Source organism: Lygodium microphyllum, chromosome 9 (genome assembly GCF_053477565.2).
Source record: "Lygodium microphyllum isolate KBCC chromosome 9, Lygodium_microphyllum_v1.1.10, whole genome shotgun sequence".
Classification (NCBI taxonomy): domain Eukaryota; kingdom Viridiplantae; phylum Streptophyta; class Polypodiopsida; order Schizaeales; family Lygodiaceae; genus Lygodium; species Lygodium microphyllum.
In genome coordinates this window covers 23832727-23976905 of record NC_141143.1, presented here as the reverse complement: position 1 = coordinate 23976905, position 144179 = coordinate 23832727, and positions in this window count along the sequence as shown.

The window sequence follows — 144179 nt, the reverse complement described above, 5'->3', positions numbered from 1 at the left end:
AACCATTCTGCATGGCTGGTCATATGATTGGATGCACCTAAATCAACATACCAAACATCATCATGCGTTCCCTTTCCTGTAACAGCATTCAGCATATGCTGCATAACAAACAGACGTTCATTTTTGTCTTCATTCTGTCGTGAAGACGATGCATAGTTTCCTTGCTGCAACTTACCACTACGAATATCATCTTTCTTAGCAAAACATTGGGCTGCAATATGACCTGTTTTGCCACAGTAGTGACACACAATACCAAAGTTGTTAGAACATCTGTTTTGCCATCCACCTCTTCCTCTAAAGCTCACCCTACCTCTAAAGTTACCACGACCTCTTGAAACCTACATATCGCTAAATTGTTGATTCAATGTGTTTTGCTGGTTGTCACTACCACATCCTGTACCACGGCCTCTTGAAGAGAACCTACCATGTCCCCTTCCTGAACTAGAGTAGAAAGATTGGACCTTATCACCACTTCTTTTAGATGTCTCACTCTGCAATGCTGATCTCTTCAGTGATCAAAGGGAGACTAACTCATCGAAATCTGAAAATGGCTTTCTGACATATACAGAAGTTACAAAAGATTTCCAAGCCTTTTCATTGTTAAGTCCACCCAAGGTAGACGACACTAAATCATCATCATCGAGCATTGCATCAATCACTGCCAAGCTATCTGCAATGCTCCTTACCTTCAGTGCATACTCATTGATAGACATCTTCCCTTTCTTCAATGTATTCAACTCTTGCTTGAGTTGAATCTTTCGTGCCTTTATATATACGGAAAACGTACTTTCAAGTATGGTCCAAGCTGCATATGAATTCTCTACATTTCTAATATGTCCCAGCATATTATTGTCAATTACTGCAGATAGCCAATACATGACCTTTTTGTCTTTTGCATTCCATTCCTTTCATGCCTTTGTCTCTTATGCAGTTGGAGGATCACTCACCTCCGGCTCCTTTTCTTCACCTGAAACAAACTCGTAGAGGCCTTTTCCAATAAGGAAGTTTATGACACGGAACTTCCATGAAGGGTAGTTGTTCTTGTAGAGCTTCTCAATGATGGGGTTTCCATTGTTCTCTACCATTATCACAAAACTAACACCAAACAGCAAGCAAATCTTCTGCAACCCTCGACTTGTGATGCACAGCAATACACCAAATAGCCTTTTTCACTGTCTGCTCAACAATACATGCAATCTGAAGCAGTTTGCAGATAAACCTTGTGTTTATTCACTGGTAAACACCTTTGAACTTACAAATCTGAAACCTGTAACTTGTGCACCTGTATATGGCAGACACAACTAAAATTGCAGGGTATCTCAAACTGTTGTCCGCAACCTTTCAGCTCTAAAAGGGGCCTGAAACAGCCTCAGATGCCCAAAATAATTGCGAAACAAGCCCTAAAATGACTTTTTTGCAAAATACACAACGCTATTTTCGCACACCAAATCTCATTGCAATCTGAGATTTTTGCTCTGCCCTGCTTCCGGTGCCTCGACAGGCACTATCCAAGAGAGAGGGTGGAAGGATGGGAGAGCTTCTTACCCATGGCTTGCTTGCTCAAACCTTTCTTCTTCTCCTTCACTTCAACCTTCGAAATCAGTCTCTCTCAGTGGCACAGCTCTCATACCATGTCAAGAATCGCGTGGTGCGGGGACTTGCTCAAGATGCTGCACCGAACACACATAGAATGCATAAGGAGAAGCTCACTCAAGAGACAAGAAGAGAGATGGAGGCCAAAACGTTTTCTTGCTGGTTTTTTCTTCTTCTTCCACACACTTTACAATGTTCACAAAGTATAGATAAGATACAACATATAGGAAAGTGGCATACTAAGTCAAACAATGCATAACCGACTACACTAGTTGACTGGCGCTATAATTATGCCAGTTGTAAATAGGTGTAACAACCTAAATATAATAAGTAATGAGTTAGTGGCCATGTGAGAGTCATAATGACCACCGACATACTAAGTGTAGACGTGTGGATCTATATAACCAGGCGGTCCATTATCAATGTCCGCATGTGTTGAGCTTGTCATCTCAACACTGCCGACAATTATTCTTAGAATCAAGAAGGATCATAATGGACCAATAGCCATCATCATCACTGGAAGCATTCGAATGCTGAAGCCTTTATCCATGGGAGTGCTCCAAAAAACTGGGCTTGCTTGATGGAGAAAATGGGCATCATGATAGGCTATACTTTAACCATCTTCTTCGAGCACTAAAGAGGTATGACTATCTAATCTTAATCTCTCATATTTATCCACTTGCTGAGCTTAATCCCTTTGTTGGAGAGATTAAAGATTGCATAGGATTAGTAGCTCAATCCCTCTTTATGCACGCATGATATCTAGTCCTAAAATTCATTGTATTGGATTACATTAGCCCCCATCTTATCTTGTAACTTTAGATAAGCCTCAAAGTGAGTAATAGCCATTATAATTGGGTAAGTAGTAGCCAATGAGTCATTGGAATGACAATGTAATTTCCACCCCACCCCTTGTTCATTCCTTGCATCTTATGAAAAGGTCCAATGTCTCCTTTAAAATGCATCTCATGCTAATTACTTAATAAAAATGTCTACCATGTATACTCTGGCTAAGGAAAAAAGACCGATGCCAGGTGAGGTGGTAAGACAAAAGAGAGGTGACCCTCCCTTACCACTTAAGACCTTGAAGGGGTGCACAACCCGTACCAGGTGAAACTTTACCCACCTCCTAGTGATCGGGAGCTTGATACTTGTATGCAAGTGTAGGTACTTCCTCCCCTGATGCAATGATCCCCTTTGGACACCTCCTCAATGCTAAAGTACCCATATATGACACTTGAAGTGTTGATAAATAGAAGAGATGTATGGCAACAGATTCACTTATATATTGATGATAGAGTAAATAGGTATGCAATGATGCTTGGGATAATGCTTAGTGTGCTTAGGATGCTATTCATGTTGTTGATCAAGCCTCTCAACATATGCCCCATCCATATAAGGCTTTTGCAATAGAAATAGGCAATGTTTTTGGTCACAGTCCTATAGAACATTCACGAAGATCCTATAATAGAAATTTCTATTTTGAATCTAGGAGAAAACCCTACAACTCACCTCGAAGAGGGATTTGTCTCCTTCAGTTTGAATAAAAAATCTTCCCAATTAGAGCTACATTTGGAAGTTATGCCCATTTTTGTGCACTAGGGTCACTATGGATAGGGTGTAGATTGCATGCATAGTAATTCCATTACAAAAAATTTTGATCATATTTTGTTACAAAGGTTATTAAATCATCTCAAAGAGGACTTTTTCCCCTCCAACCTGAATCAAAAATCTCACCAATCAAAGTTTCCTACAAAAAGTTATGCCCCATTTATTGATAGCAGATCGTGCGGAATGCATCCAGATGGTTGGCCATATAGGCAAAAGCAAGGCCCATGAGGAACTCTAGAGGGAGATTAGAGAATCCTGGATCTCCATGAATGATGAACCAAGCTCAAAACAAGATTACCATAGTGATGCGTGCATAGGAGGAAATGCCGAAAACGGATCCATACACCCTGCTCAATCACACCATATGTCAGCATGAGCTTAGTCACATGGAATGGTATAATGACATGGTTACCAACCACCACTGCCTAATGATGTCCAAGTTTGATGAAGTTATCGACATATGGCCCTCTCAAACTCAAGGACTCAACAGACCTTGGAGTGGCTCACTACTCTTGTTGGTCGATTAGCTACTACTTCATCCCAAGAGAAGGTCAATGACTCTAGGCATGAATATAGACATCCTCCACATTAGAAGCCATTGCATGGTCCACATGGAATACTTGGTGCTAAGGAAATTCCCCCTTCTACCTATGTTGCTAGGTGGCACCTACACAAAGGGATTAGCACCTTAAATGGTTCTTCTTTGTGTGTACGTTGGCGGGATGAGCGTCTTAAATGGTTCTCCCTCAATACGAGACACATTCCTAAGAAATTGTCTTAGGCGAAAGGTCGATGGGGATGCCTATCCTTTTCGGGCATCGATGCAAGTGTGAACGTGGATGGCACCATTTTATCCACACGAGTATTAACATCTTCCTGAATTAATTATTGTATGGAATACCAAATTAATTGATTTATGTGGCTAGCTACAATTATTCAGTTGGTTATTATTCTAACATGATTTTCTGAATTTGTGGCAACTGATGTGTAGAGCAATGAGAATTGGAAAGGCGGGCCACGTGCAAGCTTTCTAAATTAGAAATCCGAGGTGGAATGTTACATATGTGGAGAAAATGGTCATATCTCACGAATTGTCCAAACCCTAGAAGATATGTGGATTACAAGCCCTTATGCAGCCGACGCAAAGGAGAAGGCCATACTGAAAAAGATTGTCCAAGTCCATTCCCTATCAAATCTACTTCTGATACCCAACAGAAGACCCAAGAACTTGCTTCCAATTTGGTGGAATTGAAAGTGGCCACAATAACGCGAGAAAAGAAAGGAGAACCCGCAGTTCCAAAAGAGAACGCTCCTTCTAAAAAGACGGTGAAATTCAACCTCCCTCAGGAAAAATAGAACAATGCAATCCATAATAAGGAAGTACAGAGCCACAGAGAGCTACAAAGATAGTTGCAGAGGCAGGGCCAAAGGTCCAGGAAATAGAGGATGTAGAAGTCCCTCCTTATGAAGACGAAGCACATATGTTGCCGCTAGACAAAGCACATATGTTGTTGCTCCAAGAAGAAAAAGGGAAGATAAAAGTGAGCCCCATTTCCCAGTCGATTGGAAAAGCCTGTGGATCCTATCAAAGAGTATGATTTGGTCAAAGAGCTAGATACCTTTAAACCAAACCTAACCTTCTGACAGTGCTGATGTTATCTCCTAGTTGCCAAAAAATATTCAAAAGCATCTTGACAAGAAGACGTGGACTAAGGATTTCTCCCACAACAACAACAAAGTCCAATATAGCCTTAGAACCTACGAATGAAGTGGAGGTGGCTAATGCCTTCCTAGATTTTAGAACTCCAGAGTCTAGTGTATGGAGAGAAGGATGCTTTATTTCAAATGCATAGATTGATGGAGGCTCATCAGTAAACATAATGATGGATGTGACAATGAAGGATTTAGGTTTGCAAGGAACTCAACCTACCCAGTGGCTTATCAGATTGGCAGACCAAAGCACAATCAAACCATTGGGCATTCTCCCATACGTAAAAACAACCCTTGCAGGAAGAGACTATTGGCTAACATATTTGGTAGTCAAACCAAATTCTTATGGGACCTCATACCCTCTGCTCTTGGGAAGACCTTGGCTTTTTAAAGCAAGATCCAGGACGGACTGGTTCAAAGAAACCCTAACCCTAGGCACATGACCCAATAAAGTGGTGTTGAAATTGTATGGATCGCAAAAAGGCAATGGATTCACATCCATTAAAGTCATAATAGACTTCTCCAATGAAGTAATAGATGCTACATTAGGAGACAAAGAGGATGTTAAATTAGAAGAAAACAGAGGCACGGTCCCTAACAGTGGGCACTGTAAGCCAACTACCGAAGGTAGCAAAGTCTTTGTCCATGGGAGAATACCTCCTGCCTCAACTCGAATCGACTTCTGAAATCACCTTTGACAGGGAAATAGAAGCATGGATGTACTGTTCTCCTTGTTACATGGTAGTCAAAGAGTCAGAGACTGAGTCAAAAGAAGAGACAGAGCCAGAGAAAGAGGCAGAAGTAGAAGCATACACAGAGGCGGAGGACATGTTCTTCTCCTACATAGCCTCTCCAGAAGCAGAGACAGAGCCTCTAGAGGAAGAGGATAAAAATAATAAGGAAGAAAACAAAGCAGGTTATGAAAGTACAGATGAAGAAGTTCCTTTGATAACAAAGGATCTTGTTGATGTTCCTACAAAGACCTCAGAGGCCGAAGATCTTAGGGTGGTGAATGGAATGACTATGGTTCCATTTAGGTTGACCAATGGACCACAAAGTATGCAAAATCTGCATAAGCAATGGATCAAAGGTTTAAAAATTAAGTTCACCAATGGCTCCTATCACCCTGACCATTCATTCTAGAGAAAAGAGGATGATGATGCCCCTTGTCAACAGAAGCCAGAGCCATCAGAGCCATGGCTTATAGAAGGTCCGTGCTATGTGATATTCATGGATGCATCCTCTGAAGACGAATCCCTAAGTCCAAAAGAAATCACCACTCACATAGAAGCAAACAAAGATTTGATACCCGCCGATAGCTGCCTTCCAGAGTCATCTGCATGATTTCATAGAGGTGTATCTCGATGACTTCTGTGTCTATAGCTTAATCCATGAGCATTGGGGACACCTAGAGCAATACTTTGACAGATGCCGAGAGTATGGGATCGCTCTCAACCCTGACAAATGTGTCTTTGGCATCTCATCAGGAGTTGTTCTGGGCCATATTGTCTCTGCACAAGGGATTCAACAGACCTAGCAAATATTGAGAAGATTGCAGCCTTGACAGCACCAACAAACCTCAAGAATTTGAGGGGGTTTCTTGGCCATGTGGGCTATTACAGAAGATTTATTGCACATTTTGCAACCAAGGCAACCCTTCTGCACAAGCTCCTAAGGAAAGATGTGGATTTCCTTTGGACTGATGATTGCGAAGAAGACTTTAATACCCTAAAATAGTGCCTCATCCAAGCACCTATCTTGCAGTCTCCTGACTGGATGAAGGAGTTCCATGTGCACACAGATGCATCAGTTGAAGGGCTAGGTGTTGTCCTATGTCAAAAGGACCCCTCTAAATTAGATCAACCAATCTATTATGCAAGTGGGAAAGTAACTGACCGAGAGCGGAACTACACAGTGACAAAGCTTGAGTGCTTAGTAATGGTATTTGCACTGGAGAAGTTTTGACACTATCTACTATCAACACATTTCAAGTTTTACATGGATCATGAAGAGGGCCCTATCCTTCCTGATGAAAAAAGCAGATGTTAAAGGACAATTGATGAGATGGTTGCTCTTGTTCCAGGAGTTCGATTTTGAAGTGGTCACTAAGCCTGGTTGTTCCCATGTGTCCTAGCCAATCATTCACCACGGATCCCTCAAACTGCAAAAGAGGAACAAGATGATCGAGACCTTCCTAGTGCTTCCTTGTTTCTAGTTGAAACAAGGAAGCACTAAATGATCCAGATCTTTGTCAAGATTGTGGGAGAGAAGGAAGGAGTCTCACTCGTAGCTTTCTTGCTTGCACAATGGGGGAATACACACACAGGTGGAGGCTGAAAACAGTTTTCCTCTTCTTAGTTGTGTAAGCCAAAAGAAATCAAGTACAGAGAAATAGAATAACCCTATATATGGGTCTCAAACCAAACTCAACTAACTAAGGTGGCATACTAACTGAGCCACGAACTAGAGTAGATAAGGATATCTGTCATCCAGCTATTATTCATGGGCGCAAAGAATGGGAACCACTGCTAGAGGACACTCCAGGTCCACTAATATCTTGTGACTGCTGCTGTGAATTCTGTGTAGCATTACCATTTTGTGCATCTACATTATCAATCACATTTACTGGTTTATACCAGCCACTCATCTCATCAAAAACAACATCTATGCTCACTGTAAACTTACGAGTAGAAGGGTTATATCATCTATACTCTTTCTGCTGCAAAGAGTAACCAATAAAGATGCACTTCTCAGCTTTTGGATCCAACTTGGATCTCAACTCATCTGGCACATGAACATAGGCAATGCAACCAAAAAATTTCAAATGAGAAATATCTGGTTTCCTACCAGTATACCTCTCCTCTGGAGTCATCCCATGTATTGCTGCAATGGGAGTCTTGTTCATTATGTAGACTGCTGTAGCAACTGCCTCAGCCCAGTAAAAATTTGGTAGGTCTTTTTCATTGAGCATGGCACGAGATACCTCTCCAATATGCTTGTTTTTTCTTTCTGCAATTCCATTTTGCTGTGGGGTATGACTACATGAATATTGCTGCTTTATGCCATGCTCTTGCAAGAACCTTGCAAACTCATTTGAGAGGTACTCTCCCCCTCCATCTGACCTTAGGCATTTTATTTGCAGGCCTATTTCTTTTTCAACCATAGCTTTAAGAGTTTTGAAATGCCCAAAAACTTCACTTTTCTTTTTCATAAAATACACCCAAACTTTTTTGCTATAGTCATCAATAAAAGTGACAAAATAATGACAGCCTCCAATAGATGCAGCTTTAGTAGTCCACACATCAGAGTGGATTAATTCCAATGGCTTCTTACTCTCTTGAACATGTCTAGGAAATGGTTTCCTTGCCTGTTTTCCAAATTGACAGGCTCCACATACCTTATGCATTTCTGCAACCTTGAATTTAAGCAATCCTACAACAATATTTTGGGCTTGCATTGATTTAAGTCGTTGTAGATTAACATGACCAATGCGTTTATGCCAGATATCAATATCTGCAACTACACCGGTCCCATGTGCAAACATTGTTGCACTCAATTCATGCATGTCTGCATCCAACGTAAACATTCTGCCTTTCTTCTTTCCTTTTGCTATCAAGCGACCTTTATTTTTCATATCCTCAACAAAGCATCCATGAGAATTAAATCTGACCTGCAAGCCCTGCTCAACCATTTGACCAACAGAAACTAGGTTCTTGGTGATATTCGGGACATGAAATACATCCAACAGGTATTTCTTTTTCCCATCTTGCATAGACAAAGGAATTTTTCCAATCTGCACAATAGGATGTGCAGTATCATCACCAGTCTCCACAAATCCTGGTTTTTCCATTTTCCTTGCATCTTGCATCCATTCTGCATGACCTGTCATGTTGTTTGATACACCTGAGTCAACATACTACCCATCGTTGCTTTCTTCTACACTTGTCACAGAATTGGTCATGTGCTGCACCATAAACAAATTCTCAATTCAGTCATCACCCTGTCTTCTAGAAGATGCATAATTCCCTTGTTGCAATTTTCCATTCATGATGTCATTTTGCTTTTTATAGCAGTCTTTAGCCATATGACCCATTTTACCACAGTAGTAGCATTCAACATTGTTGTTTGCATTTTGGCCTCTTTGCCATCCACCATGCCCTCTTTGGCTCCCCTTGCCTCTAGAGTTACCATGACCTCCTCCATAGGACTAGTTTTCTTGAGTTTGCTGCTTATTCTGATTTCTACCACGACTTCCAGATCGGCCTCCTCTACCTCTGCCTCTACCTCTTCCAGCATTTGAGTAGAAGACAGCTTCTTTTGAAGTTCCTCCTGAAGAAGATGCACCACCATTTCTTTGCTCCTAAAAAATTAGAAGAGCAATCAACTCCTCAAAATCAGGAAATCTTTCATGGACGAAAATGGATGTTCGAAACTGTACATAATCCTTTCCTAGACCATTCAAGGTCACAAAAACTAAATCATCATCTTCCACTGGTGACCCAATGGAAGCAAGTGCATCTGCAATCTTCTTCACCTTCATGTGGTAGTCATTGATGCTCATACTTTCTCTTTGCACATTGTGCAACTCTTTCTTGAGCTGCATTTTCCTGGCTTGCATATTTGTGCTATACATTTTTGACAAAGTATCCCGTGCCTCCTTTGGCGTACTTGCATCCTGAATATGCACAATCATAGAGTCTGAAATACTCATAGACAGTCACTACATAACTTTTCTGGCTCTCTCATGCCATCCTTTAAATGCCTGCATTTGCTGTTGATTGGGAACATCAGGAAGAACTAGTTCTTCTTCATTTCCTGCAACAAATTCCCAATATCCTTTTCCCATAAGAAAATTCGTCATTCTAAGCTTCCATGCTTGGAAGTTGTTATTGTCAAGCTTTTCAATAACAATCTGTGAAAGAGAATCAGATGCCATTACAGAACACTGCAAAAAATTCTATCATTGCAAAAAACACAGCTTCAGCCTCACAAGGGCAAATCTGCAAAACTAACGAAAGTGGTATTTGACCACACACTCACTTCCTAGTGACGATTTTGCATCAATGGGCAACAAGGATGATTCTGTAACTCCCAATGTCTCTGCGCACATGCATATGATGCAATTTCTATGGAAACTTTTCACCGACCTGTAAAACAGTGGTCGCACAGCAAAAAATAGGGCCTTTTCCTGAGTGTGTGCGGTAAAATTCCGTCTCCAAAACAGGCCCCGAAATGGCCTCGAATCAAACAAATAGAGCAACCAAGGGCTAAAGCCCATGTCCCGCAGCATATATTGCCCTCTTGCTACACCGCAAAGGGCGTCTCAATCTGAGACAATGCACTCTTGCACTTTTCGGCTGTGCTACCTGCAGAGACTTGCTCCCAAACTCGAAAAATGAAAGCAACACTGGTCCTCTTACCAGAACGCCACGAACTTGGTTTGCTTTCTTGAGCTCCTTACCACGAACCAGGCTCTAATACCATGCCAAGATTGTGGGAGAGAAGGAAGGAGTATCACTTGTAGCTTTCTTGCTTGCACAATGGGGGAATACACACACAGGTGGAGGCTGAAAACAGTTTTCCTCTTCTTAGTTGTGTAAGGCAAAAGAACTCAAGTACAGAGAAATAGAAGAACCCTATATATGGGTCTCAAACCAAACTCAACTAACTAAGGTGGCATACTAATTGAGCCATGAACTAGAGTAGATATCACGAGTGGAGCTCGATATCTCAACAACCTTCCTAATGCTTCCTTGTTTCTAGTCGAAACAGTTACTCCCTGGTATGCAAACATAGCCAACCTCCTGGCAACTCAACAGTATCCTCCTGGCATCTCAAGCCATGAGAAGAAGAAGCTTCTGTTAGAATCAGCCCCTACAACTTACTAGGCGGTGCACTGTACAAGAGAGGCAAAGATGAAGTATTGCGAAGATGTGTGCAGGAGACAAAATTGGCATAGTATTGAAAGCATGCCATGACGAACCATGTGGTGGACACTTCGTAGGAGAAGCAACAGCCAGGAAGGCTCTGTTAGCAGGATACTGGTGTGGCCGATCCTCCAAAAGGATGCCTATAACTACTGCAAGAGATGCGATGCTTGTCAGCGAATGGGAAAACCCACCAAAACAAGTTCCATGCCACTACAACCTATTCTTTCCCTAAAGCTGTTCAAGAAGTGGGGGATTGATTTCGTGGGTCCCATTGATCCATCCACCAGACGGAAGCAGAACAGATACATCCTGGTATGTACGGATTATGTCACAAAGTGGTGTGAAGCTAAAGCTCTAAAGCGGGACGATGGTAACATCATAGCCCTATTCATGTACGAGAATATTATCACCCATTTTGGCAGTCCCTTCAAGATGGTAAGTGATAGAGGTACTCATTTCCTTAACAAAATCATGGAAGAGCTGACAGAGTTGTATAAGATCTGCCCATCGCAAGTCCACTCCTTGCTACCCCAGAGCCAACGGCCAAGTTGAAGTCATCAACTGCATCCTCTACTTGATCTTGACAAGAATGATTGCTGCACATCATCGTGATTGGGACAATCGACTTATAGAGGCTCTCTGGGAGTACATAATCTCCCATAAGGCTACTATAGGACAGTCCCCTTTCCAGCTGGTATATGGTACAGAAGCCACCTTCCCTATTGAGCTGGAGTTGCCTTCTTTGCGAGTGGTAGTTAAAGAACACTTAGGAGATGATGAGTCACTGCAATGCCGCATCCTATACTTGGAATGTTTAGACAAGACTCGCAGGATGGCTCTAGAGTGCATGGAAGCCATGTAGGCCTGACGTAAGGCTTACCATGACAACTTCATCAAACACAAGGAGTTCAACAACGGTGGATGGGCCCGTACAAGGTACTTGCTGTCAATCCTAATGGCTCTGTTCAGGTGCAAACTGTTGATGCCTCTAATGATCCCTTCCTGAGTAATGGCTATTGCCTGAAGAAGTACTTCTCTCCTTGGGGATCTTGACAATCACAGTCATCCCATCCTTTCCCTCATTGGCGTGGCAGTGTAATTCTTCCAATGCTACTTCGGATGGCCGTTCTTCTACCACTCCTAAAGAGGTGCATGCAACCCTCTATCCCCTCCGACCCACCTCCTGCCCCTGATCTCTTATCCTCTATTTTCAATCAGCCATGGTGGAGAGGATAGTTCTGACAAATGGTGTTTCTACCATTTCCCTTTTGAAAACAAAAAAAAATAAGAAAAAATAAACAAAAGAGAGAAAAAAAAGAAAAAAAAAACGATTATGGGAGAAAAGGACTACGATTCCTGCCATGCTGGCCTATTTCTTTCAGAAAAGGTAGAGACACCCTCAGGAATAGATTAAGAAAATGAAAAAAAGAAAAGAAAAAAAGAAAAGAGAAAAGAAAACTGTTATGTGAAAAAAGGAAGAAATTTCCTGTCATAGTAGGCCTCATTCCAAGAAAAGGTGGAAACACCCTTGGGCAAGAAGCTGACTGTGGAAAAGGTGATAACACCATGCAGTTCAGGATAGCTGATTCACCAATAGAACATTTCTAGAAGTAATTTGAAGCCACCTCCCTTGGTGCCTTGTCTCTGCAATATCAATCTGTCTCCCTCCCTAACAAAGGATCTTTCATACAAATCATTGAAGTACCAGACGTGTCAGCTACCTCCCTGGGTATGCATAATCTTTAATACTCTAGTGACAACAACAGCCAACACGATCTTCATCATTTCACCAACCCCTTGAGTGATGCGAGCTTTCATCCCAACAGGATGGGGACATGAGTATGGGCTGCCCTCTGTATCTATCAAAAGAGTGTGAGACAAGAGGTGGGGTGAGTGACCAGTCTTTCCCTTCAAATCAAATGAGAGGTGAGATGTGTAAATGGAGTGTTGCATGTACAGGCTGGGCCTCTCAATGCACAACATAGGATCTGTTCTTGTGCACTGCACCATAAGGCTCCTTGGCCTTCCTTCTTGCACTATATGCCGGCATAGGGCAGGATGCACTATTGCACCATCAAATGCACACAAGGCATACAACCTCTGTACAAGTGCATGTGAGGATTCCATCAATGGGTTTCAGGAATGGACTGCCCTCTGTATCTTTCAATAGAGTGTGAGACAGAGGGTGGGTTGATTGTGACTTGTGTTTCTCCTTAATCAATTCCGAGAGGTGATATTGAGGGATGTTATGACACGTGGATTCATGTACGTTCCCATTTCCCTATGCACACATGGGATGGATCTTTGCTACCATCACAGGACACGTCACCCTATTCTGTACATTGCACTACAAGGCTCCCTGGCCTTCCTGCTTGCACCTATGCCAAATAGGGTTGGAGGCACTAATGCACCATCAACTGTGCACCTTGGCATACTCCCTCTACGCCATTCTCCTTGTCGATTTCTAAACCGGGTGTGAGATTTGGGTTATCATCAATACTATATCGAGTGATGTCAGTAATGGAGGGAGTAACTGTTCGTTCATTCCCATCTGAGTGCTACGAGCTGAGAGACTATCCTTCGTCCACGACATCTTTACCAAACGGGCTTTATCAACCAGCTAACTCTCTAGGTGCTGTTGCGTGGTTCCTGCTATGTTGGATGTATGATGTGGAGACACCTTGGTACCTCCTGCAGAGCCAATTGCGACACAGGACGTGACATCAATCATCAACTGCAATGCTCGACGAAACGGGCCAAGTTTTTCTAACTCTATCTTTATGATTGCAAGTGTATGTAATGTTTTAAGTGTGGGGACGTTAGAGTCTAGTTGGTTGACGAGTCTTAGGTTATATTGATGCATTTTACTTTGTTAGTTAAGATTTTAAGTGTGGGGACATGTCCCTGCACGTCTATGATATATGCCCCACATACATATGCCTCAAGTTGCTCATGCATGTATGCCATGACCTATTTTTACCCTCATGGGGTCCCTTTTCCACCCACCCATCTAACTTTACCCCACCCTTGTGGGGCCTTTCCTTCATTATTTTTCTTTATCCCTTGTTTTGACGTTTTGCATCTGAACGCATCCTACGTTCACCAGAATCCAAATCTCACCTTGCAGTCCTATTCATCCCTTTGAACTGCCCATTTTCCCTTTTTACCAACCCTTGTTTCGACACATGGTTCTTGTGATATTAATTTTTGACGCATTTCACGTAAATTATACGGTTTCCCATGTGAATGCGCCTTTATTGCTTCGAAACTCAGATTTAACATGGATGTCCTAGCAATCACATTTCCCTTGACATTTTTTGTCTTTAGTGCATGTCATTTGGATGTGCGGTTAGTCCGATATTGCTTTTTGCGGGTTTTCGGGACCTTGTCATGCGTAATTTTCACATTTTTCCCATGTCCACATGCCCTGTTTGCATCGGACTTCCAATTTAATATAACAAAAGTGTCCAGTCAACCTTTCCCCACCTTTTTCCTTTTTTCTCCCCCTATTCCGCCCGCTGAATTTTTAGTTATTAATTTTTCAATGTGTTTTCGGGTGTCTTTTTTGTGTTTTTTGCATGTGAATCCCTCCTAATTCCTCGGAACAATGTGTTGATGTGACAACCCTGTGAATCCCTTTCCCCAGAAATTTTTCCTTTTTTCCCCCCTTCATTTCGCCAAATGGTTCTTTTTGTACTAATTTATGAGTCCATTTCCAGGTCTGATTTTTGGGGCTTTGCCATGTGAACGGATCTTATCTTAGTCGGAACGGTGTTTTGACGTAATACAGTTGTTGGGCACATTATTCTGCATATTTTTTTAATTCATGCACTTCATTTAGACGAGTGGATTTTTTGAAATTAATCCTCGAATGTGTTTTTGGAGCCATTTTTCACCTTTTTCCCATGAGCACACCCCGCTTTTGCTCCGCACATCCTGTCATACTTTTCCATCATTTTCTCTTCGTCACCCAACACATTTTTCTTTTTTACGGAATTGCGTTCCGACGAACGGTTTGTGAGTTATTAATTTTTCTTTGTTATGCCGTGTTCCCGCGTGCCTCGCCTCGCGCGTGAATGTGCACGTTTTTGAATTTACGTGCCTCGAGATGCCCGTCGCCTTTGCGCCCTTTATTACAAATGTCGCGACCTTTTTTAATCCCATCAATGCAAATTTTTTTTACCCCCACCATGTACATACACACAGGACGGGGGTACGCTTCCCTTTTTAGGGCTTTTATTTTATTTATTTAATTTAATTTCCCCTTTTTACATTAATTATCCCCCTAATCTTTGTTTTAATTTAAAAAACACAAAAATAATTTTTTAAAAAACAAAAACAATAAATAAAAAACAATAAAAATTTGAAAAAAAACAAAAAAACGAGAAAAATGAACACAGCAAAATGATAAAAACAAGAAAAAACAAAAAAAACACACAAAAAAAACCAAAAAAGAAAAAAGAAAAAAAACAAACAATGTTTTTTCCCCTTAATTATCATTAATAATTAACAAAAACAACCCACCCACCCCCCCGCGGCCAACCGTCCCCCTTCCCTTCCTCTTTCTCTCTCCCCACTATCTCCTTTCTTCCTCCCCTTCTTCTTCTTCTTCTTCTTCTTCTTTCTCCTCCTCCTCCTCCTCCTCCTCCTCCTCCTTTTCCTTCCCCTTCTTCTTCCGCCCTCTGCTCCTTCTCCTCTCCTGCCACCATCTCCTCCTCCTCCTCCCCTTCCTCCTTGCTGCCGCCCCCATCTGCTGGAGATGCCGCCTGGTCGCCCACCATTCGTCGTGGCTGCTGCCCGTTGGAGATGCGGCCCTACCCTGTGCTCGCCGCCACCCCCCCCCCTCCTCCACCTCATCCTCCATCACCTTGGGCCGCCCCTCCTCCTCCTCTTCCTCCTCCCCCCCACCTCCTCTTCCACCACCTCCTTCTCCTCCTCTTCCACCACCTCCTCCTCCCCCCCCCACCCCTAACCAAGCCCCCCTTCCCCCACACCTAACCAAGAGCCCCTTCCCCCACCCCTAACCAAGCTCCCCTTACCCCTATTAAGCCCCCTTCCCCCACCCCCTCTTAAGCCCCCCTTCGCGTGCAGCAGAGCCTTTTTGTGGTTGCGGGTCTTCGTAGCAACTGTTCACATGCAGCAGTGCGTGGTGGTTGAGTCCGTGGTCTTTGCAGGCATTCACGTGCGAGGATACGCGTCAGACTCGTTCGTGAGCGTGCGTAGTTGCTGTTTTTCACACGCCACTATTCACACGTACGTTCGGGTATTCATTTTTGAAATCTCGAAAATCATTTTTAAATCATAACATCCATTTAAAATAATAATGATTTTTTAATTTAAAAAATATTTTTTAAATATAAAAATATTTAAAAATTTCAAAAAATCGCTGAAACTTTTTTTCATAGTCTAAAAAATTTTCTTCATGAAAAATGCCATTAATTAATTATTAAAAATTCCAAATTGCCTATAATTATTCACAAAATGACAAAATTTGATAAAAATGCCAAAAAAATACCTAAAAATTAGAAAAAAAATCCACAAAATTCCCAAAAATCACATTCATTTTCTTTTCCATTTTGGATATTTTTTTAGAATGAAAAATTATTGAAATATTTTTTGGAAAATATTTCTTTTTTTAAAAAATCTTATGACAATGTCATTATCATAAATATATCCTTTGAAACTCCCACACATGATAAGAACAACATAATGATTTTCAGTCTTCATAGTGGGACGAATTGGTTTCTTGGTTATTAAAAAAAACAAAAACAAAAATTAAAAAAACACAAAAAACAAATAACACAACCCAAATCAACAAAACAAATAGAAACAAACCCTCCTTTTCATCTACTATTTTAAAAAAAATTATTTTAAAAACACACAAAATAAAAATAAGAAAACCACACAAATCAACATATCCCACTAAAATTCCAATCCACGTATTCTCTTTTATTTTGGTCATGTTTATCATTGTTTTTGTTTAGTCAAGATGTTAGTTAGTTTTCGTTTTTTTCTATCCAATAGGATGACTATTGTCAGTCGACCTTTTGTCCATTTTTGTGGATTTGCGTGGATTACGCATTCCATTTTGGAGGATGTGGTTTCAAAACTTATGTGCGTCCACCCACACATTGCCAAGTTTCTTTCTTTTTTCCCTCTCTCACTTGCACCATGATACACCATTAATTCTAAATAAAATCCATTGACCATTGCACAGACCCAATTAAAATAATGCACATCATAAAATTATAATTAAAATGAATCGGACATTAATTATAAAAGGAACCTTGCACATGCACCTTTGCAACCCACTTAATTTTTGTAAATTAAACTCCATTCACAAGTGCACACGCACACGCGTTACAGACACATTAAATTATAGTTAAAATAAACCCCCCAAAGTCATGCATGCATGCACTCAAGTGCCATACATCATGTAATTGTAACAATGAACTACATCAGTAGAGACCAAGTCAAGTCAAGTTGTATCAAGTGTGAGAGGGGCTAGGCTATGTTTCCGACTCACTATGCATTAACGGATTAACTTAACAATGAGTTGTGTTTAATGGATTTTCTAATTAAAAATGAGTCGTTAGTTTCACCCACCCACTTCACCGCACTGTAGGACGCTAAACGTTATGAGGGATTCGAGATTATTAATATGACCTTGGTCCATATGGTGTTTATTCTATTTTTAGTCAGAATATTTGGTTCAATCATGATTTTTTGAGTCTGTGTCTGGACTACGATATGTGTGCCATTTTTGTTTTATTTTCTGTGCTTGATACAGGGATACAGGGTGCATGTTTGTTGCATAGCATGAAGCTTTCGATCGCATATGTGCATAGGTCATGTCGAATTTTTCGTAGGGTGTGGCTTGTTTGGGGTGGTTTGGTCTAGTTAGTCTGGTCCTCAGTCTATTTCCTATCGATGGTCTCAGGCGAGGTTTTGTTTGTGGGTTTTGCAGGTTTTCTCTTTGTCTTCTTGGTTTTGTGTGTGTGGGTTTTTTGCTATAGTTTGAATGGCACCTACTTCTACCCCTCCGATTGTGGTATAGCATGTTCCGCTTGCAGTCCATGATTATTTTCTCCTTTTAGAGGCGGATTGCATTCGATGTGCAGGCCTATTCCAATTTGTTGCCCTCACATTGCCATCTATGGATGAGAAACTTTGTTACTCCTTCTTGGCTTCTTACAAAAACTAGTCTGGTCTGGTTTATAACCGCACCTTCTATTTATCTGCAGCTAATATCAATGAAGCACTGTGCTTGTCCATTTCTGCTTCATTTGTGCCTAGCGATAACCCGTTACTCACTACTGAAGAGATTGTTACGCTGATGAAGAAGGGAACTTCTACCCCCTTGCTCTTTAACCAGCTCATTAATAGTTCAGGGGTATATGTTGCCCATATCACTTCTCCCATATGGAAGCAGCTATGAGTCAGTTCCTCTAGGACCGGTTTATGTCAAGCAAGTATATATCCAAGTATCTGTCCAAAGAACTGTTCACAGCTTTAATAAAGATTCTAGAGGGTGCTAAGTTCAATTGGGCAGGCTTCCTATTATCCAAGATGGATCAACATTTCCAGTGAGTACGGAAGGGTCAAAACAGTAATGTCTCCTATGGTGCCTTATTATAGAGAATCCTCACCTGCTCCTTTACTAGTGTAGCCTACATCTTCAGTTCCTTCTCCTCGGCCTATGCAACCTAATTCAGAAAATGAAGAGTCCCCTGTTGTGTTTTCTCGCAAGAAACGCCTTTGCACGAAGGGTCCTTCTAATCCTCCTGTCTAGATTCCCTAGTACAAACATCCACTCCTACTATTTTTGGCAGTGCCCTTCCTTCATTCCTCTCTTATACCAATCTATTTGCAGCCCAAAAGGAAGAACAGTTAGATTTGTAGATTCCTTCTTCTTTACAAACCATATTATTTGGACCTATGCTTCCACAGATGGTTTCAAATGTCCAGTCTACTCTAGAAACCTCCCTCACTTCTTGTCTTCAGACACTGTATACAAGTGTTTACACTTCCATGCAAGACAAGGTGGATTCCCTAACCAGTCAATTGAAACCAATCAATTGAGTAAGGCACTGGAGGATTTGTCTTCCGAAAGGGCTACACTCAGTGATATCCATAACCAGATGACTACTACCACATCCTTAATGGATTCACAAAAGGTAACTATTCAAGAGCTGGAATCTAAGCTTGCTAAATTAGAGGAGAAGAATGCATCTTTGATGATTGAGAAAAATTCTGCCCTTGAGGAAATGGTCACTTTGGGTAGTAAACTTGCTACTAGTGAGGAATAGTTGCAACACTCTCAGGAAACTATAGAGTTCCAAAAGAAACTTATTGAAGAACTTAACCAAAGAGTGGTCATTCTGCCTGTTTCTCCTCCCGCTCATGTATCTTTTGCTTTGTCTTCCAAAGAGGAGCTTGATCAGTTGCAACAAAAAGCTAAACTATGTAATGGGTTCTCAGCTAAGGTTGAATGCGCCCTCAGTAGTGTATGGATTGCATGTAGAATGATTTTGTCAGTTATATTGAATTGGTGTCACCTCCTCCTTCTTTTTGGGTGAAGTATAACCAAGAGAGATTTTCTTTATATATATCCTTAAGAAATGTGGATCTAAAGGATGGATCTGGCCCTGCAGATCTCTTGAGAATTGTTTTGATCGCTTTGTGGATGAGCTGATTTCCCACGAGGTCTAGTTACTATCTTTCATGTATCTTACAGGCCATTTGCAAATTTATGATGAAGAAGATTTGAATGTTTATGTGAGTGATGTCAACTTACAGGTAGTGATGTATGTGCACTTAGTTGAGCTTTTGCTAGCAGAGAGTTTGTGAACCTATCATGAGCAAATATTTTGGTGTAAGGGACATGCTTGGCTTCCACCTTTGCAGGATGTTGCTTTGGAGCCTCGTTGACTTAGAAATGTTTTACATAAATTTGATATCCAGCGTTTACAATCTCAGTTATTGAGCTTTATTGTTGATCACCCATTATTTACCGAGTCCTTTTTTCAAGACCTTAATTTTCGTTGTTCTATTTATCCCTTAGATCCTGCAGATCTTCTTTCTTATTCCCTCATGTCTTATTGTTTCCCTTTTTATGTTTCTCTTCTTTCATCTAGTCTGTGACACCATTCCTCTCTTATCCTTTACCACTTCATCATATTCCTATTTTTACTACATGTCCTTTCATTGCTAATCCTACATTATCTCCTACTCCTTCTAAACCTCCACCTACCATTCCTCTTATTCCTTCTATTTTTCCAGCAGAATCCCTTCATACCTTTTTGATGTATTCTCCGTCTTTTCCACCTTCTTTATTCCTTCATTTACCTTCCTTTTATGATCTATCCTATCCTCCATTACAATGTTCCTCTTTTATTCAATTGCCCTCTCCATTCGATTACATTAACATTCCTCCTCAGACAGTGCTGGATACACCAGGGTATGATAGTGACACACTTCGTCGACGACAATAGACACTACATGATTCTATGACAGGAGCGGTGTTTAATTGGCCTTTTATTCCAAGGTCATGGGATACCTCTCCAGCATGTTCGAACTCTTATCTCCATTTTGCTAGAGTACATGTTACTTTTGGGGATATCACCGTTCGCATTGCAACTCATTTTGGTTGGTATCTTGCTTTTATGCATCGGTGAGAGTGGAGTTTTGAACCCGGGATGTACCTAAAAATTGCCAAAAAATCTGAAATTTAGGGGAAAAATATTTAACATTGAAGGCGACGGCTGCAGCTAGGACGATTTTAAGCACCAAGTGAAAGACGGCTTTTAAAAGGCGTCCGAGCGATACTTGTGGATTTTTGATAATTTTTTTGACTACCGTACAGGATGTCAGGAGCTGCCACTCAGTGTGGGATGTTAGGCCGGATGCCCAGGATTTTTCAGAGCTCGATTTGGATGCCGGACGGGGAAATGGCCACAAATTGGGCAAGATATGAAGAGGTGGACATTAAGAGGATCAAAGGGAGGTGCCCTTTGGAGCCTTGACCCCCCCTAAATTTTATGCAACCAAGAAGATGAAAAAATGTGATTTCGTGGTGAAGAAGCATGGCAGGAAGGCGCCGAAAAATGCTCCATGATCCATGATCATGGTGATTGCAGGCTGTGAAGACCCTATCCAACTGACAATGGGGGGCAACTTCTCTCTCTTTGCTGATCATTTCACCGCCCTTCACGCGTGGAATAGATGTGTGGATGAAGAGAATAGATTCTAGTATTTCTCTCTCCTCCCTCTCTCTCTTCTCTATGGGTTGTTCATGTGTGCCATCTTGATGAAGAAACCAGGGAGGGAGCATGAAGAAAGTGGTGATGAAGATTGATGGAGGTGCTGAAGATTGATGAGCAGCATTGGATTGAGAGCAATGGAGGCTCCATCTGCTGGTTATGCATTCATTCAAGTCGTCTCGGGTTACGTGAAAACACTATATGAACATTTTTATGAAGAAAATGAAGGATTTTTTATAGTTTATGATGATAATTATGTTCTTATTGGATGAAAATTTGTTTGTGTGCTGTTTGCATTATGAGTAATTGTTGTTCATCAGAAAATCTTGATTTTGCAATGATTTACATGCTTTATTTAATTCTTGTAAATTCAAAATGCGGTTTTTAAGTGGTAAAATTGTAGTTTTTTCCGTTTCGGGTGGGGAAAAGGTGTTCCCATGGGCGGAATATGAAAGATAAATTGAATGTTAGTATGCTGAAGTGATTGAAAATTAAAAAACAAAAAATAGCATATTTTATTGCCAAATAAATCAGGAAAATGGAAAAAATAAGGGGAAAAATATAAATACATCTTGGAAAAATAAGGAAAAATATAATGATTGTTCGTGGATGTGTGGTTGTGGAAAAGCATGAGGTTTAGCTTTAGTTTGCCCTATCTCCTTGTCAAAGTTTGTGATTTATCGCTTTTTATACATCAAAGCATGCTAAAGTGAACCTCTACACCTATGCAACGAAAGCAATACCTAAACCTAGGGGGTTGGGATGTTTGAATGGTGTGATTTGTGTGCTGATTGTTGTTGATTTTCTGATGCACATCATGTCATAGAGTTTGTGGTATGTTAATTAAGAGGGTAGTAGCACGAGTATTATCTCGGTGCTATCCTTTCATCGCTGCAATGGGTTAGTGAAATGCACTTGAAAAGCTTGATTGTGCACAAGCACGTTGCTGATTTGAAAATGATGTTTGAGCACTTTAGAATCATTCACTTTGCATGTGCATGACGATCATGGTGTCAAAATTAAAAAAAACCTTGGATGCATAGCACCTGTTTCCAATGACAATGACCTACGTTGAGTGTGAAAAGGCATCCTAAGCCGTAGGATAGACGTTCATTTCTTGGGAAATTATTTGGTGAGGAAACATGGTATATCTCCTGGATTACTTTTGAAAATGAAGAGTGGAGTTTGTTCGTTTATTTTATATGTTGAGCAGTGCATCAAGGGGCTAATCCCTGCGATGTAGGAGAGCTGCAGTGAGACCGTCGTGTTTCTACCGAGAGGTTGCCTCCCATGTATGTGATTATCATGGTATTTATTGCCAATGTGTATGGGTTCTCCCTTTGAGGAGTTTATAGAAAGGGAAACGTTAGACTACAAAACTGTAAAACTATAAACGCATAGATTAGTCTTTAGGGTAGTTTGTCCTTTAGTATTAGATTGACACTCCTGGTCCACGAGGCCGTGTGAGGGTGTGTTTGTCTGTTATGAGCATGAGGTCCGGCTAGTGCCATAGCTAGTGCCGACCCATTTCAGGTCCCATCAGTGGTGCATCTGTCGGGAGCTACCAATAAGTGGTGGTTCTCGAATCTAGGGTTTTTAGGGACCAAAAAAGTTGGTTTATGTCCTCTGACAAGGACTCTCAAGCCAAAATACAAAAAGCAGAACGTGCTGAGAGGGCTAGACGGCAGTTGGAGATTGTAAGTCGCTATTCTCCTCAAAGGAGTAGCCGAATACGCATAAGAGGCAGTGGTCTTAGTAACCCAACTGGCACATAGTCCTTTAGGTGCAGGAGGAAGCGCAAGTTCTTCCTCTCTTCCACCAAGTCAACCCACTTCAAGTGGGGGTGTGATTCCATCAGTCCAAAATCCTATTGTAAATCCGATTGTCATTGAGAGAGGAGTTTTCAGCCCCGGATGTGCCTAAAATTTGCAAAAAAATCCAAAATTTAGGGGAAAAATATTTAACATCAAAGGCGACAGCTCCAGCTAGGATGATTTTAAGCACCAAGTGAAAGATGGCTTTTAAAAGGCGCCCGAGCGACACTTGTGGATTTTTGATAATTTTTCATACTTTCGTGTAGGTTGTCAAGAGTTTCCACTCAATGTGGGATGTCGAGACGGATGCGCAGAAATTTACAGCACTCGAATCGGAGCCAGGACGGGGAAATGGCCACAAATGGGGCAAGATATGAAAAGGTGGACATTGGAGAAAACCAAAAGTTGAAGCCTTTGGCCACCCCCCAAAAATTTTATGCATCCTTGTTAAAAAAGCATGGAGAGAGAAGATGGGAGGATGAAAACGTGAAGAATTCACCATCATCTTCACGTCGAAATTTGCGCCTCCATGGATGGATGATCTTGGATTGGCAGGTTACAAACACCCTATGCAACTGACATTACCCCCATCTTCTCCCTCTTTCTCGGTCTTATCACCTGTCTTCGCTCGTGAAATGGCTGCAGGAATGAAGAAATAGAAATCTAGTCTTTCTCTCTCCTCCCTCTCTCTCCCCTAAGGGGCTGTTCTTGTGTGCAAGAGGAAAATGAAGAATGGTGAAGGAAAGCTTATCCCCGGATTGCTTTCGGATCGATGGAGACATGAAGATTGCTGATTATGAAGATGCTAGACATTGAATGTAGGCTGACCCGCAGTCCCGCACCAAAACCAAGATCTCGAGATATGGAGCTTAAGAGGTAATTCAATTTTTATGAAGGAAAAATGAGTTTTTATGCTATTTGATTGATGAAACATTGTTCCCATGGGCTGAATATTCATTATGATGTTGTTTTCTATGAGTTTCAACAATTTATAATGTGAAAATCAGAAAATCATAAGTGATATGGTTGAAATTAATGTCATAAAACCCTAAAAACATGCGTTTAAGGGGAAAAAATAGAGTTTTTGCAAGATAAACGGGAAATATGAGACATAACATCTACAAAAACTTGAAATTTTGCTATCAAGGAATCTAAGCACCATAGCCCATAATCAATCTTAATTTTTAGTCATTTTTTATTGAGAAAATAGAGAAAAAATACCAAAAAATGGTGAAAATGGGTTTTAAATGGGAGAAAATTAGGAAACGGTAAAAGGAAAATTCCAAAAAATTATATGTGTATTTTTTCAGCGTATAATGAAGGTAAAGCATGAGCTTGACCTCGATTTACCCTCGTTTCTATGTTTTCGTTCATGTTTATCGCTTTCTTTGTAAGGAAACACACATAAAATGACCCTTTCACCTATCAACAAATGCAAAACATTACACGGTAGGGTGAGAAGGGAGGTAGAGCGTCAAAATATAAATTAAAATCTAGTTTATGTGTTGCATCATGCCTATAGGACATTGTTTTTAAATAACGAGAAATGCAGCATGAGCGTAAGGCTCGGTGTCTTTTCTCATTACATAAACGCTAGCATGGAAATCATGAAAAGATTGGTTTCGCACGATGCACAATGCTGATTTTCTTATGTTTGTGCACTAAACCGTTCACATTATGCACTATGCATAGTTCATGGTATCAACGGAAAAGCTCCTGGACTGCATAGCAATTGTTTTCTTAGGAGTTTGACCCATGATTGAGAGTGTAAGGTTATCCCTTGTTGCCGTAGGATAGAGGGTCGATTTCCTAAGGGACTGTTAAGTGAGGATACATGGTATATCTCCTGGATTCGAAATATAAAAGAGAGGAGTTTTTGTTCGTTTGTGTTATATGTTGAGCAGCGCATCAAGGGGCTAATCCATGCGATGTAGGAGAGCTGCAGTGGGGCCGCGGTGTTTCTACCGAGAGGTTGCCTCCATGTATGTGATCGTGGTATTTATTGCCAATGTGTATGGGTTCTCTCTCTGAGGAGCTTATGAGAAGGGAAACGTTGGATTATAAACTATAAACGCATAGATTAGGCTTTAGGGCAGTTTGTGCTTTAGTAGTAGATAGACGCTCCTGGTCTGCGAGGCCGTGAGGGTGTGTTTGTCTATTATGAGTATAAGGTACGGCTAGTGCCATAGCCAGTGCCGGTCCATTTCAGGTCCCATCAGTGTTGCATTTGCCGAGAGCTGCCTATAAGTGGCGGTTTTCGGATCTAGGGTTTCAAGGGACCCTTAATTATCCATAAAATGGGGTTTGTTCAAGGATGGAAAAACTTGGCTTTCCCCATACAAAACTTACTAATGGATTTAGTTAGTTATGTAGAGCATGAGTCCTCTCCAAAAGATAATCTATGTGATGAAAAGAGTAGCCAATTAGTGGTTATCCCATCCTCTAATAAGATGGCATGGGCCGAGGTTCGCCTTGGTGTGGTCTCTACCCAAGATAAATCATGTTTAACCATCCATCAACCTAGAGGGCATGAAACAAGCATGTTGGAAACTATGGTAGTCATGGCATCAACAAGTCATCATGCTAAAGCTATAATGCCTTGGGAAAGTGCCGATATACGATGGAATATGCTTGTGGTTGAAACATCCCATGTAATGGGCCACTATGACGGCATAGTAGGCATCATAAGGATTTTAGAAGCCCTAGCTATCAAGGGAAAACCGTTGCTTAAAAGGCACGGTTCCCAAGTTTTAAGAAGTGGTAATGATAAATCTTCTTTAGATAAGGACGAGAAGATCTTATATAAACCGTTATGGATTTTTCTTTTAAAGGGAAAGGTATGGAAGATCCTCTAAGAGGGGATCAAAATGACATGTTGAAACTTATAGGACTCCCTAGACCACTCAGTGAGTTAGCAGAAAGGGATGTGAATGAGGATATTAACCTCCCTACACCGGAAAGGGTGGGGATGGAAGAGGTTAATGATTCTAAGAGGCTGGACCCAGATCATGATGAATATGAAGATTTTAATGACCCGGTGTTGATCCCAAAGGAGAGGACTAAATGTCCTCCTCTTTATAGGAATCTCCCGGCGTTTTATGGGTTGCCAAATGAAGATTCGATGATTCATTTAAGAGAATATCGCCTAACTTGCATTGCAAGTGGGTTAGAAGATATACATCGGATGCTCGTATTCCCAAGTACCCTAAAGGGAGAGGCAAGGAAATGGTACTGGAGCCTCCCAAGAGGGTCGATCAAATCATTTGAGGAGTCTTCTGATAGATTTCTAGATGAGTATGAAAAGAAGCTCCCTATGATTCAGGTCTTAGGGTAGCTTATGCAGTTTAGGCAGGAGTCTTATCTTTCTGTTAAAGAGTATGCTAGAGCCTTTGATAGTACTCTTAGGCTTTGGCCAAGAAGAGCCAGTGCACTACCAGATGATGTGCTATGTGAGCTCTTTCTGAATGGTTTAGAGATTAATACGCAAATCCAAGTGGGACTACGAAATCCTAAGTTGTTAAGGGAAGCAAAAATGCATGCCATTGATTATGAGGGTCATATTCAGAGATGTTGGGAAAACTTTTGGAGTTTTCCCCACTCAGTACAAGTGCATCCTAGCTTCCAACCATTTCTATAAGAAGAGAGCTCACTTGTTGATACCAAGGCAGCCTATGAGGGGAACCTTGGTGGCCAAAATCTCAAAGCAAAAATTTTCCATCCTATGAGTAGTAATGACATGCCTCTCAGTGAAAAGGTTCCAAGCCATGTAAGTCCCATTAGGGCTTGCAACACTTCCACGAGAGGTAGTTGTGATGGCAACATGGATAGAACCAATGGGCCTACGAGTGTTGATAAGCATTCTGTGTGTGGTTCTAATTTTGTTGCTAGCAAGGCTCTTGAGGGACCTTTGGTGTCGGAATCATGCTTCCGGGTGGATGTTGTTCCCTTCAGTGGAAGCATGGTTCTTATGGGAAAAAATTTGCAGTATGGACGTAAACAAGTAAAGACATCTTTTGTAAAGAGGATGCAAAATACTAAAAGTCCACCTGTGATTCACAAAGGTCATAAGGATGTGAGGCCATTTGGCCATAGGGATAAGTTTGCATTGAGTTTGTTAGACTAGTGCAGCAAATTGAGGGAATGCAAGAATATTAAGGGAAATGTGAGATGGATTTGGAGACCCAAAATCTCCAAAAGTATGGTAGGAGTGTCAGATGCAAGGCCAAGGATCCCACCTGGATATATTTTGTCGAACCCCCAAGAGGATAAGACTGGATATACATCTGACAATATACACTGCCTTGGGATACACCCATGTGATGTGCCTAGGTTTGAAGCTCTACTTAGTTTGGGTCGCAGCACTGATTTATGTGAAAACCCAAAAAGGGGAGGTTCGAATGAGTACAAAGCTATGATTATTTTTGCCAAAGGAGCCACTTAGTTGCTTGAACGACCAATTTATTTGGATGATAATAAATGTGGGACATGCGAGCCCAATGAGGCCGTTCATTCAGCTCATAGTGCCCAAGAAGGGATCAGCCTTATTGATGAGTTATTTGTGGAAAAGCTTCAACTTGTAGCTCTTAAAATTTAAAAAAAAATAAGAAAAAAAAATACAAGATCAAGCTTTTAGCTAACTTGCATGAGTAGCATGGGGCTAGTCGACCTATGATATGCTATGTTTGGCACCCTGGGTAGTCTGATAGGGTGTGCTATATATTCCAAGGACATCAGTATTACGTGGACTAAAATGACCTATCTAGTTTTAAGCTAGGAAGGCTAGCTGCTTTGGATATTACATCCAGATTTTGTTAGGCTAAGAGGGCCAGTTGTCTGTTAAGTACAGTTGCGGTTAATGGTTTCTTGTTTTAGTCTTGTGCTAAATAGGTTCGAAGAAGAGCTTGGAAGAAGCCTTTGTTGCGCGAAAGATTCTCTAGCCTATCCAGGTGATATCTCTCCTTTTCGAGTACCGTGTTGTTCTGCTATATATGCATGTATACTTGTTAGGGGATTTTTCTTCTCTTGTTGGGGACCGACGTCCAAGGCATAAAGTCCCAGGGTTAGGTTAGGTATGTCTAAGGGAGGTCTGAGCAGTGGTTGCCTCCTATAAAGACATTGCCAGGCATCAAAAGACCTGTTTTAGAAAGTAGTTCTAGTGACTCTATTCTGCTAGCCTACTAGGTAGCCGTTCTAGGAGTTCTTGTTAGTTGTGAGGCAGTTAGAGAAGCCTGTCGAAGAAAAATGATGATGATAGAGAGAAAAAACCCCTGAATCTCTCAAAGGACATAAATATATACAGAGGTGTGTAAAAAGGGGTTCTACCCCCTAGCAAAAAAGAAAAGAAAGGAAAATTTATAAGCAATTGATCATCGCCTTGTGCAGGCCTGGTAGGTTCCTAGGGACGAATCAGACCCGGGGCCGATGCCTTGTCTTCCTAGGGGTGGCGTCTTGCTGGAAAAGAAGAAAATAAGGAAGTTGGAGAAAAAATAAAAGTGAGCGTTAGAAAAGGATTAAGTGTCACCTTGCGAGGGCTTGGTAGGTTATTGGGTACTGAGACAGGACCTGAGGCCGATGCCTTGTTCTCCTTGGGTCACCACGCTCAGTTCCCTCCTTTTTACATGCCTGAGTATGAGAAATAAAACCTTAAAAGAATAAATGTGCTGAAAGAAAATACTTCTTGATGATCGGGCTATAGGAGTCCTCGCCTAGTAGGAGCTCTTGGTTGTGTTGTCCTTAGTACGGTAGGTAGTTCAGACCACCACTTAGTGTGACCTTTTTGATAGTTCTTTTTAGTTTGGCCGTGTGGGAGCAGTCAATTAGTGACTAGCTTCGGACCTTATATCAGATTATGCTAGGCTACTCCTTGTGGATGTTATGCCTTGGTTCTGTCAGGGGCTAGGGTGAGCATTGTGCTATGTTTTAGTATGTACCTATTTTATATGAGCTTGATGCTTCCTTTGGTGGTTTAGTGCAGATCTGTTGTGGGATTCGACGAGCTGAGTCGCCCTATCCCGTGGTCGCCAATGAGAGCGGAGTTTTGAGCCCGAGATGTGTCGAAAATTTGCAAAGAAATCTGAAATTTAGGGAAAAAATATTTAACATCGAAGACGGTGGCTCCAGCTAGGACGATTTTAAGCACCAAGTGAAAGACGGCTTTTAAAAGGCGCCGGAGCAACCCTTGTGGATGTTTGATAATTTTTCAGACTGTCGTGTGGGTTGTCAAGAGTTGCCAGTCAATGCGGGATGTCGAGATGGATGCGCAGAAATTTACATCACTCGAATCGGAGCTAGGACGGGGAAATGGCCACAAATGGGGCAAGATATGAAAAGATGGACATTGGAGAAGACCAAAAGGGGTGCCCTTTGGAGCCTTTGCCCCCCCCAAAAATGTTATGCATCCTTGATGAAAAAAAAGGTGGAGAGAGAAGATGGGAGGATGAAAACATGAAGAAGGCGACATCATCTTCACACCGAAATTTGCGCCTCCATGGATGGATCTTGGATTGGCAGGTTACAAACACCCTATGCAACTGACATTACCCCCGATCTTCTCCCTCTTTACCGGTCTTATTGCCTGTCTTCGCTCGTGAAATGGCTGTGGGAATGAAGAGATGGAAATCTAGTATTTCTCTCTCCTCCCTCTCTCTCCCCTAAGGGGCAGTTCTTGTATGCAAGAGGAAAATGAAGAATGGTGAAGGAAAGCTTGTTCGGTTGGTACCGGATTGCTTTCAGATAGATGAAGACATGAAGATTACTGATTTTGAAGATGCTGGACATTGAATATGGGCTGAACCGTAGTCCCACACCAAAACTGAGATCTCGAGATACGGAGCTTAAGCGGTAATTCAATTTTTATGAAGAAAAAATGAGTTTTTATGCTATTTGATTGATGAAACATTGTTCCCATGGGTTGAATATTCATTATGATGTTGTTTTCTATGAGTTTCAATAGTTTATAATCTGAAAATTAAAAAATCATAAGTGATATGGCTGAAATTAATGTCATAAAACCCGAAAAACATGTGTTTAAGGGAAAAAAATGAGGTTTTTGCAAGATAAATGGGAAATATGAGACATAACATCTACAAAAACCTAAAATTTTGCTATCAAGGAACCTAAGGGCCACAGCCCACAATCAATCTTAATTTTTAGTCATTTTTTATTGAAGAAAATAGAGGAAAAATACCAAAAATGGTGAAAAATGGGTTTTAAATGGGAGAAAATTAGGAAACGATAATAGGAAAATTTCAGAAAATTATATGTGTATTTTTGCAGCGTATAATGAACATAAAGCACGAGGTTGGCCTCGGTTTACCCTCATTTCTATGTTTCCGTTCATGTTTATCGCTTTCTTTGTAAGGAAACACACATAAAATGACCCTTTCACCTATCAACGAATGCAAAACATTACATGGTAGGGTGAGAAGGGAGGTGGAGAGTCAAAATATAAATTAAAATCTGGTTTATACGTTGCATCATGCCTATAGGACGTTGTTTTTAAATAAAGCGAAAGGCAACATGAGCGTAAGGCTCGGTGTCTTTTCTCATTACATAAACGCTAGCATGGAAATCATGAAAAGATTGGTTTCGCACGATGCACAATGCTAATTTTCTTATGTTTGTGTACTAAACCGTTCACATTATGCACTATGCATAGTTCATGGTATCAACGGAAAAGCTCTTGGACTGCATAGCAATTGTTACCTTAGGAATTTGACCCATGATTGAGAGTGTAAGGTTATCCCTTGTTGCCGTAGGATAGAGGGTTGGTTTCCTAAGGGACTGTTAAGTGAGGACACATGGTATATCTCCTGGATCTGAAATATAAAAGAGAGGAGTTTGTATTCGTTTGTGTTATATGTTGAGCAGCGCATCAAGAGGCTAATCCTTGCGATGTAGGAGAGCTGTAGTGGGGCCACGGTGTTTCTATCGAGAGGTTGCCTCCATGTATGTGATCGTGGTATTTATTGCCAATGTGTATGGATTCTCCCTCTGAGGAGCTTATGGGAAGGGAAACGTTGGAGTATGAACTATAACATACATTAGGCTTTAGGGCAATTTGTCCTTTAGCAGTATATAGACGCTCTTGGTCCGTGAGGCCGTGAGGGTGTGTTTGTCTGTTATGAGTATAAGGTTCGGCTAGTGCCATAGCCAGTGCCGGCCCATTTCAGGTCCCATTAGTAGTGCGTTTGCCGAGAGCTGCCTATAAGTGGCGGTTTTCGAATCTAGGGTATCCATAAAATGGGGTTTGTTCAAGGATGGAAAAACTTGGCTTTCCCCATACAAAACTTACTAATGGATTTAGTTAGTTATGTAGAGCATGAGTCCTCTACAAAAGATAATCTATGTGATGAAAAGAGTAGCCAATTAGTGGTTACCCCATCCTCTAATACCATGGCATGGGCCGAGGTTTGCCTTGGTGTGGTCTCTACCCAAGAGAAATCATGTTTAACCATCCATCAACCTAGAGGGCATGAAACAAGCATGTTGGAAACTATGGTAGTCATGGCATCAACAAGTCATCATGCTAAAGCTATAATGCCTTGGAAAAGTGCCGATATACGATGGAATATGCTTGTGGTTGAAACATCCCATGTAATGGGCCACTATGACGACATAGTAGGCATCATAAGGATGTTAGAAGCCCTAGCTGTCAAGGGAAAACCGTTGCTTAAAAGGCACGGTTCCCAAGTTTTAAGAAGTGGTAATGATAAATCTGCTTTAGATAAGGACCAAAAGCTCTTATATAAACCCGTTATGGACTTTCCTTTTAAAGGGAAAGGCATGGAAGATCCTCTAAGAGGGGATCAAAATAACATGTTGAAACTTATAGGACTCCCTAGACCACTCAGTGAGTTAGCAGAAAGGGATGTCAATGAGGATATTAACCTCCCTACACCGAAAAGGGTGGGGATGGAAGAGGTTAAAGATCCTAAGAGGTTGGACCCAGATCATGATGAATATGAAGATTTTAATGACCCGGTGTTGATCCCAAAGGAGAGGACTAAATGTCCTCCTCTTTATAGGAATCTCCCGGCGTTTTATGGGTTGCCAAATGAAGATTCGATGATTCATTTAAGAGAATATCGCCTAACTTGCATTGCAAGTGGGTTAGACGATATACATCGGATGCTCGTATTCCCAAGTACCCTAAAGGGAGAGGCAAGGAAATGGTAGTGGAGCCTCTCAAGAGGGTCGATCAAATCATTTGAGGAGTCTTCTGATAGATTTCTAGATGAGTATGAAAAGAAGCTCCCTATGATTCAGGTCTTAGGGCAGCTTATGCAGTTTAGGCAGGAGTCTTATCTTTCTGTTAAAGAGTATGCTAGAGCCTTTGATAGTACTCTTAGGCTTTGGCCAAGAAGAGCCAGTGCACTACCAGATGATGTGCTAGGCGAGCTCTTTTTGAATGGTTTAGAGATTAATACGCAAATCCAAGTGGAACTACGGAATCCTAAGTCGTTAAGGGAAGAAAAAATGCATGCCATTGATTATGAGGGTCATATTCAGAGATGTTGGGAAAATTTTTGGAGTTTTCCCCACTCAGTACAAGTGCATCCTAGCTTCCAACCATTTTTGCAAGAAGACAATTCACTTGTTGATACCAAGGCAGCCTATGAGGGGAACCTTGGTGGCCAAAATCTCAAAGCAGAAAATGGCCATCCTATGAGTAGTAATGACATGCCTCTCAGTGAAAAGGTTCCAAGCCATGTAAGTCCCATTAGGGCTTGCAACACTTCCGTGAGAGGTACTTGTGATGGCAACATGGATAGAACCAATGGGGCTACGAGTGTTGATAAGCATTCTATGTGTGGTTCTAATTTTATTGCTCGCAAGGCTCTTGAGGGACCTTTGGTGTCGGAATCATGCTTCTGGGTGGATGTTGTTCCCTTCAGTGGAAGCATGGTTCTTATGGGAAAAAATTTGCAGTATGGATGTAAACAAGTAAAGACATGTTTTGTAAAGAGGATGCAAAGTACTAAAAGTCCACCTGTGATTCAGAAAGGTCATAAAATGTGAGGTCATTTGGCCATAGGGATAGGTTTGCATTGAGTTCGTTAGACCAATGCAGCAAATTGAGGGAATGCAAGAATATTAAGGGAAATGTGAGATGGGTTTCGAAACCCAAAATCTCCAAAAGTATGGCAGGAGTATCGGATGCAAGGCCAAAGATCCCACCTGGATATATTTTGTCGAACCCCCTAGAGGATAAGACTGGATATACATTTGACAATATACACTGCCTTGGGATACACCCATGTGATGTGCCTAGGCTTGAAGCTCTACCTAGTTTGGGTCAAAGCATTGATTTATGTGAAAACCCAAAAAGGGGAGGTGCGAATGAGTACAAAGCTATGATTATTTCGGTGAAAGGAGTGACTCAGCCGCTTGACGACCAGTTTATTTGGATGGCAATAAATGTGGGACATCCGAGCCCACTGAGGCCGTTCATTCAGCTCATAGTGCCGAAGAAGGGATCGGCCTTATTGATGAGTTATTTATGGAAAGACTTGGACTTGTAGCTCTAAAAAAAAACCTTTTAAAAAAAATACAAGATCAAGCTTTTAGCTAACTTGCATGAGTAGCATGGGGCTAGTCAACCTATGATATGCTATCTTTGGCACCCTAGGTAGTCTGATAGGGTGTGCTATATATACCAAGGACATCAGTATTACGTGGACTAAAATGACCTATCTAGTTTTAAGCTAGGAAGGCTAGCTGCTTTGGATATTACGTCCAGATTTTGTTAGGCCAAGAGGGCCAGTTGTTTGTTTAGTACATGTGCGGTTAATGGTTTCTTGTTTTAGTCTTGTGCTAGATAGGTTTGAAGAAGAGCTTGGAAGGAGCCTTTGTTGCGCGGAAGCTTCTCTAGCCTATCCAAGTGATATCTCTCCTCTTCGAGTACCGCGTTTTTCTGCTATATGTGCCTGTGTACTTGTTGGGGGATTTTTCTTTTCTTGTTGGGGATCGGCGTGCAAGGCATGAAGTCCCAGGGTTAGGTTAGGTATGTCTGAGGGAGGTCTGAGCAGTCATTGCCTCCTGTAAAGACATTTCCAGGCATCAAAAGACCTATTTTAGAAAGTAGTTCTAGTGACTCTGTTCTGCTAGCCTGCTAGGCAGCCATTCTAGGAGTTCTTGTTAGTTGTGAGGTAGTTAGAGAAGCCTGTCGAAGAAAAATGATGATGATAGAGAGAAAAAACCCCTGAATATCTCAAACGACAAAAATATATACAGAGGTGTGTAAAAAGGGGTTCTATCCCCTATGAAAAAAGAAAAGAAAGGAAAATTTATAAGCAGTTGATCATCACCTTGTGAAGGCCTGGTAGGTTCCTGGGGATGGAGTCAAACCCAGGTCGATGCCTTGCCTTCCTAGGGGTGGCGTCTTGTTGGAAAAGAAGAAAATAAGGAAGGTTGGAGCGAAAATAAAAGTGAGCATTAGAAAAGGATTAAGTGTCGCCTTGTGAGGGCTTGGTAGGTTCTTGGGTACTGAGACAGGACCTGAGGCCAATGCCCTGTTCTCCTTGGGTCACTACGCTCAGCTCCCTCCTTTTTACATGCCCAAGTATGGAGAAATAAAACCCTAAAAGAAGAAATGTGCTGAAAGAAAATACTTCTTGATCAGGCTATAGGAGTCCTCGCCTAGTAGGAGCTCCTGGTTGTGTTGTCCTTAGTATGGTAGGTAGTTCAGACAACCACTTAGGGCAACCTCTTTAATAATTCTTTTTAGTTTGGCCATGTCGGAGCAGTCGGTTAGTGACTAGCTTCGGACCTTCTATCAGATTATGCTAGGCCTACTCCTTGTGGATGTCATGCCTTCGTTCTGTCAGGGGGTAGGGTGAGCATTGTGCTATGTTTTAGTATGTACCTATTTTGTATCAGCTTGATGCTTCCTTTGGTGGTTTAGTGCAGATCTGTTGTGGGATTCGACGAGCTGAGTTGCCCTATCCTGTGGTTGCCAATGAGAGCGGAGTTTTGAGCCTGGGATGTGCCTAAAATTTGTAAAAAAATCCGAAATTTAGGGGAAAATAATTTAACATCGAAGGCGGCGGCTCTAGCTAGGACAATTTTAACCAAGTGAAAGACGGCTTTTAAAAGGCGCCTGAGCGACACTTGTGGATTTTTGATAATTTTTCAGACTATCGTGTGGGTTGTCAAGATTTGCTAGTCAATGCGAGATGTCGAGACAGACGCGCAAAAATTTACAGCACTCGAATCGGAGCCAGGACGGGGAAATGGCCACAAATGGGGCAATATATGAAAAGGTGGACATTGGAGAAGACCAAAAGGGGTGCTCTTTGGAGCCTTTGCCCCCCCAAAACATTTTATGAATCCTTGATTTAAAAAAACGTGGAGAGAGAAGATGGGAGGATAAAAACGTGAAGAAGGAGCCATCATCTTCACGCCGAAATTTGCGCCTCCATGGATGGATCTTGGATTGGCAGGTTACAAACACCCTATGCAACTGACATTAACCCCGATCTTCTCCCTCTTTGCCAGTTTTATCGCCTATCTTCGCTCATGAAATGACTGTGGGAATAAAGAGATGGAAATCTAGTCTTTCTCTCTCCTCCCTCTCTCTCCCTTGGGGGCTGTTCTTGTGTGCAAGAGGAAAATGAAGAATGGTGAAGGAAAGCTTGTCCAGTTGGGACCGGATTGCTTCTGGATCGATGAAGACATGAACATTGATGATTGTGAAGATGATGGACATTGAATGTGGGCTGACCCGCACTCTCGCACCAAAACTAAGATCCCGAGATACGGAGCTTAAGCGGTAATTCAATGTTTATGAAGGAAAAATGAGTTTTTATGCTATTTGATTGATGAAACATTGTTTCCATGGGCTAAATATTCATTATGATATTATTTTCTATGAGTTTCAACAATTTATAATCTGAAAATTAGAAAATCATAAGTGATATGGCTGAAATTAATGTCATAACACTCGAAAAACATGTGTTTAAAGGAAAAAAAATGGCATTTTTGCAAGATAAATGGGAAATATGAGACATAACAGCTACAAAAACTTAAAATTTTGCTGTCAAGGAACCTAAGGGCCACAACCCACAATCAATCTTAATTTTTAGTCATTTTTTATTGAAGAAAATAGAGAAAAAATATCAAAAAATGGTGAAAAATAGATTTTAAATGGGAGAAATTTAGGAAATGGTAAAAGAAAAATTCCAAAAAATTATATGTGTGTTTGTGCAGCATATAATGAAGGTAAAGCACGAGGTTGGCCTCGGTTTACCCTCGTTTCTATGTTTCCGTTCATGTTTATCGCTTTCTTTGTAAGGAAACACATATAAAATGACCCTTTCACCTATCAACAAATGCAAAACATTACACGGTAGGGTGAGAAGGGAGGTGGAGCATCAAAATATAAATTAAAATCTGGTTTATGCATTACATCATGCCTATAGGACGTTGTTTTTGAATATAGAGAAAGGCAGCATGAGCGTAAGGCTCGGTGTCTTTTCTCCTTACATAAACGCTAGCATGGAAATCATGAAAAGATTGGTTTCGCACGATGCACAATGCTGATTTTCTTTTGTGTTTGTGGACTAAACCGTTCACATTATGCACTATGCATAGTTCATGGTATCAATGGAAAAGCTCCTGGACTGTATAGCAATTGTTTTCTTAGGAATTTGACCCACGATTGAGAGTGTAAGGTTATCCCTTGTTGCCGTACGATAGAGGGTTGGTTTCCTAAGGGACTATTAAGTGAGGACACATGGTATATCTCCTGGATTCGAAATATAAAAGAGAGGAGTTTGAGTTCGTTTGTGTTATATGTTGAGCAGCGCATCAAGGGGCTAATCCTTGCGATGAAGGAGAGCTATAGTGGGGCCACGGTGTTTCTACCGAGAGGCTGCCTCCATGTATGTGATCCTGGTATTTATTGCCAATGCCTATGGGTTCTCCCTCTGAGGAGCTTATGGGAAGGGAAACGTTGGACTATAAACTATAAACGCATAGATTAGGCTTTAGGGCAGTTTGTCCTTTAGTAGTAGATAGATGCTCTTGGTCCGCGAGGTCGTGAGGGTGTTTTTGTCTGTTATGAGTATAAGGTTCGGCTAGTGCCATAGCCAGTGCCGGTTCATTTCAGGTCCCATCAGTGATGCGTCTGTCGGGAGCTGTCTATAAGTGGCCGTTTTCGAATCTAGGGTTTCTAGGGACCCTTAATTATCCATAAAATGGGGTTTGTTCAAGGATGGAAAAACTTGGCTTTCCCCATACAAAACTTACTAATGGATTTAGTTAGTTATGTAGAGCATGAGTCCTCTACAAAAGATAATCTATGTGATGAAAAGAGTAGCCAATTAGTGGTTACCCCATCCTCTAATACAATGGCATGGGCCGAGGTTCGCCTTGGTGTGGTCTCTACCCAAGAGAAATCATGTTTAACCATCCATCAACCTAGAGGGCATGAAACAAGCATGTTGGAAACTATGGTAGTCATGGCATCAACAAGTCATCATGCTAAAGCTATAATGCCTTGGAAAAGTGCCGATATACGATGAAATATGCTTGTGGTTGAAACATCCCATGTAATGGGCCACTATGACGACATAGTAGGCATCATAAGGATGTTAGAAGCCCTAGCTGTCAAGGGAAAACCGTTGCTTAAAAGGCACGGTTCCCAAGTTTTAAGAAGTGGTCATGATAAATCTGCTTTAGATAAGGACCAAAAGCTCTTATATAAACCCGTTATGGACTTTCCTTTTAAAGGGAAAGGCATGGAAGATCCTCTAAGAGGGGATCAAAATGACATGTTGAAACTTATAGGATGATGGGACCTAAAATGGGCCGACACTTGCTCATGCACTAGCCGGACCTCTATCATGCGTTCAACAACCCCACGGCCTCGCGGTCAGGAGAATGGATGACACATACATCATCTTCCTAAACATCTTGCGTTTGTATCACGTATCGTAGTCCAACTCTAACCCAATTAACACTCCTCAGAGGGAGTCCCAGCACATTGCCAAATAGCACGAAGTACAAACATAGGAGGTCCTCCCACGGCTGACTGCCACTACCTCACTGCGACTCTCCTACATCTTGGGGATTGGCCCCTTGATGCGTCGCTAAATATATATAACAATTCGCACATAGTTCTCTCAAGGTACCAATTATTTCGTTCCAGGATGTATCATTTTCCTCACTTTACTTTCCCCTTAGACCCAACGCCTAGCCTACAGCTTAGGATATCCTGTCTCTCACTCAACGCGGGTCATGTTCCTCTAGAAAGCAATTGCCATGCATCCAGGAGGTATTGCATGATACCTTTTATCATTTTATACTTCATGCAAATTGTGAATGTCCACGTGCTCAAGCAAAGAAAAATCAGCATTGTGCTAGTGAAAAAACATTCTTTCAATGAATTTGACTATCGCTCGTATGCGGCGTTGCATGAACCTAGCACCGAGAAATCCTCGTGCTACTAGGTTCTTAATTTTTAATTATCGACCAATCTAAATGGTATGCACAAAAACCAGCAAGCTTTTTATCATTTCATTCAGCATTTAAACACCTTTTATACACTCTATCCCCTCACCCGTTTAGGTTGTGCATTATTGATCGGTTTAGGATTCATTTTCCACATTTTTATTGTATAAAAAGAAACAAAAATCCACTAAAACATAAAGGTAGGGCTGAACTGAGGCTAAACCTCATACTTCAGACCCCTCATACATCCACAAACATGAATCTTATTTTTCCTTAATTTTTGGCCCTCAAAATCCATTTTCCCTTATTTTTTCCCATTTTTCCTATTTTTCTTGTATTTTTTGCAATATTAAATTACTGAAAATACAAAATGAATTGTGGGATGTGGCCCTTAGGTTCATTTGCAGAAAAACCACAAATTTAGTTGGTGTGTCTTATTATATATTTCATTTATATATCAAAAACATCCAATTTTCCCATATTTCGCGTGTTTTACGGATTTTACACCATTAATTTCAATCACAACACTTATGATTTTCTGATTTTCTGAGCATAAACTAATCAAACTCATAGCAAGCAACATCATAATGCATAATCATCCCATGGGAACAAATATTCATGAAGCAAATTGCATAAAACATCAATCTCCTTTGTAAAAATGGAATTACCGTTCTTTGCGGGTTACGGGTTTTTATTTGCCATGTCTCGGGACTGATTTCCAGGAGCCATTAATGCCCATGATAGTCCACAATCAGCAATCTTCATTCCTCTTGAACCACGGAGCAATCCGGTCTTCATTGGACAAGCATCCGTCATCCATTCTTCTTCTTCTTCTTCACCACATGAATCTGCCCTTAGAAGAGAGAGAGGGAGGAGAGAGAAAGAATGAAATCAGAGATCTTCATAGAGACCGTCATTGGAGGAGCGAAGCACGGCGATATGACAAGCAGGCAGAGGGGAATGAGGGGCAATGATCATTTGCAGGGGTTGTATTGAGGTTGCATCTTCCCCCTCCATCCATCAAGTGCAAATTTCGGCGCCCTCCCTGATCACGTTTTCTTGCTCTCTCTCCCACCACGATTTCATGTTAAGTCAAAAATTGGCAAAAAATGCCCCCTAGCCCCCAAAGCTCACCACTCCTTTGGCCAAACTTATGTCCACCTTTTCAAATCTTGCCCACTTTGTGGCCATTTCCCCGTGCAGACTCCGAATTGAGCTCTGAAAAATCCTAGGCATCCAGCTCGGCATCCCGCATTGGTCGGTAACTCTTGTCAACCCGCAAGATAGTCTGAAAAATTATGAAAAATCAACAAGTGTCGCTCGGGCGCTTATAAAGCACTTTGACACTTAAAATCATCCTAGATCGAGCCGCCGCCTTTGACGTTGAATATTTTTCCCTTGATATTCGTAATTTTTAGCTATTTTTAAGCACTTCTTGGTATCAAAATTCTGCTCTCATTGGTGACCAGGGGATAGGGCGACTCAGCCCGTTGAATCCCACCGTAGATATGCACAAAACAACCAAAGGAAGCATCAAGATGATACAAAATACATATTAAACACAGCACAATGCTCACCCTACCCCCTGACAAAACCAAGGCATGACATCCACAAGGAGTAGGCCTAGCATAATCTGATAAAAGATCCGAAGCTAGTCACTAACCAACTGCTCCAACACGGCCAAACTGAAAAGAACTAGCAAAGAGGTTGCCCTAAGTGGTGGTCTGAACTACCTACCTAACTAAAGACAACACAACTAGGAGCTCCTACTAGGCGAGGAATCCTATAGCTTGATCAAGAAGTATTTTCTTGTAGCACATTTCTTCTTTTAGGGTTTTTATTTTATTGACATACTCGGGCATGTAAAAAGGAGGGAGCTGAGCGTAGTGACCCAAGGAGAACAGGGCATCGGCCTTAGGACCTGTCTCGATACCCAAGAACCTACCAAGCCCTCGCAAGGCGACACTTAAATCCTTTTCTAACGCTCACTTTTATTTTCGCTCCAACCTTCCTTATTTTCTTCCTTTCCAGCAAGATGCCACCCCTAGGAAGACAAGGCATCAGCCCTGGGTCTGACTCGTCCCTAGGAACCTACCAGGCCTTCGCAAGGCAATGATCAACTGCTTCTAAGATTTTTTCCTTTTCTTTTCTGTTTATAGGGGTTATAACCCCTTTTTACACACCTTTGTATTTATATTTATTGTCTTTAAGTTATTCAGGGTTTCTCTTCCCTTATCATCATTATTTTCCTTCTGGCAGGCTTTTCTGACTATCTCACAACTAACAAGAACTCCTAGAGCAGCTGCCTAGCAGGCTAGCAGAACAGGGTCACTAGGACTCCCTTCTAAAATAGGTCTTTCAATACTTGACAATGTCTTTACAGGAGGCAATGACTACTCAGACCTCCCTCAAACATACTAAACCAAAACCTCGGGACTTTATGCCTTGATTGCCGGTCTCCCAAAAAGAAAAGGAACCCTCACAAGTACACAGACACATATAGCAACAAAACACAGTACTCGTAAAGGGTAGATATCACCTGGATAGGGCCACAAGAAGCTTCCACACAACAAAAGGCTCCTTCCAAGCTCCACGGAATCTGTCAAGCACAGGACTAAAACAAAGCACGGTTAAAAGCACCTGTACTAGACAGACACACGGCCCTCTTGGCCTAAAGAAATAAAGCTTTACGCTACAAAACGGAATGGCCCTCTTGGCCTAATGAAATAAAGCACTTCACTACAAAACTTAATCGGCCCTCTTGGCCTAATGAAATAAAACAAAGTAGCACCTACACATCCTTCCCTGGAATAGCATGGATATACAATAATAGGTTCCCTCCCAAGGAGGAAAAACATGCTCGTAGCCCTAAACTAAATGCATAAGGTTATGACCCATCCCTCATGCATATAGAGTAAGAGGTATACGCATAACATGTTGTCTAATTAACCTATGGGTCCAAGATAATAATGGTAGATTGGTCTCGGCTACTCTTTGCATCACCCATATCAACCATCGTCTACCATATATCGCATGTTCTGATAACATACCCCACAAGCGACCGGGTCCTGTTTCATCATTGATTACAATATCCAAACTAGGACCACAATTAAAGAAGAGATCTTCCTCAAAAGCAAGATTTGCCAGTGAATCTGCAAACTGATTTCAGTAACGTGGAATCAGCTGAAAAGACACTCTCTCAAACTCCTCAAGTAGGGTCATAGCAGTCCGATGATACATACAAAGAATGGGATTTCGCACTGTGTATGTCCCATCTAGCTGATTCAGGATTAACTGGGAATCCCCTTTTACCAATAACCAATGAATACCACCTTGTTTGGCAATATGCAGTCCCATAATCAAGGCTTTATACTCCGCCATATTGTTAGTGAATCCTACCCCGAGATAAGTAGCTAACTTCATCGTAACTCTACGTTGGGGATCTCGGATTACTACTCCAACACTTCCTTTTTTATTAGGGCCCCTGGATGCTCCGTCAAAATATAATGTATACGTCCACAATGGGTTTACACAGCCAGCCATCATGAACTCCTCTATTCGTAGTTATGGTAATCAAAGTTTAGCATGTTAAGAGGATGAACTGACGGCTCCATCCCACCTTCTTCATTGAACTCAACAGGGATACTCGTCAACAGTCATAAACAGTGATAGCAGAAGACTTTAATCTCCCACATAAAGGTTCCGTCTTCTTGCTCAATCACTTTATATCCTTTGCTCCACCAGATGAGTTTCCCCTGATGGTATCTTTGCTCCAGATATGGGTGCTCCAAATATGGGATTAACCGACCCATCAACCGACTTTAAGCTCTTTCACAGGTCAGATCATTCCTAGTATGGACCTGCAATGCATTTTCTTTGTATTAGCATGCTTAGAAATAATAAGGTTTAGTCTTATTAAGATTAACCTTATTTTTAAACTCTACTCCTTGTAGATCAGCTAATAGGGCTGTAGACCTATTCTTCCCTAACCTGACAATCTTGTAAGGACCATCCCATTTAGGTTCCAGCTTCCCTGGAAACAACTCCCTATGCGCATCATAATAGAGGACTAATTGCCATTTTTTAAAGGTATATTTCTTTGCTCTAAGGACATGCAACTGCTTCATCCGACACTTGGCTACCTCCTGGTGTAGTAAGCTCTGCAACTTCAGCTCATCCAGGTGGGCTATGGTCGTGAAACGTTCAAAAAGGGAATCCTTATTCCCCAAAGAATGGTTAATTGCAAACCATATGGCTGGCAACTCAATTTCAAGGGGTAACACACACTCTTTCCCATAAACCAATTTGAATGGAGTATGGCCGGTAGCTCGCTTGAACGTGGTATTATACGCGCATACTGCCACATACAGCTTCTTGTCCCAGTCTCGTTTCTTCTCAGAGACTATCTTAGACAAGATCCCCACAAGTTGTTTATTAGTACTTTCAACTTGCCCATTTTCTTGCGGATTATAAGGAGTTGTTTTATTGTGCTTGATCTGCCAAGCTTCTGTCAAGCTTTTGATCACCTTATTCAGGAAATGGGTTCCATGGTCCGACATTAATTCTCTCGGTGGACCAAAGCGACAGATAATCTGCTCTAAAAGAAAACTAGCAGTTTCTTTTGCATTGTCATGCCTCGTCCCCCGCGCTTCTGACCATTTTGTAAAATAATCAGTGGCTACTATAATATACCTCTTTTGGATAGTAGACGACGGGGTAATAGGACCCACAAAATCAATGCCCCACTTCTTAAATGGAAGGATAGCCATGATAGGCGTAAGTGGGCATTTCCTATTTTCTCTACTGTCATGCCTTTGACAGGTATCACATTTCTTTACATACTCATGGACGGCCACCAATATCCAGCTCGTAACGCTTTCTGTGCCATCAACCGTCCAGCGAAGTGCCCTCCGCATGCAGAGTCATGACACTCCTCCAAGATAAAAGGAACCTTGTCAGGCATCACACATTGGCAGTAGATATCATCAACACCTTGCCAATATAGTGTTCGTGCGATCAAAGAAAACTTCAAAGCTTGCTGCTTGATTTTCCTCTTTTCAGACTTTGACAAACCCGCTCCCGTCTCTCCTGTTGATAGATAGTGTGTAATAGAATCATACCAAGATGGAATAGAAGCTGTATCAATTTTAAACATTTCCTCAATGTCACTTCCTTCAGCCAAAGTCTCTTTCGGCTCCCCGAAATCCACAAGGCATTCTACAATACCTTGCAACCTCGGTGGCTTACTCTTAATATCATAATCAAACTCCTGCAAAGTGATTAACCACTTTGCCAAACGATCAGGCGGCTATAGCTTGTTCATAAGCAGTCTAAGTCCTTCCGCCTTCGTATAGAACACTACCTTTTCATAGAGGATATAGTGCCTGAATTTCTTAGTCCCAAAGACCAACGCAAGACACAACTTCTCCATGTAGATATAATTGATCTCTGAAATGCCCAATTTTCGACTAGCGAAAGCTATCGGATGATACCACTTTTCCTCCCAAATTTGGGCTAAACAACAGCTGATACTATGCATGGTGGCTGCTGAAAATATATAGAACACCTCGCCTCTTTTAGGTGCTTTTAAAACGGGTGCTTTTACTAGCTCCTGTTTCACATCTTCAAATGATACTTTGCAAGCATCACTCTATGCAAATAGACAGTTATAGGATAATAAATTCGTTAGTGGCAAGGTTCTTTCTGCCAGGGCATTGATAAACCTCCGATAATACCCTACTGAATCCATGCCACGGCGGGCGGACTTGAAATGCCACGCATGCCGACGAGGCGAGACGAGCACGAAAACCGCACTAACGCAAGCGAGCCAAGGCAGGGAATGCGAAGAGAAGGCGATCGAACCGCCCGCACGAGCTAGGCTAGATCGGGTGCACGTTGTGCGCGAGGACGACAGAAAGCTATGAACCTCTTTCGGAGTGCGTGGTGGACTCATAGTAACTATAACCTTGATCTTTTCAGGGTCTGTTGAAATCCCTACTAAACTGACCACATGGCCCAGCAATAGCCCATAAGGTACTCCAAAAACACACTTTCGTGGGTTAAGAGTGATACAAAATTGTCTGCAGCGCTCAAAGCACTTTCTCAAAATAATCAACATCCTTTCCCTTACAGTGGCTGCCCCTAGGTCATCAATAAATACTTTGAGATGTCACCAAAGGTCTTGTCTACTGTTCGTTGCCACGATCCAGGTGCATTGCATAAACCAAAGGCCATCACATGGTACGCAAAAGTACCAAAGACAGTGATAAAAGTTGTTTTCAACTTGTCCTCTTCTGCAATTGCCATCTGGTTATATCCTGCAAAGAAATCCATGAACGAATATATTTCCCTACCCACTAATTAATCCAAAATCTGGTCAATGAATGGCAACGGGTAGTAATCTTTAAGTGTCTGCTTATTCAGCTCTCTAAAATCTACACATAGTCGGATCTAGTTGTTTTTCTTCTTCCTGATAACAATTGGTGAACACCATTCTGTGTGTTGAACAGGGAATATTAAACCAGCTTTTCTTAGCTTCTGCAACTCCTCAAACAGCCCGTCCCTCAATTCAAAAGGCATACGCCTTACCTTTTGACGCACAGGATGACTGCCTTCTTTTACAAGAATAGTATGAATAACTAGGCTGGGGGAAATGCCTCTCAGCTCATCATAACTCCAAGCAAAGATATCATAGAATTCTTGAATTAGGGACACATAGTCCTCCCTTTCTGCTGAACTGAGCATAGACCCTAATTTAATTGGCCGCGAATCAGTCGACGTGCCAAGGTCCAACTCAATCACATCCGCATCTCTTATCCTATCTTGCGGCTCTATCGACTCATTTAGAGTTACCTGAAAAATATCCTCTGTAGTGGACCCCTCTTTAGATTCATCACTAGATGATGTCTCACTACCAAATGGATCATCTGCTGTCTCTAATTCCGTAGAAGATAAAGGAGCTCTCTCACTTTGAGGAGACTCAGGATAAGCATCGACTATTACTCGATTAGCATCTCTACCTACAACCACTCGACCGACAGGTATATCGACTTGACAGTCTGTTCGTAAGATCCAAGGCCTATCTAGCAAAACTCGATAGCTAGGACGTCCTGCAAATCTTATCACCCTAAAGTCCAAGAAACATTCTACACTCGCAACTGTAACATGGACCTTAGTAACACAACCTTCTGGTTGTCTTAGACTATCATCAGCCATTCTCAGAAGGGTGGAGCTATCTTTCTGGATGCCTAGACCCAACCTCTCCATCAACTCTGAACTCATGATGTTGATGGAGGATCCAATGTCTACAATGGCATGCTCCACTAATATTCCATCCACATAAGCTCGAACCCTAGGGCAATTCTTTTCAGCATGGTCAAACCAATCTTCCCCTACTCACGCTATGCCCAGAGGTTCCACAATGTACCCGATACGCAGGATCTTCTTAAATTCCTTGCGCACTCCTGGAGATAATTTGATCAATTGCAAGAGATTCACACATGGTTTAACTTCGCAAAGAGAACTCGCTAAATCAAAGTCATGATAAGTAGCCAAAGCTCTCTTTTCTCGCCAAACCATCCTCTCTTTTGGTCTTTGGACCGGTTTTGGTGCTTCTTTCTTGGCTCTTGCCTTCTTTCTTGGCATCTCCTCATCCTTCTTAGGGTCGACTTTCCTATCAACTGGCTTTAGCGGTTCCCCTTCTATGCTAGGATTCTGGACTTGCGTCCCCTTGTCCCCTTGTTTAGGGTTTGCCTCAACTGGTTTTTCCTTATCTTTGTCAACCTCTTCAGCCTTTTGGCCTCTTGTCACAGCTCTTAAGTTAGAGGTTTTAGCATCATTGACTCGTACAGCCTCAATAAGGCTAACTCCGTTGCCTTGTGGCAACTCTTCTATATTTTTTTTCCCCTCTGCAATATTTGCCTAGGTGCATCATTCTGCTGCAAGTTATTTCCTTGCGCTCTATGATTCACTGGGCCCGGTTGTTTACTCCCTTGTTGGAGAGAACTAATCTTACTCCAACAGGTAGCAACTACATGACCAGACTTTCCACAAATATCACATTTCACATTTGGACAGTTTCTGGGGAAGTGCTATCCATCACACCATTTACAACTGAATCTAGAAGGTCCACCCTCTTCAGGGCGTCGAATCCCTATCAAATTTTGTTGCTTCTTCAAGAAATTAACGTCGACGGCTATTTGTCAATATTGTTCGGAAATCATATCGGTATAATGCTTCATCATGTCCTTAACTTCACCAAGGACATTAGATGCACTCGACTCGTAGCCTCAATCGTCAACTCGTCATTCCATTGGCCTAACAATTTGATTTGGCATTGGCTGTTGACCCACAGGAACAACATTAGAACTCGAAAATTGGCCTCCAACATTTGATGGAGCCAACTGACTTGGCATGGGCATAGTCACACTGGGAGGAGCCGGTAATAAAGGTACATTTTAAACCATACTCCCTCTCCCAATAGGGTTAGTCATAGGCATCCCTTGACTTCCATTCGTCAATGCTGGATTGCCACTAGGTACTAAACCCCCATTAACATTCATTCGAGAGGAGTAGGCCATTTGTAATCGTGCTTCTACCCCCTCTGCCCGCGTAATAGCAGTGTCTATATCTGCCAAGGCCACACTCCTCAATTGTACTTGGATATTAAAGTCCAACCCATGCAAAAAGTATTGCAATTGGGCAGCTGGTGGAATGGGAATGTAAGTTTGCAACTTGCGGAATACTTCCTTCAACTTCTTAGCATATGCTTTCACATTCTCATGAGGATCTTGACGTGTTACATTCAAGACCCGCAACCAATATTGGCCACCTCTTTCAGGGGCATATTCTGCTCGAAAAGCTGCGTAGAATTGATCAATGGTGGTTATGGTTCTAGACTCACTGCTGTGATACCAAACCGCAGCCCTTCCTTTTAACGTCATATTGAAGAACATCATGAGATGTCCCTCTTCTTGGATGCGATAATTGAACATCAATCTCTGAAATTCACAAATGTGAAATTCAGCATTCTCTTCCGCTAACCCATTAAAAATGGGCAAGGGAACTCCTAAGGCTGGTAAATCTGGCATCCCTGCAGGAATCGCAATAGGCTGTGCCATGGTGACAATCGGATTAGAAATAGGAGCTTGAAGTGACGGATTCACACCCCCACTTGAAGTGGGTAGACTTGGTGGAGAAGAGGAAGGACTTACGCTTCCTCCTGCACCTAATGGAATAGGTGGAGCAGTTAACTGACTAAGGCCACCGCTTCGTATACGTACTGGACTACTCCTTTGAGGAGAATAACGGCTTACGATCTCTAACTGCCGTCTAGCCCTCTCAACACGTTCGGCTTTTTGGATTTCGGCTTGACGGTCCTTGTCAGAGGACATAAACACACTTTCTCTTGGTCCCTAGAAACCCTAAATCCGAAAGCCACCACTTATAAGTGGCTCCCGACAGATGCACCACTGATGGGACCTAAAATGGGCCGGCACTGGCTCATGCACTAGCTGGACCTCTATCATGCACTCAACAACCCCACGGCCTCGCGGTCAGGAGCGTGGATGACACATACATCATCTTCCTAAACATCTTGCGTTTGTATCACGTATCGTAGTCCAACTCTAACCCAATTAACACTCCTCACAGGGAGTCCCAACACATTGCCAAATAGCACGAAGTACAAACATAGGAGATCCTCCCACGGCTGATTGCCGCTACCTCACTGCGACTCTCCTACATCTTGGGGATTGGCCCCTCGATGCATCGCTAAACATAGTTCTCTCAAGGTACCAATTATTTCGTTCTAGGATGTAACATTTTCCTCACTTTACTTTCCCCTTAGATCCAACGCCTAGCCTACAGCTTAGGATATCCTGTCTCTCACTCAACGCGGGCCATGTACCTCTAGAAAGTAATTGCCATGCATCCAGGAGGTATTGCATGATACCTTTTTATCATTTTATGCTTCATGAAAATTGTGAATGTCCACGTGCTCAAACAAAGAAAAATCAGCATTTTGCTAGTGAAAAAAATTCTTTCAATGAATTTGACTATCGCTCGTATGCGGCGTTGCATGAACCTAGCACCGAGAAATCCTCGTGCTACTAGGTTCTTAATTTTTAATTATCGACCAACCTAAATGGTATGCATAAAAACCAGCAAGATTTTCATCATTTCATTCAGCATTTAAACACCTTTTATACACTCTAACCCCTCACCCATTTAGGTTGTACATTATTGATCGGTTTAGGGTTCATTTTCCACATTTTTATTGTATAAAAAGCAATAAAAATCCACTAGAACATAAAGGTAGGGTTGAACTGAGGCTAAACCTCATACTTCAGACCCCTCATACATCCACAAACATGAATCTTATTTTTCCTTAATTTTCGGTACTCAAAATCCATTTTCCCCTTATTTTTCCCCATTTTTTCTATTTTTCTTATATTTTTCGTAATATTAAATGACTGAAAATACAAAATGAATTGTGGGCTGTGGCCCTTAGGTTCATTTGTAGAAAAATCACAAATTTAGTTAGTGTGTCTTATTATATTTTCCATTTATATATCAAAAACACCCTATTTTCCCATATTTCGCGTGTTTTACGGATTTTACACCATTAATTTCAATCACAACACTTATGATTTTCTGATTTTCTGAGCATAAACTGATCAAACTCATAGCAAGAAACATCATAATGCATAATCATCCCATGGGAACAAATATTCATGAAGCAAATTGCATAAAACATCAATTTCCTTGGTAAAAATGGAATTACCGTTCTTTGCGGGTTGCGGGTTTTTATTTGCCATGTCTCGGGACTGATTTCCAGCAGCCATTAATGCCCATGACAGTCCACAATCAGCAATCTTCATTCCTCTCGAACCACGGAGCAATCCGGTCTTCATTGGATAAGCATTCGTCATCCATTCTTCTTCTTCTTCTTCACCACATGAATCTGCCCTTAGAAGAGAGAGAGGGAGGAGAGAGAAAGACTGAAATCAAAGATCTTCATAGAGAATGCCATTGGAGGAGCGAAGCACGGCGATATGACCAGCAGGCAGAGGGGAATGAGGGGCAGTGATCATTTGCAGGGGTTATATTGAGGTTGCATCTTCCCCCTCCATCCATCAAGCGCAAATTTTGGCGCCCTCCCTGATCACGTTTTCTTTCTCTCTCTCCCACCACGATTTCATGTTAAGTCAAAAATTGGCATAAAATGCCCCGTAGCCCCCCAAAGGTCACCACTCCTTTGGCCAAATTTATGTCCACCTTTTCAAATCTTGCCCACTTTGTGGCCATTTCCCCGTGCAGACTCCGAATTGAGCTCTGAGAAATCCTGGGCGTTTGGCTCGGCATCCCGCATTGGCCGGTAACTCTTGTCAACCCGCACGATAGTCTGAAAAATTATGAAAAATCAACAAGTATTGCTTGGGTGCCTTTAAAGCACTTTGACGCTTAAAATCGTCCTAGATCGAGCCGCTGCCTTTGACGTTGAATATTTTTCCCTTGATATTCGTAATTTTTAGCTATTTTTAAGCACTTCTCGGCATCAAAATTCCACTCTCATAGGACTCCCTAGACCACTCAGTGAGTTAGCAGAAAGGGATGTCAATGAGGATATTAACCTCCCTACACCGGAAAGGGTGGGGATGGAAGAGGTTAAAGATCCTAAGAGGCTGGACCCAGATCATGATGAATATGAAGATTTTAATGACCCGGTGTTGATCCCAAAGGAGAGGACTAAATGTCCTCCTCTTTATAGGGATCTCCTGGCGTTTTATGGGTTGCCAAATGAAGATCCGATGATTTATTTAAGAGAATATGGCCTAACTTGCATTGCAAGTGGGTTCGATGATATACATCGGATGCTCGTATTCCCAAGTACCCTAAAGGGAGAGGTAAGAAAATTGTACTGGAGCCTCCCAAGAGGTCGATCAAATCATTTGAGGAGTCTTGTGATAGATTTCTAGATGAGTATGAAAATAAGCTCCCTATGATTTAGGTCTTAGGGCAGCTTATGCAGTTTAGGCAGGAGTCTTATCTTTCTGTTAAAGAGTATGCTAGAGCCTTTGATAGTACTCTTAGGCTTTGGCCAAGAAGAGCCAGTGCACTACCAGATGATGTGCTATGCGAGCTCTTTCTGAATGGTTTAGAGATTAATACGCAAATCGAAGTGGGACTACGGAATCCTAAGTCGTTAAGGGAAGCAAAAATGCATACCATTGATTATGAGGGTCATATTCAGAGATGTTGGGAAAACTTTTGGAGTTTTCCCCACTCAGTACAAGTGCATCCTAGCTTCCAACCATTTCTGCAAGAAGACAGCTCACTTGTTGATACCAAGGCAGCCTATGAGGGGAACCTTGGTGGCCAAAATCTCAAAGCAGAAAATGGCCATCCTATGAGTAGTAATGACATGCCTCTCAGTGAAAAGGTTCCAAGCCATGTAAGTCCCATTAGGGCTTGCAACACTTCCACGAGAGGTAGTTGTGATGGCAACATGGATAGAACCAATGGGCCTATGAGTGTTGATAAGCATTCTGTGTGTGGTTCTAATTTTGTTGCTAGCAAGGCTTTTGAGGGACCTTTGGTGTCGGAATCATGCTTTCGGGTGGATGTTGTTCCCTTCAGTGGAAGCATGGTTCTTATGGAAAAAATTTACAGTATGGATGTAAATAAGTAAAGACATGTTTTGTAAAGATGATGCAAAATACTAAAAGTCCACCTGTGATTCACAAAGGTCATAAGGATGTGAGGCCATTTGGCCATAGGGATAAGTTTGCATTGAGTTCGTTAGACCAGTGCAGCAAATTGAGGGAATTGAAGAATATTAAGGGAAATGTGAGATGGGTTTGGAGACCCAAAATCTCCAAAATTTTGGCAGGAGTGTCGGATGCAAGGCCAAGGATCCCACCTGGATATATTTTGTCAAACCCCCAAGAGGATAAGACTGGATATACATCTGACAATATACATTGCCTTGGGATACACCCATGTGATGTGCCTAGGCTTGAAGCTCTACCTAGTTTGGGTCGCAACACTGATTTATGTGAGAACCCAAAAAGGGGAGGTTCGAATGAGTACAAAGCTATGATTATTTCTGCGAAAGGAGTGACTCAGCCGCTTGAACGACCAGTTTATTTGGATGACAATAAATGTGGAACATGCGAGCCCACTAAGGCCGTTCATTCAGCTCATAGTGCCGAAGAAGGGATCGACCTTATTGATGAGTTATTTGTGGAAAAGCTTGGACTTGTAGCTCTATAATTTTAAAAAAAAAAAACCTAAGAAAAAAAATACAAGATCAAGCTTTTAGCTAACTTGCATGAGTAGCATGGGGCTAGTCGACCTATGATATGCTATCTTTGGCACCCTGGGTAGTCTGATAGGTTGTGTTGTATATGCCAAGGACATCAATATTACGTGGACTAAAATGACCTATCTGGTTTTAAGCTAGGAAGGCTAGCTGCTTTGAATATTATGTCCAGATTTCGTTAGGCCAAGAGGGCCAGTTTTCTGTTTAGTACAGGTGCGGTTAATGGTTTTTTGTTTTAGTCTTGTGCTAGACAGGTTCAAAGAAGAGCTTGGAAGGAGCCTATGTTGTGCGGAAGCTTCTCGTGGCCCTATCCAGGTGATATCTCTTCTTTATGCGTACCGTATTTTTATGCTATATGTGTCTGTGTACTTGTAGGGGATCTTCTTTTCTTGTTGGGGACGGGCGTCCAACGCATGAAGTCCCAAGGTTAGGTTAGGTATGTCTGAGGGAGGTCAGAGCAGTCGTTGCCTCCTGTAAAGACATTGCCAGGCATCGAAAGACCTGTTTTAGAAAGTAGTTCTAGTGACCCTGTTTTGCTAGCCTGCTAGGCAGCCGTTCTAGGAGTTCTTGTTAGTTGTGAGGCAGTTAGAGAAGCCTGCTGAAGAAAAATGATGATGATAGAGAGAAAAAACCCCTGAATATCTCAAATGACATAATAATATATACAGAGGTGTGTAAAAAGGGGTTCTAACCCCTATCAAAAAAGAAAAGAAAAGAAAATTTATAAGCAGTTGATCATCGCTTGGTGAAGACCTAGTAAGTTCCTGGGGACGAGTCAGACCTGGGGCCGATGCCTTGTCTTCCTAGGGGTGGCGTCTTACTGGAAAAGAAGAAAATAAGGAAGTTTGGAGCGAAAATAAAAGTGAGCATTAGAAAAGGATTAAGTGTCGCCTTGCGAGGGCTTGGTAGGTTATTGGGTACCGAGACAGGACCTGAGGCCGATGCCCTATTCTCCTTGGGTCACTATGCTCAGCTCCCTCCTTTTTACATGCTCGAGTATGGAGAAATAAAACCCTAAAAGAAGAAATGTGTTGAAAGAAAATACTTCTTGATCAGGATATAGGAGTCCTTGCCTAGTAGGAGCTCCTGGTTGTGTTGTCCTTAGTACGGTAGGTAGTTCAGACTACCACTTAGGGCGACCTCTTTGATAGTTCTTTTTAGTTTGGCCGTGTCGGAGCAGTCGGTTAGTGACTAGCTTCGGACCTTCTATCAGATTATGCTAGGCCTCCTCCTTGTGGATGTCATGCCTTGGTTCTGTCAGGGGGTAGGGTGAGCATTGTGCTATGTTTTAGTATGTACCTATTTTGTATGAGCTTGATGCTTCCTTTGGTGGTTTAGTGCAAATCTGTTGTGGGATTCGACAGGTTGAGTCACCCTATCTCGTGGTCGCCAATGAGAGCGGATTTTTGAGCCCAGGATGTGCCTAAAATTTGCAAAAAATTTCAGAATTTAGGGGGAAAATATTTAACATCGAAGGCGGCGGCTCCACCTAGGATGATTTTAAGCACCAAGTGAAAGACAGTTTTTAAAAGGCGCCGGAGCGACACTTGTGGATTTTTGATAATTTTTCAGACTGCGGTGCGGGTTGTCAAGAGTTGCTACTCAATGTGGGATGTCAAGACGGATGCGCAAAAATTTACAGCACTCAAATCAGAGCCAGGACGGGGAAATGGCCACAAATGGGGCAAGATATGAAAAGGTGGACATTGGAGAAGACCAAAAGGGGTGCCCTTTGGAGCCTTTGGCCCCCCAACCCAAAAATTTTATGCATCCTTGATAAAAAAATAACGTGGAGCGAGAAGATAGGAGGATGAAAACGTGAAGAAGGTGCCATCATCTTCACGCTGAAATTTACGCCTCCATGGATGGATCTTGGATTTGGTAGGTCACAAACACCCTATGCAACTGACATTACCCCCGATCTTCTCCCTCTTTGTTGGTCTTATTGCCTGTCTTCGCTCGTGAAATGGCCGTGGGAATGAAGGGATGGAAATCTAGTCTTTCTCTCTCCTCCCTCTCTCTCCCCTAAGGGGGCTGTTCTTGTGTGCAACAGGAAAATGAAGAATGGTGAAGGAAAGCTTGTCCGGTTGGGACCGGATTGCTTTCGGATCGATGAAGACATGAAGATTGTTGATTGTGAAGATGCTGGACATTAAATGTGGGCTGATCCGCAGTCCCGCACCAAAACTGAGATCCCGAGATACGGAGCTTAAGCGGTAATTCAATTTTTATGAAGGAAAAATGAGTTTTTATGCTATTTGATTGATGAAACATTGTTCCCATGGGCTGAATATTCATTATGATGTTGTTTTCTATGAGTTTCAATAGTTTATAATCTGAAAATTAGAAAATCATAAGTGATATGGCTGAAATTAATTTTATAAAACCCGAAAAACATGCGTTTAAGGGGAAAAAATGAGGTTTTTGCAAGATATGCTATAATAATCAAGAATACACAGGGCTAAAGTGTATTTAGAGTTCCATAGAAGGATTTTTTTTACATTCTCACAAAAACCTAAAATTTTGCTATCAAGGAACCTAAGGGCCACAGTTCACAATCAATCTTAATTTTTAGTCATTTTTTATTGAAGAAAATAGAGGAAAAATACTAAAAGATTGTGAAAAATGGGTTTTCAATGGGAGAAAATTAGAAAACGGTAAAAGGAAAATTCCAAAAAATTCTATGTGTGTTTGTGCAGCGTATAATGAAGGTAAAGCATGAGGTTGGCCTCGGTTTACCCTCGTTTCTATGTTTCCGTTCATGTTTATCACTTTCTTTGTAAGGAAACACACATAAAATGACCCTTTCACCTATCAACGAATGCAAAACATTAGACGGTAGGGTGAGAAGGGAGGTGGAGCGTCAAAATATAAATTAAAATCTGGTTTATGCGTTGCATCATGCCTATAGGATGTTGTTTTTAAATAAAGAGAAAGGCAACATGAGCGTAAGGCTCGAGGTCTTTTCTGATCATTACATAAACGCTAGCATGGAAATCATGAAAATATTGGTTTTGCACGATGCACAATGCTGATTTTCTTCTATTTGTGCACTAAACCGTTCACATTATGCACTATGCATAGTTCATGGTATCAACGGAAAAGCTCTTGGACTGCATAGCAATTGTTTTCTTAGGAATTTGACCCACGATTGAGAGTGTAAGGTTATCCCTTGTTGCTGTAGGATAGAGGGTCGGTTTCCTAAGGGATTGTTAAGTGAGGACACATGGTATATCTCCTAGATTCGAAATATAAAAGAGAGGAGTTTGTGTTCATTTGTGTTATATATTGAGCAGCGCATCAAGGGGCTAATCCTTGCGATGTAGGAGAGCAGTAGTGGGGCCGCGGTGTTTCTACCGAGAGGTTGCCTCCATGTATGTGATCGTGGTATTTATTGCCAATGTGTATGTGTTCTCCCTCTGAGGAGCTTATGGGAAGGGAAACGTTGGACATAGACTATAAACGCATAGATTAGGCTTTAGGGCAGTTTGTCCTTTAGCAATAGATAGACACTCCTGGTCCACGAGGCCGTGAGGGTGTGTTTGTTTGTTACAAGTATGAGGTCCGGCTAGTGCCATAGCCAGTACCGGCCCATTTCAGGTCCCATCAGTTGTCATGGCACAACCCATTGCAATTCCTGCAGGGACACCGGATTTGCCAGCTTTAGGAGTTCCTTTGCCGATTTTTAATGGGTTAGCTGAAGAAGATGCGGAGTTTCACATTTATGAATTACAAAGATTAATGTTTAATTACCGCATCCAAGATTAGGGACATCTTATGATGTTCTTTAACATGACGTTAAAAGGAAGGGCTGTGGTATGGTATCATAGCATAGAGACTGAACCATAACCATGTTGAGAATCAGCAATCACACTCAAACAGCCTCTTTGTATGGAATCTCAGGGTCAAGGATATGCAGGCTAACTTATCCCATATGCACAATGGTGCCTATTGCAGTTTCCTACTTTCCTATAAAGCATTGTACTTACTTCCTTTCTTAATGCAAGATAGTACTCTTTTCTTTTCAGTGAAGTGTCAATGTCATTGTCCACATACACAAGATTGTGTTTATGAGTCCAAGTCTCAATCTTGGAACCTAATTCACTTGTGTAACAAACAGTGTCCTTGTCTTCTCCATCATGAGTCCACACTTCTCATTTCATCCATAGCTTCCGATTTTGCCATGCTCTAGATCCCGCATTTCTCACATGGTATCAGAGCACAGTTGGACATGGCATTGCTTGTCTAGCCTCTCTTGATTCCTTTCAACCTCAGTCTAGCTCAATGTCAGCTCATGACTTCATCTCCCAACTCTACTCTCACTGAAACTTCCATGGCAGCCATAGCCAGCAGCACCCTGTCAGATTGAGCTGATTATATCTCACTCCACAGGTCAAATCTCTTGGAGCTTCCTTCTGGAAAAGTATTCCCCGACTCACAAAGCTTCCTTGTATTACATCAATCCAGGACATTGGACCATCTGGAGCTCAGCAATGTGAAAATCCTCAATCTCTGCTCTGTGTCTGCCATAGCCAGACATGGCCTACCTTACTTGGAGCTTCCATAACTCTTCAACCAGGCCATTTCAGCCCACGATTTCTTCTAGGGAGTTATTCCTCTGCTCAAGGCGCTTCATCCTGGCACGAGAATCGACGACATTACTGTGCCCTAGCTTCAGCATTGCGGAAATCGCGGAATCGTGTCAAAACTACGCCTGTTGCTGTTCGACGTGCCTGCGTGCTGCATACTGTCCACGATGTTGATGATTATGATAGGGCTTTGGTAGCCCATAAAATCAGCTTCCTAGGCATAATTTTTTTAAAAAAAATGATCCACTGTAGCTCCTGCAATCAGCAAAAAACCAGGCCCCTGTCTCAGAAACCCTAATTCCACCATAGCCAAAGCTTCAAAATCTTGACATTTTTCACTGTTTCTCTCACTGAAGTTATCAACAGTGATTTTAATCACTGAGCAATACTCTCTGAAGTTCATTAAAGTACTGTCACTCAGATCTGAAGGCATCAACATCAAATCAAGAAGGAGAAGATCACTTGGATTTTAAAAGAGTAAAATACTTTTGCAGGTTTGGTATTCATTGACACTTAGTTAGTGTTTTTTAACACTTGTGTCTCTCAATCAATTCTTCTGTTGCTCAAATCTAATAATTCTGAAGTTGATTTGCTACTGTTCCCGTAAATCTAACATGGGAAAAGACTCTCCAAATGCTCGATTCAAAGGAGTCGGGTTCCACACTTGGCAAACCCGCATCAAGCTCATCCTGATGAAGAAGGGTCTCTGGGCCATCACAAATGGCAAAGAGAAGAAACCTCGGGACGCGGACCTTGCAACTACTTGGAAAAAGAATGATGACAGAGCTCAGGCCATTATCAAACTGGAGCTAGACGACAGTTATATCCATCATGTGGATAACTGTGAGACCTCACAGGATACATGGAAAAGACTTGACACCCTGTTCGGTGCACAATCTAAATCATCAAAGTATGGTCTCCTAATTGAATTCTTCAGGCTTGAAATGAAGTCCAGCACATCACTTGCCACACATCTCAATTACATGGAAGGACTCCTAACCCAACTTGCAGGAATCAACATTAAAATGGATGAAGATGTTTGCATCGGTGTTCTACTTAAGAGCTTGCCTCCTGAATATAATAATGTATCAACAACTTTAATCAACATGCCAAATCCTGAACTTGTTGATATCCAGGCATCACTGTTAGAAGAAGAAAAGAAGCTAAAAACTAAAGAAGAACCAAGTACCTCTAGAGATGAGCATGCATTATATGTTGGCAACAGTACAAAGGCAAGAAGGATCAGCTTTTTTGTGACTTCTGCAAAAGGATTGGACACACCGAGAAGTTCTGCCATGCAAGAAAGAGATCCCAAAAGGCCTATCTAGTCGCAGTCAAAGAAGAAGAAGAAAATGGAGCAAAGGAAGAAGAAGATGAAGATGAAGACCACCAGGATCGGAAGGACAAGACTCATCAGTCCTTGTACTCTCATAATTCTGATAGACTGTTTTAATAGCCTTGTATTTTCCTTGCCCTAATGCTTCCTGCCATAAGCTTTGTAAACTCCTTATGTAACTTGGCATTACAGTCCCTGTACACTTTGTGAGGCCCCTGTTACAGCCTCTGGATGTCCACCATGTTTATGGTACCCACACTTAGCTTTTTCTGCGACAGCCTCTGGTGTTTTGCCATGTCTGTGGTATGCCCACACTTTGCAGGTGGTTCTCATTACAACCTCTACAGACTTTGTGCCTTTTCTAGTTGTGATTGAGGAGGGGTGTTGAGAATCAGCAATCACACTCAAACAGCCTCTTTGTATGGAATCTCAGGGTCAAGGATATGCAGGCTAACTTATCCCATATGCACAATGGTGCCTACTGCAGTTTCCTACTTTCCTATAAAGCATTGTACTTGCTTCCTTTCTTAATGCAAGATAGTACTCTTTTCTTTTCAGTGAAGTGTCAATGTCATTGTCCACATACACAAGATTGTGTTTATGAGTCCAAGTCTCAATCTTGGAACCTAATTCACTTGTGTAAAAAACAGTGTCCTTGTCTTCTCCATCATGAGTCCACACTTCTCATTTCATTCTCCATAGCTTCCGATTTTGCCATGCTCTAGATCCCGCATTTCTCACAAACCACAATTTCCAATTTTATGCAGCTTTCTGAGGAGAATATGCCCCTGAAAGAGGTGGCCAATACTGGTTGCATTTTTTGAATGTAACACGCCAAGACCCCCATGAGAATGTGAAAGTCTATGCCAAGAAGCTTAAGGAAGTGTTTTGCAAGTTACAAACTTACATTCCCATTACGCCGACTGCCCAATTGCAATACTTCTTGCATGGATTGAATTTTAATATTCAGGTACAATTGAGCAGTGTGGCTTTGGCTGATATAGACACCACCATCGCGCGGGTAGAAGGAGTAGAAGCACGATTACAAACGCCTACTCTTCTCGAATGAATCTTAATGCGGGTTTAGTACCTGGAGGAAATTTACCATTGACAAATGGAAGTCAAGGGTTGCTTATGAATAACCCTAATGGGAGAGGAAGCATGGTTCAAAATGTACCTTTGCTGCCAGCTCCTCCTAGTGTGACTATGCCTATAGCTAGTCAGTTGGCTCCACCAAATGTTGGAGGCCAAGTTTCGAATCCTAATGTTGTTCCTTTGAGTCAACAACAAATGCCCAATTAAATTGTTAGGCCAATGGAACGACAGATAGACGATCAAGGTTACGAGTCGAGTGTCTCTAATGTCCTTGGCGAAGTTAAGGATATGATGAAGCATTACACTGACATGATTTTTGAACAATATCGGCAAATAGTTGTTGATGTCAATTTCCTGAAGAAGCAGTAGAATCTGATAGGGAGTTGACGCCCTGAAGTGGATGGCCCCTCAAGATTTAGCTGTAAGTGGTGTGGCGGACAATATTTCCCTAGAAATTGTCCAAATGTTAAATGTGATATTTGTGGGAAGTCGGGCCACTTAGCCGCTACGTGTTGGAGTAAGATTAGTTCCCTCCAACAAGGGAGTAAACAGCCAGGTCCAGTTAATCAAAGAGCCCAAGGTAATAACCTCCAGCAAAATGATGGACCAAGATTAATACTAACCTACGAGCCGTGACAAGAGGCCAAAAGACTAAAGAGGTTGATAAAGATAATGCAAAACCAGTCGAGGAAAACCCTAAGCAAGGGGATAAGGGGACGCAAGTCCTGAATCCTGGCATGGAAGATGGACCTCTAAGGCCTGTTGACAAAAAAGTTGATCCTAAGAAGGATGAGGAAGTGCTAAGAAAGAAGGTAAGTGTTAAAAAAGAAGCACAAAATCCGGTCCCGAGACCAAAAGAAAGGATGGTCTGGCGAGAAAAGAGAGCTTTGGCTACCTATCATGGTTTTGATTTAGCAAGTTCTCTTTGCGAAGTTAAACCAGATGTAAACCTCTTACAGTTGATTAAATTATCTCCAGGAGTATGCAAGGAATTCAAGAAGATCCTGCGTATTGGGTATATTGTAGAACCTTTGGGCATAGCATGAGTAGGGGAAGATTGGTTTGATCATGATGAAAAGAATTGCCCTAGGGTTCCGGCATACGTGGATGGAATATTAGTAGAGCATGCTATCGTAGACACTGGGTCCTCTGTCAATATCATGAGTTCAAAGTTGATGGAGAGGTTGGGTCTAGGCATCCAAAAAGATAGCTCCACCCTTCTTAGAATGGCTGATGATAGTCTAAGGCAACCAGAAGGTTGTGTTACTAAAGTCCATGTTACAGTTGCGAGTGTAGAATGCTTCTTGGACTTTAAGGTGAAAGATTTGCAGAACATCCTAGCTATCGAATCTTTCTAGGCAGGCCTTGGATCTTACGAGCAGACTATCAAGTCGATATACCCGTCGGTCGAGTGGTTCTAGGTAGAGACGCTAATCGAGGCATAGTCAATGCTTACCCTGAGTCTCCTCAGAGTGAGAGAGCTCTTTTATCCTCTACTGAATTAGAAACAACAGATGATCCATCTGGTAGTGAGACATCATCCAGTGATGAATCTAAAGAGGGGTCCACTACAGAGGATATTTATCAGTTAACTCTAAATGAGCTGATAGAGCTGCAAGATAGGATAAGAGACACGGATGTGATTGAGTTGGACCTTGGCACACCGAATGATTCACGGCCAATTAAACTAGGTTCCATGCTCAGTTCAGCAGAAAGGGAGGACTATGTGTCCTTAATTCAAGAATTTCGCGACATCTTTGCTTGGAGTTATGATGAGCTGAGAGGCATTCCTCCCAGTCTGGTTGTTCATACTATTCCTGTAAAAGAAGGCAGTCGCCCTGTGCATCAGAAAGTAAGGCGTATGCCTTTTGAATTGAGGAACGGGCTGTTTGAGGAGTTACAAAAGTTACGAAAAGCTGGTTTAATTTTCCCTATACAACACACAGAATGGTGTTCACCAGTTGTTATCAGGAAGAAGAAAAACAACCAGATTCGACTATGTGTAGACTTTAGAGAGCTGAATAAGCAGGCGGTTAAGGATTACTACTCGTTGCCATTTATTAACCAGATTTTGGATCAATTAATGGGTAGGGAAATATATTCATTTATGGATTGCTTTTCAGGTTACAACCAGATGGCAATTGTAGAAGAGGACAAGTTGAAAATAACTTTTATTACTGTCTTTGGTACTTTTGTGTACCATGTGATGGCCTTTGGATTGTGCAATGCACCTGGATCATGGCAACGAACATCAGACAAGACCTTTGGTGACATCTCCCCAGATGAGTTGAAAGTATTTATTGATGACCTGGGGGCAGCCACTGTGAGGGAAAGGATGTTGATTATCTTAAGAAAGTGCTTTGAGCGCTGCAGACAATTTTGTATCGCTCTTAATCCATAGAAGTATGTCTTTGGAGTGCCTTATGGGCTACTGCTAGGCCATGTGGTCAGTTCAGTAGGGATTGCAACTGACCTTGAAAAGATCAAGGTTATAGTCGCTATGAGTCCACCACGCACTCCAAAAGAGGTACATAGCTTTCTGTCATCGATAGGGTACTATCGGAGGTGTATAAATGCCTTGGCAGAAAGGACGTTGCCATTAATGAACTTGTTATCTTTTAGCTGTCTATTTGTATGGAGCGACCCTTGTAAGGTAGCTTTCGAGGATGTGAAACAGGAGCTACTAAAAGTACCAGTTTTAAAAGCACCTAAAAGAGGCGAGGTGTTTTATATATTTTTAGTAGCCAGCATGCATAGTATCAGCTCTGTTGTTTAGCCCAAATTTGGGAGGAAAAGTGGTATCATCCGATAGCTTTTGCTAGTCAAAAATTGGGCATATAAAAAATTAACTACACCTATATGGAGAAGTTGTGCATGGCGATGGTCTTTGCGACTAAAAAATTCAGGCACTACATCCTTTATGAGAAGGTAGTATTCTATATGAAGGTGGAAGGGCTTAGATTGCTTATGAACAAGCTATAGCTGTCTGATCATCTGGCAAAGTGGTTAATCACTTTGCAGGAGTTCGATTATGAGATTAAGAGTAAGCCACCGAGGTTGCAGGGTATTGTGGAATGCCTTGTAGATTCTGGGGAGCCGAAAGAGACTTTGGCTGAAGGAAGTGATATTGAAGAAATGTTTAAAATTGATACAGCTTCTATCCCATCTTGCTATGCTGCTATCACGCATTATCTATCAACAGGAGAGACTGGAGCTGGTTTATCAAAGTCTGAAAAGAGGAAAATTAGACAACAGGGTTTGAAGTTTTCCTTGATCGCAGGGACACTATATCGGTAGGGTGTTGATGATATCTATCGCCGATATGTGATGCCTGATGAGGTTCCTTTCATTTTGGAAGAGTGCCATGACTCTGCATGTGGAGGGCACTTCACTGGACGGTTCACAGCACAGAAAGCTTTAAGAGCTGGATATTGGTGGCCATCCATCTTCCAAGATTCCTTTGAGTATGTTAAGAGATGTGGTACCTGTCAAAGACATGACAGTAGAGAGAATAGGAAACACCCACTTACGCCTATCATGGCTATCCTTCTATTTGAGAAGTGGGGCATTAACTTTGTGGGTCCTATCACCCCGTCATCTACTACCCAGAAGAGGTACATTATAGTAGCAATTGATTATTTTACAAAATGGTCAGAAGCGTGGGCGACAAAGTAGGACAATGCAAAAGAGACTGCAAGTTTCCTTTTAGAGCAGATTATCTGTCGTTTCGGTCCACCGAAGGAACTAGTGTCGGACCGTGGAACCCACTTTTTGAATAAAGTGATCAAAAGCCTAACTGAAGCTTGGCAAATCAAGCACAATAAAATGACCCCTTATAATCCACAAGAAAATGGACAAGTCGAAAGTACTAATAAGCAGCTTGTGGGTATCTTGTCTAAAATAGTCTCTGAGAAGAAACGAGACTGGGACAGGAAGTTGTATGTGGCAGTATGGGCATACAATACAATGTTCAAGTGAGCTACCGGCCATACTCCATTTAAATTAGTTTATGGGAAAGAGTATGTGTTACCCCTCGAAATCGAGTTGCCAACCATACGGTTTGCAATTAGCCACTCTTTGGGAGATGAGGATTCCCTCTTTGAACATTTCACGACCATAGCCCACCTAGATGAATTGAAGTTGCAGAGCTTATTACACCAGGAGGTAGCTAAATGTCGGATGAAGCATTTGCACGACCTTAAAGAAAAGAAGTATAACTTTAAAAAATGGCAATTACTCCTGTACTATGATGCGCATAGGGAGCTGTTTCCAGGGAATCTAGAACCTAGATGGGATGGCCCCTACAAGATTGTCAGGATAGGGAAAAATAGGTCTATGGCTTTACTAGCTGATCTGCAGTAGGGAGTAGAGTTTAAAAATAAGGTTAATCTTAATAAGATTAAACCTTATTATTTATAAGTATGGTAACATAGAAAAATGCATTGCAGGTCCATGCTGGGGCTGATTTGAGACCTGCAAAAGAGCTTAAAGCTGGTTGATGGGGCGGTTAATTCCTTATTTGGAGCACCCATATCTGGAGCAGAGATACCATCAGGGGAAACTTAACTGGTGGAGCAAAGGATACAAAGTGATTGTGCAAGAGGACAAAACCTTTGTGTGGGAGATCAAAGTCTTCTGCCATCACTGCTTACGACTGTTGACAAGTATCCCTGTTGAGTTTAATGAAGAAGGTGGGATGGAGCCGTCAGTTCATCCTCTAAACATGTTAAATTTTGACTATCATAATTACGAATAGAGGAGTTCATGATGGCAGGCTATGTAAACCCATTGTGGACGTACACATTATATTTTGACGGAGCGTCCAGGGGCCCTAATAAAAAAGGGAGTGTTGGAGTAGTAATCTGAGATCCCCGACCTGGAGTTACGATGAAGTTAACATCTTATCTCGACGTAGGATTCACTAACAATATGGCGGAGTATAAAGCCTTGATTATTGGACTGGCATATTGCCAAGCAAGGTGGTATTCGGCGGTTGTTAGTAAAAGGGGATTCCCAGTTGATCTTGAATCAGCTAGATGGGACATACACAGTGCGGAATCCCATCCTTTGTATGTATCATCGAACTGCGAGCGATGACCCTACTTGAGGAGTTTGAGAGAGTGTCTCTTCAGCTAATTCCATGTTACTAGAATCAGTTTGCGGATTCAGTGGCATATCTTGCTAATGAAGAAGACCTTTTCTTTAACTGTGGTCCTAGTTTGGATATTGCTATCAATAATGAGACACGACCCGGTAGCTTGTGGGGAATGTTATCAGAGCATGCAATATATGGCAGGAGATGGTTGATATGGGTGATGCAAAGAGTAGCCGAGACCAATCTACCGTTGTTATCCTGGACCCATAGGTTGATTAGACAACATGTTATGCGTACGCCTCTTGCTATATATGCAGGAGGGATGGGTCATAACCTTATGCATTCAGCTTAGGGCTGTGAGTCCTATTTTTCCTCCTTGGACAGGTGCATATTATTGTATATCTGTACTATTCGAGGAGGGATGTGTAGTTGCTATTTTGTTTGATTTCGTTAGGCCAAGAGGGCCAATCAGTTTTTGTAGTGAAATGCTTTATTTCATTAGGCCAAGAGGGCCAGTTGTCTATTTAGTACAGGTGCGGTTAATGGTTTTTTATTTTAGTCTTGTGCTAGACAGGTTCAAAGAAGAGCTTGGAAGGAGCCTATGTCGTGCGGAAGCTTCTCGTGGCCCTATCCAGCTGATATCTCTCCTTTATGCGTACCGTATTTTTATGCTATATGTGTCTGTGTACTTGTAGGGGATCTTCTTTTCTTGTTGGGGACCAGCGTCCAAGGCATGAAGTCCCAGGTTTAGGTTAGGTATGTCTGAGGGAGGTCTGAGTAGTTGTTGCCTCCTGTAAAGACACTGCCAGGCATCGAAAGACATGTTTTAGGAAGTAGTTCTAGTGACCCTATTCGGCTAGCCTGCTAGGCGGCCGTTCTAGGAGTTCTTGTTAGTTGTGAGGCAGTTAGAGAAGCCTGTCGGAAGAAAATGATGATGATAGAGAGGAAAAACACCCTGAATATCTCAAAGAAAATAAATATATACAAAGGTGTGTAAAAAGGGGTTCTAACCCCTATAAAAATAGAAAAGAAAAGAGAGGAAAATTTATAAGCAGTTGATCATCGCCTTGCAAAGGCTTGGTGGGTTCCTAGGGACGAGTCAGACCCGGGGCCAATGTCTTGTCTTCCTAAGGGTGGCGTCTCGCTGGAAAAGAAGAAAGCCAGGAAGGTTGGAGTGAAAATACAAGTGAGCATAAAAAAAGGATTAAGTGTTGCCTTGTGAGGGCTTGGTAGGTTCTTGGGTACCGAGACAGGACCTGAGGCTGATGCCATGTTCTCCTTGGGTCACTACGCTTAGCTCCCTCCTTTTTACATACCCAAGTATGGAGGAATAAAAACCTAAAAGAAGAAATGTGCTAAAAGAAAATACTTCTTGATCAGGCTATAGGAGTCCTTGCCTAGTAGGAGCTCCTGCTTGTGTTGTCCTTAGTATGGTAGGTAGTTCAGACCACCACTTAGGGCGACCTCTTTGATAGTTCTTTTTAGTTTGGCCGTGTCGGAGCAGTCGGTTAGTGACTAGCTTCGGACCTTCTATCAGATTATGCTAGGCCTCCTCCTTGTGGATGTCATGCCTTGGTTTTATCAGGGCGTAGGGTGAGCATTGTGCTATGTTTTAGTATGTACCTATTTTGTATGAGCTTGATGCTTCCTTTGGTGGTTTAGTGCAAATCTATTGTGGGATTCGACAGAGCGGAGTTTTGAGCCGAGATGTGCCTAAAAATTGCCAAAAAATCCAGAATTTAGGGGAAAAATATTTAACATCGAAGGCGGCAGCTGCAGCTACGACGATTTTAAGCACCAAGTGAAATACGACTTTTAAAAGGCGCCCGAGCGACATTTGTGAATTTTTGATAATTTTTTCAACTGCCGTACGGGATGTCAGGAGCTTCGAGTCAGTGTGGGATGTTAAGCCGAATGGCCAAGATTTTTCAGAGCTCGAATTGGATGCGGAACGGGGAAATGGCCACAAATTGGACAAGATATGAAGAGATGGACATTGAGAGGACCAAAGGGGGGGTGCCCTTTGGAGCCTTGACCCCCCTCCCACCCTCCTCCCCCCCCCCTAAATTTTATGTAACCAAGAAGATGAAAAAACATGATTTCGTGGTGAAGAAGCATTGTAGGAAGGCGTCAAAAATGCGCCATGATCCATGATCATGGTGATTGCAGGCTGTGAAGACCCTATCCAACTGTCAATGGGGGGCAACTTGTCTCTCTTTCTTGTTCATTTCACCACCCTTTGCACGTGGAATGGCTGTGTGGATGAAGAGAACAGATTCTAGTGGATGAAGAGAACAGATTCTAGTCTTTCTCTCTCCTCCCTCTCTCTCTTTTCTATGGGTTGTTCATGTGTGCCATCTTGATGAAGGAACCGGGGAGGGAGCATGAAGAAAGTGGTGATGAAGATTGATGGAGGTGCTGAAGATTGATGAGAAGCATTAGATTGAGAGCAATGGAGGCTCCGTCTGCTAGTTATGCATTCATTCAAGGTGTCTCAGGTTACGTAAAAACACGGTATGACCATTTTTATGAAGAAAATGAAGGATTTTTTATAGTTTATGATGATAATTATGTTATTATTGGATGAAAATTTGTTGGTGTGCTGTTTATCAAGAATCGCGTGATGGGGGGACTTGCTCAAGATGCTGCGCCGAACACACATAGAATGCACAAGGAGAAGCTCACTCAAGAGACAAGAAGAGAGATGGAGGCCAAAACGTTTTCTTGCTGATTTCTTCGTCTTCTTCCACACACTTTACAATGTACACAAAGTATAGATAAGATACAACATAAAGGAAAGTGGCCTACTAAGTTAAACAATGCATAACTGACTACACTAGTCGACTGGTGCTATAACTATGCCAGCTCTAAATAGGTGTAACAACCTGAATATAATAAGTAATGAGTCAGTGGCCATGTGAGATCATAATGACCACCGTCGTGCTAAGTGTAGACGTGTGGACCCATCTAACCAGGAGGTCCATCATCAATGTCCGCATGTGTTGAGCTTGTCATCTCAACACTCCCCCTCAAGCTCAACTGCATCTCTGCAACTCCAAGCTTCGAAACTTTTGAAGCTTCTCTGTATCCAATGCCTTCGTGAAGATGTCAGCTATCTGATCTTGTGTGCTGACATACACCAAGTCAATCTCACCTGTTAGTACCTTCTCTCTCACAAAGTGGTAGTATACCTCAATATGTTTTGTCCTGGCATGGAACACAAGGTTCCTAGCCAACTGTATACTGCTCATGTTATCACAATAAATGATAACTGGACCTTCCACCTGCACATCCAAATCAGCCATTAACTTTTGTAGCCATACTACCTCACATGCTGCAACAACAGTACCTCTATACTCAACCTCTATACTCGACAAAGCAACTGTAGATTGCTTTTTGCTGCTCCAAGCAACTGCTGTACTACCAAGAGAGAACATGTATCCGCTAGTAGATCTTCTATCAGACATACTACCAGCCCAAACTGCATCTGTGTATCCAAACACCTGTACATGTGTACTTGCCTCATAGAAAAGTCCATAATGTAATGTGGACTTCACATATCTCAATATGCATCTGACTGCATCCAAATGTAACTTTCTAGGTACTTGCATATACTGACTTACAAGACCAACAACGTAGCTCAAGTCTAGCCTTGTAATGGTCATGTAGATCAAACTCCCCACTATCCTCCTAAACATAGTAGGGTCTTCTATCTCATCCCCAACATCAGCACTCAACTTTACATTCTGCTCCAATGGGACTGAAAGTGGTTTGCATGCTGTCATACCATACTTGGATAACATATCGAAGCCATACTGTCTCTGGGACAGTCATATACCATCATCACATCTGATCACCTCAATGCCAAGGAAGTACCTTAGCTCACCTAAATCCTTCATCTCAAACTTCTTCTTCAAAAAATCCTTGACTTCAGCAATCCCACTATCACTATCACCTGTAATAATCAAGTCATCCACATAGATGACTATGATGACCAGACCTACATCTCTCTTTCTCACATAAAGTGAGTGATCAACATCAGAAACATAAAAGCCAATATTGACAAGATACTCTATGATCTTGTTAGACCATGCTCTAGGTGCTTGCTTGAGCCCATAGAGCACCTTCTTCAACCTGCACACATACGTGGGATGCTCTAAATCTTCATAACCTGCTGGCTGATCCATATACACTTCTTCTTGCAAATCACCATGCAAGAAGGCATTCTTCACATCCATTTTCTGCAACCTCCAACCTCATCCATTGCTGCATCCCAATGAGCATGAGCAATAGCCTCCTCAAAACATGTGGACTCAACATCCTCAACTAGTTTCACCATATAAGCATAATGGTGAGCTGCATAACCTTCAAAACCAAATCTTTTAACAGGGTATCTAACCCTGCTAGATCTATGTACCATCGGATCACTCAATGGAGCCTTTACATTATTATGAGCTCTCTGTACACCTAGTGTCCTCACTGAAGGAATGCCAAGCTCATCATCCAATCTCTCTGAGCCACTAGAGTCTCCATCAAGAACTGCATCAATGCCTTCTGGCACTTTACTCTTTCCTTTGTCTTTACCTGTAGTGCTACTAGATGCACCTGAAGATGTAGAGCTACTCCTTAGTCTCCCAGACCAAGCACTACCAGATGATGTCTCTGATCCACTAAGAGTCCGTGATTCTTGCTTTTCAGCTTGCACATGAGTGTCATAATCATCATCATCATCTAATGCATCACCACTAGATGCATACCAACTGCTCATTTCATCAAAGATGACATCCCTGCTCACTCTGAACTTACATGTGACAGGGTTATAACAGCGATACCCTTTCTTCTCTAAAGAGTATCCGATAAAGACATGCTTTTCAGCCTTTGGATCCAGTTTCTTCCGCAACTCATCTGGCACATGAATATACACAATGCAGCCAAACACTTTCAAGTGTGATATATCAGACTTCTTGCCAGTAAAGCATTCTTCAGGAGTCATACCATGAACTGCAGCTGTGGGAGTTCTGTTCATAATATAAACAACAGTATGAATAGCCTCAGACAAAAAATGCTTAGACATATTCTTTTCAGCCCATCAAGGCGCGTGCAACTTCTGCAATATGCCTGTTTTTCCTTTCTGCAACCCCATTTTGCCGTGGGGTATGTGAACTGTCTCTTTATCCCATGAGACCTCAGAAAATCACTGAACTCATTGGAGAGGTATTTTCCTCCTCCATCTGACCTCAAGCACTTTACTTTCACGCCTGTTTCTCTTTCAACTGTAGCCTTAAAAGTTCTAAAGTGCTCAAAAGCTTCACTCTTTTCATTCATAAAATATACCCATAGCTTTCTAGAACAATCATCAATGAATGTGACAAAGTATGACTGCCTCCAAGAGATACGTTTTCTGCGGGCCCCCAAATGTCTGTATGCACAACATCAAGGATATTTCTGCTTACATCTCTGTCATGTGAAAAGGGTTGTCTTGCCTACTTACCAAACTGACATGCTTCGCATACCTTATGAAATTCTGCAACTCTAAATGTAGGCAAACCTGTAACCAACCCTTTGGACTGCATTAATTTTAGCCTTTGTACATTTGCATGTCCTATGCATTTGTGCCAAATTTCAATGTCTGCAACAACACCTTTTTCTTTAGCATACATAGCAGCATTCATAGTAGGAATTCCAGCATCCAAAGTAAACATACGTCCAACTCTACTTCCCTTTGCAACTAACCTGCACTTGTCATTGAAGTCTTCTACAAAGCAGCCCTTTGCATTAAATCTGACTTGCAGCTCTTGCTCTACCATCTGACCCATTGACACCAAGTTCTTTGTAATAGATGGCACATGTAATACATCTGAAAGACTCTTTGTCTTACCATCATGTAAGGACAAGGGAACTTTTCTAATGTGTAAAATTGGGTGGCATGAATCATCACCCGTCTGCACATAACCTACATTTTGCAAATTTTGCATCTCTCCAAACCATTCTGCATGGCTGGTCATATGATTGGATGCACTTGAATCAACATACCAAACATCATCATGTGTTTCCTTTCCTGTAACAGCATTCAACATATGCTGCATAACAAACAGACATTCATTTTTGTCTTCATTCTGTCTCGTGAAGACGATGCATAGTTTCCTTGCTGCAACTTACCACTGTGAATATCATCTTTCTTAGCATAACATTGGGCTGCAATATGACCTGTTTTGCCACAGTCGTGACACCAGAGTTGTTAGAACCTCTGTTCTGCCATCCACCTCTTTCTCTAAAGCTCCCCCTGCCTGTAAAGTTACCACGACCTCCTGAAACCTGCATATCGCCAAATTGCTGATTCAATTTGTTTTGCTGGTTGTCACTACCACGTCCTGTACCACAGCCTCTTGAAGAGAACCTTCCACGTTGTCGTACTGCTGCGCATTCAAAGTGTGGAATCCACCAAAAAGTTGTGTGTGTGGCATTTGTAACTTTGTACATACTTAGTCGTTGTGTTTGCATTTGTTTTGCGTGGGTAATATAGTGGAGAAGGGATTGGAGCAAGAGGAACTTATCTGTAATGCTCTAGTTGGCATGTATGCCAAGTATAGAAACCTACCAGATGCGCATGTTATTTTTGATACACTATCCAATTGAGATGTTGTGACATGGAGCTCTTTGATTTTGGAGGATATACCCAACAAGAACACATTCAGGAGGCTTTGTAACTGTTTGATCGCATGAGTGATCTAGGTTGTGAGCCTGCTAGCTTCACGTACAATCGTGTTATAGACTTTCTCATCAAGGCACAAAGATTTGATGATGCATTGGAAATGTATAACAGAATGCAAAAAGTAGAAATGCTTCTAGATAGTCTCATTGAGGGTATGGTTACTCTTGGACTATGCAAAGCTAATAAAGTAGATGATGCTCCTCAAGCTATATTTCCAAGTATTGTAGGCCGACCATGGCACACTGGTGTTATGATTGGTATGGGGTAGAAGGATGCTTATGTTGGTGATGAAGCTCAATCTAAACGAGGAATATTGACTTTAAAGTATCCCATTGAGCATGGTATTGTTACCAACTAGGATGACATGGAGAAAATTTGGCCACCGTGCAAGCAAAATAGAGCTGTCCGACTGGGGAAGAAAAAGCAATGAACGAAAGGAGTGGGGGAAGCCACTTTTCTGGTCCGAAAGGGGGCGTGTGAGTGCAGAATTGCTGATTTATAGCAAGATTTGAGTAATGCAGAGGATCATAATGAAGTCAGGGTTGACACGAAATATAAGACTATGGATAAGAAGGTGAAGCCGGTAGCTGTACCGCTTCCACCTGTCAGTGATCAGCAAATAGAGAGGGCTGCCAAACAGCCAATTTTGAGGAGTCCGGAGCATATAGGCCATAAATTTTCAGCAGAGACTCTTGCTGAATTGAAAATTGGAAATGGTGAATTCTTGCTACCCACAGAGAAGCAATGCTTTCAAGAGATGCTTGAGCGACATGGAAGGGGGTTTTCTTTTTTCCCGCATGAGATTGGATGTGTGAATCCAGATATTGTTGCTCCTATGGTGATCTTTACTATTCCTCATATTCCATGGAACCTCCGACCTATTCCAGTGCCTAAGGCACACCTGCCAAAGCTGATTGATTTGTTGAATGAGAAAACCAGGATGGGAATTCTTGAGCCTTCATCTGCACCATACCCAATAGGTGGTTTACAGTTCCAAAGAAGAATGGTACTCTTCGATTTATATAGGACATGTAGCTAGTAAACAGAGTTACTATCAGGAATGTTGGTATAGGTCCAGTTGTGGATGAGTTTGCAGAAGCATTTGCTAGACGTGCCATCTATTCTTTAGGTGATTTGTATTCGGGATATGATCAGTTTCAGCTGGCTTTGGAAAGCAGGGACATAACCACTATGAGAACTCCTATTGGGCTTGTCAGGATGTGTACCTTACCTCAAGGTGCCACTAATTCTGTTGCGCATATGATGAACACCATGCATAAGGTTCTTCGTGATTATATACCTCAGCTTACCATGCCTTTCTTGGATGATGTGCCCATTAAGGGGTGTGCAGAAGAAGAGAAGAATGAGAATCTAAATGAGTAGGGATGCAGATACTTTGTGGCTGATCATATTTCAGCTTGTGAGAAGATTTTGGCCAGGTTAGAAGAAGTAAACTTGACACTATCAGGGCAAAAATCTGTTTTTGGAGTGAATGAGGTTGTCATTGTTGGACATATGTGTGGATATTATGGCAGGAAACCCTCACCTAATAAGGTGGATGCTATAGGCAAGATTACGGAGTATTGTTCTACCACTTCAGAGGTACGGATATTCATTGGAGCTTGTGTGTTTTATATGATTTGGATACCTCATTTTGCACACATAGCAGATTGTTTATATCAACTGCTTCAAAAGGGGCAGAAATTCTATTGGGATGAGAGCCACACTAGAGCCATGCGGAAATTGAAGAAGTTATTGCAGATTGCTCCTACTCTCAGGAAAGCAGATTATAATTATGGAAGGCCGATTGTATTGACAGTTGACACTAGTCCAATTGGCATAGGTTGGGCTGTGGGTCAAGATGATGCAGATGGAAACATGTATGCTATTCGCTTTGGGGCAAAAGTCCTAAATGAGAGATAGAGGAGATATCCGCAAATAAAGAGGGAGTTACTGGGGATTGTTACGGCTCTCAAATGTGACAAGGAGTACTTTATTGGAGCTTCAGTTGTGGTAGAGACAGATTTCTTGAATCATTTATGAAATTATCAGGAGCTCAAAGTCTTTCTACAGATGTTTAAGTTGAAGAAGAGAATCATCACTTTAAATTTGTGATGCTTCCCTACAATGTACGCTTGCAAGAAGCTGCCACTTCCCGGACACAATCTATCAGATAAAAACAACTTCCATAACAGCATGCTGTACACCAGCTTGGTCTTTCAGTGATCGGATCTATTGCTTTAAATCAGAATAATTGTTTTTGAACCATAGTCGCTGCCATGTTGGTGATCTATGCCCAGAGGCTATTCGGATTTCTTCTTCTTGAACCTTGTATTTGTTATTGGCAGAAATAAAATAGAGTCTTGGCATCATTTTCTCATCTTGCTTATTCGCCTGATTGATCTTCTATCCTCAAATTAGTCAAGGTCCTCTGTGGTCGCGACTTTGCTTTCGAAACCCTTCGACAACGTCCCCTTCCTGAAATGGAGTAGAAAGCTTGGACCTATTCACCACTTCTTTCAGATGTCTCACTCTGCATGTTGATCTCTTCAGTGATCATAAGGGAGACCAACTCATCAAAATCTGGAAATGGCTTTCTAACATATATGGAAGTTACAAAAGACTTCCAAGCCTTTTCATTATTAAGTCCACCCAAGGTAGACGACACCAAATCATCATCATCGGGCATTGCATTTCGACTGCGCCTACTATTTCTTCTAGTGCTCCTACTGCACCTAGGAGTGCTCCTAGTGCACCTAGGAGAGATGGAAGATGTATTTGGTGTGATAGTACAGACCATCAGCATTGCAGGGATTGTGAATCTTTTCAGGATGCAAGGAGGAAGAATTTGGTATATTGGGGACAAGATGGTAAGATTTGGTTGACTGAAACAGGAGCTCCGCTTGCTACCAACTTTGGGAAAGGCGGAATGAAGAAGTTAGTGGATGACATGGCTGTGCATACTTCTTATGTGGCAGATAGAGGAGATCCTTCTGCATATGGAGTCCAGATTGAGAAGGGATCAGAGAATCAGTTAGCATTATGGACTTATGCTATGGAGACGGCAAACAAGGGAAAAATTCAGCAAACTATTTTGACTAGTGCAGGCTCCAGCCTCAGATCTGAGACAGGTTGGGAAAATTGAAAGAGTAGTTTGCTTCGACTGCGCCTCAGATCTCAGGGAGCATATGTACTTGTTGAGGAGAAGCGTAAGAGGGATGAAGAAAATCCAAGTGGAGCTAAAAAGACTAGAGGGGGTGAGTTTGTTACTCCACCTACTGCAGGACCGTCTTTGAGACCAGGGCCAGAACGACAGATGGAAGATGCTCAAAAGAGAGAAAAGAGGCAAGAGCCTAGAGAGAGAAAGCAGCCAGGGTTTAGATTGATGTCTGATATTGAGACATCTACAGACATGAAGAAAATCGTTAATGATAAGATACTTGGCAGTGAGGTGACTTTTACTATTTCTAAGGTTTTGGGCATCTCGAAAAGAGAGTTTCAAGATCAGTTTCAAGAGGTCCTGAAGAGGAAAAGACATGCATTGCCTACTACTGATACACAGGGAGTTTTGATTGGGGAGTTGGATGAGGATGAGGATGAGGTTATGGTTGAAAATGCTTCTATTTTTCCACAGATAGAGAAGAGGGTTCAGCCTATGCATTATGCTGAAACTGATGAGCCTGTCTTGATACCGCGTAGTCACTTTTCGCGGAGTCATTGGGCTAGGGCAACTACAGAGACGATGGTAAAAATTGGAGAGAAACATGTGGCTTATGTTACTTTGGTGGATCATGGTTCAGAGATTAATCTCATAGTTCGTGGAGTTTATGAGAGTAACAGATGGCCTATGGATGTAGAGCATGGGTGGCGTATGAGAGCCGCCAACAATACTGCAGGTGATTTGTATGCTGCCTGTCCCAGTGTCAGGGTTTCTATTGGAGATGTAGAGGAGGATTTCCATTTCTTTGTGCAGGATTCATGCTCTTATCCCATAATTCTTCGACAGCCATTCATCACAGAGATGCGTATGGAAACAAAGGTAATGGATGATGGATCTGCTTATGCACAGATTCGCAGTAAAGATGGCATGAGAGTAGTTCAGTTTATGACTGTGTGTGTGAACCATGTTAGAAACAGAGATACTCTTAGAGATGCACCTTTGCCCACTGTGAGGGATTCGGGTTTTCATTAGGTACCACTGTTTCGCGAGACGATGGTGGTACAGAGCAAATGAGATTGGAATTCTCGCCTCTTGGCACAGCAGTGTTTTCTCCTCCAGTTTTGTTAGGATTTCAGCAAGCAGTTCGATGAGCTATCAGAAGACTTCTAAGTTGCCTAGAGCTGCCAGGCAATACATATGCAGGAAGGAGAAAAATTTGAAAAATGCAGGAATTTTAGAGGATGATGAGCACATAGATGGGATGTATGACAGTATGATTTGTGCAGATACGATGACAGAGATGGAAGATATTCTGAAAGCTGATATGCAGAGTTGTCACAGTAATGTATTAGTGCAATCCTTGGACATGTTTCATGAAATTGCAGATTTTGTGTCACAGATTGAGTCAGAGGCTGAGGTGATTCAGCAAAAAGTATTGAGTGCTGAAGAAATTCAGCAAACAGAGTTTTTGACTGATTATGATTAGCTTACAAAGACACAGAGGGCTGAAAACTTTCAGCATCCAGAGTTTAGGGCTATTCCTATGCAGTCCATAGAGCAGAGGCCTGAGGATATTCAGCCAATGGAGTGCAGAATTGCTGATTTATAGCAAGATTTGAGTAATGCAGAGGATCATAATGAAGCCAGGGTTGACACGAAATATAAGACTATGGATAAGAAGGTGAAGCCGGTAGCTGTACCGCTTCCACCTGTCAGTGATCAGCAAATAGAGAGGGCTGCCAAACAGCCAATTTTGAGGAGTCCGGAGCATATAGGCCATAAATTTTCAGCAGAGACTCTTGCTGAATTGAAAATTGGAAATGGTGAATTCTTGCTACCCACAGAGAAGCAATGCTTTCAAGAGATGCTTGAGCGACATGGAAGGGGGTTTTCTTTTTTCCCGCATGAGATTGGATGTGTGAATCCAGATATTGTTGCTCCTATGGTGATCTTTACTATTCCTCATATTCCATGGAACCTCCGACCTATTCCAGTGCCTAAGGCACACCTGCCAAAGCTGATTGATTTGTTGAATGAGAAAATCAGGATGGGAATTCTTGAGCCTTCATCTGCACCATACTCAAATAGGTGGTTTACAGTTCCAAAGAAGAATGGTACTCTCCGATTTATATAGGACATGTAGCTAGTAAACAGAGTTACTATCAGGAATGTTGGTATAGGTCCAGTTGTGGATGAGTTTGCAGAAGCATTTGCTAGACGTGCCATCTATTCTTTAGGTGATTTGTATTCGGGATATGATCAGTTTCAGCTGGCTTTGGAAAGCAGGGACATAACCACTATGAGAACTCCTATTGGGCTTGTCAGGATGTGTACCTTACCTCAAGGTGCCACTAATTCTGTTGCGCATATGATGAACACCATGCATAAGGTTCTTTGTGATTATATACCTCAGCTTACCATGCATTTCTTGGATGATGTGCCCATTAAGGGGTGTGCAGAAGAAGAGAAGAATGAGAATCTAAATGAGTGGGGATGTAGATACTTTGTGGCTGATCATATTTCAGCTTGTGAGAAGATTTTGGCTAGGTTAGAAGAAGTAAACTTGACACTATCAGGGCAAAAATCTGTTTTTGGAGTGAATGAGGTTGTCATTGTTGGACATATGTGTGGATATTATGGCAGGAAACCCTCACCTAATAAGGTGGATGCTATAGGCAAGATTACGGAGTATTGTTCTACCACTTCAGAGGTACGGATATTCATTGGAGCTTGTGTGTTTTATATGATTTGGATACCTCATTTTGCACACATAGCAGATTGTTTATATCAACTGCTTCAAAAGGGGCAGAAATTCTATTGGGATGAGAGCCACACTAGAGCCATGCGGAAATTGAAGAAGTTATTGCAGATTGCTCCTACTCTCAGGAAAGCGGATTATAATTATGGAAGGCCTATTGTATTGACAGTTGACACTAGTCCAATTGGCATAGGTTGGGCTGTGGGTCAAGATGATGCAGATGGAAACATGTATGCTATACGCTTTGGGGCAAAAGTCCTAAATGAGAGATAGAGGAGATATCCGCAAATAAAGAGGGAGTTACTGGGGATTGTTACGGCTCTCAAATGTGACAAGGAGTACTTTATTGGAGCTTCAGTTGTGGTAGAGACAGATTTCTTGAATCATTTATGAAATTATCAGGAGCTCAAAGTCTTTCTACAGATGTTTAAGTTGAAGAAGAGAATCATCACTTTAAATTTGTGATGCTTCCCTACAATGTACGCTTGCAAGAAGCTGCCACTTCCCGGACACAATCTATCAGATAAAAACAACTTCCATAACTGCATGTTGTACACCAGCTTGGTCTTTCAGTGATCGGATCTATTGCTTTAAATCAGAATAATTGTTTTTGAACCATAGTCGCTGCCATGTTGGTGATCTATGCCCAGAGGCTATTCGGATTTCTTCTTCTTGAACCTTGTATTTGCTATTGGCAGAAATAAAACAGAGTCTTGGCATCATTTTCTCATCTTGCTTATTCGCCTGATTGATCTTCTATCCTCAAATTAGTCAAGGTCCTCTGTGGTCACGACTTTGCTTTCGAAACCCTTCGACAACGTCCCCTTCCTGAAATGGAGTAGAAAGCTTGGACCTATTCACCACTTCTTTCAGATGTCTCACTCTGCATGTCGATCTGTTCAGTGATCATAAGGGAGACCAACTCATCAAAATCTGGAAATGGCTTTCTAACATATATGGAAGTTACAAAAGACTTCCAAGCCTTTTCATTGTTAAGTCCACCCAAGGTAGACGACACCAAATCATCATCATCGGGCATTGCATCAATCGCTGCCAATGCATCTACAATGCTCCTTACCTTTAGTGCATAGTCATTGATAGACATCTTCTCTTTCTTCAATGTATTCAACTCTTGCTTGAGTTGAATCTTTCGTGCCTTTGTATTTACAGAAAACATACTTTCAAGTATAGTCCAAGCTGCATATGAATTCTCTGCATTTCTAATATGTCCTAGCATATTATTGTCAATTACTGCAGACAGCCAATACATGACCTTTTTATCTTTTGCATTCCATTCCTTCCGTGCCTTTGTCTCTTCTGCAGTTGGAGGATCACTCACCTGTGGCTCCTTTTCTTCACCTAAAACAAACTCGTAGAGGCCTTTTCCAAAAAAGAAGTTTGTGACACGGAACTTCCATGATGGGTAGTTGTTCTTGTCGAGCTTCTCAATGATGGGGCTTCCACTGTTCTCTGCCATTATCACAAAACTAATACCAAACAGCAAGCAAATCTTCTGCAACCTTCGACTTGTAGTGCATGGCAATACACCAGACAGCCTTTTTCACTGTTTGCTCAACAATACATGTAATCTGCAACCTATTTACAGATAAAAAATATGTTTGCATCCTGCAAACACCTCAAGAATTACAGATTCACAAATCTGTAACCTGCGCACCCACTTTCGGTCAAAACAGTTGAAATCACAGTGTATCCTGAAATTGTTGTTCGCAACCTTTCGGCTCTAAAACAGGGCCTGAAACCTTTCGGCCTGAAACCTTTCGCCTCAGATGCCCTAAAATAATTGCAGAATACACAGCGCTCTTCGCGCACACCAAACCTCACTGCAATCTGAGATTTTTGCTCGACCCTATTTCCGGTGCCTCCATAGGCACTATCCAAGAGAGAGAGTGGAAGAATGGGAGAGCTTCTTACCTGCCTTGCTTCTTCTCCTTCGCTTCAACCTTCGAAATCAACCTCTCTCAGTGGCGTGGCTCTGATACCATGTCAAGAATCGTGTGGTGGGGGGACTTGCTCAAGATGCTGCACCGAACACACACAGAATGCACAAGGAGAAGCTCACTCAAGAGACAAGAAGAGAGATGGAGGCCAAAACGTTTTCTTGCTGATTTCTTCTTTTTTTTCCACACATTTTACAATGTACACAAAGTATAGATAAGATACAACATAAAGGAAAGTGGCCTACTAAGTCAAACAATGCATAACTGACTACACTAGTCAATGGCGCTATAACTATGCCAGCTCTAAATAGGTGTAACAACCTGAATATAATAAGTAATGAGTCAATGGCCATGTGAGAGTCATAATGACCACCGACGTGCTAAGTGTAGACGTGTGGATCCATCTAACTAGGCGGTCCATCATCAATGTCCGCATGTGTTGAGCTTGTCATCTCAACATTGTTTGCATTATGAGTAATTACTGTTCATCAGAAAATCTTGGTTTTGCAATGATTTACATGCTTTATTTAATTCCTATAAACTCGAAATGCGGTTTTTATGTAGCAAAATGATAGTTTTTCCGTTTCGGGTGTGGAAAAGGCATTCCCATGGGGGAAATATGGAAGATAAATTGAATGTTAGTATGTTGAAGTGATTGGAAAAGAAAAACTAGAAAATAGCATATTTTATTATCAAATAAATCAAGAAAATAGAAAAAATAAAAATATACCTTGGAAAAATAAGAAAAAATATAATGATTGTTCGTAGATGTGTAATAGTGGCAAAGCATGAGGTTTAGCTTCAGTTTGCCCTATCTCCTTGTCAAAGTTTTTGATTTATCACTTTTTATACATCAAAACATGCTAAAGTGAACCTCTACACCTATGCAACAAAAGCAATACCTAAACTAGGGGGTTGGGATGTTTGAATGGTGTGATTTACGTGCTGATTGTTGCTGATTTTCTGATGCACATCATGTCATAGAGTTTGTGGTATGTTAATTAAGAGGGTAGTAGCATGAGTATTATCTCGGTGCTATCCTTTCATCGCTGCAATGGGTTAGTGAAATGCACTTGAAAAGCCGGATTGTGCACAAGCACGTTGCTGATTTGAAAATGATGTTTGAGCACTTTAGAATCATTCACTTTGCATGTGCATGACGATCATGGTGTTAGAATTAAAAAAAACCATGGATACAAAGCACCTGTTTCCAATGACAATGATCTACATTGAGTGTGGAAAGGCATCCTAAGCTGTAGGATAGACGTTCGTTTCTTGGGGAATTATTTGGTGAGGAAACATGGTATATCTCCTGGATTACTTTTGAAAATGAAGAGTGGAGTTTGTTTGTTTGTTTTATATGTTAAGCAGTGCATCAAGGGGCTAATTCTTGCGATGTAGGAGAGCTGCAGTGAGGCCACGGTGTTTCTACAAAGAGGTTGCCTCCCATGTATGTGATTATCGTGGTATTTATTACCAATGTGTATGGGTTCTCCCTTTGAGGAGTTTATAGAAAGGGAAACATTGGACTACAAAACTATAAAACTATAAACGCATAGATTAGTCTTTAGGACAGTTTGTCCTTTAGCATAAGATTGATGCTCCTGGCCCGCGAGGCCGTGAGGGTGTGTTTGTCTGTTATGAGCATGAGGTCCGGCTAGTGCCATAGCCAGTGCCGGCCCATTTCAGGTCCCATCAATTGGCAGTCCACCCTGAATACTCGAAAGAGTATCCCATAATTGCTAATTAATCCAAATGAGGATGTAGCTGTTGCTCACATGGATGTTCTATATTACTTTGCATAGGCCTTCCCTACCAGGTTCATAATTTTACTGGAAAGGATGTGTTGTCTACAGTTCCTCTAAAATGTACCTCAGTACTTTGTAGATGAGAACAAATCCTTAGACCGTCTTAAATTTAGTATGCAATTTAAGAAGAAATACCTTCATCCTACTTAGTAGGAGGGTTTTCATGATTGTATCCTCTATCTCTTAATGGAAACTTCTTCTTTCTCTCCGATTTTTTGGGGATTTGTGCCATTTAGACTATATTTGTATACGGGTATTTTTTGTCTTGGGTTTTGTTTGTTTTTTATATTGTGAGAAGCTGATGAAAATGAAGATGTGAAGATTGCTGATGATGGTTATAACATGGTTGTAGTGAGAATTTGGATGTTGAACTCTTATATCCTTTAATAGTTTGAGTTATTTTTGTTTTATGGTATTGCAATGGTTTTTGGTGTTATTGGTTTTCCTTTCATATGTGTTTTAGATACAGGCTCTATGAAGTTGATATGTTGGGGTTGTGATAGTAGCTGGTGATTTAAGCTGGATTGAAGATTCTTTTTAGCAGATATTAGGGCTTTTATTTCTTTTTTTTCTGAGGTGGCGAGGACGCTTTCTTTCTAAGTGTGGGGATATGTTGAGTGCTCAAATGATATGTTTTTTGGGCTGATATTTTGTTGTTTTTGTTGCTGAATGGTTGTTTTTGGTGATGGATTGTTTGAATTTAAAGATGTTTTGAAGTGTTTGGAATGTTTTGAGTATGTTTGAAGGGTTTATGATGGTTTTTGATGAGGATATATTGTTCTATAGGGTTCTGTAATTTTTTCTATTTGGTTTTGTAAGGTCCGATTTTCTTCTGTTTTCTTATGTTTTGCTTCTATTTTGGTAGTTGAGATGGTTGAATGAATGTTTTGAGAGATATTTGAGGTTGTGTTAAAAGGTTTATGAAAGATTGAATTGGTTTTGCTTTAGTTTTTATGGTTTTTATGGTCTATGTTGATCTTTTGTAAGGTTCTGTGGTTCTGTTGTTCTGTATTTCTATTGCTCTGTGGTCTATTCTGTTCATTTCTATTGAGTATTACGTTGGATGTATGGATTTTTTGAGAAGTGTTTTTGTTTTAGGAAAGGATGAATGGAAGCTCTATTCAAGCTAATTGAAGTGAAGAAGTAGCTGTTGATGATTCACAGAAGGTTATAGAAGAATAGTGAAGAAGCCATCTCATAGGACATTATGATGTCTCTGGTGCCTCTTTGCATCTCACATACCTTTTGGGAGTTGTATCCATGACCAAGAGAGGAGAATCGAGTGCCATTCTTGAGTATTGTAGTGAGGCTATGATGTATTATTGAGAGAGTAAGAGTATGTGAGAGAAACTTAGTTCTATGCCTAAAAACAATGTATCTACTATGAGAGATAGAGAGAGAAGTATGAAGGCAATGAAGATGAATACTATGTGATTGATTTCCATTCAAAAGTGGTGTATTCCTTTGTGTTCCTTGTTCTGTTGATGGATTTTTTAAAGATGTTGAAGATTATGGTTGATTCTATTAAATCTATGGGAGATATCTACTATGACGCTGCATGAAGATTTGTTCTTTTCCTTGTTGTGGTTCTCTAAAGAATGAAATAAAAGCTTGTTGATGTTACAAGATAGATTTTCTGGCAATAGAAACCCCTTTTCCTTTGTTTTTCTTGGGGCCGCAAGAGGACTTGGACTTTAGTTTTGAGATGGAGATGAAGAGTTCTTTGTTTGTTTCCTTTTCTTTCACTCCATCTTTGCTTGTGTGTCGACATGCATTGCCTGCCATGACACATAGTTGGTGTACATCCACCAAAGCATTGTCCAGGAAGAAAAGAGTTCATGTGGAGGGTGATGAAGATACTGATTATGATCCGGCTGAGGAGGAGCGCTCTGAGCAGCAAGAGGCGGCATCCACATCGAAGTCTCCTTCTCAGGTACTTGGTTCGTTTGCTGTGTCTACACCATTTGTAGATTCTATTTTGACACTGGATGTTGAGTATGCATCTACCAAGGCATGGCTAGAAAGAATCAAGTTGTATCAGTTTGCATGTCTTCCTTGTCAATCTTGGGCCGTCAATATACATGCTTCAATACAGTAGGATATTGTGCAACAATCCCATGGTAAAATTGCAAGTCGCCTTGAGCTTACAAAACGACTATTGTAACCCATGTTTTTGCATTACCATGAATGTAAATCCAACATTGTGGAGATGCTTTGATGAGAAAATGCATGAAGCATTCAGAGATGCCATGGGTCCACGTAAGGTGTAAGTTATGAAACACATTGATGTTAATTACAGAATGCATCTTTGGTGGTTTATGGAGAAGTTCATGTTGTTTATTAAGACTGATTTCATAGCTCGGGAGACTTAAGGCTTTATTTATTATGTTGCAAATGTGGGTATGCCCAATTGGGTTGGGATTTTGTATGACAAGTTAATGATAGAGATCAAAGTGCTTAAGACTAAAAAGGTTTTTCATAAATCTTGAATGGGTTGCTTCTTGGCAACGTTATATGAGTATACTTTTAGGCAATATCTTGGTTTGACTATGGAGTCTTTATTGATGTGTACAACTGATTCGATGTCTCGAGATGCAGGGCATGTTGATGATGTGATAGTGAGTACCAATAATGGAAAAGATAGTGCTGATGCTTTTGATATTTTTAGTGGTGATGAAGAGAGATTAGCTCTTTACAAAGACTTGTTGCAAGTAGGTTATTAGAAGCCCTATGCAAGACAAGTTGTTATGGATTTTGTGAAAGATTATGGGAAGTCAATGTATGATGAGAAGATGGAGCATTTGGATGCAAGGGTCACAAGGGATGCATTAAAGTGTGCAGGTAATATAGGGACAAATAAGGAAAAGATAAGTAACATTTGGCTGAGGGGGGTAAATGCAACATGGATGAGTAGCCAAAACAGGTTTTGACTCATATTTCTCCTACTGTTAAGAAGGCTTTACAAGGAGACTTTGAGTCTGTGCATATACCTCATACTCCTTTAGTCTCGGGTGAGATGGATACTGATGTTTTTAAGGTTACTAGTATGAGTGATGTCATAAGGATGTTGCAGAAAATCATGGTTTATGTGGGATAGAATGACCGAGATCATTCAGGTATTGTGGTGTGCAAATTGGATGCTGTATACATACATAGCGAGCATTGGAAGGTCCCCAAGAACAAAGAACTATACTTTAAGCTCAAAATTCAAGAGAATAGACTTGCACGACATGAGACAAAAAGACCAATTGGATACAATCTTCCCCCATGCCTTGTGTGAGTGCTCCATAAAGCATGTATCTAATATTTTATTCATTTCAAAGCTAAAAAATAGCCCGATTTTACAATTATCATGCTTTAGCTTTTGTGTTTGCTTTTGTCCAAATAAAGAATAAAGTGGTTGGGTGACCCAAGAGTCGGACAGTGCCCAAATACAATGTCTAATAATGAATATTTAAACTGTGCGCCAATGTGCATACAAAATAAAAATATATGTCAAGCGCTTCAATAAATAAGCACGCCAAAATAAATATTAGCGCCACACCTAAGATGGGTGCCCATAAAAAATGATAATTTCTTCTAAATAACTTGAATACATGCTATCACTCAGTGCTTCCTAGCGCCACCGCCACCTACTCTACACATCAACTGAAGCATTCACAATTGTTAGAAATTAATAAAATTAAACCAACAAAAGTGAATACCTAGCAGTCTTCAGCTAAAAAATAAATAAATAGGTTGGAAATCTGTCCTAACCTTAATTTAATACGAGTGCGCACTCTAAACTTATAAATGTCCATTAATTTAAATATGTATTTTGTGGAATCACCTGCTATGGAATCACCCACTTGTACATTAAATTAATGTGACATCCGAAAAGGATAGGTGTCCCCATCAACTTTTTGCACAAGGAATCCACCTTGTGTACAAGCCCCGGAAAATAAATATAATTTTACGAAATGCACCGCAAAACCTCATGGAATCCATCGTGGAATATGCCTCTTGGCATCATACCCCCAGGGTGGGATAACAATTGTCCTCAATTGCTATTAGCTCAATGTGGAGTGAGCAGTGAGATGTAAGCACTTAGGTCACGAGCATGCATCCATTGGGCTTCTTCAATAGGATGATTTTTAAATTTCACCAAATATCTGGAATATCTACAGCTAGTTCTAGTGGTCATATAATCAATGTCTAAAATAGTTTTAGGTTCAAGGATTTCAGTTTCTTCTTCTAACAAAGGAGGATTTTCATAGACAGGGTGGACAGGTAATTGGCCTTTGAAAGGTTGCAATAAACTGATATGAAAAGTATTGTGGATTTTTCAGTGTTGGGGTAATTTTAATTTAAAGCCATTGTCATTAATTTTGTGAATGATTTTGAAAGGTCCATAAAATCTAGGAGCTAATTTGACAACAAGGTGTTTCTCAACACTTTGTAATCTACGCTTTTCAATGCATAACCAAACATAATCATCAACTGTGAAATTCATAGCTTTTTTTTTCTTATTAGCTTGTTTTGTATATGATTGTTGGGCTTTCGTAATCATATCTTTGACTTCAGAAAAAATAGTAGCATGCATATTGGCAATATCATCAACAACTTTGACTTTGTTTGACAATGAGGTAATAGGTGTAGGTAATCTATGGTGCTTTTCATGTAGCTGTATGTGGAGTATTATTATAAGCAAACTGAAGTAAATGCAAGTGTGTATCCCATGTTTGTGGTTTTGAAATTGTGTATGCACATAAAAGATCAAAGATTGTACTATTTGTAGCTTTTGTTTGCCCATTTGTTTCAGGATTAAATGTAGATGAAAAATCAATATTTGTTTCTAAATTGGTAAACAGAGTAGTCCAAAAATTATTGCAAAATCTAGAATCTCGGTCAGAAATAATAACTGTTGGCAAACCATGGTTCGTGAAAATAGTTTTCAAAAATCATTGAGCAGCTTGAAATGCAGTTAACATTTTCTTGCATGGAATAAAATATGCTTCTTTGTTAAACTGATCTAAAATAGTCCAAATCATATCGTGATTAGCTTGATTGTTAGGCAAACTGGTAATAAAATCCATTGAAATATGTTTCCACAGTTGTTCTGGAATTGGTAAGTGCATTAAAAAACCATATTGCTTACCATGTTGCCACTTAACTCTTTGACAAATTATACATTTAATTACAAAGTTAGAAACATCAGAGTCCATCTGTGGTCAGTAAAAATCTTCAACCAATGTGTGTAAAGTGGAATTAATACCTCTATGGCCTTGATATGGGGGACAATGAATTTCATGCAGCACAAATGATCTAAATGGAACAATTACACATAACCTTTTCTCATAAAACATAAATCCATTAGCATAAGACAATGAATCAATTGGAATCCAATTTTATTCCAATCAGCTTGAAAACTAGGGGCTTGATCATAGGAATCTTTCATAGGAATAAGGGAATCAAAAGATATCACAAAAATATTACGAATAGTTGGTCTTCTACTCAAGGCATCGGCAACAACATTTTCTTTTTTGGGTTGATATTGGATAAGTGGACAAGCCCATTTAATATGATGGTGTCAAGCATTTTTCCGAAAATTGAAACCCCTAGTCTAACTGTAGTTAGGATTGATTTTTGCTAGCTTAGTTATTTGCGTGACAGTTTGTTTTGCTATTTTGCAATTGGATTTCTTGTGTTTGTTTAGTTTAGGATTTGTTTCTGTCATTTTATTTGACTTGTTGAGTGTGAAACTTGATAGCCTTGGCCGAGCTTGGTATTTTTTTGGATAGGATGAAGCTTGTGTTTGTTAATAGTTACTGAACATTTTGGACAAGGTATATTTTCTTGTCGAGACTCTTGCACATCACAGGGATTATGGGTTCACGAGCACTTCACGTTACACTTGTTGATGCACTGCACTCGGGGGTCGTCTCCTGTTCTTATCAAATACTTCCATGCCATGGGTTGGAATTATGCACACTTTGCACCATCATTGAGCACTAGCACGGCATGAAGTCCGCTGCAACTATATGCAATAAATCTTAGATGCACGCACACATGAGAGAGCACCTGTCATTGAGCACGCACATTTCTTGCACGCACGATATTTGGGATGCTCATCACAAAGTTAGGAACCTCTGGTTGAGTGTGTAAGGAGGTTGGGTGAGTTTAGAGGGTCATGAAGGATGCCACCAATTGTGAGATGGGTTGTTCATATCTGGTCAATATCTGAAGGACCATCATTTTCTAGAGTGATTGTGAGATTTTGGATGGGTGGAGCGGAGATTGATATTTTATTGATGATAGTTGAGAGGTGAGGATAAGGTTTTAAATAATCAAGGAACTATGTTTGCATTTTGCATGACGCACTAGCACATTTAGATAGGCTAGGCACAACTCTTCCAGTGCATCCATATTTTTTGAGTGAGCATTGTTTGAATGGTAGCTTGTAATGGATTCGATTAATTGCATGCTTTATCAAATCATGTATGGTTGTGCACAAAGTTCCTTTTCATAGCATATTCCTGCTAGGGCACATTACATAAAAAACAGGTTCATATCCAGAGAATGCTTATTTTTAAGACTCGAGGATCAAAGGAAAAGATCATACGTTTTACATAGTCAACAAGTATTTCTTGAAGGAAAAGAGGACATGTGTGCTGAAAGTGTATGTAATTACAAGAACAATAGGCCAAGGAAGGGAATAAGTTGTCCAAGATAAAAGATGGAGAAAAAATGATGCCATTTACGAAAATCAGTATTTTTTCCGATTTTGATAGATTTTCATGATTCTGCTCCTACTAGCTCGTCGACGACATGTGTTCTGATTGTTTTGAGTACCCAAACAACTATATTCGGAGTTCAAATGATGAAGTTATGATCCAAACAAGTTGCAAACAGGCATAAAGCAGAAAATCCGAAAATAGTGAAAAGCAGTAGAAAAGCAAAAGCCAAAAGCTGAAAGCAAAAAGCCTAATGTGTGTGAGTGTGGATAGAAAACTATATAAGGAGATGAGAATGGAGAGTTAGGGGCCTTCCCCCTTGATTACAATTGTATTTTATGAGGAGGAGAGTGGAGGGTCGCATGCTAGAGTGAGCTCTTGTCATGCCAATTTGGAAGTTGAAGCTTTTGGGTGTTAAAGCGCCGAGCATCGGCTCAAGGTTGTTAAGGTACGAGAATATATTTCTCTTGGTTTGTTTTCGAATTATTGGTATTTCCATTGTGTGGTTGTGTGATGCTCTACCCGCATACGGGTTCTAAATTTTTTGTGAGCTATAAGAGGCATTGTTTTTAGTCTTGTTTTGTGGTGTTTTATCAAATATCTGAATTTTTCAAATTGAGTTGTGCATTCAACAAAGTCAATTATCCCAACCGGCACTCCTTAACGTCTCGTTATCGGGTTGTGAGTGAGGCTTGCTCTCGATCACCGCTCGCGTAACATCTCTTTTTTGGTGCCCCCACTGAGGAGTGCCGAAATTGACATTGTTGTTGTTTTGAATGTGAGTTTGTTTTGATTTCTTGTGATTTTTGAAAATGACTGATGAATTTCCTGAGTTCCATGGTAATCATACTGAAGATCCCGAAATATTTTTAGAAAAAATAGAGTTGTGTTGTTTGATAGGGAGAGTGACCAATCCTGAGGCTAAACTCCTGATTCTTAGGTATCAATTGTAGGGAGAAGTACGAAATTGGTTGCTTGACTTTGAGAGAAGCTTGAAATTTAGAAGACAAAACTTGGACTATGAGACCGTTAAAAATGCATCTCTATCTAGGTTTAACAAAAGAGAAAGTCAATGTGAGATATGGATAAAAATAGAAACTTGTGTTCAAAAAGATGATCAGTGTGTTGAGGATTTTGGTAGGGAGTTTGAAAGATTGTGGAATCGATGGAGTTTGACATTGTTAGAAGGTGAAATAGCCCCAGTTATGTTGAAGATAATGTATTTTGTAAATGGGTTGAAATTAGAAGATTGGAGAGTGAAGTTAGAGGTAAAAAACCCTAAGACTTTTGAGAAAGCGGTGAAGATAGCTCAATATCAAGAGAAGAAGACCAAAAGAAAAAAAGAGTTAGGGTTGGATGAACCAAGGGAAAAGTTGAGTTCAAGGCAAGTTGAGAGAAAAGTTTTTGAGAAGAAGAGAGTTAGTTATGCCTATCCTGAGAGAGGTATACTATATTCTCTATTTAGGAGAGATGAGTTGACTTGTGAGAAATCAATTGAAGTATGTGAGGAGAAACTCCCTAGGGTGGTTGAGAAGAAAAATACTTGTTTGATTGATTGGAGTGAAGAGTCTAGGAGTGTGAATTCATACCCATTGACCACGGATACTTCTAGTTCAGTGATCAGTGATTTAACTAAAGAAGAGGGATTGACTGATGATACTTTGGAGCTTGAGGACTTTTAAGATGAGCTAGAAATGGATCTGAGTTGCAAAGAAGAAAATGAGAGACCATATTGTTTTAAGGACCAAGAGTTTTCATGTTCTTTGGGAGAGGGTAAGAATCAAGAAAGTTTTGATATTTCTGATGAGGGAAGGTGTGATGAAAATTCTGATAGTCATGGCAGTGTTGCAGAGAGTAAAGACAATTTAGAGAGTGAGCTTGTTTGCCTTGGTGATAGTATAGATGGATCTGATTGCTTGAAAAATGAAGAGAGAATAGAGGATGATTTTTTGAGTCTTTTGGAAAACTATGAGGGGGAGGGCTTAAAAACTGTAAGTTTTCAAAATGAAGTAGAGGGTTCGAATTTGTTGCCTAATGAGTTTGTGGATATATTCTGTGAGTTTGATGATCAAGAGAGTATTGAGGTTTTGGGTTCTGACTCTAGTTGTGATTTTGGTATTGGTGTTGTTGACTCAGTTGAGTCTTGTGAGTTATTTGGTTATGTTTTGAGTAGCCTTGGAGAGGCTTTTGTTTGTGGTGTTGATGATGTGGTTTTGAGTAGACCTAATCTCTTACTCCTTGATAGTTGTGATGATGATTGTTTGGTTGTTTTAGGCAACAATGTCGAAGAGAAAACTTCATTTGATAGTCTTGTAGCTTCTTTGAGTTCTCCTGAAGGTTTTGATGTTGTTTGTAATGCTTTTGATTGGAGTTTTGAGGATCTTGAGAGTGACATTGATGAGGATGTGAGAGAGAATTTGAGTAAGGCTTTAAAAATAATTGAGAATTTGAGAGAAGAGCAGTTTAAAATCAACAAAATAGAGTTGGAAGAGGTTTGTGAGGAGGTAGTTGGGGATTTGGTAGTTGAGGAGTCTTTGGTTGAGGTTTTAGACCCGGAATTGTTGTATTGTGAAGGTGTTATTTGTGATGATGTAGATTTGAAAATTTCTTCAATTTCTTGTGAGGTTTCTTGTAAGGATACTATGGAAGGTGTTTACCACTCTTTTTGTGTGAAAGACTCAATGGAGTCTTGTATTGTTGATGATGAAGTGACCCCATTTGTGGATGTTGTTGGTTCTTGTGGTGTTATGAGTTCAGAGTTGACTCCTTTTGATGTTGTGTTTGATTTGAAAAATTGAGTTGGGAGATCCTTATATAGTATCTTTAGGAGAAGTTGTAGATAAACCAGTGGATGAATTTGAGATTGGCAACAAAGAAAGAATCAAAAATTTATTTGAAGACTCTAGAAGTACCATGGTTTTTCCTAGGGAGGATGGGTGGGATATGAAGATTTTGGATTATGGTTGGAATTTGTGGGACTTGAACATTTTTGAGTGTGGTTATGATTTGAGGGATTTAAAGAATTTGGAGGATGATGTATTTTTCTTAGATGGAGAGGATTGTCTCAAGGATTTTGATGAGAAATTCATGGATGAGTTTTGTCTACCTATAATGGAGTTGTTTGAGAGAAATGTGCCATTTGTGTTTGTTGAGAATATTCTGGATAGATCATTGGATTTGATTTTTGATTGGCTTATAGATGTTGCATCATTTTATGAAAGCAACTGCTGCACATGAATGTTTGCAGACTAGGGGGAAGGCTAAATATGTCAAGCATTTTTCCGAAAATTGAAACCCCTAGTTTAACTGTAGTTAGGATTGATTTTTGCTAGCTTAGTTATTTGCGTGACAGTTTGTTTTGCCATTTTGCAATTGGATTTCTTGTATTTGTTTAGTTTAGGATTTGTTTCTGTCATTTTATTTGATTTGTTGAGTGTGAAACTTGATAGCCTTGGCCGAGCTTGGTATTTTTTTGGACAGGATGAAGCTTGTCAATAGCTACTGAACAATTTGGACAAGGTATATTTTCTTGTCGAGACTCTTGCACATCACAGGGATTATGGGTTCACGAGCACTTCACATTACACTTGTTGATGCACTGCACTCGGGGGTCGTCTCCTATTCTTATCAAATACTTCCATGCCATGGGTTGGAATTATGCACACTTTGCACCATCATTGAGCACTAGCACCTCATGAAGTCCACTGCAACTATATGCAATAAATCTTATATGCACGCGCACATGAGAGAGCACCTGTCATTGAGCACGCACATTTCTTGCACGCACGATATTTGGGATGCTCATCACAAAGTTAGGAACCTCTGGTTGAGTGTGTAAGGAGGTTGGGTGAGTTTAGAGGGTCGTGAAGGACGCCACCAATTGTGAGATGGGTTGTTCATATCTGGTCAATATCTTGAGGACCATCATTTTCTAGAGTGATTGTGAGATTTTGGATGGGTGGAGCGGAGTTTGATATTTTATTGATGAGAGTTGAGAGCTGATGATATGGTTTTAAATAATCAAGAAACTATGTTTGCATATTGCATGACGCACTAGCATATTTAGATAGGCTAGGCACAATTCTTCCAGTGCATCCATATTTTTTGTGTGAGCATTGTTTGAATGGTAGCTTGTAATGGATTCGATTAATTGCATGCTTTATCAAATCATGTATGGTTGTGCACGAAGTTCCTTTTCATAGTATATTCTTGCTAGGACACATTACATAAAAAACAGGTTCATATCCAGAGAATGCTTATTTTGAAGACTCGAGGATCAAAGGAAAAGATCGTACGTTTTACATTGTCAATAAGTATTTCTTGAAGGAAAAGAGGACATGTGTGCTGAAAGTGTATGTAATTACAAGAACAATAGGCCAAGGAAGGGAATAAGTTGTCCAAGATAAAAGATGGATAAAAAATGATGCCATTTACGAAAATCAATATTTTTGCCCGATTTTGATAGATTTTTGTGATTCTACCCATGCTACCTCGTCGACCAGATGTGTTTTGATCGTTTTGAGTACCTGAACGACTATATTCGGAGTTCAAATGACGAAGTTATGATCCAAACAAGTTGCAAACAGGCATAAAGTAGGAAAAACGAAAATAGTGAAAAGCAGTAGAAAAGCAAAAGCCAAAAGGTAAAAGCAAAAAGCCTAATGTGTGTGAGTGTGGATAGAAAACTATATAAGGAGATGAGAATGGAGAGTTAGGGGCCTTCCCCCTTGATTACAATTGTATTTTATAAGGAGGAGAGTGGAGGGTCGCATGTTAGAGTGAGCTCTTGTCATGCCAATTCGGAAGCTGGAGCTTTTGGGTGTCAAAGCACCGAGCATCGGCTCAAGGTTGTTAAGATACGAGAATATATTTCTCTTGGTTTTTTTCGAATTATTGGTATTTCCATTGTGTGGTTGTGTGATGCTCTACCCGCATATGGATTTTAAATTTTTTGTGAGCTATAAGAGGCATTGTTTTTAGTCTTGTTTTGTGGTGTTTTTTCTTTTCAGCATGATCAAACCAATCTTCCCCTACTCGTGCTATGCCCAAAGGTTCTACAATATACCCAATACGCAGTATCTTCTTGAATTCATTGTGTACTCCTAGAGATAATTTAATCAACTATAAGAGGTTTACATCTGGTTTGACTTTGCAAAGAGAACTTGCTAAATCAAAATCATGATAGGTAGCCAAAACTCTCTTTTCTTGCCAAACCATCCTTTCTTTTGGCTTTGGTGCTTCTTTTTTAACTCTTGCCTTCTTTCTTGGCACTTCCTCATCCTTCTTCGGATTGACTTTTTTGTCAACCGACCTTAGAGGTCCACCTTCCATGCCAGGATTCAGGACTTGCGTCCCCTTCTCCCCTTGCTTAGGGTTTCCCTCGAGACTAGTTTTGCATTGTCTTTATCACCCTCTTTAGCCTTTTGGCCTCTTGTCACGGCTCGTAGGTTAGAGGTTTCAGCGGCATTGGCGCGTACAGCCTCGATAAGGCTAACTCCATTTCCTTGTGGCAACTCTTCTATAGTGGTCTTTCCCCTTTGTAGTATTTGTCTTGGTCCATCATTTTGCTGCAGGTTATTACCTTGTGCTCTATGATTAACTGGACCTAGCTATTTACTCCCTTGTTGGAGGGAACTAATCTTACTCCAACAGGTTGCGGCTAAATGGCTCGATTTCCCACAAATATCACATTTAACATTTGGACAGTTTCTAGGGAAATGTTGTGTGCCACACCACTTATAACTGAATCTTGAAGGACCACCCTCTTCAGGGCGTCAACTCCCTATCAGATTCTGCTACTTCTTCAAGAAATTGACGTCAATAGCTATTTGCCGATATCGTTCAAAAATCATGTTGGTGTAATGCTTCATCATATCCTTAACTTCCCCAAGGACATTAGAGGCACTCGACTCATAGTCTTGATTATCTATCCGTTGTTCCATGGGCCTAACAATTTGATTGGGCATTGGTTGTTGACTCACAGGAACAACATTAGGGTTCGAAACTTGGCCTCCCACATTTGGTGGAGCCAACTGACTAGCCATAGGCATAGTCACACTGGGAAGAGCTGGCAGCAAAGGTACATTTTGAACCATGCTTCCTCTCCCATTAGGATTATTCATAGGCATCCCTTGACTTCCATTCATCAATGGTAAATTGCCTCCAGGTACTAGGTCCGCATTAAGATTTATTCGAGAGGAGTAGGCCGTTTGTAATCGTGACTCTACTCCTTCTGCCCGCGTGATGGCGACGTCTATATCAGCCAAAGCCACACTGCTCAATTGTACTTGAATATTAAAATCCAATCCATGCAAGAAGTATTGCAATTGGGCAGCCGACGGAATAGGAATGTAAGTTTGTAACTTACGAAACACTTCCTTAAGCTTCTTGGCATAGGCTTTCACATTCTCATGGGGATCTTGGCATGTTACATTCAAAACAAGGAACCAGTATTGACCACCTCTTTCAGGGGCATATTCTCCTCGGAAAGCTGCGTAAAATTGGTTGATTGTGGTTATGGCTCCAGTCTCTATGCTATGATACCATATTGCAGCCCTTCCTTTTAATGTCATGTCAAAGAACATCATAATATGTCCCTCATCTTGGATGTAGTAATTAAACATTAATCTTTGGAATTTACAAATGTGAAACTTCACATCTTCTTCGGCTAACCCATTAAAAATGGGCATAGGCACTCCTAAAGTTGGTAGATCCGGCGTCCCTACAGGAATTGCAATGGGTTCTGCCATGACGACAATCGGATTAACAATAGGAGTTTGGACTGATGGAATCACACCCCCACTTGAAGTGGGTTGACTTGGTGAAAGAGGGGAAGAACTTGTGCTTCCTCCTATACCTAAAGAACTATATGCAGCAGTTGGGTTACTAAGACCACTGCCTCTTATGCGTATCGGGCTACTTCTTTGAGGAGAATAACGACTTACAATCTCCAACCGCTGTCTAGCCCTCTCAGCACGTTCTGCTTTTTGTATTTTGGCTTGACGGTCCTTGTCAGAGGACATAAACCAACCTGTTGGTCCCTAAAAGCCCTAGATTCGAGAACCACCACTTGTTGGCAGCTCTCGGCAAACGCACCACTGATGGGACCTCAAATGGTCTGCGGCACTGGCTATGGCACTAGCCGGGACCTCATGCTCATAACAGACAAACACACCCTCACGGCCTCACCGACCAGGAGCGTCTATATGTTGCTAAAGGACTAATTGCCCTAAAGCCTAATCTATGCATTTATAGTTTTGTAGTTTTGTAGTTCAATGTTTTCCCTTTTTTTAAACTCCTCAGAGGGAAAACCCATACACATTGGCAATAAATACCACGATAATCACATACATGGAAGGGTTCCTCTCGGTGGAATCACTGTGGCCCCACTGCAACTCTCTTACATCCTAGGGATTAGCCCCTTGATGCGCTGCTCAACATATAAAACAAACAAACAAACCGCACTCTTTCATTTCAAACGTCTCCAGGAGATACCATGTGTCCTTACCAAATAATCCCCAAGAAACGAACGTCTATCCTACGGCTTAGGATGCCTTTCCACACTCAAGCGTGGGTTATTGTCATTGAAAACAGGTGTTATGCATCTGAGTTTTTTAATTCCGATACCATGATCATCATGCACATGCAAAGGCGAATGATTCTAAAGTGCTCAAACATAATTTTAAATCAGAAACACGTGGTGCACAACCATGCTTTCCAATGCATGTACTAACCCGTTGCAGCGATGTAAGGATAGCACCGAGACAACACTCGTGCTACTATCGTCTTAATTAACATACCACGAACTCTATGTCATGATGTGCATCAGAAAATCAGCAACAATCAGTACACAAATCACACCATTCAAACATCCCAACCCCCTAGTTTAAGTATTGCTTTCGTTGCATAGGTATAGAGGTTCATTTTGTCATGTTTTGATGTATAGAAAGTGATAAATCACAAACTTTGACAAAGAGATAGAGCAAACTGAGGCTAAACCTCATGCTTTGCCACTACTACACATCCACAAGCAATCATTATATTTTTCCTTATTTTTCCAAGACGTATTTCTATTTTTTCCCTTATTTTTCTCATTTTTTGATTTATTTAGCAATAAAATATACTATTTTCTGATTTTTCTTGTTCCAATCACTTCAACATACTAACATTCAATTTATCTTCCATTTTCCCCCCCATGGGAACATCTTTTGCCCACCCAAAACGGAAAAACTACCATTTTTCCACTTAAAAACCGCATTTCGGGTTTACGAGAATTAAATAAATCATGTAAATCATTGCAAAGTCAACATTTTCTGATAAACAACAATTACTCATGATGCAAATAGCGCTCACACAAAATTTCATCCAATAAGAACATAATTATCATCATAAACTATCAAAAATCCTTCATTTTCTTCATAAAAATGGTCATACCGTGTTTTTACGTAACCCAAGACGCCTTGAATGACTACATAACAGACAAATGGAGCCTCCATTGCTCTTAATCCAATGCTATACTTCAGTCTTCAGCATCTCTATCAATCTCCATCACCACTTTCTTCATTCTCCTTCCCCGGTCCCTCCTTCAAGATGGTACACATGAATAGCCCATAGAGGGGAGAGAGAGGGAGGAGAGAGAAAGACTAGAATCTGTTCTCTTCATTTGGACAGCCATTCCTCGCGCAAAGAGCGGCGATATGATCAGCCAAGAGGGAGAAGTTGAGGCCCAATCTCTATTACATTGGCTTATTCACAGCCTCCAATCATGATGTGGGAGGATTAGGGGGCATTTTTCGGCGCCATCCTGTTCACGTTCTCTTCACTCTTCTTCCACGTTTTTTCATGCCATGCTTCATAAAAATTGAGGGGGATGGTTAAAATGTCCGAAAGGGCACCCCCCCTTTGGTCCTCTCAATGTCCACCTTTTCGTATCTTGGCCAATTTGTGGCCACTTCCTCGTCCGGACTCCGTTTCGAGCTCTGAAAAATCCTGCGTGTCTAGCTCGGCATCCCGCACTGACTAACAGCTCCTGACATCCCGTACTACAGTTAGAAAAATTATCAAAAATCCACAAGTGTCGCTCTGGTGCCTTTTAAAAGCCGTCTTTCACTTGGTGCTTAAAATCGTCCTAGTTGTAGCCGCCGCCTTCGATGTTAAATATTTTTTCCCTAAATTCTAGATTTTTTGGCAATTTTAGACACATCCCGTGCTCAAAACTCCACTCTCACTCTCCATAGGTGTTTTGGAGTGTCTCCTTGGCCTCAAAACGAGCCATGGCCTCTATTGCCTCTCCTACGCTGGCTAAAATAAAGGACAATGTCTTTGCTTTGAGATGTACTAGAACCTATACTCAGCTCAAGCTTCACTTCTTCATCCAACGGTAGGGCAAGTAACTCGTCCCAATCAGGGGGTTCTTCTCTAATAGAAATAGATGTATCAAATACTTTATATTCCTTGCCAAGTCCATTCAAAGTGACAAACATCATATCATCCTCAGATACATGTGATCCAATAGTGGCAAGCTAATCCGCTATGGTCTTTATCTCTATCGTACAAGCCTTGATGCTTTTGTCATTCCTAGACATGTTGTTGAATTGCTGTTTTAGTTGAATCTTACGTGCATGTGTTACATTTCCGTAGTTCTTCATGAGTTTATCCCAAGCATCCTTCGGGGAATCACATATAGTGATCTATATTGGCATAGCATCGGATATATATAAGGAAAACCAATGCAACACTCTGTATGCTCTCTCTGTCCACTGTTTATGAGCCCTTTTCTATTCATTAGTTGGATTCTTCTTAGACACTTCAGGTTCACCCTTATCACCAGTTCATAGATCCCAATATCCTCTGCCAACCAAAAATTTATTCATTTTGAATTTCCACAATGAAAAATTCTTGTTATCCAACTTCTCACCAACAATCTGGGTAATGTTGTCAGTGCCTTGTGCATTTACCATGTTGTAACAGACTATGTCTGATCAATGCGTGATTACCTGAAAGCCAACAAGTCTCACTAACCAACTACATTCCTTAACTCTTTATAACAATTTTCTACAACAAATTCACTATTAAAACTAGGGTATTTCATCCCATCAACATCTCAAAACCATCTGCAAACATGTGGCATAACCCATACGTACATGTATGAATACATAGACCATGTAGTTTCTGTATACTTTGTATCATGCAACCTTACTATCAGAGTGCATACATATAGTCTAAAATCTATAAAGTGTTAATGACTACCAGCTGATTCAAAGCTAAAACTGGCATTTATACATGTCATACATGCTCCAAAACCTCTAGAATATCTCCTAGTGCATATAGGGTTCCATACATGATCATTCATGCACATATTAGTGCATATACATCAAAGCACAATATTAGTGAGTATGGGAATCTCCCAATTCCCATTTTTTTAATACTAAAAAGGTGGCACTCAGATAACATGCCCATAAGTTTCTCAAAACTATGTGATATGACCTATCATTGGAAAGCGCTTGAAAAACGGAATCTATTGAGCTATAAGAATTTGATTTGGAGTTACAGTATTCAAGTTATGATAAATCCAAAGATTTGACCACGTGTCCCAAACTTATGGAAAATTTCCATATTCCCCAATATAGTGCTTCAAGTACAAGTGTCAAATATCTTTCCTCCAGGTTGCAGTCAGCAAATTCTCAGCAAAACAAGGTTCATCCAGCTCCAAAATGTCTTTAAATCACTTCATACATTTGCTTCAGTGTGTCGAGGTCAATACATGACCATACATACAACCATAGACACTCTGTCTTCAAGGAGCAAGGTCATGGATTGTATTCCGTGCTTGTAACCAACCAAGACACTTTAAATGCATTTGTTTTCAGCTCCAGATTTTAGTTTTCAATACCATTCAATGCTTGTCTTAGTCCTCCAAACATTTAGTAGACATAACCCAAGTCATACATTTGACATGAACCAAGCAATGTCATGTAATGCTTCAAGTGCAGAGAATGCTTACTGTCCACAGATTCACAACAGTTTTCCAACCAAGTAAATCTTCCTGATTTGAGTGTTTTGACCTCTAAATTTATGCTCCAAGGCACAAGAACAAGTGCATATGTCCTTCTTGCATATACCTATGCTTCAATGATGCTTTCTAAGCATGTCAGAGAGTTCCTGTGTGTCAATCATGACAACGTACACGCTATCCATTCAAGTATATAGCAGTTTAGACTTAATTTTAGATTTGTACATTCATGTCTTAGCTCATAACTGAGCCCTCTCCAAAGCATCTGCATACAACAGTATTCAAGCACCTTTCAAAGGGTATGGGCCAGCATTTAACCACTTAATAGCCACTTTATGTGATGTCTTAGCAATCAATGAAGTTCAACCTGCAATAGGCATAGTTCATGCAGCCTGGTAAGATGTATTTGCAGTAGATCAATAGCACATTGTGCTCATTGAAAACTTATAAATGCTCAATGGAGCCTTGGTGCACTCCTAGACAATAAGTCACAGATAATGCTTGAGCAATGACAAACTCAATGTCTCAATGCATACCTTTCAAGAAACAACAGTAGCCTGCCTATCTTCAACGAACCTACTTCTTCACTTTCTCTAGGTCTTCTTCACTGCCTTCTTATAATGTGTCCACCTGTTCCTTTCAGGACACGTCTTAGCAGTCCATCGGAAAGGAGGTCTAGAAAGCTCTGCCCAGCACTCCCATGGAATGTTACGGGGTTCGCAATCTAGGACTTTTCGCGTCTGCTACATAGTGGAAGTATTCTGGCTGTTCCCACTTAGGACCGACCTGAATCAGGGTTTTCTCTAATAGTCATTTCCTAAACGGCAACTAGCGTCGAACCCCAAGCGACCTACTTTACGCAGAAACGCCAGGGCCAAAGCGGGTTCACGCTGCACTTGGTTTAAGGAGAATGGAAAACGAGAGGGATGCAAGGCTCGACCTCTCTGCCATAAGGCATAGTCCCATTCTGTTCCCCTAAAACAGCATAAACGGGGATTATTATAACCTAGACTCTAGGTCAGCGCCCTTGCAATTCATTTCCTTTGAGAAGATCTCCTTGTTGTCCATTATGATTGAGAAAAGTTCCTGGCCAACTGGGACCACCCATCTGTAGGACGGACCCATGGCCACATCCACCGTACTTTCCTCAGGTTGTTTTAGTTGTCTAATTACCTACCACATTTAGTTGGACAAGCATCAAGCAGCTTCCTTAATTAGCCCGTTAGACACTGGCTCCTTCACATAATCTTAGCACTTGACATAGAAAAATAGTGTCAAACGGTTCCTTTTCAACAGCTTATCATATTGATCTTTGGAATACATTCATAAAGTCCAGCCCGCAGGCTTATCCATAATCCGCCCGAAGGCTATCCATAATCCACAAGGACTACTAATCCAAGATTCTACCCATAGACTAGTATGCGGGCCTCGAGATCCAATCTCGAGTCATGTTGGTCTTGTGCAGGGCCCGAAAGGCAAGGGATTTATAGCCAGAGCCCCCCTTGGCACCTAAGTGTCCTCTTGCTCCAAGTAGCGCTCAACGGAGAGGCCTCACACTGTGGGTTTGGTCACCCTTCCCGGTGTGGCTAACAACCCCCTTGGTTAGGGTCAGGCAGACAGTCGGGGATAACTGAGGCTGCCTCTCCCTTCAGGCCTTCAACCTGAAGCATTAGATATATTTTCATCCTTTAGTTCCTTGAGCAAACAAATCAAACAATGCTCTTTAAACTATTACAAGCACAATCATTTCCAATGGTCATTATAGGTTTTATGTTAAAACGAACCATGCAGCCTTTCCCTAACTACATTTCTGAATGAAATTATTCGTGCGACGAATGGGCATTATGAAACCTTTCCTAACTACTACGCAGTTAAATGAGATTTATGCCAATTGAAGCTAGAGTTAACCTACTTCATGCAGCCCTAGAAACTTTCAATGCCTTGCAATTTCCTATGGTTGATAACTACTTTTTTTAATGAATCATTACAAAAAAGATTTTTCTAAAATTGCGACATGCGATTTAATCTTTCCATGCATAATCAAAGGTGTACTACAATAATTTTGACTTTGTAATGGTAGTCATTAGTTGTTCTAGATTCGTTACTTGCAATGCACAAAGGCAACTTTCTAAAAATGCTTAGACACCTTGTGTTCTTTTTCGTTCCTTCCTTTGAAAGTACAAATGACCAATCTTCAATCATGAGTTTAAAATAGCCAATTTATTTCAATCGCATCTAACTAGGTGGATTTGAGAAGCATAAGTGCATCCTAATTCCATGAAATAACCATGCATAATTGCAATACTTCGACGTAAATCAAAAAATAGGAAGAAAACCTGGACTTGTGGGTTTGGTGAAATATCCACATGAATATTAGGAGATGATCCTCCTGCAGGTGCACCTTGTGACTTTTTAGGGGCCATCGTGACTTCGGCTTCTAGATTGCCTTTGCGGATTCAAATTACTTGCCTTGGTTTGCAGTCTTATGATCTTTGCTCGTTTCCCTCGTACGCGCAATTCCCTTTGAGGTACGGATCCTTAATAGAAGTACCGACTTGCAAAATTTTGGCTTTGGAGGGCCTTAGGGTTCTTTTGAAGGCCCTTGTGGCAACGGAGGCTTGAGAGCTATTCTTCTCCTTGAAATTCCAGGGGAAAAAGGGGTAGGAATGGACTTATGTGGAATCTAGTGGGGAGGGGGTCTAAGGAAGCCCTCTTCTTTTCCACAAAGACCCGGGGGTAAGGATGGGCTTATTGGGGGATCTAGTGAGAAGGGAGTTTATAGGCTTTCTCCTCTTCTTTTCAAATCCCGAACTAGGGATGATTGGTGGGAAGGGCTTTGTAGCTTCCTCTCCTTCAAAGTCATGGAAAGGGCTTATTGGGAAACTAATGGGAAGGCCTTATAGGCTTCCTCTTCGAAGCTCGAGGGGGGGGGGGGGTAAAGATGATTGGTGGGAAGGGGGCTTTAAATCCCGGGGATAATATGGACTTATGGAGATCCAATGGGAAGGGGGGCTTAGAGAAGGCCCCTTAGAAGCTTCCTAGAGAAGCTTCTAAGAAGCTTCAGAGGGGTGTGTGCAAGGCTACATGGGAAAAGGGGGGAAATGATGATCATCATGGCAAAAAGGGGGGGAATGGTGGTAGTGACATCGGGGGGAAAAGATTCCCTTGTCAGAAGATGGCGCCGTTGGCAGCTTTGGTAGAGCTGGCGGCGTTCTCAGTTGGTAGCTCCCTCTAGCACGGTGATGGTAGCAGTGGCCTCAGTCACAGGTGGCGGCTCTTCTGCAGCAAGCAGCAGCCACAGAGCTCCTTAGCACCCTTCTCCTCTCCATGACATCCTTCTGCAATTGTCACAGCCTCTCCCCTTCTTTCCACACGACTATCCTCAGCAACTCAACGCAGCCTCTCCCTTCTTCAACCTCTTCTCCCTTCCTCCCCTTAGAGGGGGTGTATTTATAGGATAAGGGGGGTGAGGGGACCTCCCCCCACGTGGCCCCCTTGCATGGCATTCTTCCCTTCCCCCTTCCAAATGCAGCCCTACTAGGCCATCTCTCCACACTCCCTCTCCTCCAGCCATGGATCGGCTGGGGGAGAAGGAAATAAATAAAAAAATTTGAATTTTATTCCAACATTATCGTCTTAACCTCCTCCCAAGAGGATGTTTCCCCGTGGCTATGCGGGTTTGAATCCCCGGCCTTATTTTCCAAGACAGAGTTCTCCGTCTCTTGCGTGCGGATATAGATTAGCTGCCGGAACTGAAGATAATCTTTTGCACGGGTTTCACTCCGTATGCGGGAAGTCGGTCTAATAATAATATTTTTTCCGTGGAAATATGACATTCTCTCCCCCTTGGAGGAATCGAGATGTCCTCATCTCGAGATGAATTGGGGATATTGTTGGTTGAGATCCATCCAAGTGGCATCCTCCTCGGGATAATCTTTCCACTGGACGAGGTATTCTCTCAAGTTTCTAGATCTCAGTTGTCTCTCCCTAACATCTAAGATCCTGTCAAGCCGTATCTCAAGGACTCCTTGGCTAGGCATTACAACTTGTTCGTCATTAAGTACATGGCTAGGATTAGGTACATACTTCTTCAGTAGTCTAATATGGAATACATTATGAACCTTTAGGTTCTCGGGGATTTGTAGTCTATAAGCATTGGGTCCTAGGCACTTGAGGATCTTATATGGTCCACAATACCTTGGACTCAGCTTCTTGCAATCTCCTAAGGATAGGGAAATCTTCTTTGGCCGTACGTGAATGAAGACCATGTCTCCTTCCTCGAAGGTTCTATCTTGACGCTTCAAATCCGCGTATACCTTCTGTCTATCCTTGGCGGCTTGGATGTCCTGTCTTATTGACTTTACTTGGTCATCCATCTCTTCAATCATCTGTCTTGAAGCTTCAACCCTCAAGGTTGGATCTGAGAAGTTTAGGGGACTTCGACAGTCATGCCCATACAATGCTTGAAAAGGGGTCATCTGAATGCTTTGTTGGTAAGAAGCATTGTAGGAAAACTCAACCAGGGGCAAGTATTGAATCCACCTTTTTGGTTCACGGCAGCAATGTGCCCTTAGTATATCCTCGATGACTTGATTGACTCGCTCCGTTTGGCCATCAGTTTGGGGATGGTAAGCTGTACTAAAACAGAGTTGAGTCCCAATGGCTTCAAAGATAGCTCTCCAGAAGTGTGATGTGAAGAGAGAATCATGATCACTAATGATTCTTCTGGGTAGCCCATGTAGCTTGAATATCTCCTTGATAAACAACCTTGCAATGTCTGAGGCTTTATAGTTTGTCTTAATAGGAATAAGGTGTGCAACCTTAGTAAGCATGTCAACCACAACCAGGGGTAGGCCAACAACAAAGTCCATACTGATGAATTCCCATTTCATTTGGGGAATGTCAAGTGATTGCAACTTCCCTGGCATTTTGACATGTTTGGCCTTGATACATTGACAAGACAAACACTCAGTGACATATTTGAGAACATCACCTTTAAGCCTCTCCCAATAGTAGCTCTTCCTAACTGCATTGAGAGTCTTGGCATAGCCAGGATGTCATGAGAAAGGGGAATCATGAGCTTCCCACAATATCTTTTGCTTAAATGACTGGCTTGCCGGTATACATAATCTCGTTTTATAGTAGACAAGTCCACTATTGATAGAGAATTCATGATACTTAGCATGTAGCTTCTGGTCCTGTTCCTTGATAGGGATTTCCCTTAGCATCTTTTGATAGGCTGGATCATGGCATGCTTCCTCTCTAGCTAGCTTAAGTATTGGGTTGTTTGGCATGGATACCTTTGTGGCTAGAGATCTAGCTGTTGATCGATTTTGTCATCAAAGAAAACAAGCACAAACTTGAGCAGAAAGGGTTGAAGGATTTTGTTCATGAGGCTTTGAAATGTAGCAGGGGTGTTAGTCAACCCAAAAGGCATCACTAGAAAATGATAAAGTTCATCATCAGTCCTGAAGGTCCTTCGGAACTCATCTCCCTCCCTCATACAAATTTGATGATAGCTAGAGTGCAAGTCAATCTTAGTGAAAAAGTATACCCCTTTCAACTCAACTAGCAAGTTGTTAATTCGTGGGATGGGGTAGCGGTTCTTCACCATGATTTTGTTCAAGTCTTTGAAGTCAATGCACATACGAAAGGAGCCATCTTTCTTATTGACTAATAGGACATGGGATACATAGGGGGAATAACTTGATTCAATGAAATCAATCTCTAGCAACTCCTTGACTTGCTTTGCAAACTCTTCATGCCCACACTTGGAGAGTCTATAAGGGGGCTTGTTTACTGGCTTGGAATGGGGATCTAAATCAAGTGGGGTGGTCCACTTGCCTCTTAGGGGGGAGGGTTGTAGGCATCTGAAATAGGTCACTGTACTCCTCGAGTAAGGTATGTAAGGCTGAATCATTAGATACTATAGAGGACTGACCGGAATTGTCCTTATTCAATTGCAAAACAAAGATTTGTGAGGACTTCTTAAACTCCCATTTCAGTTGCTTTGATGTAATGAGCTGAAAATCAACATGATCTTGAACTCCTCTAGGAGGATGGGTTGTCCAGGCATCATAAACTCCATGTAGAGCTGAGATAAGTCCATAACAATTTTCCCCAATTTTTTCAGTCAATCACAACCCAATACAACATCAATGAGGCCCATATCTAGGGCAATTAGATCAACTAGTGCCACATAATTTTCAGCCAAGCATAAGGGGATTGTGGGACATACATGTGTGCTAATTTCTTCTTCTCCATTTGCTACTTGGACTTGCATTAAGGGGTGGTGTAAGTACATAGGGGTGCATTTCAACTGATCAATGTGGCTGAGTTATTGACAAAATTGTGGGTGCTACCACTATCCACACAAAGATGAAGACATGCTTTCCATGGATACTTCCTTGAATGCATAGGGTGTTGGGGCTTCGGGAAACCATCCAAGTGTTGAAGGAGATAGAGCAAAGGGAAGTGGTAGGTGGGTGGGATGTAAGATCAAGTATCGGTAATGGATCACCACCCAGGTCAAAAGGAAACCCATCCTTCGGGCCATAGAACTGCTCCTGATCAACATCCTCTGCAAGCTCCGCTTGGTCAGTGGGTAGGCCATCCTCATCATTGTGCCAATCTTCCATGGCATACATACTATAAACCTTGACCTTAGTTGTCTTGCATGGGCACTTGGAGGCATGATCAACAGTGTACTTATCCCCACATTTAAACCATAGACTCTTTTCCTTCCATTCCTTCACAATATTTGGAGAAATGAAACGTTGGCTATTGGATCCATGGAAAGGTGATGCTATTGACAATTTATTTTCAGCATACTTATTCTTAGCATTAGAGCCAAATGTTGTCCTAAAAGTACCTATTTTTCTTTCAGCATGGAAGGTGGGGTAAGTGGGTACTTTGGGATTGTTATTAGGCATAGAAGTGCCTTGGAAACCACCTGTATATGGGGCGGATTGTGAAGGGATGAGGGGCTATCTAGAACCTTGCTGAAAATGTTCATTCTTACGGTACTTTCTTGCATATCTCTCAGCTAGTTCAATTGCATCAAACAGTGTGGTAGGTTTTTGGGCCATGACATATGCCAATAGCCTCCGTTCCAACCCATAGTTATACTTATGCAATTCAGCATCATCTCTAATGCTCTCCACATATATGGTCAAGTTCATGAACTGATTTGTATACTCACGTATAGTGAGGTTACGTTGGTCAAGATTGTACCACCTTCTTGCCAATTGCTCTTATTCCACAGAAGACACAAACACTTGGACCATATGCATTTTAAAATCTTCCTAGTCAATGAACTAATGATTCTCAGGATTGATATAGTGCCACCATGTGTGGGAAAATCCTTCCAAGTGGAGAGAAGTGAAAAATTATTTTCTGATCATTAGTACGGGGTTAGATAATGAAGCAGGACTCCAACTTGGATGTCCATTCCTCCAAGTCAGATGGTGAGGGAGATTTCCCATTGTACTTTGTTAGGATGATCTTATCACACAAATCATGAGGGACATGCTGCCCATACATCCCGTGGTGGCCATATATACCGTGCTGTCCATACATCTCGTGTGGTGCATTTATCCCATGCTGTCCATTATAGCCAAGCTGCCCATGATTGCCATTCTGGCCATTGGTACCATATTTTCCATGATGACGCTGATTCATATAGGGCACATGGGGGCTCCTAGGGAGAGTGAGGAAATTCAATCAAGGGTGGGGCATGGCCTCAGTGGGGTGTTGGCTGCATGGGTGAAAGGGGAGTTCAACCAGGGCTCATCATGCGCATGAGAGGATTTACCGATGTCATAGGTTGTTGCGAGCAACGGATGCATGGTTTGCATATAGCGAATGGAAGAAGCTCCCTCTTTCTCTCTTTTACTTATAAAATTTCATACAACTCATGATAAATTGAAAATAGACTAAAAGAGAAGGTAAAGTAAGATGAAGCGACTCAAGATTGGGTTCAATCTCCCCCCGACATGAAGTGGGCAGCTGCCTTCATGCTGTATTTATAATAATATTATGAAATCTTCTTTGCCCAAGATTTAAGCCCTTTACAATTACTCTCTGCATAAAGAGTTTGAGTGACCTGAAAAAGAGATAGAGTAATCTGAATTAATGGATGCTAGCAGTTGTGCATCCCACAACTCTCTAGAATCATTAATATTTTATTGAAAATATCTTCTAAAAATCTATTTTGCTAATAAATATTTACATAGAGGCTATGTGCACGCTTTATAAGAAATAGCGGTGCATCTAATACAATAATTCAATAATTGCCAAATAAATTCTTAAGGAAATAATCTTTAGAAAGCTTGCGCACACCTTTCCAATTCTCCTTGCTCTACACATCATGCCAAAAATTTAGAAAATCATGTTAGAATAATAACCAACTGAATAATTGCAGCTAGCCATATAAATCAATTGATTTGGAATTCCATACAATAATTAATTCACGAAACTGTTGTAACATGTCCACCTGTTCCCTTTCAGCACACGTCTTAGCAGTCCATCGAGAAGAGAGTCTAGAAAGCTCCGTCCTGCACTCCCATGGAATGTTACGATTTTCTCTAATAGTCACTTTCCTAAATGGTAGCTAGCGTCAAACCCGAGGCGAACTACTTTATGCAAAAATGCCAAAGATGAAGTGGATTCATGCTGCACTTGGTTCAAGGAGAATGGGAAACAGAGGGATGCAAGGCTCGACCTCTCTACCCATAAGGCATAGTCCCATTCCGTTCCCCTAAAACAACATAAATCGGGGTTCTGGTAATCTAAACCCTAGGTCAACGCCCTTGCTATTCATTTCCTTTGAGAAAGCTCCTTGTTGTCCATTTCGTTTGAGAAAAGTTCGCGGTCAACCTAGACCACCCATCCGTAGGATGGACCCATGGCCACATCCACTTCAGTTTCGTCAGGGTTGCTTTAGTTTTCTAATTACCTATCACATTTAGTTGGACAAGCATCAAGCAGCTTCCTTAATTAGCCAGTTAGACACTGGCTCCTTCACGTAATCTTAGCACTTGACATAGAAAACAATGTCAAACAAGTTTCTTTTCAATAGGTTATCTTATTTATCTTTGGAACATATCCATAAAGTCCAGTGCGTCGGCTAATCCATAATTTTCCCGAAGGCTATCCAGCAATCCACAGGGATTACTAATCCAAGATTCCGCCCATAGAAGTGTATGCGGGCCTGGAGATCCAATCCCGAGTCATGTTGGCCTCTTGTGTAGGGCCCGGAAGGTAAGGGATTTATGGCCAGAGTCCCCCCTGGCACCCAAGCGTCCTCCTGCTCTATGTAGTGCTCAACGGAGAGACCTCAGGCGGTGGGTTCGGTCCAAATTCCCGCCGCGGCTAACAACCCCCTTTATTAGGGTCAGGCAGAAAGTCGGGGGTAACTGATGCTGCCTCTCCCTTCAGGCCTTCAACCTGAAGCATTAATTAACTTTTCATCTTTTAGTTCCTTGAGCAAATAATGCAAACAGTGCTCCTAAACTATTACAAGCACAATCAATCCAGTGGTCGTTTATTTGGCCAACTTCTAAGGAGTGAATCCTTCTCTTCGAATGCATCCAGCATTCGATCCGGGATCAATTGCAACTTGGCAAGATCCCCAAGGGTTTGTTTGTTCGCCCTTTTGTCCTTGGGTTAGGGCCATACCCTGTTAACCCAACTTAACCAACACCTTAGGTTTCATAAATCAACAGTAAATCCTAGCGACCATGTCGCTCTTACTTGATTGATCCTTTACTTCCAAGAAAATACATATCTTCCCTTAGCTTGGCAATTGTCACCAAGAAAGGTGATGTAACAAGATGATTGCCCATCCTCTTGCAAGTTAAACTTGCACACGAACCTGCCAACCTCATTCCAAGAAATGGCAAACTATCTTGTGATCAAACCACAAGGCCATGCGACATTGCAACTTGTTGCACAAGTGTCTCATCTATTGAAGGGCATTACCTGGTCAAGGAATTATGTTTAGGCAAGAAGCAAGGTTTAGGGTGTTAACCCCAACACGAAGAAAGCGGGAAAGACGCAGGGCAAAGGCGGAAAAAAAAAAGGAAGTAGCCCGACTGAAGTAGGAATAGGAGGGCGCATTTTTAAATATAAAGGCGCACCCTGAAATCTTGTAAAAGAGCGCCGGGCTCTCACCCGTGCAATTTGTAAATGTAGACGGGCGGTGGAAAGGAATCTAGGAAGATAGAGGGACAATGGGAAAAAGGGCCTAGGCTAATGGCCAGCCATGTAAAAAAGGGGGACAACTGCCCATGGAAATTAAGGGCATGTATATAAAGTTAAAAGGTAAATGAGAAGAGCATCCTTGTGTGTGGCAAACAACGCCTCCTTCTTCTCCTCCTGTTTCTCACCTTCATGCCTCCTTGCTTGTGCTTGTGAGAGGGACTGAGAGCGTGAGAGTGTGTGAGGGAGTGATCGTGGGAGGGCAAGGGAACATGGAGAAGAAGCTCCCCATTCTCCATCTTCATCTTCTCCTCCCCTCTTCTCTCCTCTGGTCTTGAACGTGGCTATGGGGGATGAAGCTCATGGGAGAGGGATTGAGGTTGCTTGAGTTCGCCTCAAGGATCGTGGAGCTGCAGGGGTGCAAGAAAGAGGAGGGTACTGGATTGAGCATCAAGGTAAGCTCACTACACCCACAAGGTAGGTGTAGTGCGGCGGCTATGTGAGAGGTAGCCATGACTGCTCAGTTCGAAACACTTGAGAGATAAGTGGTCCGAGGGTCTTGGCGGTTGAGCGAAAGCTCCCACATTTTGGTTCCATTGCCGGGACATACGGATTCAAGCCTTGAGCGCTTGCGCGCTTTGAATCGAGCATTGGAGTAGGGTTTTCCCTGAACCGGTGCTTGAGGTAGATAGGTAGGAAGCGAGGGGGTTGAAGAGGGTATTCGATCTCCTTGGCAAGTAGGTTTTTTGCTTTCTTGAGATTTATGTTGTGGAATGGAGTAGTGTAGGTATTTATTTTGTGATCTGGATGCATTTAGGATAGGAAAAAACAAAGAAAAAAAACAAGTAAATAGTAGGGTTTTCTGTTGCTGTATAACAGGCTAAAACAGGGAAACAGGGGACCAGATTCAAGTTTCTGGGTGAGACAGGGACAAGGAACTAGCTGTAAGGTTTTGCAGTGCTGGGAAAGGACCTTAAGAGGCCTAGGAGGCCAGGACAGACCACATTTCCTCGGTTGGCCTTGTGTGAGAGAGGGAGGGAGAGAGAGCTTCTGGTTCACAGGACGAGAAAGCGCTACCCCGATTTCTAGGCGCCAGCGATTCGTGCTGCTCCAGGTGAGTCTGGTGTCTTCCAATAGTGCTCTAATCAAATCTAGGAAGTCTGTGGTGATTGCGTGCAGCAGACAGTAAGGAGGGGTCAAACGCGCCAGAATCGCGGCTCAAACGCGCAGGAATCGCGCCCACCGCCGACGCAGTCGGACCAACTCACAGTGGTCCGATTCCCAGAATCGGACCACCCGAGTCTTGGGGTCGGACCGTCTGTCAGAATCAAACCGTCCAACTGAGGGAGTCGGACCAAACCTATCCGATTCCCAGAATTGGACACTCCGATCGGACATGCCACGTGGCACTCGGACCACTCTGATTCGGACCAACCCGTCCGACTCGGACACTCGGACACTCGGACTAGTCTGAAATCGGAACAGCCAGAATCGGACCACCCTGTCTGGTCCGATTTCCAGAATCGGACCACTTTTTGATCCGACCCCTAGAATCGGACGTCACCAAAATCGGACCACTGGTCCCGATCAGACCCACCCAAAATCGGACATTCGATTCTGATAATCGGACTCCTGAAAATCAGACATCTGAGAATCGAACAGAAAACTGCCAAAATCAGAGAGGGATCTAGAACACGAATTCTGACCCCAAGATTGACCCCAAAGACCGCATAGAGCTAAAGGCACATCACAGATCCTCACTAGGCTAAAATTTAGAGCACGTAGTTCAAAATTTGGCTATAAACGGTCCTCCAAATTGCATATGGCGTCTACCGTAACGGCCCTGCGGGCCTGGGGGGACTGCCCCCCTGGATCCCCGCAGAGGGGGCTCTGCCCCCTCCGCACCTCCCCCGAGTAGGTTGGAGAGAAAACGCGCGCTGTGACAGGACCTCCAAATTGGACCCTAGTGTAGCAATGGCTCTACACGAGCATGGATTCTCACTTGCAAAAGAGCAACCAAAAGCCCATACCCGAACAGAGAGAAACAGAGACCCTAAAACATCAATGGGCCAATCTAGCCATCAAGGGAAAAAAGGCCACACCACGAGAACACAAAGACATTGTGTTCCGACCATGTCTAGTCAGAGCGAAATGCAACATCAGCAAGCTGCAAATGCCAAGATGACTAGACATGACACTCTTGACGAGAGATGTACCTTGAGCAACACTGCACAGACAACCCAAGACACTGGTGGAGAATCCACGTCTAGTCATGCAAGTGGGGACTCAAGGGCATCTGTCAGAAGGCTTAAATTTACAAGCCAAGACCCGGAAGATGAAGACATAGTATCACCTGCTTATCTTAGGGTCAAACTCACCGCAAAAAGAGAGCATACTATTGATGCTCTAATTGATGAAGGAGCAGATTTTAATATCTTGACCTATGAATCATGGACCCTACTAGGCCAACCAGAGCTCACTCCGACTAGTGCAACTCTTAGCCCTTATGGGGGACACCCACAAGCACTCATAGGGAAGTGCAAAATCCTTGTGACAATTGAAACGGAAAGCTTGCCTATCCTATTTCATGTTCCTCCAAATAGTGCTAGCTACAGGAAAGAAACCCTCCTAGGAAGACCCTTCAAAAGGGCGACCAAGTGTGAGGCTGACTATGTGGCACAGAGGATACACCTGATACTACCGGGTGTGAGGATAGTCACAACCTTTAGCAAGGGTGACCTCATCAAACCTCAAGGGAAAGGCAAGGAAGGTGCTGACGAAATAGTCAAGCCTACTAACAAGAGTAAGAACTTGTTGGAAAAACTAATACAAGCACAGGTCGAACAACGAGAACCAGTGATAGTGAGGCCACGCCTGAAAAAAGAAGGTCAAGAGACAATGCCAAGGACGAGCTCTGGACTTACAAATATCGTAGAAGACCCCAAAAAAAGCCCAAGTCTTATAGACGTAGGCATCGATGGAGGGTCAGCACAACACCGCGATGGATATCCAAAGCGTTGCTACGTGCTCAAGGGTACTACACAGGTAACCAATGGATTTGGGTACCAAAATCCCCTGCTAAACCGCCTCTATCAGCTGAAGGCCAGAGTGCATCAAAAGCAATGAAGCACAGGAGGAAATCTAAGAGAAAATCTAGGTCTCGAGGCAAGAAACCAGACATTATTGTTCGAAGGAAAGAGCCTCAGCCTAGAATGCTAAATAGACAGATGTCATATGTAGCCATTGAGCATGCACAAAAATCATTAGTGCCCAAGGAGCCTTTGATTTACCAAGGGGAGAGCAAGCATCATAGGCACAACATTGCTCAAGGCAAGGCTGATCTCTCAACAAAGCAAATGGCGCAATCGTCTAATAGCCTTGAGCAAATCATTCAGCCAATGCCAAGTCTACCTAAGAGTCCTAGATCTCCTACACCCTCTTTTGCAAAACGGACACAGGAAGCACAACAACAGTCGTCAAGGGCGGCTGCTCAATCCCAATCTCCATCTCCATCTAAGCTTCCAAATGTCCAAGAGGTGGGACATGACGGCATCTGTAGCTCTTGGCCCAAGGATATGCATGTGCAACCTAATGTGACTAGATCAACTCAGGTTCGATCTACACAGATGAGTGCTCAAAGGCCAACAAAAGACACAACCAGTTCTGATTGCCCTAGGGACTTGACACCACAATCCACCAAGGGTAGCCAGCCCACTAAACTAGTTGCTACTACTTCCAATCAGGGATCACAGTAGTCACAGCCCTTGGCCGTGACAATGCCCCTTGCGGAACTTGTCCTTAGTGGTTTATGTGTGAAGGAGGTGTCACAGCCAACTTCTTTGACAACTCCAGCACTTTCAAGGTGCTTAGAGCCGAGGCTGGAGAAGTTATACACAAGGGAGTTGGCTGAAGAGCTAGACTCTCCGAAAAGGAAGGTACTTGTGCTCTCACAACCTAGCCAGGCTGTTCCGCAGGCTGCAATTATGTCCCGTAAGGATGCTCTAGAGAAGGAGAATGCTAAGGCCCAACCAAGCACCTCAGCGGTCGACCTAGCCCAGGGTCCTGAGCCGTTAGATGCACCTGTGCTGACCAAGAAAAAGAGGAGAAAACAACAAAAACAACAACTGTTGCAGGTAATCGTGGACCCGAAGAACATTGGGACGAAGAGTGTTGGAGAGCTGATGAATAAAACATCGAGTCCGTCCACCAATGAACCCATAGATGTCTCCCCTAATAGCGGTGAAGCCTCAGACACATCCGTGTGCTCTGAAAAATCAAAGCAGCTATTGCCATCAACAGTTGCTTTCAACGCTCAATCCACTGACAATAGAACCCACATCGACCAATCAACAGTGGATACAACGTTGTCACAACAGGGTGACAAACCTATACCAGCCATATCCGAGGAGAACCATGACAAAATAGCAGCAAAACCTCAGGAAAAATGCACAATCCCCAAGAGCATGAGCAATCCCAACGTTGACCAATCTTGCTCATCTAGGCCTGAGCCCCCAGCTATGCTAAAGCCCAGGCAAACTCCTAGAACCTTGCATGAGATGGCAACCGAGCAAGCCCTCACTGAACATAGAAGTGTCGCGGAATGCTTAACTGAGTTGGATGCTAAGCTCAAAGTGTTCGCACGTATCTACGTCCTTGCGGACATGGGTGCATGCCCTAAGGAGCAGCTTGAAGAATACTTACCATTCCCCTTATCTTGGGAAGAGCAAGAACATCTTGAGAGAACTATAACAGGCTTTTACATGAACGCATGCAACTCATCTCTGACGAGGAGGCTAACAAACTGCGCTTAACCGTCACGTTCACTGAAGTGCTCTGCCGACCGAATCTCATAGACATAGAGCAACTAAAGCGACTAACAGAGGACTGAAGTCAATTTGAACAGCGTTGGTGTGAACGCTGCGTTGCAATGGCCGAACTAGGGGCTCAGATCATGACAATGTCTGAGGAGCGATTGGCCACATGGTGATCCCAAAGGGACCTAACATATGTGGCACCAACTTCCCTTTGAATGCTGACTGCCATTCGGGGTACGGACTTAGCTGGAACTAGCCAAGAGAATGCTCTGTTTGATAAGGTTCTCACTGAGGAGGAGTTACATATTGCCAGTAGACTTGGACAAGGTTCCATGCTGCTCGATGTGGCAAAATATCTATTGGTACTAAGTAAGCTGCCACGAGTGCTGGATGCGTGTGCCACGCTCCAGTACAACCCCGAGTTCTACAATTGGTTCTTATCCTCGTGAAGTGACATGGATTCATAAGTATGTATATAAATAAACACTGATTTTTGTGTCACCATGTATAAACAATATCAACACACACAAGTAATGATAGTCAAGCACAGGGAGAAGAGTTGGGTCTAACAGGCTAAGCTCCTCAAGTCCTCCTCTCATCACCCATTTAAAAGCCGTGTGACCATCCCCACCTCCAAGTGAAGGGCATGCAACCCACGTTACCGCCATAGGAAGCCTTGACCAACAACACTGATGGTGTAGACAGGGTGCAGCCCCTTTCTATGCACTCTTGAACTCTTCCCAATCACAAAACTGCTGATTTTCTCTTTGAACGAATCTCCACCGTGTGTGGGCAAAACCTTCTAAATGAAGGGAGAAAAAAATAATATTTGCCTCATCGGTACGAGGGTAGATGAGAAAATAGGCTTCCAATTTAGAGGTCCATTCCTCTAGTTCAGTTGGGGATGAGGACTGCCCATTGAATTTAGTAAACACAATCTTGTCACGCAACTCATTTGGGCCTTGCTGCCCATGAATGCCATGTGCTACATGCTACCCATAGATGCCTTACTGTCCAATCCCCGGCTGTCCAAAATTTCCATGGGGGCCATGCTTCCCTTGCATTACATGAGGACCAAATTGCCCATTAGGACCTTGCTGTCCAAAATGTCCATGCTGCCCATTACCATATGCATGCTACCCATTGCCATATACATGTTGCCCATTGCCATATGCATGCTGCCCATTGCCATATGCATGCTGCCCATTTCCATGTGCATGTTGCCCATGTACTCCGTGCATTTCATGATGCTACCCAAGATTTGCATTGGAGCCATTTCCCTGAGTGTGCAAATAGCTTCCATTATGAGGGAGTTGGGGTGCCAAGGATGGGCTTGAAGGATTCGTAACGGGGGAGGGAAGGAGGGGTTCATCATGTCAGGTGGAAGGCTCACCTGTCTCATAAGTGCTATGGGGAATGCCATGGGTACCATCGAGACCTTGTGAGCTACGCCCGGTCTCCAAGGGGGGAGGGCGGTTAGCCTCATGGGGAGGGACATACTCCTTGGGTCGATCCGAGGGGGGGCGATGGCGGGGATGAGGGCACCCATGCGCTCTATGAGTAAGTAAAACTTGGCCATCATCTCAAAATGATAGTGATCTTGGCGGCTTTCCATCTCCTTGTGGTGTTGCTCCATCTCTCGATGTCGTTCAGCATGATGGGTCTCATGTTGGCATAAGGTTTGGTTGAGCAGAGATAAGCGGTCTATCTCGGGGGCACCCTCTTCAAACATGTCTTCACAATCCTCCTGGGCTGAGCTAGGATTGTTCATTGAGGCACGGGAGTCCCTTATTTCATGCTGAAAGTCCTCCTGGGCCTTTGCTTTACCCTTGTGGCCTGCCATCCCAAGTGCAGTCCACCACACCCCTTGTTATAGAAACGACGATATCTTGAGCTACAAGCTCCGATCGCCAAACTTTTTATTTCAAATGAAAGCCCTCAATCCCCTCTATGAGTCTATATAAAAATATCTCTGACAATAAATGATCAGGGCTTTGCTGTAATCAATTTTTGTGGGCTGATTGTGTAGGACCGTTGCCTGTGTCCTACAGTACCTCTGGGCACAAAACTGAGTGTATCTCCCACACCTTAGGGCGGAATAGGGAGATTTTTAGTTTAGATCGAAGGGGAGGATGCCCTCTTCAAATTAAGCTATAGAGCTTGTACTCAATCACACAAGAAGGCTTTGCTATAATCAAGTTTTGTGGGCTAACTATGTTGGACTGCTGCCTATCCCATAGTACCTCTGAGCACAAAACTGAGTGTATCTTCCAAACGGTAAGGCAGAATGGGGAGGTTTTTAGTTCAGATCGAAGAGGAGGATGCCCTCTTCAAAACAAGCTATAGAGCCCATGCTCAATCAAACAAGAAGGCTTTGCTATAATCAAATTTTGCGGGCTGACTGTGTAGGACTGACTGTCTGCAATACCCTGCAAAGACTCCCTCAAGGAGCATACCTTATCCCAATGGTGAGGGTCTTATCCCAAACATCCAGGGCCTCAACGGCGACTCTCAATGCCACATAGAGTCATACATCCTTTGCATTCGTAGTTCATTGCTGAGACCATTTCCATAACTGCATACCCTGCCCTTCTTGCATTGCATCCACCATACATTTCCAAGTGATACATGACATTACCAATGCATGTAGAGGGATTTAGACTCAAATGATCAGGGCTCGAGCTATTCCATCAAATGTACCTGCACTTGCAATAATTCTTTGGGCTCCGGATCACCGGGAGGTGGGCGAAGTTCCCCCCGAGCCGGGTTGTGCACCCCTTCAGGGTCTTTGATGGCAAGGGGGGGTCACCCCTCTTTTGTCTTGCCACCTCGCCTGGCATCGGGATTTACCTCACCCGGAATATACATGGCAAACATTTATTAATTAAACACCTAGCGTGAGATGCATTTTAGGAATCAAAATTTTGGGCTTTTCATGAAGTGCATGGAATTGGAATGGGGAATAGGGATAGAGAGCTTACCGACAGTGACTCACTGCCTACTCACCCTTATACATAGGATTTTTTTAAATCAATTCTTAGCTCAACCAATTCACAAGAAGCCAAACAGGTTATGGGTAAGCAAAAACCTGGCTCTTGGCAAGTCTCTAGGGCAACATTGAAGGCTTCCTCCTCAGCCCTTGGACTCCTCTTTCCACTTCAAGAAACCTTGATCTTGTGCAATCCATGGCAGCCATGGAAACTTGGCATCAAGCTCAAAAATCTTGAAGATTTTGGTCTTTTATTGGTCCTTGGGAGTCCCTCTTCAAGCCTAGCTCAAGACTTCAGCCATCAAGAAGCATGGGAAGAAGATTAGAAGCAAGATTTGAAGATATGCACTTGTGGGCAGCCATGGCTATGGAAGTAGAGCTTCAATCTCAGCAAGAGCTCTTCATGGGAAGGTCCTGAGCCATGCTACCCCAAGCTACAGCCACATTGGAGCTCATTCTCAAGATTTGAAGGCTTCTTGGAAGCAAGAAGGCATTATGGAGTGCTCGTCTAGAAGGAATCACCCCCTTAATCAGTCTATGCAAGCAATACCCTTTCCCCATGGAAGAATCCTTCTTCCCCAAGCTTGACTTCATCCTTTCTTGACAAAGCACAACCATTTTGGAGCTATGGAGCATGCGGGATCAAATTGGAGCTCTCATGAAGGACTGAAGTGGCATTAGTGGCTGCCTTCTTCTCCAAAAGACTCAAGGTAACCGATTCTTGGCTCTCATTCTCTCCATTTAAGCCTCTTGTTGAATCCTATCCACTTGTTTGAGAGAATGTATGAGTCCAAGTAGATAATAGGAGTCCCAGACATTGTATGCATGCTGAATATTAATCTCAATCATTTTCCTTAGATCTTATGGCATTGGAATGGATTTTACTCATGCTAACTCTGCTACACTCCTTTTGCCCAAAACCCTCAAGAAACTTACATGAAAATTAGTGACGACTTTCAAAATTTGTCTGCCCGCCTCCAGATGTGTCCATGATTCTTGGGAAATCTCCAAGAAAGGCTACCATAGTCTTCAAGAGGGCTGACAGCCTGCCTGAGTACTCCTGTGTACCTGTGAGAGAGATGTAAATGGGGTTTTCTAACTGTGGGAAAACTATAACAACCCTAAATCTATGGGAAAAGAAAAGAATCAAGGACAAAGCTTTGATACCACTTGTAATGAAAGAGACCTAATTGTCCTAATTAAGGGAGAGAAGAGAGAGAAGGACTGCAGGAGAAGAAGAAGAAGAGAGAGAAAGACAGGGAGAAGAGAGAGAAAGAGAGGAAAGGGAGGAAGAAGAAGAAGAAGAAGGAGCCATGAAAGCTTGTGAAGGTGAAAAGAGAGATTCTTGATCATTTCTGTGATGCCTCAAAATACCCTCTTGCACCTTATGTACCGTCAGTGTGACTGGTATGTTCCCATGCCATGTTCCCGTGATCCCCACTCATTACATCCCATAGCCTACTCTAGCTGCAAACTTAAACCTTCCGAACTTAAGTATTCTACTTATGATAAAGAATTGCTAGCTGTAGTACAAGCTTTACGTCAATGGAAATACTATTTAATGGGATCTGAATTCATGATCAAAACTGACCAAAAAAGCATTAAACATATCCTTAGTCAACCACAAATATCTGACCGACACATTAAATGGGCTGTTTTTATTCAAAGTTTTCATCCACTCATACAATATCAACCCAGAAAAAAGAATGTTTTGCCGATGCTTTAAGTAGAAGACCAACTATTCATAATATCTATGTGATATATTTTGACTCTCTTCTCCCTATGAAAGATACCTATGACCAAGACCCTGGTTTTCAAGCTGATTGGAATAAATTAGTTGCAAATAACTGGATTCCCATTGATTCATTGTCTTACATTGATGGATTTATGTTTTATGAAAAAAGATTATGTGTAATTGTTCCATTTCGATCATTTGTTTTGCATGAAATTCATTGTCCCCTATACCAAGGCCATAGAGGAATTATTTCTACTTTGCGTACAGTGATTGAAGATTTTTATTGGCCACACATGGAATCTGATGTATCTAACTTTGTATCTGAATGATTAATTTGCCAAAGAGTTAAACGATACCATGGTAAACAATATAGTTTATTATTGCCTTTACCAATTCCAAAACGACCATGGGAACAGATCTCAATGGATTTTATCACTAGTTTGCCTAACACTAAAGCTAATCATGACATGATTTGAACTATTGTCGATAGGTTTAGAAAACAAGCATATTTCATTCCATGCAAGAAAACGTTAACTACATCTCAAGTTGCTCAATTGTTCTTGAAAACTGTTTTCACTAATCATGGTTTTCCAAAAGTTATTATTTCTAACCATGATTCTAGATTCTACAATAATTTTTGGATTACTTTGTTTGCTAATTTAGGAACAAAGATTGATTTTTCATCTGCATTTCATCCTGAAACAAATGGGCAAACAAAAGCTACTAAGAGTACCATTTTAGATCTTTTGCGTGCATACACAATTTCAAAACCACAAACATGGGATACACATTTACATTTACTTCAGTTTGCATACAATAACACACCACATACAGCTACACAGAAAGTACCATTTGAAATTATTTATGGATATAGATTACCTACACCTGTTACATCATTGTCAAACAAAGTTCAAGCTGTTGATAATATTGCTAACATGCATGCTACTATTTTTTATGAAGTTAAAGATATGATTGCGAAAGCCCAGCAATCATATACAAAACAAGCCAATAAGAAAAGAAAAGCTATGAGTTTCAAAGTTGATGATTATGTTTGGTTACGTATTGAAAAGTGAAGATTACAAAGCGTTGACAAATACCCTGTTGTAAAATTAGCTCCTAGATTTTATGGACCTTTCAAGATCATTCACAAAATCAATGACAATGCATTTAAACTAGAATTACCACAACACTGGAAAATCCACAACACTTTTCATATTAGTTTGTTAAGACCTTTTAGGGGCCAATTACATGTACATCCTGTCTATGAAAACCCTCCTTTGCTAGAAGAAGAAACTGAAATCCTTGAACCTGAAACTCTGACTTTATGACCACTAGAACTGGCTGTAGATATTCTAGATATTTGGTTAAGTTTAAAAAACATCCTACTGAAGAGGCTCAATGGATGCACGCTTGAGACCTAAGTGCTTACTGGCTCCACATTGAGCTAATAGCAATTGAGGACAATTGCTATCCCACCTCGGGGGTATGATGCCATGAGGCATATTCCACGGTGGATTTCGTGAGGTTTTGTGGTGGATTCTGTAAAATTATATTTGTTTCCGGGGCTCATACACAGGGTGGATTCCTTCTGCAAAGAGTCAATGGGGATGCCTGTCCTTTTCGGGCGTCTTGTTAATTTAATGTGCAAGTGGGTGATTCTATAGTGGGTGATTCCGCAAAATACATATTTAAATTAATGGACATTTATGAGTTTAGAGTGCGCACTCGTAATAAATTAAGGTTAGGATTGAGTTCTAACCAATTTATTTATTTTGTAGCTAAAGACTGCTAGATAGTCACTTTTGTCGGTTTAATTTTACTATTTTCTAACAATTGTGAATGCTTCAATTGATGTGTAGAGTAGGCAGGAGTGGCATTGGGAAGCACTGGGCGATAGCGTGAATTCAATTTATTTAGAAAAAATTATCATTTTTTATGGGCACGCATCTTAGGCGTGGCACCAATATTTATTTTGACACGCTTATTTATTGAAGCACCTGATATTTATTTATTATTTTGTATGCACATGGGCGCACGATTTAAATATTTGTTATTAGACAGTGTATTTGGGCATAGTCCGACTCTTTGGGCACCTCTTTAATGGGACAAAAGCAAACACAAAAGCTAAATCGTGCTAATTGTAAATTGGGCTATTTTTTGAGCTTGGAGATGAATAATATATAAAATACATGCTTTGTGGAGCACTCACACAAGGCATGGGGGGAGATTGTATCCACTTAGTCTTTTGCTTCATGTCGTGCAAGTCTTTTCTCTTGTTTTTTGTGCAAAAATAGAGTTCTTTTGTTCTTGGGGACCTTCCGGCACTCGTTACGCGCGCATACAACATCTGATCTGTGCACCAAAAATATTTATCAAATGGATATTAAAAATGCTTTATGAATTGGGAGAAGAGGTTTACATGGATCAGCCACCACAGGGCTATGTGCATCTTGACTATCCATAGTATGTATGTAGATTGAAGAAATCATTGTATGGCTTAAAGCAAGCTCTGCAAGCCTAGAATGCTAGGATTACTTCCTACTTATAGACACTTGAATTTCAACTAAGCAAAGATGATAATAGCCTACTTACTAGGAAAAAAGAGATAGGACATGTGATTTTGGTGCTCTATGTTGATTTGGTGATCACAAGTGATGACATATAGGGCATTGATAACATAAAAGCTATGTTGCAAAAAGAATTTAAGGTTACAGACTTGGGAGAGCTGAAATTTTTCTTAGGTATTGAAGTTATGCATACACCTGATGGGATATCGATGATACAAAAACAGTATGCATAGAATTTTTTGGAGAAGTATGGCATGTGGGAATGCAAACCCATGGACACGCCACTGGAGAAAAATATAAAGCTGGTTATTGATACATGAAATGTGATAGAGAACGTGACTATGTATAAACAGACGGTTAGTAGTTTGATCTATCTCACTATCACTAGATCAAACTTGAGTTATGTAGTTGCTTTGATAAGTGAGATTATATAATAGCCAAGGAAACCTCACCTAAATGCTATGAGAAGAGGATTTTGACATATGTGAAGGGTACATTGTCTTATGCGTTATTCTATGAGCATGGTAAGTCTATTGAGCTTATAGGTTATTGTGATGCAAATTGGACTAGTTATATGCTCGCGTAAAAGGGGAGCCTTGCATTCGTCAGGGGAGTACTCATTGTGTGAAAAATTACAATTTGTGTAATGATGAGCATAATGTTCATCATTCACTCAAATTAATACATTTTTTCTCTACCACAAATTGCAAGAATAGTAATTGCATGTATGCATGCCATCTACCCTTGTATGATCCAATTTTCCTATGTATTGTGAAAGAGCCGTATCTTTTCTGTGCGAGTAAGGAAGTCATTTACTATACACTATGACCTGATTGTAAGGATGCATTCTTAGAAAAGAAAGCTAAGAATTATCATTGATTGAGAACAAGGAGAGTATCAATCAAATATTTGTTGATTTTATCACCTTCAAGAAAATACCACATCCACAAAGAGATTGTGCCACACGCATCCTCATGCGCAACTAATGACTCATAATTTTCCATGTTGGCCAAGCTGATCCTTTCAAATATTGCAACTCTTTCTTCTTTAGTAGGCAATTGTCACTGCTCAGAAGGACCTCTACTTCAATGCTTTTGAGTATCTACTCGCCCGTAACAAACTTTGCATCTTCCACTTGCAGAATCAGCCAAGAGATATAGATTTGTCTCATCCATTACCTAGTCTCACTAAATTACGTTAGTGCAATCAGACTATAGTTGTTGTAGTCGAGATGGCGATTCAATAAAGAAAGGAGGTAATATGATGAGGAGAATGGAAGACCACACAGTCCAATTCTCAATAGGGAAACGAGATCCCTTTTTTCCTCCTAGCCTTGCCTAGTTAATTGCTAACAACTCCCATCGTGATCCGATTGCCAGCCGTCACTTGTTGGTGAGTCCTACTATTCTTGGACTCTCTTTAATTCTAGGCTCCCCTAAACCCCGTTCGGATGCCCAAGGCCCCCGGACGGTCATCCCTCATGCATGTTTCCCGTAATTTACCTTATTAATGTAATATTTCCTTCCCCTTAAGAATCGGTTTTGTCCTCGAAAACGATACTTGGAAGGTCTAACTATAAATTGGAAAACCTTTTTCTTAGGGTACTTACTCGCCCCCATGTTGAGCTTTCTTCTGAACAATCTTTCCACTTGACCAAACATTCTTGATAAATAGTATTCCTTGTTCGTCTGTTACGAACATTTAATATTCTTTCTGGTTCATGTGGATTAGATTGGTCATCTAATAGCTCCTTAATGTTATCATTTAAGATTAAATTATCCAAATCACCCAACTTTTTCCTTAACTTACTCACATGAAAAACTGGATGTATTTTACTACCAGTAGGTAGTTGGAGCTTGTAGGCCCGTTCTCCCACCTTTTTAAGTATTGTGAAAGGACCACAATACCTGGGTGAAGGCTTTGGACATTGTCCCATTTTCATGGTTTTAGTTTACTCATGCACTTTAAGATAAACCAATTCTCCTTTTTCAAAGGAGACATCTCTTCAGTGAGGATCTGCATAAGCTCTAGCTCGATTTTGAGCTTTCTTAATATTTTCTTAAGCAAATTTTAACATACTATTCATATCCTCCAAAAAGTCCTTGGCTGCCTGAACCTTTTCCTTATGCAGTCCTATTGCATGAGGAGCTCTGTGCTAAAACCCATACATTAACATAAATGGACTATACCCAGTGGAAGAGTGCTTGGCACTATTATATGCAAACTCTGGTACTCTTCCCAATTAGTTTTCCTTTTACTTACATATGCAAACTCTGGTATCGATAGATACTCTTCCCAATTAGTTTGCCTTTTACTTACATATGACCTAAGCATATCTTCAAGGATTTAGTTAACCCTTTCAGTTTGCCCATCAGTTTGCGGGCGATCCACCGTACTCATGCTAAGTTTAGTATCCAACTTCCTAAATACCGCACGCCAAAATTGACTATCAAATTTTCTATCCCGATCAGAAACTATATTTTTCGGAAGGCCATACAATCGGTATATGTTCTCTACGAACAATCTAGCCAATTCTGGTGTTTTAACATCAGTTGAAGTTGGAATGAACCTAGCCATTTTGGTTAACCTATCCACAATCACCCACACAGAGTCATGCCTCCTCTGTGTTTTGGGTAATGCAACAATAAAATCCAAGGAGATACTCTCCCATTTTCCTGAAGGAATCTCTAATGGATGGAGAAGTCCTCCCATTTTCAATCTTTCAGCTTTATTAACCTGGCATTTATTACATTTGACCACATAGTCAAGGACGTCCTTATTCATTCCAGGCCAATAGAACTGCCTTTTAATAAGACTATAAGTCTTATTAACTCCTGGATGTCCCGCGCTAGGGGTATCATGACACTTAAAGAGTATCTGGCGCCTTATTTCTTTATCTTTCGGGACACATAGCCTACCCTTGTAGAGTAAATAACCATTATCAATGGTAAAATTCTTCCACTTGAATCCGGTTTGAGCAACCCCTGATGCTCCATTTCCTTGTTGAACATCCTCAGATATTCCTTCCTTAGTAGAAGCACTTTCATTTGGATCCGCATTTTTTTATTGCTTCCCATATGTTGGAATATGGCGGATCAACCTGGCATTTCCCTTTTAAAGATTCAAGCAAGTCGGAAGTGAACTACGTAAAACTCAATTCATTTATGATGGGCATTCTGTTGAGTGCATCAGCTACTATATTATACTTCCCTTTCCTATATCTTATCTCATAGTCGAGCTCTTGGAGGATTTTGGCCCATCTGGCTTTACGTCCTTGTAGATCCGGTTGGTCATTAAGCCACTTAATGCTTTCATGATCCGACAAGATCAAAAGTTTGGTACCGTACAAATAGTGCCTCCATTTCTTCATTGCATGTACTATTGCATACAGCTCCCTCTCATAAACAGAATAATTCTATTTTGCACGGTCTAATTTCTTGCTTTCAAAAGCAACTGGTCGACCTTCTTGTAATAAGACCGCGCCTATCGCCTTATCACTGGCATCGGCTTCAACCACAAATGGTTTATTGAGATCCACAATTAATAGTATTGGAGCTGTAGCAACAGCTACCTTAAGTTTTTGAAAACTTTCATTTTGGTATGTTCCCCAATTAAAACTCTTTCCTTTCCCTTTAAGTTGGTCTGTCATTGGAACAGCTATTTTGGCATAATCTCGAATGAATCTACGATAAAATCCAAATAAACTTAGGAAGACCTACAACTCTTCTAGGTTCCTTGGAGATGGCCATTCAATAATTGCCCTTACTTTTTCTAGATCCATCTTGATTCCCTCTTTCGAGATAATATGCCCCAAATATTTGACCTGTTGTGGGAAGAATTCCCATTTAGTTTTCTTCGCATAAAGGGAATGTGTTCTTAACAGTTGGAATACCAACTATAAGTGTTCCAAATGTTCTTCTCTTGATTTACTAAAGATCAAGATATCATCCAAGAAGACTACTACAAAATGTCCTAGATAGGGCCGTAACACACTATTCATCAGCTTCATAAAGGTAGCTGGTGCATTAGTGAGGCCAAAAGGCATCACCAAAAAATCATAATGCCCATATCTAGTACGAAATGCTATCTTAGGAACATATTGTGCCTTAATTCTTACTTGGTGATAGCCTGATCTTAAATCTATCTTTGTGAAGAATTTTGCCCCTTGTAATTGATCAAAAAGATCTTCCATTCTGGGCATAGGAATTTTATTCTTCACCGTTATTTTATTAAGTGCTCTATAATCAACACAAAGTCGTATAGAACCATCTTTTTTCTTTACTAATAAAATTGGCGAAGCCCAAGGTGAATTACTAGGTTGTATAAACCCTTTATCAAGGTAATCCTTAATTTGTATTTCAAATTCTTGGTGCTATGTTTCACTTAATTTATATGGTGGTTTAGAAATAGGGTGTGTATCCTTATTTGTATCAATTGGGTGATTTATATCACCCCTATCTGGTGGAAGGCCACTTGGTAAATCAAAAGGAAACACATCTTTAAATTTATCTAACAAACTACTTAATTCATTGTTTACATTCAACTCACAAACATAAGAAAATTGTTGCTTTATATTATAGAAAGTAAAAGTGTTTTGTACAGGAAGAAACCATAACATATATACCTCACAAGCTTCCTTCTTTATCAGCTTCTGAACCTCAGTGGAACACAACAAACGATTATTAGATACTTCATGTTCACCTTGAATCACAAAAGTCTTACCATCCCTTTCAAATTCCAGTGTATTATGATGATAACTACGTTTTAAGGATGGTTCCAATCTCCATAGCCACTCCTTCCCTAAAGCAATATCGGCTTTTTCCATATTCATAATTTGGAAATCAAGTTTATCTTTATATCCTTGGATCTCAATTTTCAAATTGGATACCATTGTATCACATATTTTATTATCTTGACCTTGCATCATACGAACAACATATTGATGCCCACTCTTTTGTTGGGAAAGTTTCAATTTTTTGACAAGTGCATAATTTATGAAATTGTGGGTAGCAGAGTCATCAATCATGACTCTAACCCTCTTTCCAGCTATCAATCCATGCACTCTAACTAAATCATGTGGCCCAAAGGTAGGCTGCCACATAGATGTTGACATACAACACCTATGTTGTACATCCTTGTGCAAGACCTCTAAAGATTAATACCTTTCATGCCCCTTTAATTCTAGGGTCTGCACTACATGGATTTGTTTTTCTTTTCCCTTGCCCTTGTCCTTATCCTTTCCTTTGTCTTTCCCCTTTTTCCTTTGAGGGCAATTCCAAGCAACATGGTTAAGGGATATACAATTGAAACACACCTTTTCTTTTTTGGCCTTATCAAAGTCATCTGGACTTAACTTTGACCTTGCGTATTGTTTCTTTTCAAAAGGTTGTTTCTTGCCCTTAAAAAATGGCATTTTTCTTTTAAATTTTCCCACAAATTTTGAGGTTTCCAATTCCTTAGACTTGGGCTCCATATCAGTGAGATCAATGAGTGTACCTGGACGCGTACTATCTTCATTGATTAATGCAAATTTAGTTGCCTCTTCCAGCATCTTAGGTGAACTCCTTTTTACTTCCTTTTTACAGGCCTTATCTAGTCCCCTAATGAATCCTCTTGTCTTTTGAAATTCATCTATTTCTTCCAATTTGAGGATTATCTCATGATATTCCTCCAGATATGTCAGCAGGGGTCTTCCCTTTTGTCTGACATAATCCCAATCTTCCCAATTTCTTTCCATTTCATTTTCAGGAAGTAATTCTTTCAAAAAGACAGATTCAAATTGAGCCCAAGTTTCAGGTATTTTATTTGCCTCCTTTAAAGTTCGCCACCATTTATACACCTTTGGCCCCAAAGTTAAACTGGCCTCTAGCGCTTGGAGATGTGGTGGAGTATTTTTAAGTTTGTGTAAATCTTCCCATTTTTGGAGAAAATTAAAGATAGTGTCTTTATTTCTATCTTTTTCCTCCCCGTGAAACTGAGGGGGTTTCATATCTTTTAGAACTGGATTATCCCTCAACTTATGGTGGGGTTCCTTAGGATCTCGCATAGTCACATCTAAATCTTTCGATGAAGATGGGATATCCGAGGTTTCTATCTTATTTTTATCCCTTTCTAGTAATAAAGTTAATTGAGATTTTTTTCGGTGAGTGTTTGAGTTAAAAATTCCATTTCAACCCCCTGTGCCTGCACACGAGCAGTTGGATCATCAAATTGTTCTCGTGTGGCAAAGAATTATTCCCACTGTTCTTCTTGCATCTCCGTTTCATGGGGATCTACCATAGGGTGGTCCCCAGAACTAGAACCTTCCATTACTCCCTCTTTCCCTTTTTCTGCCATTAATACACTGGAATTGGAAAGCAAAGATAAGAAATTTGTGTACAAAGTAAAGTACTTCCCTGGTTATAATGACAGGGCAACTGTTGCTGGTCTTATTGATAAGCCCGAAGAGTGAGGGATAATTTATCTTCCCAAACTAAGCCAATCACGCTCGAAATGAAGCTTATTGGCAGAAATGGCTAGTAAGGAGCGGGACTAAATATCCCCCTTCTTAATGGTCACGTGAACCATCAGTACGTCTTCTATGTATAAAATAGGTGTAACTGACTGCTGGTGACGAGTTTGACTGCCATTGTATTACTGTTCTCCAAAACAGTCGTGTATGACGTGTGGCATGTGGAGTACCGTCTCACGCTATACATCTTGCTGCAGGGCCAGTTATAACAGATGACGGGTGACGTGTCCGTCAAGTCGCCTAACCCTTGCCTTAGTCGCCTAATCATCACGCCTTAGTCGCCTGACTCTCACGCCTTAAGACGCCGAAAAAAAACTTCATGAATAACTGACAAAATCAGGACCCGTTGGCTGAAACAGGACCCAACGGCTCCAGCAGGATGCGATAGCGGCTCTGATACCAATGTTGTAGTCGAGATGGCGATTCAATAAAGAAAGGAGGTAATATGATAAGGAGAATGGAAGACCACACAGTCCGATTCTCAATAGGGGCACGAGATCCCTTTTTTCCTCCCAACCTTGCCTAGTTAATTGCTAGCAACTCCCATCGTGATCCGATTGCCAGCCGTCACTTCTTGGTGAGTCCTACTAATCCTGGACTCTCTTTAATTCTAGGCTCCCCTAAACCCCATTTGGGCGCCCAAGGCCCCCGGACGGTCATCCCTCGTGCCTGCTTCCCGTAATTTACCTTATTAATGTAACAGTAGTCCTCATGGATGTATAGTTAATCCATTATATTGGCCAATAACCAATAATATTTGCCATCCAATATAGTAAATGTAGGCAAATGTGAGATGGATAGGCTTCTTTGCTTGCATGTGTTGATCGATTGCACACCATCTAGGTCATCAAGGGAAAGCTAAAGCTCAATCAAAGATCTATAAAAGTAGCCTCCACTCTCTCCAACTCCTTTGCTCAAAGCATATCGTCTCATCTACCTCTTCAACCTCTCTGATCATAATGGTGGGCTATCTTCTATCCTTAGCATACGATCCTTCTGAAGCTCCCTCCAAGTCATTCTCATCCCCTAGGAGATGAAAATAGCAAAGAAATGCAAAGGGAATTTGCAAAAGGTGACATCTCTTTGAGTTTTTTTGGTAGTTCTATGTGTCCTTGTATACATTATCATGTAATTTATCTAGCACCCTAGCTAGCTTTTTCTTTGTGACTTTGTTGGTCACAAAGTCATGAGTGTAAACATATCCCTATGCCTTTATGTTCACTATGCCACTTGAAGTCATTCTTCAATATTCTTCCATGTGCATACTCAACATATTTGTATAGGAATGCAAAACATTCTCAATAAGAAATGGCAAAGTAAACATATGGGACAACTCATTAGCATAGGAATGAGCACTTGCACTGTGAAGAAACATAAAAAGCTTGTCATTTGGGGTTTCCTCCACGTCATCCTCAAACTCCAGCTTGTACTTCATCTCGTTTCATGTTCATAAAAGAGAGAATAAGAAAAAAGGGTCATTGCCAATGATACAAGAAGGTTTTTCTGCAAGAGAGGATTTTTCTTCACTTGATGGTAACCCATGCAGGCTTCACAAAATAAAAATAAGGAGAAAGGTCACTACTAGATGATGTGGGCTCTCTTCACAAGAGAGGGGACCCTCCCTCACTTGGTGATGATTTGTGCAAATTTCACAGCATACAAGGATTGCTACCAAGAGGTAATATGGGCTCTCTCTGTAAGAGGAAGAGGCCTCCCTTGCTTACTGGTGTCCCATGCGGGCTTCACATCACAATAGGGTCACTACCAAGAAACACAAGCTCTCTCTGCAAGAGAGAGGGTCCTCCCTTGCTTGATGGTGACCCATACGAGGTTTACCATAAGAGGAGGGGCATCCCTTGCTTGGTGGTAAGCCATCAAACAAAGAATCCAATTGCAAAAAGGAGTATGCAAAATATTATTTTAAGAGGAGAATGAAAAATTGAATTGTAAAGTATTGCCAATGCCATCAATCAATGATCCAAATGTAGCTTTAGTTGGTCCTTTCTTCACTTTCTCTATATGGGAAAAACAAAAAATATCTAAAGTGTGATATAGTAATGAGTAGTTTATTGTAAAGTACACAAACATATATTAACTGCATTGTGGTCATTCCATGCACATCACCATGTGCTAGCATTATCAATATTTCATTCCAAGGCCCTTCACATCCATGAAATAGATAGCTTTGCCACCTCTTCACCAACAAACCAATTGATGTCAGGTATGTTTGTAACCTCAACACCGATGTCTCTTAGGGATTCCTTTCTGATGGTGGTGAGCATCCCTCAAGCTTTGTGATTTTGACCTTGTTTGGCACTAGCCTAGATTTATGTATTTGAAGCTGATGCATATCCTTTTGGCCTCATTTGTAATTTTGACCTCATTTTGCACTAGACTAGATTTATGCATTTGAAGGTCAAGCATATCCTTTTGCACCTTCTTAACTATCTTTATAGCTCCACACCTCAAGCCAATGTGCTTGTCATTGTGAGTTTTTGATTACTTCAAGAGCAATTTTTACTAGATTGAGACACTAGTGCTTTGTGTCGAGCTTCATAATAGCTATAGTCCTCATGTTACAAACTACTATTCTATCAATACTTGATGTGGAATGAGTAGTTGAGAAGACATTCGAGATAGATTGAAAAGCCTACTTGTTCTCAAACTCGGTAGTATGCCCTGAAAATGTGTGTGCACCAAAGTGTGTAGGTTGGTCACAAGTTGTGCATCAAAGTATGTAGGTTGCCTTGGAAGGATGATATTTACAAAGAGAAACTCTAGACTCTTTTCATAAGACAACTTGAGAGAAGACCAAGTGATATGTAGAGAGTAGTGTAGAAGCTTAAGGAGGTAAAGCTACAAAGTATGGACATGTTTGATAGTAGATGTAGGCTAAGTCCTAGAGCAATTGAAGAGGGTGACTGGGTCTTGTTCTATGACAATAGCCTAGAAAATCAGCATAGCACTATCCGCAAGGTAGCCAAAGATGGTTCGGGCCTTATATAGTGAAGCTTTCATCTATGACAATGCTACTTATTCACTAATAGAGCTTGATGGGACTGCCTTGGAGATACCCATTGCAGGTAATTGAATCAAAGTGTTTAAGAGATCAAAGGGATGAAGGGGTATATGCAATGGAGAACTTAGGTGAAAAACAATATGATGATAGAAGCTCTATCAGTGAATAAGTAGCATATATGACAATGCTACTTATTCACTGATAGAGCTTGATGGGACTTCCTTGGATATACCCATTGCAGGTAATTGAATCAAAGTGTTTAAGAGAAGGGATGAAGAGGTATATGCAGTGGAGAACTTATGTGAAAAACAATATGATGATTGAGAGGATGAAGTGGAAGTGTATGATATGGTAGATGAAATCAAAGACGTGGATGCAATGGAAGAGGAGTTTGAGGTGAGTGTGGAGCTTGGAGGGGACAAGGATGGGTAGTTATGGCCCATCTAGAGGATGTGTAAATTCGGAGGGGTGGATGTCATGTGATTACATGTTAAATGAAGGAAAAATAATATAAAAAAATACATATCAATAATCCAAATATATAATTATGGGATATTTACTCACAAACTTGACAGATTTTCTAAGTTTGGAACTAGTATAAATATTGGTTATTGAGTTATACTAACTTGATGACAATTTTGGGTGAATAGAACACATGCAAGGAGTTATATTTAGTGCTAGGGGGCGTTGAGACCTAAAAGTACAAAAAAGAAACATGTTTTATGCAAAGTAGCATTCTTTGTCAAGAAAATACAATTTTTGAAATTTTACTCACTTGGCTTATAGGTCACGTCTATTCCGGTCGATTTGAGTACCTAAACAACCATATTTTGAGTTTGGAGGAGAAAGTTACAATGAAAATAAGGTGTAACTTTATGATGTTGAGATGACAAGCTCAACACATGCGGACATTGATGATGGACCGCCTGGTTAGATGGGTCCACACGTCTACACTTAGCACGTCGGTGGTCATTATGACTCTCACATGGCCACTGACTCATTACTTATTATATTCAGGTTGTTTCACCTATTTACAACTGGCATAGTTATAGCGCCAGTCGACTAGTGTAGTCAGTTATGCATTGTTTGACTTAGTAGGCCACTTTCCTTTTATGTTGTATCTTATCTATACTTTGTGTACATTGTAAAGTATGTGGAAGAAGAAGAAGAAATTAGCAAGAAAACGTTTTGGCCTCCATCTCTCTTCTTGTCTCTTGAGTGAGCTTATCCTTGTGCATTCTGTGTGTGTTCGGCGCATCATCTTGAGCAACTCACCCCACCACGCGAATCTTGACATGGTATCAGAGCCGCACCACTGAGAGAGGCTGATTTCGAAGGTTAAAGCAAAGGAGAAGAAGCAAGGTTCGAGCAAGCAAGCCACGGGTAAGAAGCTCTCCCATCCTTCCACTCTTTCTCTTGGATAGTGCCTGTGGAGGCACCGAAAGCAGGGCAGAGCAAAAATCTCAGATTGCAGTGAGATTTGGTGTGCACGAAGAGCGCTGTATATTCTGCAGGCAAGCCGTTTAGGGCTTATCCGCAGTTATTTTGGGCATTTGAGGCCATTTCAGGGCCCGTTTTAGAGCCGCAAGGTTGCGGACAGCAGTTTCAGGGTACGCTGTGACTTCGACTGTATTGACCGAAAGTGGGTGCGCATGTTACAGATTTCAGATCTGTAAGTTCAAAGGTGTTTCCCAGTGAGTAAACACAAGGTTTATCTGCAAACAGGCTGCAGATTGCATGTATTGTTGAGCAGATAGTGAAAAAGATTGTCTGGTGTATTGCTGTGCACTACAGGTCGAGAGTTGCAGAAGATTTGCTTGCTGTTTGGTATTAGTTTTGTGATAATGGCAGAGAACAGTGGAAGCCCCATCATTGAGAAGCTCGACAAGAACAACTACCCTTCATGGAAGTTCTGTGTCACGAACTTCCTTATTGGAAAAGGCCTCTACGAGTTTGTTTCAGGTGAAGAAAAGGAGCCGGAGGTGAGTGATCCTCCAACTGCATAAGAGACAAAGGCACGGAAGGAATGGAATGCAAAAGACAAGAAGGTAATGTATTGGTTGTCTGTAGTAATTGACAATAATATGCTGGGACACATTAGAAATGCAGAGAATTCATATGCAGCTTGGACCATACTTGAAAGTATGTTTTCTGTAAATACAAAGGCACGAAAGATTCAACTCAAGCAAGAGTTGAATACATTGAAGAAAGGGAAGATGTCTATCAATGAGTATGCATTGAAGGTAAGGAGCATTGCAGATGCATTGGCAGCGATTGATGCAATGCCCGATGATGATGATTTGGTGTCGTCTACCTTGGGTGGACTTAACAATGAAAAGGCTTGGAAGTCTTTTGTAACTTCCGTATATGTCAGAAAGCCATTTCCAGATTTCGATGAGTTTGTCTCTCTAATGATCACTGAAGAAATCAACATGCAGAGTGAGACATCTGAAAGAAGTGGTGAACAGGTCCAGGCTTTCTACTCCAGTTCAGGAAGGAGACGTGGTAGGTTCTCTTCAAGAGGCCGTGGTACAGGACGTGGTAGTGATAACTAGCAAAACAGATTGAATCAGCAATTTAGTGATATGCAGGTTTCAGGAGGTCGTGGTAACTTTAGAGGCAGGGGGAGCTTTAGAGGAAGAGGTGGATGGCAAAACAGAGGTTCTAACAACTCTGGTATTGTGTGCCACTACTGTAGCAAAACAGGTCATATTGCAACCCAATGTTATGCTAAGAAAGATGATATCCGGAGTGGTAAGTTGCAGCAAGGAAACTATGCATCGTCTTCACGACAGAATGAAGACAAAAATGAACGTTTGTTTGTTATGCAGCATATGCTGAATGCTGTTACAGGAAAGGGAACACATGAAGATGTTTGGTATGTTGATTCAGGTGCATCCAATCATATGACCAGCCATGCAGAATGGTTTGGAGAGATGTAGGATTTGCAAAATGCAGGTTATGTGCAGATGGGTGATGATTCATGCCACCCAATTTCACACATTGGAAAAGTTCCCTTGTCCTTGCATGATGGTAAGACAAAGAGTCTTTCAGATGTATTACATGTGCCATCTATTACAAAGAACTTGGTGTCAGTCGGTCAAATGGTAGAGCAAGGGCTGCAAGTTAGATTTAATGCAAAGGGCTGCTTTGTAGAAGACTTCAATGACAAGTGCAGGTTGGTAACAAAGGGAAGTAGAGTTGGACGTATGTTTACTCTGGATGCTAGAATTCCTACTATGAATGCTGCTATGTATGCCAAAGGAAAAGGTGTTGTTGCAGACATTGAAATTTGGCACAAACGCATTGGACATGCATGCAAATGTACAAAGGCTGAAATCAATGCAGTCCAAAGGGTTGGTTACAGGTTTGCCTACATTTAGAGTTGCAGAATTTCAGAAGGTATGTGAAGCATGTCAGTTTGGTAAGCAGGCAAGACAACCCTTTTCACATGACAGAGATGTAAGCAGAAATATCCTTGATGTTGTGCATACAGACATTTGGGGGCCTACACAAAATGTATCTCTTGGAGGTAGTTCATACTTTGTCACATTCATTGATGATTGTTCTAGAAAGCTGTGGGTATATTTTATGAAGGAAAAGAGTGAAGCTTTTGAGCACTTTAGAACTTTCAAGGCTGCAGTTGAAAGAGAAACAGGCTTGAAAGTAAAGTGCTTGAGGTCAGATGGAGGGGGAGAGTACCTCTCAAATGAGTTCAGTGATTTTCTGAGGTCTCATGGGATAAAGAGACAGTTCACATGCAGGTATACCCCATAGCAAAATGGGGTTGCAGAAAGGAAAAACAGGCATATTGTAGAAGTTGCATGCGCCTTGATGGCTGAAAAGAATATGCCTAAGCATTTTTGGTCTGAGGCTGTTCATACTGTTGTCTATATTATGAACAGAACTCCCACAGCTGCAGTTCATGGTATGACCCCCGAAGAATGTTTTACAGGTAAGAAGCCTGATGTTTCACACTTGAAAGTGTTTGGCTGCATTGCGTATGTTCATGTGCCAGATGAGTTGAGGAAGAAACTGGATCCAAAGGCTGAAAAGTGTGTCTTTATTGGATACTCTTTAGAGCAGAAAGGGTATCGCTGTTACAACCCTGTCACATGTAAGTTCAGAGTGAGTAGGGATGTCATCTTTGATGAAATGAGCAGTTGGTATGCATCTAGTGGTGATGCATTGGATGTTGATGATGATCATGACACTCATGTGCAGGCTGAAAAGCAAGAATCACGAACTCTTAGTGGACCTGAGACATCATCTGGTAGTCCTTGGTCTGGGAGACTAAGGAGTACCTCTACATCTTCGGGTGCATCTAATAGCACTACAGGTAAAGACAAAGGAAAGAATAAAGTGTCAGAAGGCATTGATGCAGTTCTTGATGGAGACTCCAGTGGCTCAGAGAGCTTGGATGATGAGCTTGGCATTCCTTCAGTGAGAACTCCAGGTGTGCAGAGAGCACGCGTTAATGCAAAGACTCCATTGAGTGATCCAGTGGTACGCAGGTCTAGCAGGGTGAGATATCCTGTTAAAAGATTTGGTTTTGAAGGTTATGCAGCTCACCATTATGCTTATATGGTGAAACTAGTTGAGGATGTTGAGCCCACATGTTTTGAGGAGGCTGTTGGTCATGCTCATTGGGATGCAGCAATGGATGAGGAGATGGCTGCTTTAGAGGCCAATAAGACTTGGGATCTAGTATCATTGCCGAAGGGAAAGAAAGCTATTGGATGTAAGTGGGTTTATAAGATTAAGCACAATGCAGATGGTTCTATTAGCAGGTACAAAGCTAGGCTAGTTGCAAAAGGCTATGCCCAAACATATGGCATAGATTATGATGAAACCTTCAGTCCAGTTGCTAGGATGGCAACTGTCAGATGTGTGATTGCTTTGGCAGTAGCCAAAGGTTGGAGATTGCAACAAATGGATGTAAAGAATGTCAAGATTGTGGGAGAGAAGGAAGGAGTCTCACTTGTAGCTTTCTTGCTTGCACAATGGGGGAATACACACAAGGATGGAGGCTGAAAACAGTTTTCCTCTTCTTAGTTATGTAAGCCAAAAAGAAGTCTAGTACATAGAAATAGAAGAACCCTATATATGGGTCTCAAACCAAACTCAACTAACTAAGGTGGCATACTAACTGAGCCACGAACTAGAGTAGATAAGGATAGCTATCATCTAGCTATTATTCATGGGCGGTGTACCAACCGCATCTGCGACTGACACGTCAGTGACATAAATGCACAACGGTCACCCTGGCATATCACGAGTGGAGCTCGATATCTCAACACTCCCCCTCGAGCTCAATCCCAATTCCTGCACACAAGCAGGTCTCTGAACTTGCGCAGCTTCTCTACGCCCAATACCTTCGTAAATATGTCAGCTACCTGATCCTCTGTGCTGACATAAACTAGATCAATAAGACCTAGTAAAACCCTCTCCCGCACATAGTGATAATGCACCTCAATGTGCTTTGTTCTAGCATGATAGATTGGGTTATTTGCCAAGTGTATACTACTATGTTGTCATAATAAATGACAATTGGCCCATCTGTAGGCTGATGCATATCATAAAGTAGCTTATGCAACCAAGCTACCTCACATGCAGCCATTGCTGCACCCCTGTACTCAGCCTCTGTGCTGGACAAGGCAACTGTAGGCTGTTTCTTGCTACTCCAAGTGACTGCAGCACTCCCAAAAGAGAACACATATCCACTGGTAGATCGTCTATCAGAGATACTACCAGCCCAATCAGCATCAGTGTATCCATGCAACTGTATCTAAACCCCAGTCTCATAAAATAGTCCATACTGCAATGTGGATTTCACATACCTGAGTATGCATCTAGCCGCATCCAAATGCGGTTTCCTTGGAGCTTGCATAAACTGACTTACCAATCCAACAACATAGCTCAAATCTGGCCTGGTAATAGTCATATAAATCAAACTTCCTATTATGCGTCTGTACATAGTAGGGTCTTCCAGAAGCTCACCTGCATCTGCGCTCAGCTTCACATTGTGCTCCAAAGGAACTGAAATAGGCTTACAGCCTGTCATCCCATATTTGGACAGCATGTCCAATCCATACTGCCTCTACAAGAGCTGTATCCCACTTGGTGATCTAATCACCTCAATGCCCAAGAAATAATGCAGCTCTCCCAAATCCTTCATCTCAAACTTCTGCTTCAATAGCATTTTCACATGAAGGATATCTTCATCACTGTCACCTGTCATAATCAAATCATCAACATAAATGACAAGTAGCATAATATCTTTCTCTGTTTTTCTCACATAAAGTGAGAAATCTGCCTTGGAAATCTGAAAGCCAATAGTGACAAGATACTGTCCTATCTTGTCAGACCATGCTCTAGGTGCTTGCTTCAAGCCATACAATGCTTTCTTCAACCTGCAAACAAACTCAGGATGAACAGCATGCACATAACCTGGTGGCTGCTCCATATATACCTCTTCTTGCAAATCACCATGCAAGAAGGCATTCTTTACATCCATCTGATGTAAAGACCATTCCTTTGATGCAGCCATGGCAATGACTGCTCTTACGGTTGCCATCCTTGCAACCGGACTAAATGTTTCTTCATAGTCAATGCCATATGTTTGTGCATACCCCTTGACTACTAGTCTTGCCTTGTATCTGTTCACAGAACCATCTGCATTGTGCTTCACCTTATAAACCAACTTACAACATATTGCATTCTTACCTTTAGGCAAAGGTACCAATTCCCATGTAGCATTTGCTTCCCAGGCATCCATTTCTTCATCCATGGATTTCTCCCATTTTTCTTTTTCCATGGCTTGCTCAAAAGAAGTGGGTTCTAGTTCCTGTATCACTTTGACCATATATGCATAGTGAATGGCTGTAAATCCATCATATTTCAGCCTATCCACAGGATATCTAGCTCTCGTAGACCTGCGCAAAGTAGGTTCACTCCCAGGTGCTCTCAAAACATCCTTGGTCTTCCTTACTCCAGGTGTAACAATAGAAGGAATACCCAACTCATCATCAATGCTCTGTTCTGAGCCACTAGATTCACCATCCACATAAGAGTGACCTGCATTCACATCAAACATGGGCTGATCTACCTTCTCTTTTCCTTTTCGTGATACCTGAATACCACTATCTGCATTGCTTTGAGAAGATTCTCCTGATCTCAATCTTCCTGTCCATGGCGAAGAATGTGAACCACTGCTAGAGGACGCTCCAGGTCCACTAATATTTTGTGACTGCTGCTATGAATTCTGTGCAGCATTACCATTTTGTGCATCTACATTATCAATCACATTTACTGGTTTATACCAGCTACTCATCTCATCAAAAACAACATCTCTACTCATTGTAAACTTACGAGTAGAAGGGTTATAGCATCTATACCCTTTTTGCTGCAAAGAGTAACCAATAAAGATGCACTTCTCAGCTTTTGGATCCAACTTGGATCTCAACTCATCTGGCACATGTACATAGACAATGCAACAAAAAATTTTCAAATGAGAAATATCTGGTTTCCTACCAGTATACCTCTCCTCTGGAGTCATCCCATGTATTGCTGCAGTGGGAGTCCTATTCATTATATACATTGCTGTAGCAACTGCTTCAGCCCAATAAAAATCTGGCAAGTCTTTTTCGTTGAGCATGGCACGAGATACCTCTCCAATATGCCTGTTTTTCCTTTCTGCAATTCCATTTTGTTGTGGGGTATGACTGCATGAATATTGCTGCTTTATGCCATGCTCCTGCAGGAACCTTGCAAACTCATTTGAGAGGTACTCTCCCCCTCCATCTCACCTTAGGCATTTTATTTGCAGACCTGTTTCTTTTTCAACCATAGCTTTAAGAGTTTTGAAATGCCCAAAAACTTCACTTTTCTTTTTCATGAAATACACCCAAACTTTTCTGCTATAGTCATCAATAAAAGTGACAAAATAATGACAGCCTCCAAGAGATGCAGCTTTAGTAGTCCACACATCAGAGTGGATTAATTCCAAAGGCTTTTTACTCTCTTGAACATGTCTAGAAAATGGTTTCCTTGCCTGTTTTTCAAATTGGCAGGCTTCACATACCTTATGCATTTCTGCAACCTTGAATTTAGGCAATCCTGCAACAATATTTTGGGCCTGCATTGATTTAAGTCGCTGTACATTAACATGACCAATGCGTTTATGCCAGATATCAATATCTGCAACTACACTAGTCCCATGTGCAAACATTGCTGCACTCAATTCAGACATGTCTGCATCCAATGTAAACATTCTGCCCTTCTTCTTTCCTTTTGCTATCAAGCGACCTTTATTTTTCATATCCTCAACAAAGCATCCATGAGGATTAAATCTGACCTGCAAGCCCTGTTCAACCATTTGACCAACAGAAACTAGATTCTTGGTGATATTCGGGACATGAAATACATCGGACATGTATTTCCTTTTTCCATCCTGCATAGACAAAGGAATTTTTCCAATCTGCACAATAGGATGTGCAGTATCATCACCAGTCTCCACGAATCCTGGTTTTTCCATTTTCCTTGCATCCTCCATCCATTGTGCATGACCTATCATGTGGTTTGATGCACCTGAGTCAACATACCATACATCGTTGCTTTCTTCTGCACTTGTCACAGAATTTTTCATGTGCTGCACCATAAACAAATGCTCATTTCTGTCATCACCCTGTCTACTAGAAGATGCATAATTCCCTTGTTGCAATTTCCCATTCATGATGTCATTCTGCTTTTTATAGCAGTCTTTAGCCATATGACCCATTTTACCACAGTAGTAGCATTCAACATTACTGTTTGCATTTTGGCCTCTTTGCCATCCACCACGACCTCTTTGGCTCCCCCTACCTCTAGAGTTACCAGTCCTCCTCCATAGGACTGATTTTCTTGAGTTTGCTGCATATTTTGATTTCTACCACCACAGCCTCCAAATCGGCCTCCTCTACCTCTGCCTCTACCTCTTCCAGCATTTGAGTAGAAGACAGTTTCTTTTGAAGTTCCTCCTGAAGAAGATGCACCACCATTTCTCTGCTCCTCAGAAATTAGAAGAGCAATCAACTCCTCAAAATCAGAAAATCTTTCACGAACTGAAATGGATGTCCAAAACTGTGCATAATCCTTTCCTAGACCATTCAAGGTCACAGAAACTAAATCATCATCTTCCACTGGCGACCCAATGGAAGTAAGTGCATCTGCAATCTTCTTCACCTTCATGTGGTAGTCATTGATGCTCATATTTTCTCTTTGCACATTATGCAACTCTTGCTTGAGCTGCATTTTCCTGGCTTGCGTATTTGTGCTATACATTTTTGACAAAGTATCCCATGCCTCCTTTGGCGTACTAGCATCCTGAATATGCACAATCATAGAGTCTAAAATACTGATAGATAGCCAGTACATAACTTTCCTGGCTCTCTCATGCCATGCTTTAAATGCCTGCATTTGCTGTTGATTGGGAACATCAGGAAGAACTGGTTCTTCTTCATTTCCTGCAACAAATTCCCAATATCCTTTTCCCATAAGGAAATTCGTCATTCTAAACTTCCATGCTTGGAAGTTGTTCTTGTCAAGCTTTTCAGTGACAATCTGTGAAAGAGAATCAGACGCCATTACAGAACACTGCAAAAAATTCTGTCACTGCAAAAAACACAGCTTCACCCTCACAAGGGCAAATCTGCAAAACTGGTGAAAGTGGTATTTGACCACACAGTCACTTCCTAGTGACGATTTTGCATAAACAGGAACCAAGGATGATTTTCTAACTCCCAATGTCTCTGCACACAAGCATACGATGCAATCTCTATGGTAACTTTTCACCGACCTGTAGAACAGTGGTCGCACAGCATAAAATAGGGCCTTTACTTGAGTGCGTGCAGAAAACTTCCACCTTCAAAACAGGCCCCGAAATGGCCTCAAACCAAAAAAACAGGGTCGCCGAGGGCTAAAGCCCTCGCCCGCAGCATATATTGCCCTCTTGCTTCACCACGAAAGGCGTCTCAACCTAAGACAATGCACTCTTGCAATTTGCGGCTGTGCTACCTGCAGAGATCTGCTCCCAAAACAGAAAATGAAAGCAATACTGCTCCTCTTACCAGAACACCGCGAGCTTGGCTTGCTTTCTTGAGCTCCTTACTAAGAACAAGGCTCTGATACCATGTCAAGATTGTGGGAGAGAAGGAAGGAGTCTCACTTGTAGCTTTCTTGCTTGCACAATGGGGGAATACACACAAGGATGGAGGCTGAAAATAGTTTTCCTCTTCTTAGTTGTGTAAGCCAAAAAGAAGTCTAGTACATAGAAATAGAAGAACCCTATATATGGGTCTCAAACCAAACTCAACTAACTAAGGTGGCAAACTAACTGAGCCACGAACTAGAGTAGATAAGGATAGCTATCATCTAGCTATTATTCATGGACGGTGTACCAACCGCATCTGCAACAACTGACACGTCGGTGACATAAATGCACAACGGTCACCCTGGCATATCACGAGTGGAGCTCGATATCTCAACAAAGAATGCCTTCTTGCATGGTGATTTGCAGGAAGAAGTGTATATGGATCAGCTAGCAGGCTATGAAGATTTAGAGCATCCCACATATGTGTGTAGGTTGAAGAAGGCACTCTATGGGCTCAAGCAAGCACCTGGAGCATGGTTTGACAAGATCAGAGAGTATCTTGTCAATATTGGCTTTTATGTTTCTGATGCTGATCACTCACTTTATGTGAGAAAGGGAGATGCAGGTTTGGTCATCATAGTCATCTATGTGGATGACTTGATTATTACAGGTGATAGTGATAGTGGGATTGCTGAATTCAAGGGGTGTTTGAAGATGAAGTTTGAGATGAAGGATTTAGGTGAGCTAAGGTACTTCCTTGGCATTGAGGTGATCAGATGTAATGATGGTATATGCCTGTCCCAAAGACAATATGGCTTGGATATGTTATCCAAGTATGGTATGATTGGATGCAAACCACTTTCAGTCCCATTGGAGCAGAATGTAAAGCTGAGTGCTGATGTTGGGGATGAGATAGAAGACCCTACTATGTTCAGGAGGATAGTGGGGAGTTTGATCTACATGACCATTACAAGGCCAGACTTGAGCTACGCTGTTGGTCTTGTGAGTCAGTTTATGCAAGTACCTAGAAAGCCACATTTGGATGCAAACAGATGCATATTGAGATATGTGAAGTCCACATTACATTATGGACTTTTCTATGAGGCAGGTACAGATGTACAGGTGTTTGGATACACAGATGCAGATTGGGCTGGTAGTATGTCTGATAGAAGATCTACCAGCGGGATACATGTTCTCTCTTGGTAGTGCAGCAGTTGCATGGAGCAGCAAAAAGCAATCTACAGTTGCTTTGTCGAGTACAGAGGCTGAGTATAGAGGTGCTGCTGTTGCAGCATGTGAGGTAGTATGGCTGCAAAAGCTATTGGCTGATTTGGATGTGCAGGTGGAAGGTCCAGTTGCCATTTATTGTGACAACATGAGCAGTATACAGTTGGCTAGGAACCCTGTGTTCCATGCCAGGACAAAACATATTGAGGTACACTACCACTTCGTAAGAGAGAAGGTACTAGCAAGTGAGATTGACTTGGTGTATGTCAGCACACAGGATCAGATAGCTGACATCTTCACGAAGGCATTGGGTACAGAGAAGCTTCAAAAGTTTCGAAGCTTACTTGGAGTTGCAGAGATGCAGTTGAGCTTGAGGGGGAGTGTTGAGATGACAAGCTCAACACATGCGGACATTGATGATGGACCGCCTGGTTAGATGGGTCCACACATCTACACTTAGCATGTCGGTGGTCATTATGACTCTCACATGGCCACTGACTCATTACTTATTATATTCAGGTTGTTTCACCTATTTACAGCTGGCATAATTATAGCGCCAATCGACTAGTGTAGTCGGTTATGCATTGTTTGACTTAGTAGGCCACTTTCCTTTTATGTTGTATCTTATCTATACTTTGTGTACATTGTAAAGTGTGTGGAAGAAGAAGAAGAAATCAGCAAGAAAACGTTTTGGCCTCCATCTCTCTTCTTGTCTCTTGAGTGAGCTTATCCTTGTGCATTCTGTGTGTATTCGGCGCATCATCTTGAGCAACTCACCCCACCACGCGAATCTTGACATATGATAGGACTCTTGACCTCAGGGTTTTGATACAATGTTTTTTCCTTAAAGTTTCTAATTGCTTATAGTTGGTGAAAGCTTTGGGCTATCAATGGGTCAATGTGTGTCTAATCCAAAGAGTGTATTTGTAGTGTCGAGAGATATTTATCAAGTAATTTTCATGTTTCTTCTGATACTTTTGATTTTATCTCCCCTCTTATTTTTGTCCTTGAACCCCTTTGGTTTGTGGCTTCACACCTATCTACCTTGACACTAAGTAGTGTAGCTTATCCCAAATGAGAGTGTAGTGCCCACTTTGCAAAAGAATGATGATAAGGCTCAGGCCATTATCAAACTAGAGCTAGATGACAGCTATGTCCACCATGTGGATAACTGTGAGACCTCACTGGATACATGGAATAGACTTGACACCTTATTCGGTGCACAGTCTAAATCATCAAAGTATGGTCTCCTAATTGAGTTTTTCAGGCTTGCCACACATCTAAATTACATGGAAGGACTTCTAACCCAACTTGTAGGAATCAACATTAAAATGGAAGAAGATATTTGTATCAGTGTTCTACTTAAGAGTTTGCCTCCTAAATATAATAATGTATCAACAACTTTAATCTACATGCCAAATCTTGAACTTATTGATATCCAGGCATCACTGTTAGAGGAGAAAAAGAAGCTTAAAACTAAGGAAGAACCAAGTACCTCTAGAGATGAGCATGCATTATATGTTGGCAACAGGTACAAAGGCAAGAAGGATTAGCTCTTCTGTGACTTCTGCAAAAGGACCGGACACACCAAGAAGTTCTACCACGCCAGAAAGAGGTCCCAAAAGGCCTATCTAGTTGCAGTCAAAGAAGAAGAAGAAAATGCAGCAAAGGAAGAAGAAGAAGAAGAAGAAGAAGAAGAAGACCGCCAGGAGAAGGACAAACCTCATCAGTCCTTCTATTCAGATAGAACTTTTTAGTTTTGTATTTCCTAGCCCTAATGCCTCAAACATAAATTTGTAAACTCCTCAGTTATCCTTGTACTACAGCCTCTGTACACTTTGTGAGGTCCCTGCTACTACAGCCTCTGGATGTCCATCATGTCTGTGTACCCACACTTAGCCTTTTCTGCGATAGCCTCTGGTGTTTTTGCCATGTTTATGGTGTACCCACACTTTGCAGGTGTTGCTTTCACTAAAGCCTCTACACACTTTGTATTTTTGGTTGTGATTGAGGAGGGGTGTTGAGATATTTGCAATCACACCTACTTTAGTCCCTTTGTGAGAAGCAGTGAGGGCTCAGGACTAGAATCCCATATGCACAGTAGGAGAAAGTACCACCACTCAATTCCTATAAAGCATTGTACTTGCACTCTTTTTCTAATGCAATGATAGTACTCTTTTCTTTCTAGTAAAGTGTCATGTCATTATCAATACACAAGATTGTGTTTATGAGTCCAAGTTTCAATCTTGGAACCTAATTCACTTGTGTAACAATTTGTCCTAGTCAAGGTCAATGTCTTCATGAGTTTCTTTTTCCTCTTTCAACCTCCATAGCTTCTGTATCTGCCATGCTCTAGATCCCGTGTATTTCACACGAAGGCAGTCTTATGCCTGTCGACAGGATGCACTTGCACTTGGTTGTATATCTCGAGAAGCCATCCAAAAAATTTTAGGCTTTCTTGCTAGCCACTCTTTCAATCATGTGCTCTGATTTTTGTAATTGAGGGACAACTTTTAGTAATTGATTTTTGTAATTGAGGGAATTCATTTTTGTAATTGATTGAAATAGTTGTCCCTCTTAGTGGCAGCATTCACCTTTTTGTAATTGACGCACACTCTGATTTTTCCATTCTTCTTCATGACAATGACTATGGGCGATACCCAGTCCGTGTGCTCAATTTGGTAAATGAATCCTGCTCTCATCAGCTTGTCAATCTCTTCCTTGATCGCGTGAGCGTGTTTTGGATTCATAGGGTATGGTCGCTGCTTGATCGACGTAGCATCTAGTATCATGGGTATGTTATGAGTCACTACACTCGGATCTACCCCCTTAAACTCTTCTAAGGACCAAGCGAATATGTCTATGCACTCTCGCAAGAGAGCGACAAGACCCGTTTCCTCTTCCTCAGTCAAGTCATCGGCAATGAAGACTGGTCGGGGTGTCTCTCCTTCCTGGGCTAGGTTCACCTCCTTGACCTTGGCTGGTCCCTCAATCGGTTCACTCGTTTGTCCTTGACATTTGGCGCCCAACAGGATCACTACCATATCCCCTTTCTT